The sequence below is a fragment of the Pezoporus wallicus genome, unplaced genomic scaffold (assembly GCF_028554395.1).
Source record: "Pezoporus wallicus isolate ANWC-B61680 ecotype Strahan unplaced genomic scaffold, APGP_CSIRO_Pwel_v1 contig_2132, whole genome shotgun sequence".
NCBI classification, from domain to species: domain Eukaryota; kingdom Metazoa; phylum Chordata; class Aves; order Psittaciformes; family Psittacidae; genus Pezoporus; species Pezoporus wallicus.
This window is the reverse complement of record NW_026637551.1, coordinates 1,463,315-1,587,491: the sequence shown is the minus strand read 5'-3', so window position 1 is coordinate 1,587,491 and position 124,177 is coordinate 1,463,315. Positions and strand designations below refer to the sequence as shown.

At 40.7% G+C, this 124,177-nt stretch overlaps 2 protein-coding genes and 1 long non-coding RNA gene across 7 annotated transcripts; 2 read left to right on the top strand and 1 right to left on the bottom strand.

The window, feature by feature from the left end:
• Positions 1 to 5,895: 5,895 nt before the first annotated feature.
• On the bottom strand, positions 5,896 to 26,219 carry SNAPC3 (small nuclear RNA activating complex polypeptide 3). Of its 3 annotated transcripts, none has more exons than XM_057406288.1 (9): positions 22,764 to 22,775; positions 22,137 to 22,214; positions 20,859 to 20,943; positions 18,909 to 19,013; positions 18,194 to 18,343; positions 10,998 to 11,080; positions 9,488 to 9,652; positions 8,429 to 8,536; positions 5,896 to 6,524 (listed from the first exon to the last, which is right to left on the bottom strand). In XM_057406288.1, exons 2-9 carry the CDS (start codon positions 22,199 to 22,201, stop codon positions 6,377 to 6,379), a joined length of 909 nt encoding a protein of 302 aa, XP_057262271.1. In that variant the 5' UTR covers positions 22,202 to 22,214; positions 22,764 to 22,775; the 3' UTR covers positions 5,896 to 6,376. The 3 variants fall into 3 exon arrangements, with proteins under 3 accessions (XP_057262271.1, XP_057262270.1, XP_057262269.1); XM_057406286.1 differs by lacking the exons at positions 5,896 to 6,524; positions 22,764 to 22,775 and adding exons at positions 7,379 to 7,681; positions 25,974 to 26,219; XM_057406287.1 differs by lacking the exon at positions 22,764 to 22,775 and having other exon boundaries at positions 22,137 to 22,597.
• Positions 26,220 to 32,991: 6,772 nt separating this feature from the next.
• On the top strand, positions 32,992 to 36,247 carry LOC130597602 (uncharacterized). The gene is made up of 3 exons (XR_008971816.1): positions 32,992 to 33,206; positions 34,778 to 34,865; positions 35,809 to 36,247. It is a non-coding gene; the product is annotated as an uncharacterized LOC130597602 (long non-coding RNA).
• Positions 36,248 to 46,568: 10,321 nt separating this feature from the next.
• On the top strand, positions 46,569 to 114,788 carry TTC39B (tetratricopeptide repeat domain 39B). 3 transcript variants are annotated; one of them, XM_057406282.1, is made up of 19 exons: positions 46,573 to 46,757; positions 74,237 to 74,271; positions 92,711 to 92,815; positions 94,052 to 94,183; positions 96,037 to 96,113; positions 97,250 to 97,317; positions 99,299 to 99,363; positions 99,529 to 99,634; positions 101,009 to 101,074; positions 102,817 to 102,925; positions 103,790 to 103,857; positions 103,952 to 104,011; positions 104,322 to 104,483; positions 105,580 to 105,671; positions 106,025 to 106,145; positions 108,711 to 108,822; positions 112,070 to 112,187; positions 112,950 to 113,066; positions 114,052 to 114,788. In XM_057406282.1, the coding sequence occupies exons 1-19, from the start codon at positions 46,710 to 46,712 to the stop codon at positions 114,146 to 114,148; spliced, it is 1,758 nt and encodes a 585-aa protein (XP_057262265.1). In that variant the 5' UTR covers positions 46,573 to 46,709; the 3' UTR covers positions 114,149 to 114,788. The 3 variants fall into 3 exon arrangements, with proteins under 3 accessions (XP_057262268.1, XP_057262265.1, XP_057262267.1); XM_057406284.1 differs by lacking the exons at positions 46,573 to 46,757; positions 74,237 to 74,271 and adding an exon at positions 79,748 to 79,841; XM_057406285.1 differs by lacking the exons at positions 112,950 to 113,066; positions 114,052 to 114,788 and having other exon boundaries at positions 46,569 to 46,757; positions 108,711 to 108,856.
• The last annotated feature ends 9,389 nt before the right edge of the window (positions 114,789 to 124,177 follow it).

The following is a 124,177-nucleotide window of genomic DNA, read 5'->3' as shown; positions in this document are numbered from 1 at the left end:
TATAATGTTGAGGCAGGATCAAAGGTTTAGTAACATGAGAAGGCCAACAGAGGAAGAGTATTTACCTTGATGTTCAACAGCAGTATTCACTGGGAGCTGAATTTATGGCACCAGTTTTGCTGCATTTGTACAGCAGACTTAGGAGCAGATGGCATGCTGACTATACTGAGTACTTATAAGCTTTATCCATGCAAGCATATTTTTGTTACCACTATGCTATAATTCATACTGATAGATAAAAGCACATGTATGCATATGCACTGATCTTTGCAAACACATGGCTTATGCATGCTTACAAAAGGGCACTGCCTTCCTGCCCGCAGCTGCAAGCAACCTACAACCTCTGTTCTCCACAGCCCTGCAGATCAAAGGGGAAGAGCTGCTAGGAGTGCCTGGGGGGAGGCCTCTCTATTGCTGCTTAAAGCAGCATCTGATGGATGACTTTTTGCACAGAACACAGCAGCACTCATTCACAGTAGTACTGTGTAGCAACACACTGGCTGCCTGGGGAAATGAAGGTACCCAGCTACAGGCACCTAGAGCCTGCAATAAAGTCTATATTTACAATATAGAATCCCCTGAGGTGATTATGGGAAGTTAAAACTCAGGATGGAAAGAAATTTTAGTTTGCAGCAATACAGTTAAGGTTTTGAATACAACAATCTCTCAGGCCAAGCTAAAAACATGTAAGTTGTTATTAAATGCTCAAGTTGCTTGCAAAGTTTTCCATAAGCATGTAATTCATACTTGCATAATGAAATGGAAGGTGTCCATGTAGCAAAGCTGAAGAGGGTACCTCAAGTTATACCTGAAAGATCAATAGCCACGGCAACTCCCAGTATGAAAACGTCCTCAGCAGATGGCCGTGGCATTTAGCCTCCACGGATCAGGAGTTATAATGATCTCTGGTGTTTCACAACAGGCTGCTGTTGTGGGGAGAGCTGTGCTGCGTCTTTTGTACAGCTCGAGTGGCAGACAGAGGCATTCCCATTCAGCTTTCCAAGTACAGGTAGTTACTTCACACTGGTTTCTGCATGTTTCTACATACAGCTAGTCAAAAAATGTATTTCATGGCCTTAGGAAACTAAAGCAACTTATACTTTCACCCTCAAAAGTGTTTCTCTAAAGATGTTAACTCAAATGGGAATTCTCACATAGGCACTTCCGGATTTTGACCATTCCTTTGTATCGAAATGTCTTTTACCAAAAGAAGAGACACTGCGGATTCAGCAAGTATGCCAAATGGACTTTGCTTTTCAAACATGCGTCAATAGGCAAACACACATCTGTCACAACTGTTCAGAGATAATGGATCACCATGCCCCTACTTCAAAGGCTTAACTGAGAGAGATGCAGAGGTGAAGCTCCTGTGTGCTTCCGCTGAATCAGAAAGTCAGCTGAGTGAGTCACTGAAGTCAGTGGAGTCACTGAAGTCATGCTTCATGCACTGAGCTGCTTGTGCTTTTACCGCATTTACAAACCATATGTAACCTACACCCAGAGACTTGCACTGACTGTGGAAATGTCACTGCACCTTCCAGGATGCCGAGTGTCTGTGAGCTGTGTCTCTTGAAAGACAGACTTCTGAGTGGGAACTGGCTAGGTAGGCAGACTTCATTTCCCCAAGAGAAAGGATTCTTCTTTTTGCAGAAAGGAAATAAACCAGTTAATGCACAAAACTGAAAGCACAGTTCACTTTGACAGAAGCATCCCTACTTGCACAGTCAAGTTTACTACAGCCTACAATACTGTGCAGCCCTGTTGAGTTGCTCATTATTAAAGCACACGGGGCTGTTGCGACCATGTTACATGTACCCAGGAGCAACGGGAAGTTACACTGCCTGTATGAGTCACATTTTGCTTTGGAGCTTTACACCAACAGTAAAGATCAAAGGGGCCTGTCCTCTTCCTCAGCACAAGAAATGGTGGTCCGTATCACCCAGCAAGGCAAAGACTTGCACTGGGGACTGACTCTCCAAGCCCTTTTGTTAGTTTGAAGTTAGCTACAAAGGTTCACACTGGCACAACACTTGAGTGTTTGAAAAAGATCGAAGTAAAAAGCCAACCACAGATTCATGTAAATGGTTTTTAGATGCAAGATTCAACTACAGTTTTTAAAACTCCAGCCTTTTTTCTTCTCCCGGTAAGTACAGACACAAATCATTGTATGTCAAGCACACAGGGCCCTTAAATTTTTATTTAAATACAACTCAAATCATTTGAAAGTTACACACACTAACATCATACAATCATAAAATAGGGTTGGAAAGGACCTTAAGATCATCTAGTTCCAACCCCCCTGCCATGGGCAGGGACACCTCACACTAAACCATGCCACCCAAGAGTCTGTCCAAACTGGCCTTGAACACCGCCAGGGATGGAGCATTCACAACCTCCCTGGGCAACCCATTCCAGTGCCTCACCACCCTAACAGGAAAGAATTTCCTTCTTATATCCAATCTAAACTTCCCCTGTTTAAGTTTGAACCTGTTACCCCTTGTACTATCACTACAGTCCCTGATGAAGAGTCCCTAGCCAGCATCCTTACAGGCCCCCTTCAGATACTGGAAGGCTGCTATGAGGTCTCCACGCAGCCTTCTCTTCTCCAGGCTGAACAGCCCAAACTTCCTCAGCCTGTCTTCATACAGGAGGTGCTCCAGTCCCCTGATCATCCTTGTGGCCCTCTTCTGGACTTGTTCCAGCAGTTCCATGTCCTTTTTGTGTGCAGTTCTGGTGTCCTCAACATAATACTCCAGGTGAGGTCTCACAAGAGCAGAGTAGAGGGGCAGGATCACCTCCTTCGACCTGCTGGTCACGCTCCTTTTCATGCAGCCCAGGATATGGTTGGCTTTCTGGGCTGTGAGTGCACACTGAAGCTGGCCCATGTTCATTTTCTCATCAACCAACACCCCCAAGTCCTTCTCCACAGGGCTGCTCTGAATCTCTTCTCTGCCCAGCCCATAGCTGCACCTGGGATTGCTCTGACCCAGGTGTAGGACCTTGCACTTGGCATGGTTAAACTTCATCAGGCTGGCTCAGTCCACCACACAAGCGTGTCGAGGTCCCTCTGGATGGCATTTCTTCCCTCCAGGGTATCAACTGAACCACACAGCTTGGTGTCATTGGCAAACTTGCTGAGGGCACACTCAATCCCACTGTCCATGTCAGCGACAAAGATGTTGAACAAGACTGGTCCCAACACCGATCCCTGAGGGACACCCCTCATTACAGGTCTCCAGCCGGACATTGAGCCATTGACCCCAACTCTTTGCATGCGGCCATCCAGCCAGTTTTTTATCCACCGAGTGCTCCACCTATCAAATTGATGTCTCTCCAATTTAGAGACAAGGATGTCATGTGGGACAGTGTCGAATGCTTTGCACAAGTCCAGGTAGATGACATCAACTGCCCTACCCCTGTCCATCAGTTCTGTAGCCCCATCATAGAAGGCCACCAGATTGGTCAGGCAGGATTTCCCCTTAGTGAAGCCATGCTGGCTGTCACCAAGCACCTTGTTGATTTTCATGTGCCTTAGCATGCCATCCAGGAGAATCTGCTCCAAGATTTTGCCAGGCACAGAGGTGAGACTGACTGGTCTGTAATTCCCTGGGTCATCCATTTTCCCCTTCTTGAAAATGGGGGTTATATTCCCCTTTCTCCAGTCATCGGGAACTTCATCTGACTGCCATCAATGGCCAGTGGCTTAGCAACTTCATTTGCCAGCTCCTTCAGGAGCCACGGATGGATTTCATCAGGTACCACGGACTTGCGCACGTTCAGGTTCTTAAGATGGTCTCATACAAGATCCTCTCCTACAGTGGGCCCAAGGTCTTCATTCTCAGTCCCTGCGTCTGCCTTCGAAGAGTTGGGTGGTGTGGTCAGAGCCTTTGCCAGTGAAGACTGAGGCAAAGAACCTCAGCCTTCTGCAAATCCAGGGTAGCCAGTTCTCCCCATAGCTTCCGGAGAGGGCCCACGTTGTCCCTAGTCTGTCTTTTATTTGCAAATAAATATTTATTTAATAATAAAATAAATATAATAATATATAATATACATTGTATATAGAATTTATATTATTTTACTATATTTATTTTTATATAATATATAAAAATAAATATAATAATATAATAAAGATATTTTAGTACATGGGATTATGTATTACAACAGATTTATTAAAAGAAAATAATAATTGCTGATGGTCTTGCTTAAAAAGATGTAAATATCAAACACAGAGAGAAAGTATTATTAAAAAAAATATACTTTCTCATTTTTCACCATGAAGTAATAAGCCTGCTTGTAAGTTCTGATCAGCCACTAACCACATTTAACAAGCAGCCAAAAGACAGATACCCAGCTGCTATCATAGAAATTGAACTGTGAATGGGCAGCTGGCTGCAATGTTGGATTTCACTCACAGGACTCATTCTGAAAGACACATTAAATCAATATCAAATTTGGCTGTCCTGCAATAGCTCCTGGGAAGCATCTTTTAAAAACTATGATTTAGTGTAGCCTTTTTGTTCTGCTTGCCATTTGAGTCATTTGGTATGAAATAGAACCTGATCACACAAACAGCATCTTCTCATACAAGTTCTTCTCTGTTTGTAGTTAAGTGCTATACACACACAACTCCTGCACCCAGACTTACTCTAAGTATGGGGCTGACCCTACTGGAATGTCTTCATCTGCAGGGACAGGAATCTTGAAATATATTTGACCATAAGTTTTTACTGGAAAGAAGGTGAATGGTTTGAGTGAAGGACAGCATACCAAGGCAGAATTAGCTTAATGAAAGAATAAAATCACATTTTGACCACTCTCTTCTCCCTGAGGCTAAAGAAAAAAAAATCCACCCAAAAATCCTTAGTGATTGCTCCCATCCAACGAGCAAACAGTACCTGCAGAAATTATGTGAGCTGTCTACATGACCTTGGTTCCAATACCGAAGAGAATTCAGAAGCCCGTATGTTACTAGGAGACAGCCGGAAAAGGAGAAGGTTGGGGCAGGATGACGGGAGGCAACTCACTGAAGTTGCAACCAGAAGCATACTGCAACTGCTGCTACAACACCATAAAGCAGCACAGCCCCAGCAGTCTGACTGATGACAGTTCCACAGGTTCCTGAGGGGTAAGGACCCGTTCAGCACCTGCTGTGACAAGTGCCGGTGCTGAAGGGTTCACTGCTCTGTCTTCAGGGTACAGAGGCCAACAGCTGCCCAACTTAGATGACAAAAAAAACCCTCACTTTCCTTAAACCCCCCACAGATTAATATTCACAAGACACTTCTGTTTCAAGACATCTAAGGTAATCAGTAAGCACTTGCAGGATCTGCGGCCACAGGACCTCAACAGAATTCAATGTGTCAAATACACTTCTGTATGCAGATTATCAGAGTTGGCTGTTTTTCTTTTACTCCAACCAGAACTAGGGTTGAGAACTAGCTGAAGCTTTCAAAAGAAAAGCAGCAGCACTACTAACTTGCCTAAACAGTGAAGATCTCCACTATCATTCTCTGAATTCCAGACTTTAAAAAGCAAGGCATTGGATACATTCTGTCTTGGCAAGCAGAGTTTTAACTTAACAACAGACTATCAAGTACAAATTGGTCATATTTAAAAAAGCAACAACACTTACAATTACAGGATGATACTAAAAAAGCAGTGCACAATGAACAGTATGAACAGGTAAAACTTCACACACAGTAAAGAGTCAAAGTAATCTGGAAGACAGGCCACAATTCAGTCATCAGTGAAATGGAGCTTACTCATCACAGAATCAGTCCTCAGTTGGAATGCAAGGACAGTGGCAGTTCACAGATGCAAGCACCCCCCTGCTTGCAGGAAAAGACTTCAGAAGTTAACAAGCACCTTAAGCTTCCCTCTCAGAACGTATCCCCACAAATGCAGTGCTACCCACCCTTCTTCAGAGATGGCAACTGCCAGAGTTTTCAAGGCGAGATACCCAAAGACTGTGTTTTCATCCTCTGACGTTAAGAAGGCCTTGGATGCACAAAACTTCTCAAAGTCACAGCTGCTTTTGCAAGGTATTCTCTCTTGAAACATCCATATTTTTAAAGTCCATAGTCTCCAAACTACCATCTTCTTGCCCAAATGTATTAGAAAAATGTAGCTGATTAAAACAGATGTTTGAGCATATTTTTCCATAATTACTCATTTTTTAAAATCAGACTTGCTTACTCAGAAAAGCACACCAGAAAGACTTCATGTGCAAAGGGCTCTTTCCACCTCAGGGGAGAGGATTAAACCCTAACCTAAACCCCAGTAGGACGCTCAAAACTCAAGCTGTGTGGTGGTTTTAACAACCAGAGCAACAGTTTCACCAATGCACTTCACAAATTCATTGTGTCTCACATCGGTTTCAGTTGAAAATCCCAGGATCGACATAAGGATATGCAAGAAATTCCCCCAGTTTATTGCCTTCCAGATCGTAATGGAGCATCTGAAAACAAACATCGCAGAAGAAACAAGGATCCTCTGGTGCCAGACTGTCATTGTTGGTTACCCACCTGCAGGTTACAAAACACAAGTGTTTTCCATGCGAGTCCAACACAGTTGTGACACTCAAGTCAGTATTTTATTCAGAGTTGGGGATGGCAGCACCAAACATCAGTGATAATGTTATACTGACTGGGTACTATCTATACTGTATACCTCCCACCCCAACACAGCTCTTTTCCAAACTCCACACCCATCAGTGCCAATCCCAGCTGCTGTCTTACACTGCTGTCTTACACTGCTGTCTACAGCTGCTGTCTTACACTGCTGTCTACAGCTGCTGTCTTACACTGCTGTCTACAGCTGCTGTCTTACACTGCTGTCTACAGCTGCTGTCTACAGCAGCTGTCTACAGCTGCTATCTTACACTGATCTTACACTGCTATCTACAGCTGCTATCTACACAGCATCTCCTGAGAAGCTCCTCACACCTGTGTAGCTGGTATGGAGCATAACAAAAAAACCCTCCCCCAAAGCCCCCTGAAATATTAACAGGAATCTTCTGTCCACCCCATGGCCATTTAAATCATAAATCTGTTTGCTCTTAAGGTAAGACGGTAAGAAACTGTGATGCAGAGCAGACACACAACTGATCCAAACTACAAGTCTAAAAGACAGACATGGATGATGCAGATAAGACATGGAAAGGATTGCCACACACTCTGGCAAACACTGAAGTTAACGTCAACACAACTGCCACTACAAGGAGGGCTCACCATGTCACCAAGCAATTAATTTATGGTAGGACTCAGGGGCCATGACAGCTCAAGAATTCCAGTGATTAAGGATGGTATCTGCACAGATCAGAGCATGCAGAGCAGCCAGCCAAAGCTTCCCTGCTGTCCATGGTTTAGTACCTCCCCACTTGAGCTTAGTGCTTAATCCTGGTTTTAAGTTAATGCATTTATATCACCTCTAGTAAAGCCCTTCCTATCCCATCTTTCCCCCACACTGACCCTTTGGCTCCACCTCCCCTTATGGTCAAATGCCTTGCAGATTACAGCCACTTGCGAAGGCATGCTGGGGGCTCTGCTAGGAGCACCACGATGGGCTCCCATCACCAGGGGAATTGGCTCTTTGCCTGATTCCAGGGAAGTCCAAGGCCAAATAAGCAACATAACAAGGACACAGCTGCTGTGCCAAACTGAGGCTGAAAGCGTAAGCTGCCCTCGGGGAAAAGAAGGGCAGCGGGTGTTCTTGTAAGTAACTGATTCAGGCCTGTAAAATCAGGAAGCCTAGCCTACTCTGTAGAACTCCTTTAGAGACACTTCTGCTGTGTCTACTGAAAGGCTTTCTCATGTCTAAGTAAACAGCACTAACATGAATAAAGAGCACCAAATTCACATTCTGCTCTCTTAACTGCAGAAAACCCATGCATCACAAATAGTTCCTTCAAATACAGCACAGAGGTTTCAGGTAGAGGTTAGGAGTCTACCTCTGGGGAAAGCTACAGCCCTTAAGGAATCTCTGTATTTTACCACGTTACGTTTGAACAGATCCATTCTTCCCTCTACTTGGACGCTAGATTTAATGAAAGCTCAGTACAATTTCTGGCAAATGAAATCTGAATCACATACCTTGTCACAGGGGAAAAATGCAGCATTTTCCCCTCAAAAGTAAGATATTCAAAAGCAGTTGTTGAGAGCCAAGCTCTATGTATGCAAAAGAACGTGAGCCTAATAATTAACCTCTTCATCACTGGAGATCTTTTGATCTCCCTGAATGCTACCTGCAGGAGGCCTTTTCCTGTGTAGAGAAAGGACAACTGCCTGAAGAGTGAGACTGCAGAATATCTGCGTGAATATTTTTCACACACCTTATTAAATATGCACAGAGCTTTGATGGTTTTTACTAAGTTATTGGCAGCACCTACAGAGACATTTAATAAGACAAAAAGAGCGAGAAATTAGTGTACCTGGCTGTATACATTTTGCACACAAAGCATTTTCTGGTACATAGCCAGTGTTTCTTGATTAGCAAGGGATAGAGGTTCCTGTCCAGGCAGTCATCATAATGAATGAGCCTTGAGGGAAATAAATAAATACATAAAACATAATAAAGACTCAGCCACATTGGAATTTGTCTGAGCATGGACACTGTAAACAAGGCATGATTTAAATTCCTGTGTAAACTGTGACTAGACTTCTGCTTAGCATTTCTTATCAGAGATGAAGAGCTGGAGACAGCCTGCTAGTTGCACCACCCATGCATTTTATGGTCAGGAGTAAATTCAGTTTGTGCGGTAACTCAGAAACCTTCAGAACATTTACTTTAGATGGTCTTTTCAAAGATTTTACCTCCTACAGACCAACAGGTAAAAATATCACAGACGAATGAGATCACCTGCTTGCAATGTCTATGCCCTTGAGTTGTATTCCTCTTGGGGGCACCATTTATTAACAATGCTTAGGTACATCAGGCTGCGAACTCAAAACAATCTGCAACTCACTACAATCAGAGAAGTGCTCTCTCTATCCATTATGCACAGAGTATACACAATAGTTCTACTGTTGATGTGGTTGCCACTTCACAGCCAGTACTGCCTCCTCTTCCTCTCCTTCTACCCAACTCAGCCTACTACTTCCTCTGCTCTCTGTTCAGCTCCTGCCCCTTTCTACCATGTCTAAACTAATAAGCCCGTTGACTCAAGCCACTCCAGAATCGGTATGCAGATCTGGAGTACACAAGCTGACCTTGCACAGAAAAAAAATTATCCCTGTAGGTGCCATTCCTCACATACCACAGTCATGCCGTGCTAGTCAGAAAGTTGTCCTTTTATGCAGACAAAAAAGGGGAGATTACTTTCTTCCTTGCAGAGTCAGTCATATGTACGTGGAATAAAATCTTAAATTAGCCTTGTAGAAGGCAGCAGAATAATCTCAGTCTAACAAATACTCAGCCTTTAACATCTGAAGTTTGTCCACAGAAGGCTTGATTTCAACTGCCTAAGGACTCCCGAAGAGCAGTAACTTACCTTATGTCCGTGATGATAATGATGTGCTCACAGTCCCCTTGGTGGCAGAAAAGGTATGGGAAGCCAATTTTGAGGGACAAATCATTAAATGTGTAGTCCTCCATATCATCGGACTGAAGATTTACATAGCCTCTATCATGAGATTCTGACCACTCAATAACAGTTCTGAAAACAGAAAGGTCATCAGCATAGCAAAGCTATAAACTGCGAATGCACAGAAAAGGAAGCCCTTGGGGGACATGCAAAACCTGTCACTGGGATACAGTTAAAAAGATGGAAATCAAAACAGCTCATGACATTTTGTAATAATTTAAGGTAATTTCACAGCAATACCACATCCCCAGGGAGCTGTGCACTGTTCTCATGGAACACCTGCCTTTAAATCATCAGGTCGCTTCCTGAGGAGTTCCATGTAGTGTACGCTCCTTACAGTGCCCATCCAGGTCAGGATGTTTGGAACACAACACTTCTCAACCATTCCAATAACTCAAGTTACAAGCAGGTCATTTCTGTTCCTTGGTCAATACTTTTGTTTTAATGTATTAAAAAGCTTTTTTTGTTTCTGCCAAGGAGACACAAAGCTGACAACTGAACACTTAAACTTCCAAAATTTAGCACTGGAAAGGCACTGATGCAACTATTTCTTGGCTCTTCAGCACACTCCTGCATACAAGGCATTTCATTTCTGCAAACTGTGTATGTTATCACAAGCCCTACCAAGAAGATCATTGCTGCTCACAGACAGAAAGAAAAGGAGCAAAATAACTTCTCTGAAGTTACACACCAAGTCTGGCATAACAAGAACAGAGTGCAAACTCACAGCTCATCCATACCATCCATTTTAACATCTTGGTCTCCTAAATCTCACAAAATGCATCAGCAACCCCATGCTTCCTTAAAACAAACTAGTTTGCACATTTTAAATGGGTATGACATGCTCAATCAGCGTGAGGTACAGTTCCAAATAAGAGGTACCTCAGTCTCTTGGCAATACCACCTCATATTTCTTTTTCCAACAGTGGCTCAGTCCCCTTGTTGAGTTCACCTTGAAGGTATCCAGCATATTTTCAAAACTGCTCAGAAAGCTGACTTTCACACAGCTGAGCCTACTGTTCTTCTGCCTCACAGGCAACTCTTTTGGTGGTTATCACAACTAGGGAGGGCACTTAAAAAGCCTGTACAGACTGACATCTGTCACAGCAACCCCATCCCAACAGAGCAAAACACGATTTTAGGGGATAAACATGCATTCAGCCCCTTTTCAGACAGGAAGTGAGTGGAAGAAATGAGCAGAACAAGTAAAGTTAAACTTTCATGTAAAAATCAGTTCAAAGTGAAAAGATATCAAGAAAGTCCATTCTAGCTTCATAGACAACACATTCCAGCCTTTAAAACACCACAGATCAAGACAACACATTCCAGCCTTTAAAACACCACAGATCATCAATAAAATGAAATAAATTTTCTGTCCCTTAAGGTTTTCCTTAGTCAAAATCTACAAATACTGTACCTGCTCAGATCTCTGCATTCTGGGTATCTTTTATCATTATAAAAGATACCTTCAAAATAGAAGAAGGCAGATTTGTAGAGATCCTGAAAGAAAGAGAGAAGGTCTGCATTAGTGTTATGGGAGACTACAACACCTTAAACAAGAACAGATCGGAAAAAAAAAAACCACTTTATAAACGATGGTAAGAGACTTCATTCTACGGGTTTTTAAGAAAAGCTTTGCATTTTAGGTGCTGATGTGACAACAAGGCTTATATGACGGCTAGATGTGCAGTTGTTCTGCTGATACTATTCTCAAGCCATTACAGGTTATTTTAGTGCTGTTCTCTTATTTCTATCCCCATCACAGGAGTTACATATTTCTCCAAATACACAGAACAGGAACTCAAGCATCACTGCACAAACTGAGCCAGTGCACAACACTGACTTAAAAAAAACAAACAAACAAAAAAGAGTAATAATATTTTTGAAAATGAGTAAGATGTAGTGGGCTGCCCCTCCACCCAGCTGCTCTCTCACTCCCCTGTATCAACAGGACAGGGGAAAAAAAGCATGACAGGCAAGCTCACAGGATGAGCGAGATAAAAGCAGTTTAACCAGAAAAGCAAAGGTTGAACACAGAATTAAGGCAAAAAGAAGAGATCTATCTCCTGTTACCCACCATCAGGCCAGCAGCCCATGTCCAACCACTTCCTGGGAAGCAGGGCTTCAGCTTGCATAGTGGTTGATTTGAAAGACAAATTCTTTAACCTTTCCTCCAGCTCCTAACGCTGCACAAAACGTCACATGGCATGGGGCAACCCTCTGGCCAGCTGAGGCCAGCTGTCCCAGCTACATTCCCTCCCAGCCTCCTGCCTACTCCCAGCCTGCTGGTCCTGGGGGGACCTGCAGAGAGACAGCCTTGAGGCTGTCAGCAATACTGTTCAGCAATAGCCAAAACACTGATGTGTTATCAAGACAGCTGAGGCAAAAATGCAAAGCATGGCTCAGAAGAAAATCCAGCAAAATGATGGAAAAAAAATCCTTTCAAAATTCCCTCTTAATTACAAAGTTTGTCACATACAGAAAGGCCATTTGTATCAGTCTATCAAAGACACATAATAATTAATAGCCTATGGCACCCATACCAACAGTGCAAGAGTCACTGGATTTCAAATTATCCCCAAAACCTGAGCTAACCCATGAATCCCCATTACGCACTTAATATATTCTGCAGCAGGGCTACAGACATAAAATCATATCCATCCATTAAAAAAAGCAGACTCCTGCTGCAAGCAGCTCCTTGAAAAGGAACAAAATAAGTAAGAACAGAAAAACATCTGGTTGAAATAGCACAATCAAGTATTGTTCTGTTTATCCAGTCTGCTCACACAACACTTACAGAGCTGTTCTCTCCTAAAGCCAGTATCGTACTTCTACAGACTGGAGAACAAGAGGCTGGAGATCAGCCTCATGGAAAGAGATCTGGGGGTTTAGGTTAATGGCAAGTTGAATATGAGTCAACAGCATGCCCTGGTAGGTGAAAATTAACTGTGTTCTGGGGTGCATCCAGCACAGCATCGCTACCTGGTCGAGGGAGGTGGCTGTCTCTGCACTGCCACTGGTATGGCCTCACCTTGACTGCTGGGTGCAGTTGGTGGTGCTTCAGTATAGGAAGGACAGCAAACCCACCAAAGGAGGGTGACCAAGGTGATGAAAGGCCTCAAGGGCAAGACCTATAAAGAGTGGCTGAGGTCACTTGGTTTGTTCATTTTGGAGAAGAGAAGGCTGAGGGGTGTCCTCATGGCAGGCTACAACTGCCTCACAGGGGGCAGCAGAGAGGGAGGTGCTGATCTCTCTCTGGTGACCAGCGACAGGACACAAGAAAATGAAATGAAGCTGTGTTCAGACTGGACAGTAGGAAAAGGTTCTTCACTGAGAGTGTGGTTGGTCACTGACACAGGCTCCCCAGGGAAATGGTCATAGTAACAACCCTGCCAGAGTTCAAGGAGCATCTGAATGACACTTTCTGTCATATGCTTCAGTTTTAGGCAGTCATGCAAGGAGCAGGGAGTTGGACTCAATGATCCTTATGGGACCCTTCCAATTCACAATATTCTAAGATTCTATACAAAATATTCTGTTGGGTTTTGAAACTTAAAACCAGCTATACAACAGGAGAAAGAAATTAAGCGATTTACTTTATATACATATATATATATACACAGCCAAAATCAAGATGGTGAAAAACATACAAACTTTTTCTTTAGACATAAACATCATTTAACTTCTAAAAAAGAAGTAATTGTTTAAAGGTCATGTATCTGCTTCCCATAATTTCCATCCTCTGCTGTTGCTGTCAGAACAGCCTCTTTATAGACAAGTAGCTTGAGCAAAAAGAAGACAGCCAGGAAAGGTTGTGCTTTTTGGTCTACGTAACTTTTTTCTTTAAATTGTGTTCTTCCAAGTTCTTTCTGGTGTAAGAGGTGTTATTTTTGGTTTATGCTGCAACTCTTTAAAGACTGAGGCCAGACAGCAGTGTATTTTGTCAAACTGATCACAACACATGTACAGGGCTTAAGAAACAGTCACAAGAAGAAGGAGACAGCCTCTGCAGTGGACCTTGAAGCAGGAAGATGCCTCAGACCACAAACCCACAGCAAACAGGGAAAAATACTGTTCAGGTACTTCATTATATTTTGCTGAAGAAAAATAACAGAGGAGTAGGGGGTGGAAAATCACCCCTGTTGCAAGAGAAATACAGCTAACCTGCAAGTCTATCCTGGGCTGGAGAAAACAGGTTAGCTACCTTGCACAGCGTTCACTACTGGAAGCTAGGCAATGTCAAAGGACACAAACCTAAACCTTCTAAATCCACTTCAGAGCAGAACACTTCTGTACTGACTGATACTCAGGGATCCATTCTGCATATGCTGTATAAGCAGCTACACACACCTACAACACACACAAGCGATGCTGCAAAACACTGTATACACACAGTTACCTGTAAGTTCCAGCATACTTTTTTTTCATATTTTCAATTGCTTTGACAAAAAGCAGTGTTAAAAAAAGGAAAAAAAAAAAAAAAACCAAACCTTTTGCAATTATACACTGCATTCAGACACTGCATAAAGCCTATTTAAATCCTCTGTTTTCTTCAATATACACAAAACTGCAAGGAATCACAGAATCATAGAATCAACCAGGTAGGAAAAGACCTTTAAGATCATCAATTCCAACCATTACCCCAGCACTGACAAGGCCACATCACTAGGGGCCTTATCTACATGTTTTTGAACACTTCCAGGGACACCAATTCACCACTTTCCCGGGCAGCCTGTTCCAATGCCTGACTACCCTTGCAGTGGAGAAAGTTTTCCTAATATCCACTCTAAACCTCCCTTGGCACAGCTTGAGGGCATTAGCTCTTGTCCTATCACTTGTTACTTGGGAGAAGAGACTGACCGCCATCTCTGTGATAAGGCTGCTCCTGAGCATCCTCTTCTCCAGACTAAACAACCCCAATTCCCTCAGAATCCTTCACTCATGGGTCTCAAGAGCATTTTGATAAAGTATTTCTCCAATGTACGTCAACATATAGTTTTATCACAGTGAACTGGTCCCCACCTCTACACCACTGTGTACAGGACACATTACGCAGCGTCCCAGCTCTCAGGTAAGTGAAGCTTGTATTATTCATCAACAGATGAATGTGCAGGCAGCTCAGACAGATCATAACTGGCGATGATACCTTCAAGCTTGGTTCCCTTCCATGATTACTTTGGTGACTGACTGCTCCTCACAGGACACACCTTCCAGCCCTTCCACCAGCTTTGTTGCGATTCTATAGTGCATTCAAGAACCTTCACATCCTTCTTGAATTGTGGGCCCAGAGCTGCACACGGGGCTCAAGGTGAGGCTGTGCAATGCTGAATATAGCAAGATAATAATTTCCTCTGACCGGCTCATTTTGCTGTGTTTGATGCATCCCAGGGTGCAGTTTGCCCTCTTGGCTGCCAGGGCATACCACTGACTGAGCTTGTTTTGGCCAGCACCTCCAGATCCCTTTCTGCACGGCTGCCTGCCAGCTACTCCTTTCCCATTCTATACTTGCGTCCTATGCTGCTTCAACCTAGATGCAGAATCCAGCATTTGAACTTGTTAAATTTCATCCCATTAATTACTGCCCAATGAAGAAAAAGCAAAGAAGAAAAATCACAAAACCCCAAAGTAGCAAGAATGAGAGAGAAGTTAGGCCATTTATGCCAATAAAATCCAGAAGTCTCTTACTCTCTGTATAGGCTGACAAGCAATGTTTGTTTACTTAAACAATGAGAGCAGTAACTTGATCCTTACATTATGCCTGTGTTCTCATACTGCACTTCAAGAGAAGCAACATGTAACTTACTTACACAGCCTTTGTCCTGCAGACTCTAAAGAGTACCATGATTTAAATCAGTCTCTAAGATCCTTAAATTAGTCAGAAGTTATTTTCTCCATTTGGAAAAGTTAACATACTTTTGGTAGGTCATGATGTCACTCCCTTCCTAGGCTGGAAGGAAGAAAATTCTACCCCACTGATGGCTGATCTCCTGCCTGCTGAAGCACACACTTTACCATGAAGACTATACTGAACCTATACTTCAATGCAAGTTGCAAATTCACAGTCAGGCTTGAGGAAAACAAACAAATAGAATGAATGCACACCACTCATTAACAGCTCCTGCTGGGAGGCTGGGCATGGTGGCATGCACGCACTTTGGGGAAACTGATGTGAGGAAGCCTAATCTCAGCCTTGCTGAGGCCATGACAGGCTCACATGACTTTTCTGCATGCCCAGGAAGATAGTTTCAGAACTCTCTGGTCTCAGAAATAATCAGCTAACACTTTGCTAATAATGGTAGACAGACTCTTCCATTTACTTCATATAAATGAAAACACTATTATCTTTTCGCTATTACATATATAAGTATGTAGCTTCCTCAGGTTTCTCTCAGATTGTAGATGTTATTTTATTTCTATCATACTGATAAAATACTATATTATTAATATGTAATCTTGGCAAAACAGCTAGGCCCCAAGGGTGATAATCAGCGAAACAAAATCTAGCTGGAGGCCAGTAACTAGCAGAGTACTCCAGGGGTCAAGACAAGGGCCAGTTCTGTTTAACATCACAGAATCATTAGGGTTTTAAGGGACCTCTTAAGATCATCCAGTCCAACCACCCTGCTAAGGCAGGGCCACCTACAGCAGGCTACACAGGAATTCATCCAGGTGGGTTTTGGATGTTTGCAGAGAGAGAGAGACTCGATGATCCCCCTGGGCAGCCTGTTCCAGTGCTTTGCCACCCTTAATGTAAAGAAGTTCTTCCTCATGTTGACATGAAACTTCTTGTGTTTTAGTTTATGGCCATGGTTCCATGTCCTGATGCTGGGCACCACTGGAAAGAGTGTGGCACCATCATTCTGGCACCCACCTTTGAGATATTTAATATGCATTAATGAGATGCCCTTGATGACCTTAAGGATCATCAAGCTAGTTGATTCTATGAATGAGATCCCCTCTCAGTCTTCTCTTCCCTCAACAGGCCCAGCTCCCGCAACCTCTCCTCATGAGAGATGCTCCAGACTCCTGATCCTCCTTGTGGCCCTCCATGGACCTTCTCCAGCAGCTCCTTGTCTTTCTTACAGTACTAAGCCCAGAACTGTATACATTGCTGCAGATGTGGCTTCATCAGGCAAAGGTTGAGGATCACCTCCCCAGACCTGCAGGCCACACTCCTCCCCAAGATACTATTGGCCTTCCTGGCCACAAGGGTGCACTGCCGGCTCATAGTCAGCTTGTCATGCACCAGTACTCCACCTGCCTTAATGGTCTAGACGCTGAGGCAAAGTCTACCCTCAGCAAGTTTGCTGTTGACACAAAACTGGGAGTGGCTGATACACCGATCATGCTGCCACTCAAAAGGAGCCACAACAGGCTGAAGAAATGGGCCAACAGGAACTTCAACATGGAGAACTGCAAGGTTGCGCACCTGGGGAAGAACAACCCAATGCACTACGCTATGCTGGGGTCTCTCACCTGGAAAGCAGCTTGACAGAAAAGGGCCTGGGTGTTCTGGTGGACACCAAGTTGAACATAAGCCAGCAGTGTGCCCTTGCAGCAAAGGAGGCAAATGGGATCCTATGCTGCATCAGACAAAGTACTGCCAGCAGGTCGAAGGAGGTGATCTTTTCCCTCACCTCAGCAGTGGTGAGGCCACACCTGGCATCTTGTGCACAGTTCTGAGCTACTCAGTACACGAGAAACATGGACATACTGGAACAAGAGTTCCACAAGTGCCACGAAAATGAAGGGAGTGGAGCATCTCTCTCATCAGGAAAGGCTGAGAGAACTGGGACAGTTCAGCTGGGAAAAAAGGTTCAAGGGGATTTTAATACACAGAATGAGGTACAATGAGCACAGACTGAAACACAGAAGGTTCCCTCTGAGCATCAGGAAATGCTTTTTGTTGTGAGGGTGACCTAGCACTGGCACAGGCTGCCCAAGAAGTCTGCAGAACCTCCATCTTTGGAGATATCCAAAAGCCATCTGGACATGGTCCTGGACAACTTGTTGTATGTGGCCTTGCTTGAGCAGGGCAGCTGGTCCAGATGACCTCCAGAGGTCCTTTCCAACCTCAATTGTTCTGTGATAGGATGTATATCACATGTGATGTATTATCAAAATTATGCAGTTTCAGTATTTTCAATTAAGAGTACTTTTTCTTTTTTGACTCCTTTTGCACATTCCCAGAGAACACCTTACTACTGTGGGACAGGGGAATAGTCTTCGCTTCTACTTTTGATCAGCACCTAGTTGCAAACACCACAGCATGCAAGTTCAGAGGGGCATGGCCTACATTCAGCTTTCTACTCGTATTTCTATTCTGGTGTTTTCCAATACAGCACAAAGTCAGTCCCCAGGGATACATCTGTGTGAGAACTCATTACCAGCATTATTGCTTCCCAGTGGTAGCATTAATGATGTTTTCCTTGACATTGCATAAAACAGGTCAGCTTGGTAATGCCACCAGGAAGTTATTTATTCACACTGCAACCTGCTGGCAGAAACAATGCGGTTTGTTTAGTGCTGAAGAAAACAAAACTCTGCTTCCCTCTCTCCTGTGCATTTTCAAAGCGCCTACACATGCAGAGGGCTCCACACAGAAGATTTTACCTTGCTTACATGTTCTGGTGCTTGATCTGGCTGACTGCTGAACTCACCACCTATCTGGAAGTCGCTGACGCAGGAAATTGAGTCTCTCAGCTCCGTCAGCTTCTGGCTGCCCAGTACAAGGACTGTCTGATAAGGTTTGTAATCTTTATGCTATGAAGAAAAAAAAATATACAAGCTTCAAATAAAAATCACTTGTGAGCATTAATACTGTCACCTTGAGAATCATCCAGATTGGAAAAGACCTTTAAGATCATCAAGTCCTAGCACCACCATATCCACCATTAAACCACGTCAGCGTATGGCACATCACCTCTGTGTACAAGATTTTAAACAGCATTTTGCCTCAGCCTCTCCTAAGGCTGCCATTTATTAGTTGTATTTTGTCACATTCCCCACCAGAAAGTGTAGGAAAGATAGGAAGTTTGAGTGTACTTATCCCAGATCCAGAAAGAGTACTTCAGGATTTGAGCATTTAGTTTCAGATTTTGAGCTTTCTGTGAAATCAGTTAACTGCTAAGTAATTACTGTAATAATTGCCTTTGGTAAACCAGTAACAATGAAAGCCAGATTCTGGAAAAACTTTAAGAAGTTACACAGTTGAAGGGTTTACCACACTCCCTCAGTGGACGCACTGTTTTTAACAGCTTAGGAAAGCAAGATAATACCTGAGTAGGGAAGAAACATCAGAATGCAACCTAGAGAATTTAGTACCAACCTTCTGAAATATGATAGGGTAGAATACGTTTAGAGTTAAAAGTAGCTCTCCCTCCTCAACTAGATCTGTAGGACTGTCTGGCCTCTTTCCACTTGCATGTGATTCCTGGAAAATAAAGATGTGTATTTATATATATATATAATATTGGCAACCACTCATATATCATAGCCACTGGATAAAAGTCTGAGAAACACTGTTCTAACTGCAACTCATTTTTTACTGTATAGCCTTCTGAATTGGTAACAGCCTGCTTCCTCCAAGATGGAAATGTGAGAAGCTGCTGTAATTAGAGATTTCAAGTATCTCCCATCATTCCTCAGCTCTGTGGAAGCTAAGGTGCTTTCAGCAATTATGAGATAGCTGGCTACTTCTTGCATACTGAGAAGCCCTGCATAAAGGAAATAAAGCTGCTACTCTGACCTTATGGAATACAGCTGCTACCAACTTCCACCATTTAATGTTTTTAAAATGTTTTTCTTTTAATGCATTCACATGTAAAACCCTCAACTTCAGAAAGACTGGCCTAGAAAACAGCCACAGGATGAAGTATATGAAAATAAAACCCAGTGCAACACTTGCTCTTATTAGGGAAACTTCACACTGCTGAAGCTCTCGATTTCTCCAAAATCCAGCACTACCCTTGTCACACTACTGTTTTACAAAAGAAGTGAAAGCATTTCCACATTTCCGTCCTACTTTATGTTTAAGACGGAGCCCAGCTGTGAGAATAAGGGAGGGCACTTTTCAGTAGTCCTGTTTCCCCCTTTTTCAAGAAATCATGAGAGAATACTGACTGCATAAACACTTCCCACCAGCTTAAAGTGTTCTTCAGATTCAATAACGTAAGCGTGTACTGATACGAGACTTCAGTTCTGAGATCCTTGCATCTCCCTTTTTCATGTGACACATTCCAAACTCATATTTCTTTTTGCTCTCTTCCTGTTCCAGTACACCATGGTCCCAATCAGCTGTGACACAGAAACCCCTTACCACAGCTTAAAGGATGCAGTAACTGATCACATACTCGTTCTTCAGAAACGGAAGACACCACTTGTTGAAGCCCTCTATGAAGATTTTTATTGCAAGTATTTGCTGAGACGTGTCAGGCTAAGAGCTCAACATAGCTGTTGCATCGCAGTTCGCACACAATGCTTAAATCATGTGCCTGGGTCTCTAGACAGTTGAAACAAAACCATTCGTGACAGACCAGGAAACCTCAAGGGTAAAAAAATGTTTTAACAGTCACAAGTGAGGCTCCTTCCCAGCTACTCCTCCATCCCTAAGTTTTACAGAATTCATGGCTTGCTTCCTCAAGCCTTGGACTCCACCACTGTAAAATTTATAAACTTCAGGTTTCTTGTTTCAGACTTTAATTGTGAAGAAATCTTAAAAAAAGAGTTACTAAGCATAGTTAAAGGAATTCCAAGATGCTTTTGCGGGGCTGATCACTAAACTGGTTCCTGTCAGCTCAGAATGGCTCAAAAACTTGGGTTACAAAGCTCAGAGTTAGAATATTACTGCCACCATGTGGCAGTCCTACTGTCTTCCTCCTTCGGTCCTACAGAAACCAGCTCACAGTCATTTACACATTTCCAACAGAGGACACCAGGAGCAAAACCTTTTTGTGTTTTGTTTAGCTCTGTAAGTTCACATAATCCTCGGTACACCTGATCACCTACACAGCGCTTTATTAACAACCAAATAAAAACAGACATACAGCACTAATGAGCCAGAGTTCCTCTTTAGTACTTCTGGTACTTACAGACCATAGAAGACTTCCTGCCCTATCTTTCTGTAACATGTCTTTAATCTTAATCATTATCTGCAAACCCCTACCTGCAAATATTTACATTGAGTAGAGACTCACAGTGACAAAAAAACAAAGCAACCAGAATCTGGACTTTTGCTGTACTGAACTATCTTGAGATCCTAGGATGACAGGGAACTTACCATCTCATAGGCAAGAGTTTCTTGTCTGCAAGCCCGATCCACAATAATTGTTTCTTCCCTCCTCTCTAATGCCTCTTTTCTAATTCTGAGGGGCAGGAGCACAGGACAAAATTTCATTCAACAACTTGCATGCAGAATGTGTAACTATACTTTTAAGTAACACAAGCTACTACAGTGCAGCTTCAAAGAGCAGGACTTCTGGCTGTCTTAGTATGACAGACTAACTTAAAATACTCGTCTCCTGATTCCCATAAAACCTGGTCATGCACAGCTGGAGTGTAGATTTCAGCTTTGTTTTTGTTTTGCCTTAAGTGCAAATCACAGGTTGGTTGTGGGTAATTTTACACTTACGAGGAAAAAAAAAAAAGAAAGAAAACCAGCAAAATTTTGTGTAAGGAAGCTTTTATAGAAAGCATGCTTTGCTACTTTCAAGGAAGCTGTTTCAACTGTCCCTCGCACTTCAAAGGAATTCAATTCATGTTCAAACAAAAAACCAAGAAAAAACCACAAATATTCTCAACCCCACGACAAAGATACTTTTCTAAAAAAGAAAGAGTATTATACACAGAATATCTACTAAAATAAACGTACTTAACCCCCGCATAAACAGCAAATCCTTCTGTACTTCTGGCAGAAGTCCATGTACTCTCTAGGCCTCCCCAGAAGTTTTCAGTAACAATCAGGCTTAACACTGATGACAATCCTAACACATTTCTTTACATTCTACACAAACTGAAATTCAAGTATAGCAAAGGATGAGCATGAATTCAAAGTTCACTAATTGACAGAATCTTTACATATATTGTTCAACATCTGAAATGCAGAGTACATTTAGATAAAGATGTTATCTGGCTATGACTTCAGTACTTAACAGCTTGGATATTAAAATGTGACTGCAGGTTACTAGCTGTAAGGGCTACAGATTTATTTCACAAGGCTTTGGAGAAACCTCTCACCAACAATTATGAGAAGTCCCCTGCACACTCTAAATTTAGGCACTAGTTGAGAAGGACATAGGTCCAGAAGTTCTAAGTTCTTCCAATGAGAAAGATGGCATATTCTGTCTATCTTAATAAAAAAATTGTAAGTAACATTCAAGCAGAAGGCTCATACCAATTATCCTGTCATAAGCTGGTGTTTCTGACCTTAGAGTATTTCTGGACACTGCTTCGGAAAGCACACCATTGCTTGGAAAAGGAACAAGCAGCCAGCCACGCTCTTGTGTGTTTCCTACCCCACCTCATATCAGGGTATTGTGAGTGTACTGTAACAACATACCGTAGAGTTAGCAGACTGTTATCTTCAGGAATAACATCTGGGTCCTCTTCTTTATCAGAAGACATTAACGTATCAATGCTTGGGCAATAAAAAACATAAGATCACTATTATACAGGTACAAACATGGGCAAGACATCACATTTACACAAGCTGTCATTGCTGTATTAAGGCATTAACTTATGCCACATTTCTTCCAGTGGGAAGAAGCCATTTCTGTCAGAAGTGGCAGGTCCACTTTTCCTTGTATCCTGCTTTCCATCCTGAGATCTTTTCCACCTTCACTCTTCCTGTGTTTGCACAGAATCCAGAGTAGAGACAGCCATAGCTTTTTTGCTGTAGTGCAAATTCCTGCAGCTTGTGGGAAGGAAAAGTGGAACTGCTTTGGCTGCAGCAATGACTTAGAAGTGATCATACAAACATTACATTTTTATAATTACATGCACTGAAGTCTTGGAAGGTGTTGCTGTACACAGGCCACAGCGGAGCTCCTCCCGGGTAACTCCACTACAGCAAGTGGAACCACACCACTAACATTTGGTCCACGTTCCTGAGGAAAACAGACTTTACAAACAGAAAATACGTGCTAATCCCTCCAGAAATTAAGGCTAAGCAGTCGGTGCCATACACCTAACAGATGAAAGTGCAAAAATCCCATAACCATGGGATTTCACCATGCCCCCTCTCCTGCACACAAGACAGATGCACTCAGTGCAGTCAGTCATAGCAGAGGGGAAAACACTGGCCATACTGTTTAATGGACACTGACGTGAACTGTAGGACAGTACCAAGGAACAGTAGTTGCAGGTCCCACTTGAAAAAAACATGCAAAGAGGTTTATGAAATTTATGTCCCTAGAAAGGTATTTTAGGGCAGCTAGAAATAAAAAGGCCAAAGGGAAGTCTGTGGAAATTTGGATATGGAAATAGAATATCAGTGAACCCTTTAATCACTGTGACTGTTCTCAGAATATCCTAGCAGCCCAAAGAACCTTCTCAGTTTTAGAAATTCAAAGATGCTTTAGTATTTTGCCTGATATTTTCATAGTAAGCAGATACAATGTTTGTATTACTCTTCATATTGTGTATGTTTTAAACACAGTACTTTCATCACCTTTGAGACACTAATACTACAAGACACTAAATACTAATACGTTAAGATGCTAAGGCTAGCTTAATGCAGCTTTATAACACGTCCCTACAGATATTTACAACTACCCCTTCTAATAAAACAAGAAGGTGAATTAGCGCTGAAGTGGAATAAGGTACATGTAAGCCTCACCTCTGTTGACCTACCTAAAATCCACACTGAATTGAGCCTTAGCCTGTCCTACATGTACACAACAAATCATCACTCAAAAGGCAAAACAGAATAATATGACTTAGCATCTCCAACATTCAAGCCCTTTAGTTGCTCAAATACCAATAATGAATTCCAAGGTAAACCTCTGCTCACAAGACCGCAAATGCATTTGAACAAAACTTAAACCCTTACCCTAACAACACCTTGGTTATTTAAAAGAACTACTGATGCCGTTTCCTAGTTAAGGACACCACTTCTGCACCTGTTTAAAATCTGATGAAAACCCAAGCAATCTCTTAGCAATTGTCTACATGCAATATAAGCAGCGTGAAAAGCGTTTTTACTGAGTTAAATTTGAGTGAAGATTAATTTTTTTCTTCCCTGCATTCTGTCTGCAGTAACATTACAGAAATAAAACAGAAGGAAAACAAAAATCAACCACAACATACTGAGATGCACAGAGTTAAACAACATTTAACCGTTATGTCAGTTTTCCTTACCAGAAGACTCTAAATTGTCAGGAATACTTAAATGCACACTATGTCACGACATTAAAAAAAATAAAAAAAGAAAAAAATTAACTTCATTATGAGTCCATTAAAGATTCTCTTAATCTATTACTATTTTAAAAGTAGATACAGGAGGAGTATCCACATCTTCCCATCTCTCTTCCACCCAAAGAAAACCTCCTTAACTTGCCCTAAATTCCATTACAAGTAGTTCACAGTCAGAAGAATCTGTGTTTATATCCAGGATGTGCTCATTTCAGTGCCTAGAAAACCATATTTATGCTGATAATATATGTGTCCCCAAGACACCATAGAATAGAACTTGGTGGAGCCCAGCGTTCATCTCTTCTCAAGGGAGGAATACAAACTCAGAGCAGGCAAGTGAAAGTGATCAGAGGTAGTGATCTGAGGTTGGCCAATGTTAAGGAGAGACTCAGGAGGTTAGGACTATTTAATTTAAAAGCAAAAACACATGAAGATTAGGGACTGGGATTTCCAGCCTGCGCAGGAGACAGGTCACACCAGGATGTGCAGGTTTATCTTCATTCTCCTGCAAAGCCAACAGGCAGCTGCCAGATGATCTGTTCTCTCCCATCATAGACTCCCCATTTTTTTTTTCTTTCCCTAACCTCTCCACAGTAACTCAGCAGCAAACAGCACAGCTCTGTAACACCAGCAAACACAGGCAGCAGACGAAATACCATAGTCGTAGACTGAAGAAAGCAGAATGTAAAGCAGAATAAACGAAGGAAAAAACAAAGCATAGAAAATCTGCTTGGAATTCCGTTTTCACATTTCCCATAATTTGGGGAATAACTGAAAACATTAGAAGGACATGCTCATAACACACCACCTGCATTTTTTATGTGCACCCTTCAATGCAGAGCACTGAAGGAAAATTCTAGCTATATTTACCAAATTATGCCTTCTGCATTGCTTCTGTGCCTGAAAGTGAACAACCTCTATCTTGCATTTGCAATAGCTTGTAAATACTTCTACACCTTCCAGGAAACAGTAAGCGAAGGACAGAACTTGCACAAAGCTATACAGATAGCAACAGAACTCTGACATGTCTTCCTCAGTGATAAGCTACAGACCAATCATCTTGACTCTTTCTGTAGGAATTACTGCCTGAAAACAGCCTTTCCTACAGGTGAGAGACAATTCTCACTATTCACGACCTAAAAGCCTTCCAACTGTAGTTATATTTGATTTCTAGATTGTTCTCTTCTTTCGACACTAGCTTGCAATTCACTGGTCCACAAATATGGGTAAGTTACATGTGCAAAACAAGAGAAAGTGCCTTTTCTTTCCCAGCCCTAGTGTCACCTGGGCTCTTAGGGCAACAGCAAAATCAGTACGAAGAAGCACTTGCATAGCTTTGACTTCACCTCCAGCCCTGACAGAAAACAGTCAGTAGAGGCCAAGGGCCGAGGCAAGCTCGAAAGTTGTGTTGCCATTAGCAGGGCTTATCTAAATGATGTTAATAAAAAGAGATGCCTAACTCTTTTTCTTCATAGAAGGTATGCCTTTCATTTTGCAACTGGGGCTTCTTAAAACCATGCACATATTCCTGTAACTTCAAGTTCTACCTAACAAGTAACACGCTGCTAAGTATTTACTTAACTAACTTGTTAAGTGCTGAACTGTTCATGCCATAACACAAAGTTTCCGCTAGGGGAGCATTACCCTCTAGAAACACGATGGTTTCCTTCTCAACAGCGCATATACCCGGGAGATAACCCCCCCCCACGTGGCCCAGATCCGGAAACAACCGTTCTAGGCAGATTTGCCCGAGCACCTCTCGCCTCTCCTTAAAGCACCGATGCAGAGCCTGAGCCACAGCACCCACAACCACGCCCCGGTGCGGCCTCTCCTGCATCACACCGAGCGAGGCCGCAAGCTTCCCGCTCGGGATGGGGCAGCAGGTCCCGGCCTGGGGAAAGACAGAGGTTTCAGCCCTTTCTCGGGACTCCCGGCAGGAGGAGCCCCATCTCCCCCCACCCGCCACCGGCCGCGTGGCCACCACCTGCACACTTCCTGCAGCTCGGGCACCATCTCCACCTCGCAGCCCAGCTCCGCCACTACGGCCGCGTCCTCATCAGCCGCCGCCTCTCGCGCCAGAGAGAGGTCGGGCGGCCCCAGGTGCTGCATCCAGCAACGGCTGAGAGCGCCCACGCGGAACGCACGGGTGTACAACTCCGCCGCCTCGTAGTCGGGCGCAGCACCGGCCGCCTCCGCTGCCGCCTCTGCTTCCGCTGCTACTGCCGCCGCCGCCGCCGCCGCCGCCGCCGCCGCCGCCGCCGCCGCCGCCGCCGCCGCCATGACCGCCGGGCCCACGCGCAGCCTGCCGCAGCCTGTAATCCACACCGGCTGCGCGTCACGGCCGACTCAAGCTCCTAGGCCCTGTGGGCGGGCTCAGCAGCGGTGGGCCTCCTAAGGCGGGCGCCCGGGCACAGACAGGCTGCCCGAAGCGGTGCCGGTCTGCTGGAACGGAACGGGACGGAGCGGAGCGGAGCAGAGCGGGAGAGTCCGGGGGCCTTTGTCAGGCCTCCGCGCCTGCGGGACGTCCCGCTTTGCCGCCCTGGGGGAGGGAGAGTGGCAGCAGAGCTCCTGGTGGGGCACTGGGAAGTGTCCGACGCCATTCGTTACAGCCTAAAGAAAAACCTGAGGTTACTAAAAATGCGTCGTGTCTGTGGGTTTATAGCTGTCCAAAGTCTTTAGTTGAGCTTATCCAAAAAGCTGAATTTTCTTCTATCGAAGTGAAAATATAATGCTTCTCAACCTTCTTTTTATATCATCCATGTGTTCAGTAACACCACGAACAAGGTTCCTGAACTAGATAATGATTTACTAGCACTGCTCATGCCATCGCTTTAAAAAACAGGTATCTGCCTCCGTCTTTCTTCCTAGCCATGTGAGATTAGTGATCCGCTCCAGGAGCAGTGTTTTTAGGGAATATACAACGAATACTACAGTGGACAATTGCAGAATTTCCTTGTGTTAGATCACCTGGGAATGCCCACTGCAACAGCATGACATAGCTGCCATGAGCAGAACCTGTTAAGAGGCAGGCAGAAATTCTCGATTGAGAGAGAACCTGATGTACCTGTTGCTCGTACCAGTTGAACCACAGCCTTCTCACTTGCTTCAAGCCAAAACATCCCATTATTTCTTTAAACATGAAAATAATACTTGAAAAAAAATGTGTGTTAGCAGGTGGATTGTTGGAACAGAGGGGAAAGATAAAACCGGAAAACATTCATGAGAAGAGATTGGGTCTTTGCAAGCTGCATGGAAGGGTTAGGGTGGTGACAGTATAAGAAGGTCACAGCATTTTCCTGCTGCTTTCACAAGGGAAGGTAGTTAAGGGGGAGAGGTAAGAATGTAATAGCACAGCCCGGTGATACAAGAGCATGTTTTGCTTTGTTCAGCAATAACAGCATCATCTAAAGCCCTTACACCTCCCCCAGTTATATTTAGAATTGCACTGCATTTCAGTGCTGAATTTATTTATTAACTGTCACCAATTTTAATTGCAGTTATTATACATTATAGAACTCTTGCTAAGCTTCAGCCTCTGCTTTCTTAATCCATCACCTTTGCACATCATGACACTCCCCAGCTCTGGAAGTAGCTCTTGATTAAGGGCTGTTACCCTCACTTCCTGTTGTATCCTCCCTGAAACTTACCAGTTGATCTGTGAGGGAGTCTCATGCCAGTTTCCAAAACCATGCCTGCCTTTCAATGTGCCTGTTTATATTAGGAACATACCTTTCCCCTTTGTGTACTTGCAGCGTCACCTGAAATTTGGAAATACCCCACCACTTACCTGTTGTAGCCACATCTGGGGTGGAAGTGATGGGGCTGTCTTGGTCTAAGTGCACTGTTGACATAAACATGGAGGAGCCATTTCATCCACGAGCAGCAGGATTAAACCAAACTCTTGCAGAAAATTATGAGAGGTTTTTAGTGTCTATGAGAAAGGAGGTAAGATACTGGTTTCAAAAACCTTCTTTGGAAAACCAAACGTGCCAAACTGTGTGGAAATTGGTGGGCTGGACTTTTTTGTAAGACCACATGAAAATGACTCAGCAGAATTCCCTAGCACAAGGGCGGTCACTGCCAACCACAGTCCTATTACAGACAGGAGTGTGGTTTGGAAGGGGCTAGATACTGCCATGCTGTAATTACTCATATTTCTTGGAATAATCCCCGTGGGCTGTTCAGGTAGATAGATTAATTTCCCTCACTGCCTCTCTTCCTCCTCCCCATGACAGGTTTGATTTCGGAGTTCCTCTGCAGTAGTTAAAAAAAGACAATGTGAAGTACATAAAGCTCAGGCAGGAAGACAGGATAAGTAGAATTTCAAGGAGCAGCCAAGGTGAAAATACCAAAGGTGGTAATTTTTAACCATGAGTGGATAACATGTATTCTGATTCATTTCCAAACTTCAATACTAAGAAGTCATACACTTATAAAGCAACTCTGCTCAATCCAAATCCTCTTAAGAACAAAGAGAGCTATTTATTTTTATAGCTTGGAATTAATCTGCCCTTTTTATAGCAGGCACAAGGCACATGGGCACTTCAAGGTTTCCAAGAGGTGCTTACTTTTCTCTGCTGGAGAGACTTTTAATAATTCAACATTAACGAAATGAAGGATATATGAAGAACTCAAGCAGTGTAAACCAGGCAGGTATTAAGCTGAATTCTTTAAGACAAGCAATGCTGAAATCCAAAGAGCACTAAAAGACTACTTGAGTTATGGGAGAAGTGTAGATAATGCAAAAGAGACTGGAAAACAAGCTAATAAAAGCACCCTATGTGCAAGAGGAATAAAAAGAAATTGTAACTAACATGCTACTGAAGAGCTCAGGTAGCCTCCATTTGGTAGTACTATGGTATCCTGCAAGCTTAGGGGGCTCATTTTCAGAGTTCACAGTGCACAACTCAAATGAAGGTCAGTAAACACTCTGGGTACATAACCTTTCTTAGAAGCTGGTCCTGAATGGTCCAGGAAGTCTAAGGCATTAGACATTAATTAAACCCCTTAGTTCCAGGCTAGTCTTTCATCACAAGAAACATTCCTTTGTTGATTCACACAGCCTCAGAAATACATAAATATTTGTCAAGCTTATCACATTCATGGCAGTGGTGTATAGTGCTTGCTCCTGCACATATAGTCTTAGTATAATGACATGGTAATGCTTACGAAAGGGCAGTTTTGTGGTGTAATTATAAATCAAGATTTTATGGTGTTGTCAACCCTGGCTCACATCTCTAAATTTAGAAAAGTCATTTAAAGTACCATGGGCTTCCACTTCAAACAAGAAAATTCACCATGATAATCACTTGCACTCCAGCAGGAGTGTCGTGACACTAGCAAAATTGATGTTTGTAGGTAGCTTGAAAAAACTTTGGAAAGTCAGTGTAAAGAATTACTTTGGTTTGATATTTTAGATTCTGTCCTTGTTCATTACCTCAGGCATGAGCTCTGTGGTACCCTTGTACTTTGGTAGACAAGGAACCTTTTCAGTGGTTTCTAAGCACTGTCTCAGCACAGCAATTACAGAGATACAGAAAAGTTTCAGGGCTGTCATTTTAGGAGATGGGGTTTCAAGAGCTGTCAGGTTTTATTTTGCTATGCCATCTACTGCAGGTCTCTGTTGTGAGGTTGCAGCAGTCCTCTGGACGGTGGCACCCAAAGGACTGATCAAACACAGCTGAAAGTACTCCCCCAGTCCTACATACTAAATGGTTCTGATACACTATTATACTGAGATCATATTATAAACTACAGTGTTTATAGCATGATGTCAGACAGGGTTGCATTGGTTACAGGCAGCCTGGTGTCCACAAAGAGTGGGAAAGAATGGGGAGGCCAAGCAATGCCCTGCTTGTCACTGCTTCCAGAATTCCCATGCCAAGGAAGAGTGGTCTGGGGGTGTGGCAGCCTTTGCATGAAAGACTCTCTAAGGCAGCCACTAGTATCTTTCACTATTACATCTGAACAGGAATGATCCATTCCTAGAATGTAGCTATAAGTGGGACAAAAAGTAGCTTACATTACTTTTACAATAAAGTAAAATATTAACACACCTAAATACATTCATAAAGGCTCTGCACAGGTCTTTATGTCTAAACAGATCAAACAAAAAATTAGCAGGCAATTTGAAAGCTGTGCAACAAAACAAAAAAAAAAACAACACCAAAATCCCAACAAACCAAACAAACAACAAAAAAAAGACCCACAACACCAGAAACAATAAAAAAAATAATAAAAAAACAAATCCAGTGGTTGGCAATTTCTGAACTACTTCATGGGTAAATATTGCTTTTACATAACCTGAGTGTTCATCTCATGAATGTTGAGAAGTCAGAATTATTTCCTTGAAGGGTTTCAAACTACCTCTGATGGTGGTTCTTTCTTGCCATTAAAACAGCTGAAACTGAAGACAAAGACAAGCTTAAGAGAAGGATGATGACAGGGATGCATACAATCCAAACCAGACCAAACAAGAGGTCTGTTCTGTACGCTAAATGTTGCTGACCCAAGTAATTCTGATGTTTAGAGCTGAATTTGAGTATATTACTGGAACAAGGAACAAAGTCAGACATAAAGCAGTAGTAGTATCACAGAGCAGATACCATCTATAGTTGTGAAGTATGTTGCAGGTTATTTTCAATCACAAGCAAGCACAGCAGTAAATAACATTTTGTTGAGGAACTGAAGCTGCTGCATTTGTACAAAACTTTTACTCCAGCAGCAATTTCCCAGCAGCATTCTCATTTCAGAGCTGGTTTGTATAGTGAAACACTCCAATAAGTACAAAAATGCACATCATGGATGCTGTTTTCACTTGCAGCTTCATTGGAAATTCGTCATAAATACCATTCCTAGGTTCAGGCATATGCCTGATCATGTTTGCTTTTCATGTTTTGCTTGTTACAAGTTGGAAAGGGGTGCTTCAGAATGTCACTTTGGACTTGAAACTCCACTGGTGAAATTCCCAGGTAGAAAACATGACATGTCTGTGATATTTGCAGGACAAGGAATTGTAGTAATTGCTTCTGCAAGATGTCTCATCTGATCCATCAGCTCCCTTTGGCTGAAGAGTCAGATGCTGAGGTCTCAGCCAAAGAGCATCTGAGTCTTCATCCAAATGATGCCAGTCAGATGCTGAGAGCATCTGACCTCAGCTTGGATCTCCAGAATAGTATAAAAGCAAACCTTGGTATCTTTAGAATAAAATATATGGTAACCTCCTTCAATTTAGGCTTCCCATTCCATGGCCAACAGAATAATTTCCCATCTACTAAATAAAGACTAGCTGTTAGTGACAAGACTGAGAATAATCATGCCTGTTTCTTATTGTGTGGGCATAATTCAGGGAGGTGCGCTACCATCAGAAATTGGAAGCTATTCCTCTACACAGATCTGTCAAATACCAGTGATGATAATTACTAATGATTATTCACCGATTGCTAATGCGGTCTAGATTTAGACATTCTAAAATGGGGACAGCCTGGCAGTTTTTCACATGGGTATATGTTCAGGGTAAATTTTTAATTTTTATCTTCTAACAATAACTCTTGGTAAGGAAAAAGCTAGTATTCAGTAGCTGAAATCTGGACTGCCTAAGCTTCATGGAGTTTTAGACTTACTTTACGTGCATGTAATATTTCAACTTTAAAATACTCTAGGAGGCAGAGGGGGAAGTGTTGCCTAAAGCTCATTAAAATAGAGGATGTTGGGTGAAAGACAAAATCATCTTTCTGGTAGAAGAGATTTATACTAGGTCAGAGGAAAATGGGAAGCTGTTATAATTCATTTGCACTGCGGAAGCTATACTGCATGAGATCTGTTGAACGAAGTCAGATGTTTTGTGAGACCACATGGCACAGCTGGAAAAAGCTGACAAGATTTTAAGTACACAGAGCATTCATTAACTGATAAGACAGATATAGTAAACTCACAGCTAAGTACAGAACAATGTAAAGAGATCTCTCAAAACTTTTTGGAAAAGACTGCTTAACCCTCACCTCTGTAGTCCTCTCTTTACAGGGTTTGAGCACTCATCTAAATCTTACACATTGAGTTTCCGCTACTGAAAGACAAGCTAACCTGAAATGGCAGTTCATGTAAACCACTTGGAAACAATGTTTTTTTTTCTTATGGGTATTCTTGTTGCTGTTGCTGTTGCAGTTGCATTCTTTTCATCTGGAACAAACAGTTGATCTTACTGTGTGACCAGATCAGCACTAGCATCAAACAGAGAGAGGAGGAATGCATGAGGAGGGGCACTGCAGGTTTAGATCACTGTAAGGCCTCAAGAGCATAGTAAAGCATTCAGGGAGAGCATCCTCTGTGCCCATCTTTTCACTGATCATGAAGGTACGCTTTGTAGGTGTGAGTAAATTTTGAACATTTAAATGCTAGGTTGAAAAGTTGTTTCAATTTCATACAAATGGCATTTTGCAAACTTATGCTTAAACTCATGAGATTTTCTGCAACTAATACAATTTAAGAAATATCTATTGTTGTTGCACTAGGGATCCTGCATTCTGTTAAATGGGTAGTTTCAGCTGTTCTGAATTCTTTGGGAATTACTGCATGCCTAAAGAGGCCTACAAGAAATCTGGAGAGGGACTTTTTTCAAGGACATGTTGTGGTAAGTCAAAGGGGAATGGCTTTAAACTGAAAGAAGGAAGATTCAGATTAGACATAAGGAAGAAATTCTTTACCATGAGGGTGGTAAGGCACTGGCACAGGTTGCCCAGAGAAGTTGTGGATGCTCCATCCCTGTAATTGTTTGGGGCCAGGTTGGATTGGACTTTGAGCGGCCTGGTGGTTGCTCAAAGTGGGAGGTGTCCCTGCCTATGGCAGGGGGGTTGGAATTAGATGATCTTTTGGTCCAACCCAAACTACTCTGTGATTCTATGATTCTGTGATGTAACTGGCATTCTCATTAAGCAGAACAGTATGAAAAGGAGCATGGTTGCAGATGGCTTGTGCCTTTAGACAATGACTGTGATTTGGTCCTCAAAATACTGTTCTCCCTGACTGCATGTGTGCTGTCTCCTCTGTAGCTCCCAGGATGTCTGCTCTCCACATTCCCAGTGGCATCATGCTCTCTGTACAGAACCTGGCTCTGTGTCACATAGGACTTCTAAACTGATGATGTTCTCCACATCCTCTCCTGAACTGTGGACCAATCCAGCAATACAGGCAGAAGGAACAACTCAACCACCACCATCTGGTCAGCTGCATCCCTGTACTCTCCTGTGTTTAGCAGCCTTCCAGTATCTGAAGGGGGCCAGTAAGGATGCTGTGGAGGGATTCTTCATTAGGGACTGTAGTGATAGTACAAGGGTAACAGGTTAAAACTTAAAACAGGGGAAGTTTAGGTTGGATATAAGGAGGAAGTTCTTTACTGTGAGGGTGGTGAGGCACCGGAATGGGTTGCCCAAGGAAGTTGTGAATGCTCCATCCCTGGCGGTGTTCAAGGCCAGGCTGGACAGAGCCTTGGGTGGCATGGTTTAGTGTGAGGTGTCCCTGCCCCTGGCAGGGGGCTTGGAACTAGATGATCTTAAGGTCCTTTCCAACCCTAACTATTCTATGATTCTGTGATTATGGAAAAGAACAGCTTTGCACTGCAGAAACCTCAGGTGATGGCTCTATTTTGTGTTGCCAGTGCATGAGGTGACTTTTACAAAGTAAATTAATTGGTACCACCTCAACTGTCCTGGGGGTTTATGTTATGGTGACGGAGGTTTAAATACTACCGCTCCCTAGGAGACAAGACTCCTTTTGGTTACCATTAGCTACTAATGCCACTGCTGTGGTTGACTGACCCAGGGAGAGACTGGGGGTAAAAGAAGACAGTCACTGTGGTTCTCAACTCCCATCGCATAGCTCCCAGTGAGAGGATGTCATGGTTTAAGCCCAGCTGGCAACCCAGAAAACCACGCAGCCATTCACTCACCTCCCCCTGCTCCTGGAGGGATGGGGATGAGAATCAAAAGAATGTAACCCCATGGGTTGAGATAAGAACAGCCCAGTAACTAAGGTATAACACAAACCACTACTGCTGCCACCAATAATAATAATGATAAGGGAAATAACAAGGGAAGAGAATAAAACTGCTCACCACCTGTGGACCAATACCCAGCCCGACCCTAGCAGTGATCTAGCCCTTCTGGGTAACTGCCCCCAGTTTATATACTGGGCATGATGTGCTGTAGTATGGAATACCTCTTTGGCTAGTTCGGGTCAGGTGTCCTGTCTTTGCTTCCTCCTGGCTTCCCCTCCTCCTTGGCAGAGCATGAGACTCAGAAAGTCCTTGGTCAGTGTAAACATTACTGAGCAGCAACTAAAATTATTGGTGTTATCAGTGCTGTTCGCAGGCTGAAAGTCGAAAACACAGCACTGCACCAGCTACTAAGGAGAAAAATGACTGCTACTGATGAACCCAGGACAGAGGAATACATAGTTATAAGCCAGGACTAATCTGGAGATAAACCCATTGTAGGTTGGGCTATCTGTACACAGGCCTATTACAGGCAGGTAGTGCATACATATTCTAGGTAATTATATAGTCTCACAGGGTCATGCAAATACCTATGAGAGCATCAGTCATAATGACAGCCTGCTGATGCAAGCTAGTCTTGTTATGCCATCTTATGGGACTGTGGCATGGAAAGACTAGGTAGCCAGCACAGGGTCATCTAGTCAATATGTACTACAGCAGACAGCAAAACTAGTTATTCAAGCTCTGGACTAGTTTTCTAACTTTCGTCTTGTCCTTTCTATCCATCTATGTCTTTGCAGGTGGCTGCATCCCAGTGCTCTATCCTATTTTCCATGCTTGGTTATCTCACACACTGGCTCAAGCAAGCAGAAAATCTCATGATCACAGGTACTGTGACATTGAATTTCTTATTCTGTTGTTCTAAGAACATTTTGAAACCTAGAATTGCAGCCTTTATTTGCAGTTAGTGAAGAAAACATGATCAGACATGACATTCTTAAGCTTCAGCTTGATGCATCTAAAATGTATCTTAATTCAAACTGCCTAATCCAAAAGATTTTATTTTAAGGACTACAAATTCATGCCATTCTGCCAAGTAATCATTGTTTCAGTGGGAAATAGGAAGCCCACAGATACATGCTTGGCTTCTCAGCATGACCTGTGTTGGATCACAGCCATCTGTGTTTACAGTAAGAGATCACCCACATACATTAGTCTGCAAACAGTATCAAACCCCCAAAGCTCTTCTTTTTTTCTCTTTCACAATTCATCTATTGCAGTCTCAGGGTGTCTCCATCTAGGTGTAAGAGACTGCATAGATTTTTTTATTATTTTTTTTTTAAATTCAGGCATAAGCGGTTCTCTGAGCTAGTGCTTCACAAAGTTGCCTTTGCATTATTAGTAACTGAAAATATTATCAGGTCATTGTTGTCACTAGCAAGGGAGCATTTGTTAGCTCAAACCCTTCCTGGTCCTCTAGCAGTGAGTGCATATGAGAAAAAGCCAAACCTATTAATTTCTCCAAAGTATGTGAGGTTTTGAAGGCACCTTAGTTATGCATTTGGGAACTCACTATTTCTCCATGTTAGCTGACTTCAGACTGTCAGCAGGCTGTCTTTCTGACCAGCACTGGAGACAGGAGTAGCCACATTTATTTTGCAACCCATTTAGGTTTCTACAGGACTACATATATGTTTGTGAGTGTGATTATGCAAAAAGACATGAAACCCAAGGTGTACCATAAATATCACTGGCAAAGAATGTAATTCAGATCTGATTAGGACCTGATATTTTTTACAAGGTGATATTAAAGAACACCCTCACATTTCAGGTAACAAACAGGAAGATATTTGTGGAATACATAAGGCGCAGCTGTTCTTACCACTTTATGATCTCCAGTACAATGAAATCCTCATTTGCGCATCTTCATAAAATACATAGTGCCTGCATAAAATACATAGTGTCTGCATCTAGCAAAGATAAGCTGCCTTAACATGGTTGTTGCAAAGATGAAGAAATCCTAGCATATCCTTGCATCATAGCATTTAAGGCAGCTTGCAGGTTCTGAAGCAATCCTGGGATTGTCTTGCAGTTCTAGTCACTGCACAGCCACCCCTCTGCCTGAAGGGCAAGAGTGTGAACTGCTGCTGCCATGGAAGAAGCCATGGCATTTGCTGTTGAGGAGCCTGAATAAAACACAGCTTCCCTGAGAAATGTTTGGAAATGCATGCTGTGTGTGCTAGCTTGTGCAGCACCGCACTGATTGCTGTCAGCCCTTTTTCATGACCTCAAGGCATTGTCTGATATGATTCCCAAGATCAAGGATATGGATAGCACTTAGAAGTCTGTTGCCTGCTTTGCCACAGACTTCCTGTGTGACTTCCTTAAACTGAAACATACAATGTAACTGCTCTGCTGAAGTCTTGCTCCTAAAGTGTATTGAGAATAAAGCTTTATGAGCCTTATGAAGTATGAGGAATGCTTAGAAATTACCTGAAGTGCTTGGTTAAATAAAGCAAATACACAATAAATTTGGGTCAGATACAAAGGATCGATAGGTAGGTAGGTAGGTAGGTAGATAGATAGGTAGATATAGACAGGATAGATAGGACACATCAGACACACTCATATAAGCAGATCATGGTAAAGGAATCTGTGACAATTTGCAACATTTTTGTTTACAGTAATTTATGTAACGGAGTGTGAGAAGTTGCTTGGCATACTGGCCTTCACGAGAAAATTACCTTGCAGTTTTCACAGGGGGAATATTTGGATGGCTAGTCCTAGTAGCCCACTCACTGTGCATTCACATCTTACGGTGTTTTCTTCACGCACCCACATTTGGTTCTTAACATGTTGGAGCTGAAAAGGTCCAACCTGGTTTAGTCGCATAATACTGAAGTGTTTTGTGAGTGAGCACACTGAAGATGTACTGATTTTCTAAAATCCAAAAGTAAAATCAGGACTTTTAAAAGTGGGAAATGAGACCAGAAGAGTTCATACAAGACCAGAAAATATTCTAAATGTGACCTTCTTAAAACTTCTGAGAGCAAAAGTGAAATAAAAAGTGAAACTGTTTCTTCTTAATAATGATTATTATGTTATTTAGTAAAAAAGAATTTTAAAGCATTTTTAGCTAATCACTATAGAATCTAGAAATAGGCAAAATATTACCTAGTTACTAGTTACATTCTGCTGCATCACAGAAAAACAAATGGATCCGTACTCTTTCTGTACTCTTAGAAATTTCCTTGTTCAACGAGAATAGTTTTGTTTGTATGGAAACTGTAAATATTGTGAAAATTCTGAGCTGAAACTTTTAACAATATGAGCCCTAAATTTCTTTTAAAGGACCTGTTTGGTGCATAACTGATAGGAATACCAAAATTCCTTGTCCCCCAAAGGATCTCATATCCTGGTATGACTTGGACAAGGACATAGTCATATTTTTTTTTCTCAAAATACTTGTGCCCCAGCCCATCTATTTTACAGATGAAAGCTTCTCCTTGTATAATGTCATGGTTTAAACCCATCAGGTAACTCAGTACCATGCAGCCACTCACTCACTCCCAGGCTAGGATGGAGAGGAGAATTGAAAGAATGTAAACCCCATGAGTTGAGATAAGAACAGTTTAATAACTGTAATAAAGTACGGTATACTACTACCACCACTAATAATAATAAGAAAAATAACATGGAGATAATATAAAAGTAGAATGGGAAAAAAAAAACAACCAATAAACACAAGTGATGGACAATACAATTGCTCACTACCTGCTGACTGATACCCAGCCCAACCCAAGCAGCAATCTGGGCCTTCCAGGTGACTCCCCCCAGTTTATATACTGGGCATAGTGTGCTGTGGTATGGAATACCTCTTTGGCTAGTTTGGGTCAGGTGTCGTGTCTCTGCTTCCTCCCAGTTTCTTGTGCCCCTCCTCACTGGCAAAGCATGATACTGAAAAGTATTTGATCAGGAAAAGTGTTACTGCCAACAATTAACACATCAGTATGTTAACAGCATTGTGCTCAGACTGAAGCCAAAACATAGCACTGCACCAGATACTAGGGAGAAAATTAACTCTGTCCCAGCCAAAACCAGGACAATCTTTCTGTAAGTCAGACTCAGAGCATTCAGAAAACATTTTCTTCATAGCTTATATACAGTCTAGCAATCCCTAACCACATGCCCTTCAGAATGTCTGGTTATTTTGCCTGTGCATGAACAGAAATTTTCATTTGGTTATATGTGGCCAGTAAAGGAAATTATTACTTGGGAAATATCTACCCTTTATCTGATATTTTGTCACATCTTGGAGTTGTGCCACACAGTACTGAGGATATTAATTAAGCCAGAATTACTTCAGAGAATTTATCTACATTGCAAACAGAAACACCCATCTGAATTCCATCCATCCAGGAGAATTCTTACTGGTTTTATGACTGGATACAAACCCTTAAAACACTGATTTCCCCATCAGGACCTGCCTGTGACCTTGCAGTCAGCATAAGGCTAAAGCAAATATTTTCACAAAGCATAGCTGTAGGAGAGCTTGCTGCAAAACGTAGTAGCTCATTTCCCTAGGAAGCCAAAAATTAGCTACAAAAAGACTGTAAATTCATCAGATGCTTTTTCTGGATAGTCCTCCACAAACCTACTCATCTTCTGATCGCTTTTGGAAGTAGTTAATCTTTGTTTCTCAGTTCTTTCAGATAGTCTACCAAATCACTGGCCAAGTGAGCTGCCACAAAGCAGTATGTTATGATTTTGATATGGAGTGCGTATGTTTAATTGTAATGAAGGAACATTTGAAAACTGCTGTACACCAATCTGGCATGGAACCATATTAGCTTGGGCCCAGCATCATTCCATCATGCCTGCTGGGGTTTTGATTAAGAATTAGATCAGCTACAACCAGTGTAAAGTGTGTACATGGCAAGCTTGGGTTTATCTGTAATTGTCAATGATCTAAATCTATTTATTAAATTTTAACTGATAAAATAAATAAAAGCATTTTAAAGAAATTGATTATTTAAGTCTTGCGTTTTTAGGACTTCCTAAATAACAGGTGGCTTGAATGAACTAATTAAATCATCAATATAAAGTGCAAAGTAAACTCTTGAAACATTATTTGAAATTTACAGGACTTGCACTTAGTAATGAATAATGTTCACTCTAATAAAATATTACAAGGAGAGTACAACATCTCACATTATTCTTAACATGTATCATTCTCTCCATTGGCTAATATAGAATTTTGAAGCCAGAAGAGTTATATTCAAGTTTCAAAAGCTCTTACTAATAAAGTAGCCAAATGCCATGATACACTGAACAAGGTTTATATCTTCAAATGAGGTATCATCTCAGCCATTTCTCAGCTAAATGTACACATTTAGCTACAAAGCATATAGACAGTCCCTACCCAATCTGCAGCAAAATCTCTTCCCTGAACAGAGGGACCCAGATCTGCCATTCAAGTCAGAGCTTCTGAACATGGCAGCCTATGTGGCAAGAGGAAGAAAGCACACGTCTATTTTACAGGTCTGTATTTTTTTAGAAAAAAGTACCTTTAATGTGGATGTTTTATCATTTAAGAAGAGTTAAAATGCAAGTAAGTAAATAAATATGTATTTTTCTACAGTGTGAAAGGGAGGCCTGTAACAATTATGAATTGCTGTCCTATCATTAACTCATAGGATCCTCTCTGAGATTCAACTCCTGTTTCCTTGTGGGAGCAAGAACATTATTATGTATGCATGACATTTTGGGTTGGGTTTGGTGGACTTTTTTGGGGGAGAGGAGGGAGGAGGAAGGGGATTCATTCAGGCGTTTTCATCCCCTGATGACTTTAACGCATAACAACCATCTGTTCAGATGGTTCAGTCCAGAACATGCTGTTTTCAGAGCAATGGAAGAATAACAGAATGAATAGACAAAAGATGTAACACATTTTCTGGCAAACATAGCTTTGAAAACTTTTGTTAGTAAGGCAAAGAAAATATCTGTAAAGTAAAGTTCTTTTGCCTTTTCTGGTACAAATAGTACCAGAAGTACCAGTATGTGCAGAAAAAGCACGTGGAAATTACTCAGCTACATAAATAGTGTAATTTCAAATGTGCCATTGGCTCTACTTACTCGAGGGTTTACAGGTAAATGGCTCAATTTCCTGAAGCTAATAAAAGTACCCATGACAAAAGATAGTTCAGACTGTTAATAGGACAAAAGGTTTCAAAGGGAAAAAATAAGTCAATTAACAATTAAGCCTATTAAATGGCACCAGCATCCCTAAGAGTTTATTTAACGAGACATTCTGCAAGAAGAGGTGATCAGTCATTCACAATATCCCATTCAAACATCAAGCATCCTGCTAGTATCAGGGGGAGTGATGACACGTTAATGTATTCTGTTTTCTAAACAAATACCCTTATTTAGTGTGGCTTTTTATATTAAAAAATAATGGAGGTTGGATGATAACAGTTGCAGAGGTAATTTCTGACCTATTTACTTATTATTCTATAATTCTCTGAAACATGCAGTTCGACAAGAGGCTGGGAGAAGCAACATTGAAATACTTCCAGTGAAAAGAAATAAGATGAAATGCAATGCTAAACAGGAAGAAGCTCAGAGATAAGACTGGGAGAAGTACATAGAATATCTTGCTGAAATAGCAGGAAACTGCTTAGCTTTAAAGGAGAAGAAAGAAGGGAAGAAAACCACAAAGGGTAAGACATAGTATACCAAGATAAATAAATGTATCATTTGCAGTAGGACAGGAAAAGAGTTAATCATTTTGGCCTGTGGGTTATAGGTGGGGCCACTTGAGTACCTGTTAGGGAGTGCTGTTGGCTGGAGAAAAGAGCAGAGGAGAAGATTAAAAAATCCAAACCAAACCAAAAAACAAACGAAACTTTTTTTTTTTCTTCCCTCCAAAGTTGGGGAAAAGAGAATGAAATGAAGTGAAATGGTCAGAGAGTGTTGTGGGATATGCATGTTGAGAAAATAATGCTGGTCTGTAACACCACCAAGAGAAGGGGTTTAGGTGACAGAAGGCCTACCTGGGCTTCCAAATGTACTGAAATATCAGGTAGGTCCTTGGCTTTGTTGTCTAGAATCACAGAAATTGGGGTGACTTTTAAACTTCCTAAGAGTTAATAAATGCTCTGGTTTTCTGTTGTTAGGGCTTTTGTTTGGTTGTTTGGTTTGGTGTGAGTTTGGTGTTTGTTTGTTTGCTGCTGTTCTTCACTCTTCAGGGCTTACCAATTTCCTGATGTATCAGCCATCCTCTTGAGACTAACTCAATGTGTTGATGTTTTGCTTGAAGGTCTGTCGGCATTTATTGGGTGCTCTCTGTTAAGGCACATGTATAATGCAGTGCAAGCAACCTGCTCTGACCTTGACCTGGATGCACTTTCAGCACTGGCTGGGTCAGGTTACCTCCTGAGGTCACTTCAAACCTGAAGTATTCCCTGATTTACTGTATTATACCGTTGTGAAAAGTTGTGCAGTGGCTGTGGATACCTCCAGTTTAAATAGTGTCAGCCTAAGACCAGTTTGACTCCACTTGGAGCAGGAAAGATACGGTATTCAAGTGTTGGGGGTTGTGCCTGTTTCTAGAGATAAAAAAATTAACTAGTCTTTATGAGTGACATCTTTTAGGGTTCTCCCTTAGAAGGTGATAAGGTGATACACAATCCATACATAATCCGTAAGTTAGACATGCTACCTGTAGAAAACTAGTATGCAAATAATGTTGGTGGAGAGACACTGGTAAAAGCACTAGAGGCTGACTGAAAGCCAGGTGCATTAACTGCATTATGTTTTTACCAAGGGTTACTCATACAACCTGTCTTAGATGCACAGAAGCAAGTTACATGGTAACTAAGGTAAACCACCATATGTTGTCCACAGTTCATTGTTTTCCTTTCCCTGGCTTTGAGATAAGGTGAGACTTTCCTAAGTAGTGGAAGCTTTCTTGTGGATATTGTTCAAGATCCTGTTTATGCTGAAGTGTCTAGTAACTGCCTGATTACCACTCTTCTAGTCTGTAGGGTACTGTCTCTGGTAGTTCTGGATTTATTTTCATCACTACAGTATCTGCCATGTGCTGGTATGGTGAGTGAAGGGAAATGTGGCTGACTTCAAGATGGCTAATGCTTTTAAATGTGGAAACACTAGGAGTTTGAAACCACTGTGGTGTTCTAAAAGTGTCTAATGAAAGTGAAAGTCTACTGCATTAAAAATACTGCATCAATATATTTGTGAAATAAATAATGCCTGTGTTCTTATCTTCCTAATAAAGTTCTTGAGAGGTCTAACCAACAGGATTTAGATGAAGGAGCTTATTGAAGTAGAAAGCAGCAATTCCTAACTGTAACAGCCCAGTACTTTAAGCTTTACTTAATGTAATCTCTGCAGTATGCAAGTACTCTGTGCCATACTACTGCCTCTGTGCATGCCAAGACGTATCTTGGAAAGGCTGCTGTCTTTTATGTCTTCCCTAAAAAGCGTACCTTGGTGTGCTTGGTTTAGTTACTTACGCGCTTTGGCTGGAGCCTGAGGCCCCAGAACGTATTTCCAGGACATTGACTCTCCGTTTTTTAGTAAGTTTAAATGTTGCATTTACTTGACTAGGTGGGCTGCTCTGCAGCTTGCTAAACTTTTCCTCACTGGGTGTGGGCACACAGGCACTGGGAATGAGAGCTAATATCGCTGCCAGAGACCAAAGGTAAAACCTGAGACTTCTTGTAGGGCTGGATAGTGGCAAAGGACCCTGTTTGTGTGCAGGAAGGGGTATTTGACAAGAGAATAACCTTCTAATCAATCTTGGCTTCTGCATACAACTACATGTATGCATCAATGCACTCCCATGTGTTTTAACTCTAAAGGGGTTACTACTTTTGTTACAGTAATCTCTGAAATACTGTTTGTGAACTATGGAACTAACTCAGCTTGTGGTAAGAAACAATATTTTGATACTGGTTCCTGTTAAGAAAATGTGTTGCTTCATCTTAATTGGCAAAATTAGTGCTGACTGAAAAAAAATTGTCCAGAGGTTATAATCCATCAGGAATACACCCTCACTGGTTTTTCTCTTGTTATATCTTGCTTTCATTGCAGAGTTGGGTTGTTTTGTGTTTTGTTGGTTTTTTTTTGTGGTGGTTTTTTGGTTTTGTTTTTTTTTTTTTCTTAGCTGGCTTCTAACTCTCCCAGCAAATATTTCACAGCATATTGAAATGGGTAGAGTCGCATGCAGTTTGTACTGCTCTGAGTACTCATTGTTCTAACAGGTAGTTTATGAAACAGTACTTCTGGAACTAGGTGGGACTTGGTTTCTGCTTTACTCACTTGCCCTACCTCCATCAGGGAAGCTGCTAATTGTTTATTGATTGTTATCTACATTTCTTCTGTGTCTGTGAGACTGTGTAACCTTACTGGAATGTAGCTACATCAGTGCTAAGGCAACTTCTAGGCTTCATTTACAGCAGGCCTGTTCTCAAGGGCTATTTTCTAGTCCTCAAGAATACTAGGTTGGTACCAAGTATTTATACAGAAATTGATTTTATACTATCTGATCATAAGGGGTGGAATAAGACTTTTCAGCCTTGTGGGATCTGTATTTGCTCACGGAAGCTCAGCAAAAAATACTTCTTTTTCCTTATTGTCCCATGAATTCTTAAGAGGCAAATTCCAAGTGAATAGCTACACTGCAGAAAGAAACACTAGCAGAGCTATCAAATATCCAGGTAGTGTTAACACGGCAGTATGCAGGTGATGGCCCTGAAGATAGGGGAAAATGTAGGCAGGCTTTTCTTGGACTGGAATTCTATGCAGCCATGCTAGCTAGAGGGGAATGGACTCTCAAGGTCTTGCCTGCTCTGTCAGATCTTACCAAAATCTTTCCAACATATCAACAGGAATGCTCTCCGAATACTCTCTGAAAGATTAACAATCAGTTCATAATCTTCCCAATTCTTGCTGCAGAGATACTTACATTCAAATAGATAGAAACTAGAGCTGGCTGGAACTCCAACAGGGTTCATTTCAGAGGATTAGGACCTATTAATTCTTATAAATGTTCCTTCAGAATTCCTGGGTTTTGTTTTGTGTAGTTTTTTACAAATGGAAAGAGGAAGATCAATTTGCAAGGATTTTCCTTAACACTTAAGCTTCAAGGGAGAAGGGGAAGAATGATTAAACTGGTTAAATCCAGTGTGGGGATTTAGGGTGGAGTAGCTCTGAGATGCCCTTTTGACTGTTATTATAATTACCTAAATGGGAACATGCCCTATGGCAGCCCATCAAAGACCAAGCGAAATTAGGTAATGGCTCTGCCATTCAGTAACAATTTTAATGCCTTAGCTGCTTGGGTCAGGAATGATATGACATAGTTATCTCCACCATGATTATTTTAGCATGCATCTTGGTTCTGACCAGAGAAAAGTCACTGCCTTGAATATTCCCAAAAGAGTATAAACGAGCTAAAGCACTTGGCAGGGAGGAACAGATACAACAATATAAATGAAAGCTATCGAGAGCTAGTCATAACGAAGTGGTATTGAACTTGCCCAGTATATTTACTGATCCTCTGACTCATGCAGTTATGCCTCCCATGCACAGAATAACTACTCATGACTACAAACTCCACATTGGTGTGATCTCCCCAACTTAACGCTAAAAGCCTTGGTGATCCATTAACAGTTTCTACAGGGACATAAGGGATCAGGCTAAACTTTTATTCTCTGTAGCTGGAATTGGCAGTGCATAACTGCTTAGGTTGGTGGTTCCCACAGAGCCATAGCTGTTTCTCATCTTTAAAGATGGTGTTTCTAGAACTTGGAGACCTTATTCGTTAGCTATCCTACTCATGTACTATGTACCCCATAGTATTCTGTTACAGAATAATAGTGGTTGGAATGGAGACAATCTGCTGCTCTAAGTAAAAGGGCATCTCAAAGGGATTGCTTTGGAGCTGAAAAGTAAAAAGGAAGTCATGTCTTCAACAGGGGATGATAACTTGTATGACTTTTGTGAAGAGTACCAAATTCTGATGTAATGGTAACAGGTTTCAGGAGGAGCTGTGTGGGCAGATATGACTGTGCTGTGAGTCAAATACAAAGCATTTGGGTCCATCTACTGCGTTTGCACTACACATTTCATGTGCTTCAGATCGGTTCTGAAATAAGTATATTAATATCACTGGAGTATCTTCCAACTAGTTGCCAGTGAAGAAACATACTAAAGTGCAGTAGGAGTATGGGAGAACAGTGTGCTTGTGACACCTTAACTGAGAAGAGTGCAATCTTGCAGGACAGATGAATGTAATCAAATTGGGTTCCCCTCCCCCTTTTACTTTGCTTAAGGGGGTAGAAACAGCAGAACAGATACAAGAGAACAGTCTACATAAAACTAATGGGGCAGTTGAGTTGGTAGCCTATTCTGAAAGCCTGTACTTCTGCCTCTGTTTAGGGGACTTGAAGGACCTTCCTTATCTCTAGGCTATCACTTCAAATCTTGCAAAAACTCCTAAGACTATATGTATCTCCTGGTTAGTTGGATCCATTCAGTTCTCTCTTTTACTCTCTCGTATTCTAACCAAAGCTAGTATATCAAAACTGTATGTATTTTTAAACAGAGGCTATGACAGAGAAGTAACCTGTAGGAAGTGGAGATGGGTGTTACACAACCTACTTCTTAGTGGAAGTTGACCTCAGATGGCAGAATAAAGGAAGGGAGAAATGGTCAATTTTTAGCATTATGATAGTGTGAACTAACAATAGGATAAGGCAGGGTGGAATTTAACGGTCTCTCTTAGAGAACTGGCTGCTTTGCACACTTTCTTCTCAAGTGGTAGTCAGCATGCTGATGGAGCAGCTCTTCCACAGGGTGCTGAAGGACCGTGGGTGCAAGCTTCTCCTGGGCTTTGGATAGTGAATGCCGGGAGCAGACTAACAACACTGAACTCATTGGGTCTGCAAGCCTATGGCCCGTTTAGACAGGCTCCAGGACAAACACAGCAGCACAGCCTGTGCTTTCCTTCCTCTGCAGCAGCTGGCTGGGCTCCGCCACAAGCCAACGACGAGGCTTCTTGGTAGTGCACAGCACAGGACACGACACCAACGGGCAGTACCGGTTCAGCTGTGCAGGGCACCGCGCCGGGAGCCGAGGGGCCGCGGGGACCAGCTGAAGGGAGCCTCACTGCGCTTTGGCCGGTGTAGCAGGTTGGAGGCTGAGGGCAGCAAACGCCTGTGTGTCTGGACAGGGGCCACGGCCTCACCTTGTGAGGAGGCCTCGGCATGAGTTTGGGACCATGCTCCCCTTGCCCCGAAGGCCGCGCCGGCCAGCCTCACCCTCCGACCTGTCCAGCGGGCCCGGCCGGTGCCAGGAGAACCTCTGGGCCACCCTGTCCGTGCGGCGGCGCCGGGGCCGGGCATTAACGGACAAGAGACGGCCGAGACGCCGCACGCGACAGGTCGCAACTGGTGGGGCGGGGCCTCTGATGCAAATGAGGAGGGCGGCCGGTGCTCCGGGAGGGAGGTGGCGGGCGTGGCTCCGGCCCCGCACGGACGAGGCGGCTGGCGGCGGGGCCGGGCCAGCCTGAGCCGAGCCGAGCCGAGCCGAGCCTAGCGGGGGCGGCCGGGAAGCGTGGGGGGCGGGTCCGCCGCCGGGCGGTGGGAAGCCGGACGGGGCGCGGCGGCTGCAGTCATCCGGCGCGGCGGGCAGCGGAGCGGGAACATGGCGAGTGTAGGGAACGGCACAGAGGAGAGCGGCGGCGGTGAGGAGGTAACCGGAGGGAGGCGGCAGGAGGGTTCCGAGGACGCGGGCAGAGGCCGGTGGTCCTCTGGTGGCGCGGCGGTGGGGGGGAGACGCGAGCGGGGTCCCCGCTGCGCCGGCATCGCGATCGCCCAGCTGCCCCGCTCAGCTAGCCTGCAAGGGCCAGCCGGGCGCAGCCGGGCAGCCGCTTCCTCTGGGGGCAGGCCCAGCCGCCGGCGGGAATTGGGGAAAGTTGTCCCGCTTCCCGCACAGCTGCCGCTGCCTTCGTTTATCATTTTATTTTCTTTTACTTCTCTCTTTTATATTATGTACTCTTTAACCCGGGCCCGGCGTCACCGCCGCGCTCTTCTGCTGCTCCGTGCGAGCGTGCAGCGCTGCCCCTCCGGTGCGCCGCGGGCGGGCGGGGGGCGCGACCGCCGCACATCTCCGGAGAGCAGGGCAGGAGTGTGGGCCGGTCAGGGCGTGTGGACAGGGGCAGCTGGACGGGCAAGGGTGCGGGCAGGGCAGGAGGACTGAGCTGGGGGGCGAGCAGGGCAAGGGTGTGGGCTGGGCAGGGGTGCGGTCTGAGCAGGAGGATTGGCCAGGAGGATTGGGCAGTGAGATCGGCCTGGGCAGGGGTGCGGGCAGGGCAGGATTGGCCAGTGGGAGCGGGCAGGGCAGGAGGATTGGGCAGGGGGAGCGGGCCGGGCAGGGGAAGCGGGCAGAGCAGGGCAGGAGCGAAGGCAGGGCAGGGGGGTTTGGACATGGGGCAGTGGGTCGGGCAAGGCAGGAAGACTGAGTAGGGGAGCAGACCGGGCCGGGGGAGCGCGCAGGGCAGGGTGCGGGCCGGGCAAGGGTGCAGGCAGGCAGGGCAGGGCGAGCGGGCAGGGCAGGATTGGGCAGGGGGAGCGGGCCGAGCAGGCGTGCGGGCAGCACCGTGGTGAGCGCCGCTGCCCGCTGCGCGCCTGGAAGTTAGGCGCAGCTGCGCCTCCGTGTTGTGCTGGACGGCCGAGGGAAGCGTTGCGGTCCGGGTGGCCGGAGAGGGTTGCCTGTGGTGCCCGGTTGCGTCGGGTCTTCTACAGCAGAAGTTTTTGTGTCTAGGAAGTGAAATCGGGCAGGTATAAGGTGCGTTATAGAGTGAAGTTTAAAATTTCCATGTTGTTTTGTTAAAGGTCCTTTAAATAGCCTGGACACAAATCACTTAAAATAGTCACCTAGACTTTCAGATTTTCTCTGTGTCCTCTCAGTCCAGAAAAACACAACAGCAGAATTCATTGACAGCACCTCTCAGAAAGCTGGTGGTAGTAGCGGAGCTCCTAGACCAGCTTTCAAAAAGGGCACTGCAAAACTGAGGCAGTTTTAACTGGAGGCTGATCTTAAACACAGCAGATCACAGTCCCAGCCAGCATGCTCATGTGGGAATATTGGCTTGATTTCTGACTGTGCAGTCTAAAATGCACAATTTTAGCATTGAGTACAATCAGCAGCTTCTTCACAGAGGTCTGTAAGGCATCCCTCCAACTAATATTCAGTGAATTAAACTTATGAATCATGCAAATGCATAATAGGTGTTTTTGTTTTTTTTTTTTTTAGTGTCTTCGTTTATTTGCCTGTTTTGCTTTTCAGACCTTGTTGTGATTAGTTTTGGAAATGCATGTAACCAGTGCCTTATTTCTGAGGTGACGTGGTGTTTCATACCACAGGGCAGTTGTTTGTATGAAACAGATTTGTCTGTAGGACTTGGTATGCTTGTTTGAATCCTCGTGTTCTGTATTTGGCAGTTGCAGAAGCTGCTCTTGGAGGACAAAATAAAACCCAGCTTGGTCTTTTCCTTGGTTAAAGAGTGGGGTTATATACTAGCCTGTATTTCAGTGTGTGCTGTGAAACTTGCTACTTACTAAGGTTACAGTGTGGAGGCACAATGTGAAGAGTATGTGCAATGCTTGAATCTCATCCTATACTGGAGTGAATTACTGCAAAATTTACAGTGATCTCTGCGGGGCTGAATTTTGTTTCTGATGAAAGGAGCAGTACAAGTGAGAACAAGCTATTAACAAACTCTTCCTGCTCTCAGGAAGCAAGTAGTTGGGATTCAAGTAAAACAGGTATTTGGCAACTTGGTTGTTGCCTAGCTGCGCAGTGCGAACAATAGGGAAGGATATTCTTTACTGAATTTGCTGTTAAGTGTCAGTGCTTTGTTAGAGGGGAATAAGCTGGCATGCAAACAAATATAAAGGTTGGCATAAGAGCATCTCAAAGAGGCTTTATTTGAGGAGGCAGCTTTGTTTGAGCAAGAAGCTGAAAGAATTTTTTCTCCAGATGAGCTGGAAAGACCTCATGCTCTTCGCAAAGACTTGTGCTTGATTCTCTGAAGTCTAAAACAGACCAGAATTGGTAATAGAGCAAGTTCTCATACTTCCCTGATGAGATTCCAGAGCTCAGGAAGGGAGGGTAGATGGTGGCTTTTTCTTGGGGAAGGTAACTGCTTCTGTAACAAGTTGCCTAGACTGCCTTTGCCTACAGGTTCACCACAATCTTTTTACTAATACCCAAGATTTGATCTCAGCACTTTGTGCATGAGATGGTTGATTTTAAGTCCCTTAGCTTTGTTTTGTTTCCTTAAAGTGTTTGCAGTGGTCATGATGTCAGGAAGCCAAAATTGGGGAATGTTCATATTAGTTTTGTTCTTAAGAGCAGCATGCATCTAAATCATGCTGTTTATGTGGAACATGGCAGGTGGAAACAGCTTTCTGATTTAAGTGGACATGCTTAGTACTATATGAGCATAGCTTTTAGCATAGAATTTTGCTTTGCAGGGCCTTGTGAATACTTCTTCATCTCTGAAGCTTTGAAGAAGGATATGTTAAGCCAAACTTTGAAGTTACTTCCTACCTAACCCTAACAGGACATTGGCCAGCAAGCACCGCACTTCTAAAGTTCAGGGTTAAGGCAGCAGGTAGCTGCCCCTGCTGTAGTCCCTGATGAATAATATTTGTGGGTTTCCTTACAGTTCTTGCAGCTCAAGGAAGTGCCAGATACAATTTTTATATATATATATATATATATATATATATATTTTTTTTTTTTTTACTGATTTATGCCTCACTGTGTTGCATCTGTGGCTTTGCAGTAGGCATGGCAAGGAAGTGCTATGAAGTCTAAGTAAGTCTTTGGCTTTTTTTTTTTTTCCCAGCTAATGCAGTTGTGGTAGTCCAGTGGCATTGTGTTCAGAAAGTAACAAACCCCAAACAAACCAACCACCCAACAGGAACTGGAAACCTAAGCCCAAGGAGGTTGTATTAATGAGACAGTGTTTTGGCTATGCTTATCTGGGAAAACAAATGGTTATTAAACTTGTGATTTTTCCTGTGCAGTGTTGCTTCCCAGGTGCTAATATATGGTTATCCTCTACTAGGAAGCAGTTTCCTGGATGCTACTTGATCAGGGTGAAAGTGCCCACCCGTGGTGTGCGCAGTTGTCACTTCAGATCTTGATATTCTGTCAGCACTTAAAACACTACATGACACTGAATTCACCTAATAAAAGTACTTGTATTCTTTTTAACAGGTTCCAAATCTAGGACAGATATGCTTAACTTTAAGGGCAAAATAGCACTCCCAGTCACTGCAGAGTCTTCAAGCAAAACTTTAAGCCTTCTTCTCTCCCCCCCTCCCCCGCTCCCCACTGTCTAAAGATTACTTAAAATAGTGGGCCAGATCTGCTTCCCATTAAGTTCACTCTGTGCTGCCCTGGTTTTTCAAAGTCTTAAAGCCAGCTTAATTGGTTACTTGGGGATTCCCTATCCATTAAAAAACAAAACAAACCAACCAGACAAAGCAAACCCAGCCTTGGTCTTTGTACATGCAAGGGTTGTGGCCAGACAGAAAGGATCATGATCAAGAGGTATCTACATGCTAAAAGGATGCATTGTTTGGGCACAGTCAGCCAGACTAAGGATTATACACAGATCTGAAAATGATTTGGTGCCATTGCTGCTGTTAACTCTAAGGCTTATATTAAGGACAGTTTGGTCAATTCAGCTAATCTGTGCCTCAGCTCTAAACTAACCTATTAAGGAAAATTTAGGTTATGAAAGTCTGATGATGCCTGCTGCACTCTCCTGAACTGCTCAAGCAGGGACAAACACTGTATAGGCTGGCTTTATCAGCCTGGACAGTTTATCTTCGGAGCTGATTTCAAAATGAAACCTGCATGGTCTTTAGCTCAAAAGCCGTTTAGTACTGGTTAGTACTCTGTTTATGTACTCAAGCTTTTCATCTATTGCTACAGCAGCTGCTGCACTTATGATCAAAGAACTTGCTAGTGGTTTGCTTTGTTTCACCAGTAGCTTAATATAGTAATGTACTTTAGAATAAATTACGGAACGGTGCACACTGGCCGTTCTTCCTTGTTTCATTGAGCACTGAGGACTCTTCGCCAGTTTGGTTTGGTAATTCCATCCTAGAAGAAGAAGTTTCTCCTCCAGAAACTGAGAAGCTGAAAGCAAGCCACTTTGGTGCATTTTTTCACTTAAAAAGTAAAAAATAGGTTGGGAATATGGTGTTGGGAAGGGGTACTGAGAGCCCTTCCTCACATGAAAGATGTTTTTTTTTTGAAACATCTTAATCTGACATGTATGGTTTTGTCTCTTGGAGGAATACCTCTTGCTTAGCTGAGGAATGTAAAATTTGAGCTAATTTTGTCAGCTTATTCTGAAGGCTTGTGCTTTGGCACATGGCTCATTTGTTTTTCCTTTTCCTGTTTTGGCCTCTCCTACAGTTGGAGCACATCTGAGATGAGAACCAAGGTATTCCAGTAGCACAGCGCAAACTCAGCATGATTAATAATTTCTTCTTTATTAAATAAAATTAGGTTGCTGTTTCTGCTTCCAAGGTTCTGAGGTTCTTTATTTCAGATAAAACTTTGGTTTACCCATGGGTGTACCTCTTGAGAGGTATTTTTCCTTGTGACCATCTATGAAGGTAAGGATGTGTATTCCAATTTTATGTTACTTATATTATTCTTAGGTGGCTCATTTTTATTGTTCACATTTTTCCATTTCTTACTTGCCTTCACAGAACTTATTTCATTTATCCGTTTGGGCCCCTTGGTAGTGACTGAATTTGAAAGCTAGGTAGGTGAGAGAAACAGTGTGGCTTAAGGCTTTATTGCTTTCCTGCAGGGGAAGAGGAAGTGTATGTGATGTGTTACACTTAAACTTTCTTACTTGATGTTCGCTTCGGTTAATCAGTATGCTCTTCTTCCTCAGAGTGAGGGGTATAAAATACAGGGAATATGGGAAAAGCACCAGATGCCTCTTAGAGAGGCAGAGCTCAGAGATAAACTTCTGTGAGACCTAAGTACCTATGAAGTGAATTTGTAAAATTGTTTGTCTGCCCCTACTGTTTGTTTGCCTCTACTTGGCATCTTCTCATTTCTGTGCCTTTGTGTTTTGTTGTTCTTGTGTGTTATTTGTTTTTTTTTTCCCTGTGGAGGTTGGGGTAAAGTGGTGTTTATTTTGTATACAGATAGAAAATAACTAAAACAAAAAGGAAAAGTCAGCTTTTATTCTTCAGGTTTTGTTTTTTCCTTGTACACTTAACTGCTGCTATTCCATTTTGGAAAGCAGCATCTAGTATCTTTTAATGAAGCCTTTACTTTGAGTAGTGGATGTTACTGTCCTTAGGGGTGCATCAGTAGTTGTAGCTAAAAGCTTGCCATCCACTATATGGAAAGACAGTTCTACTTCCTATGTAAACTTTTAAGGGGCATATATTGCTTCTTGTACTTCCAGTAAATCTGTGTGAGAATCATGACTTTGTGGAAGCATGTTTGGTTCTGCAAATGTGTGTTTTTCCTTTGTTGGCCTTTTGGTGTTAGTATGCTTGGAAAAACTTCTAAACCTCATGGGCTTAAGTCACTCTCCTAAGCTTACCTAACCAAAAGGAAAGTTTCAAATAAGTAATAAGGCTTTCTCTTCGTATGTAGTACCAGCACAGAAGGTGCAGGAAAGGTCATAGTTTCTGGTAGAAATACAGCCCTAGAGACTACATCCATCTGGTGGGCAGTGATTTTCACACATACTATTTTTTCTGGATTAATAGAAACAGTAATACCCTTTAGAGAGCAGAAATGGTGTATCACTGCTCTCATTTTGAAAAGAGAGCAAAATCGTGCCACTGACAACCTGAGAATCAGCTTTCATGGCTGGATGTGTGCTGCTGTTGATAGGTGTTCTGGTTAAGGCCTGGACATATATTAAGAGCCTTGTACCACAGACGGTCAGGTGTCTGCTTAGATGGTCTGAAATGTGAGAATTTTTGTGGGAGTGCTAAAAATTTACTCTCCTGCTAAAAAGAAATCTGGTGGCTTTCTAAGATGGGGTGATGGCATTGGTGGATAAGGAAGGAGCAACTGATGTCATCTGCTAGGACTTGTACAAAGTGTTTGACACTCTTGCATGGCATCCTTGTCTCTAAACTGGAGAGGCATGGATTTGATGGGTAGGACACTCTGCATAGGGAATTAGCTGGATGGTCTTACTTGGAGAGTTGTGGTCAACAGGTTGATGTCCAAGTGGAGACTGGTGATGAGTGTTGTTCATCAAGGGTCAGTACTGGGACCGGTACAACATCTTTGTTGGCAACATGGACGGTGGGACTGATGCGCCCTCAGCTGGTTTGCACTTGATACCAAACTGTGGGGTGCAGTTGATTGCTGGAGGGAAGGGGTGGGATCCAGAGGGACCTTGAGATGCTTGAGAGGTGGGGCAGTGCAAACCTCACGAAGTTCAACAACATGCAGTGCAAGGTCCTCCACCTGTGTTGAGGCAATCACAGGCACAGATACAGGTTGGGTGGAGAACAGATTAAGAGCACCCCTGCGGAGGACTTGAGGGTGTTGGCTGATGAGACGCTTCATGTAACTAAAGCTAGTAAGGTGTGTGCTTGCAGCCCAGAAAGCCTGATGTGTGCTGGGCTGCATCAGGAGTGCAACCAGCAGGTTGAGGGAAGTAATTTTCGCCTTTTACTCCAATCATGTGAGACACCACCTGGAGTACTGAGCTCAGCTCTGGGGCCCCCAGCATAAAGATTTCATTCTATAATTCTGTGATTCTATGATGATGTTCTTGTTTAAGGTAAGTGTGAAAAGCATAGGAAAAAAACCTCAGAGAAAAAGCAGTTTAGCTAATTTTAAGTGTGACTTGAACCAGAGGAAGAACTTTAAAGTAACACTCAGTGGCTTAAACATAGTATTAAAGAATATACATCTAAATCTGTGCCTTGTCCAGATGGAGAATCTTAGCATGAAAAACTTGCAACTCTGAAAAATCCTGTTAAACAGATCTGCCTGTGTACTGCTGCTTGACACCACTGAAGTAGCTGCCTCTGTTAAGCTGCATTCTACTGAGCTTAAGTAAAGTCTCTTTAAAACCTTAGGAAAGAGAGATTCAGCAGCAGCTAAGTGTCTGTGTCTTTTAATGTAATTTGGATTAAAGAGCTATATATGTCTATAGCTCCCTCTATCAGTGGAAAATACAAAGTAGCTCATAGCCAGTCACTTCTAGAAAGTGGAATGGTTAGTCTTGACACTTTGCCAGAGTGCTGCAGCTTCTGCTAAATGTGAAATATGGAAATTCAAGTTATACTGAGTAGAAGGAATGGCACAGTTGTGTATTTCAGTTTCAGAGTGAACATATTTCTCAATAAGTGAACAACAAAGGAATGTTAAGGTCCAAGTATAAAAAAAAATTTATTAAGTAATATGTTTGGAGTGGAGATGCAAAGTGCGTGCAATTATCCCAACTTTGTACTTTTTTGCAAACTGGGGAGACAGAAGTATAGAGTCATGCCGGTGTCACAAATCAGGTCCCAGGTAGGAGGATACTCCTGGAAGTTGTGCTTTGTATTTATTTGCTTCTGCAGTTCAGAGTTTCCCCCATGGAGGACTCCTTTTGAACTACTTTCTAAATTAACAGTTGTGAGTTTGTACATTGGAGGTTGCAGCTTTAAGTAGCAATGTGCCTGGGTGAAGAGGATTCTTGATGTTAAAATGTCCAAAGGAGAGTACAGCTTTGTGTCCATGGTGCCTTGCTTTTGGGTATCACCATGAATCTAAGCTTATTGGCATGTCATCAAAGGTAACTGCACTGGCACAACTGAAGGGGCAGTGGAAAAAAATGTGTGGGGACTAGAGACTGAGTTGTAGGAAGGGGCTTGTGTGCTTTCTCTGAATGATTTAAGACTTGCCACTGTGAGATGTAGTTTTGGTGCATTTTAGCTAGCTTCCCTGCAACAAGCAGCCTCCCTTGGCCAACGGGATGTGTATGGTTTCCTTGAATTCCTGTCTCTGTGTGCGTGTCCCTCCAGTGGAGCAGAGAACTCACCTGACATCCTCGAAGGAGCCGACTTTTCCCATGCTGTTGATGTGGGGTTTTTGGTCTTTTTGTTGTTTGTTTTTTGTTTGTTTGTTTTATTTTAACCATCATAACTTCCCTGGTGTGTGTTGCTTTGCCTTTGTGGAAGTCCTCTGCTGTTACAATGTCAGGTGGAGTGTGAGGAGTGGAAGCTGAGGTTACATCTTTTGATGGCAACCCAGAATACAGGGTTAGCCTTCTCAGTTGACCTTGAAGCATGCTCTTGTCCTTGCCTGAAGTCAAATGTGAAGTTTTGTGTTTGTTTTAGCTTTGGTCTATGCTGCAGGGGCAGTAGAGCATGCAGTTTTATGCTGGGAAGGTAAACTTTGTGTGAGTTTTGTGGTTTGTATCTGTAGATCATGCTTTACACTACCAGCTGGTCTCTGATACTGTCGTAGGTGAGTTCTGGAAACTAGTGAATATGTGTTTTAATAGCTGCAGAAATTTGCCTAAATTGTATCTTTCTTACATTGAAATCTCACCCTTTATAACGTTTTGTTTTTTTTTTTTCATGATCTGAAGAAGTCATAAAAGGCGATATTACAGAAAGATATCAAAAACCATTGCAACAGCCTCCACAAATTAAAAGAACTTTCTAGTATATAACCACTGTGGGCTACAGTGAAAATGGATATGGATATCAGGAATGGGCAGAGATCAGTTGTGACATAAATAGTTCCTTGGCAGGCTGGAATAATTGGCTGATACTTCTCCTTCCATAGTTAAAAGTACTCTATGCCTTGTGTAACGTGTTTGGCTCTTCTGGTTTTGTCTGTCTGGGTGCTGACGAGAGGAAGTGGTGTCAGGGGTTCAGTGCTTGAGATTGGACAGTGCAGTCATGTGGGATTTCACCTTGAACAGCGTCATGACAGCCGGTACATCAGAGGCTTACTATGATGTGGTCTTGGTGTAAAGGAACTGGTGCTCTGATTGCCTGTGAGTACACAACGCAGAGCTCCAAAAAGAGGGCCATAACCCTTTGCAGGAGGAGGGAGTGTGTGTGCATGAGCAATTGCCTAGAGGTATTGACATACTGTAAACTTATGTTTGTGGTAAGGTGACCCTTCAGAGAGAAGTGAGGAATCTGTTAACAACTGTGTTTTGACCATGTCCTTGTTATTAACACTCCAGCTAGAACTTCCAAGGCTATAAATTCCTTATGACATCAGTAAGCTGTACAGGGAGTGTGTGTCTGGGGAAGGTGGTGGGAAAACATACCTTTCTAACAAGCTTCAGTGAGTAAATAAATGTTATGACTTCTGTATGGGGAAATGCATACTGCTTTCAGCGCACCTGCATAGTCTGTTTGGTGTCTTTCTTTCTGGATCCTGCAGCAGCCCTGCAATGCGTGAGGAAATATCGTGCTCTGTTTGGGGATAGATTGGGTGAAGAATCTTGTAAGGGGTGTCTTGACTGAAGAAGGAAAGCCATAGATACTTGATACATTAACAAAACTTAAGATGAACATTAATAGGTTAACTCTTATGTTAATGAAATTTGAGAGTGTGTGTTACTTGTGATATTTTTTTTTTTTCTTTCTGTAAGGATTATCCTCACAACTTCAGATGAAAATGTGTTCTGTGCGTGCTTGCCTGTAAGTAGCCTAGGAGGAACTAACACTTTAGCTTACTGCCTGGTTAAGACAAGATCTGATTCTGCTTAGTGTAATTTAATGAGACACATGGTCTGAATGTGAGACTATACTTCTGTGTTAGGTGTTTGTCTGTCTTGCTTTCTTTCTGGTGTAAAGACAACAAACTATTAATTAGTTAATTTTATATTAATAATGAAGTTAAGTTGCTGTGTGCTGTAGAAGATGCTTTTCTGTTAATTAAAAAATCTGGTTGTTTTTAGGCGAAGTGGAAGGTGGCCTTTTTTTGTCTTGCACTTGGGGAACAAGTTGTGCTCTGGACAAGAGTTGTTGCTTTAATCTTGTATTACAGACACTTCTAACTTTGGGTAACATTGGCTTCTAAAGCTCTGCTGTTCTGTTATTACTGATGAATGAAGTAGATAATACTGCTGATGGATCAGAAGATATCCACAGAGACTTTCAAATTCTGTAATGAGAGCAACATTATCCTGAACAGAGTTGTAGGAATTACTGTTACTGCAGCAAGACCTGTTTTAAAGGAAATGACCAGTTCGGAAAAATTGCTTGAATTGCTTTTAACTATAAACCAGAACTTTGTGGTGCTAAATATGCAGCAGCTGATGCTGCATTCTGTACAAATGAGTAACCAGTTACGTAGTCAGGAGGATATTTAACCTGAGGGAGACAGGAAAGTTAATACTCAAGATGTTAATATTCCTTTCATATTTTTTTATTAGCTATAGGCAAAATTGGCACTAAATCATCTTTAATATGAGGTAAACATGTTTTGTTCTCCAGCTTGGGGTCACCTCTGGAAAGTATTAGTATCAGCATTTCCAAGGTGATGCCTCTGTAATGAGATTTATTTAGGATTGTTGGTTCCATTCTAATTGGTAAGCATTCTGAAATGCTGTTAAAACATCCCTCTAGGGGAAGTGTAATTTCTAAGAGGTGATGCTTATGTGTAGGTAAGTCTGCAGTAAGTGCATGGTGAACCTGTTGCATGCTCAGGATTTCTTTTCATAGCTTTAGAAATAAATGGAAGCAGTGGGCATCGAGGACCTTTATTTGAAGTTGCCTAGTAAAGTTCAGGACAGCACAGTGGGCTCTTCCTCTTAGTTGTTTATATTTCACCCCTTTTCCTTTACTGGGAAGTAGTCTTCACTGTGCCTACTTCATTCTTACGCTGAGTCAACACTGGCTCTCAATTTGTAATTGTAGCTAGATTTACACTAAGTCCTTATGTTTGATTCATCCTTATATGGTGAGATTCTTCTTTTTTTTTTTTTTAAGACAAAATTCTGTTAACTTTGGTGGGTTTTTTTTGTGTGTGGTGACTGTTTTTTTTGTGCTATTTTTTTGTCATGACATGGTATGTTGTGTGACAAGAAGTTACGTTGTGGGGTGGGGACAGAGAGAGACTGGAACTGAAGTTTTGTTGCTTCCTGCTGAAAGCTACTTATGCTTAATATTAACTTTATTGTGGAATTGGAGGCCTCATCTAAGCTTGGTAACTGTTGTATGCTTACAGAGCTTTGCTGGAAAATGGCGTGGAAATTCGGTAAATGCATTTGAATCTCAACCACAAATACTTCTTCTGTTATAGTTTAGCATAGTTACTTCTACAGCAACAGTAATAGAACCTGTGTCTGAAGTATGTGAATGCTCTAGCAATAGTCCTTGTGTTGGTCATGCAGCCTTTTTTACACAAATTGCAGTATGGTGGTTCATATTTTCCTGGTTGGACAATCTGTGTGCACTTTTCTGTTGCTTTGTTGTTAGGGTTTTTTTGGTGTTTGATGGGTTTTTTTTTTGTTTGTTTTTTTTTTTGTGGCCCTTCTCTGGACTTGCTCCAACAGTTCCATGTGCTTTTTATGTTGAGGACCCCAGAACTGCACACAATACTCCAGGCGAAGTCTCACGAGAGCAGAGTAGAGGGGCAGGATCTCCTCCTCTGACCTGCTGGTCACGCTCCTTTTCATGCAGCCCAGGATACGGTTGGCTTTCTGGGCTTCGAGTGCCCACTGAAGCCAGCTTGTGTTCAGTTTCTCATTGACCAATACCCCCAAGTCCTTCTCCACAGGGCTGCTCTGAATCACGTCTCCACTTAACCTGTAGCTGTGCCTGGGATTTCTCCGACCCAGGTGTAGGACCTTGCACTTGGCATGGTTAAACTTCATAAGGTTGGCATCAGCTCATCTCACAAGCATGTCAAGGTCCCTCTGGATGGCATTCCTTCCCTCCAGCATATCAACCAGACGACACAGCTTGGTGTCATCAGCAAACTTGCTGAGGGCGCACTCAATCCCACTGTCCATGTCAGCAACAAAGATGTTGAACAAGAACCGGTCCTAACACCAATCCCTGAGGGACACCACTCGTTACTGTTCTGATGACATCAACTGCTCTACCCCTGTCCATCAGTTCTGTAGCCCCAACATAGAACCCACCAAATTGGTCAGGCAGGATTTCCCCTTAGTGAAGCCATGCTGGCTGTCACCAAGCACCTTGTTTTTCATGTGCCTTAGCATGCCTTCCAGGAGAATCTGCTCCAAGATTTTGCCAGACACAGAAGTGATACTGACTGGTCTGTAGTTTCCTGGGTCTTCATTTTCCCCTTCATCCATGCTGTGTCCAGTGTCTTGGAATATACAGACTGGTTATGCTTATGTGTCAGAAGAATTAGGTCTGTAAAGATGTAATAAGGGTTTCACCAACTTTATAAACATAATAAATAGCATAGTAAAGTTCCTTTTGATTTTAATGGGCTTTATGTAATTTATGTGAAATGACTGAATGATGACAGTAAAGTTTTTTTAAAAACTAATGAGCTTGACACGAAGTTTTTGCAAGACTCGGAGGCATGTGTGCTGCAAAAATAATTTGAGTAATCTTTCTTATGGCTAGAGAGGACAAGCTTATTGTGCCTTCCTTTTTGTAGCGTTTGTTTTGAGAAGAATACAGTTGTGTAGCTTCAACTTCCTCGGTCTTCTTAGTTGCCCTCACATTCTTCTCAAATCACTCTTCCTACAGTATGAAAAGGAAGATGCATCAGCCAAGGATCATTTGTCTGTATTTGCCTTTCACTTTAGAATTGCTTGGCAGTCAGTTTTGTCCCATGAAGTGACGAGTTTACTGCATTTGTAGTGGACTTTGAACTCCTGACTGTGTGATTTCTTTGTTTTGGTGTGTGTGTGGCTTTTGGTGTTTGCTTTTTTGTTTGTTTGTTCTGGTTATTTTTTGTTGTTGTTGGGTTTTTTTTTTGTTTGTTTGTTTGTTTTTTCTGGTGCCACTCACAAAAAAATACATACACCAACATGACACTCCTTTGGACTCGGGGGTGTCCGGGAACATATGTGTGAGATAGACAGGAAAGATGGTCAAATAATATAAAGAGCGTTATTGTAACAATCAACTTCTGTGGTGCTGCTATATTCCTCTGCCTCTTAGAAGTGCTCTTTGTGCAAAACCAGCAGCAGGTCGAAGAAATAGCAGGAAGGTGCCAGTATAAACAATAAGGGAAACTGGCTTGGTATTCAGCCAGCTTAATTGAAACTGTACACTTGTTTTTGCATGCAGAATGTTGGATATAAATCTGAACATGAATAACTGTTGACACCATCCATTTGCATGTCAATTAAAGTGAAGTATGTTGTAGTTCCTTACTTGTTGAGCGTGTAACTAAATCTGCTTATTTCCACTTTTCAGTCATGAGGTAGAGGCATCTAAAACAGCAGAAGTGCAGCCACTTGTGTTCAGAACAAGCAAGACTGATGCCAGTTCACTAAGTTGTGACTGCCATGTGCCCTATATATAGAAACAGGTTCATAAAAGCCATTACTTTGTTGCTGCCTCTCGTATGTAGCCTGTCTGACAACAGTGACTGACATAACTGAATGTAATTCCTCCAGTTGATGTTCTTTCTCAGTTCTGCCCTGGTTCATAGAGTGTGTGTTGTGGTTTAAACCCAGTCAGCCGTAAATCAGCCACACAGTTTCTCTGTCACTCCCCCATTTCTTGCCCTCCCCCTGTTCCCGAAGGGATGGGGAGGAGAATCAAAAGAATGTAACTCCTACAGGTTAAGAACAGTCCAGTAACTAAGGTATAACACAAACCACTACTGCTGCCACCAATGATAATAATGACGAAATAACAAGGGAAGAGAATACAACACCTCACCACCCACTGACCAGTAACTTGCCCCACCCTGCCTGACCGAGCACAGACCGATGCCTCGTCCAACCCCGCCATGAGCTAGCCCTTCCTTGTAACTCCCAGTTACATCCTGGGCATGATGTGCTGTGGTATGGAATACCTCTTTGGTTGGCTTGGGTCAGGTCCTGTCTCTGCTTCCTCCCAACTTCTCCTCCTCCCTGGCAGAGCATGAGACTCAGAAAGTCCTTGGTCAGAGTAAACATTATTGAGCAACAACTAAAAACTTCGGTGTTATGAGCACTGTTCCCAGGCCAGAAATCAAAACCACAGTGCTGCACCAGCTACTAAGAAGGAGAAAAATGACTTCTACTGCAGGACAGTGTGTCTGGTAGGCTGTTTAAGGGTTGTCCAGCTTGCATGCAGCTGAAGGCTGAGTAGGAATTGGCCATTTGTTGAAACATGTTTATTAGCTGCACTTAATTTTCCCGGCACTTTCATTGCAGACATCTGTTCTCTGTAAAAAAATGGGGGGTGGGTTTCTTAAGACTTAATTTTCATACATCTTCTGGTAATTTTGGGGTGACCAGTTGTATCAAAAGGCCATTGCTTTCAAACTGTAATGGAGAAACCTTTATTCTTATGGTTACTGACATCTATCTTTTGAGCTAAATGACACTGAAGTTGTTATTGTGAACTGTTCAGCAATTCTTTAGTCAACCAAATTTATAATAAAGCTGTGTTCTGCCTTACCAACTCCTGTTTTCTTTCTGGGGGGTGGGCTTTTTTGTTTTGTTAGCTAAAGCATAACCCTCAACCAAGTCAGCCACAGTAATAAAGATCTCAAATGTGGCATGTGTGCATGAGATCGAGTAAGTAAATCTGAACTACTGAGCTTGATCTTTGGCTTCTGACAGCTGAGGTTCTCAGTCTGCAGTGGAAAACATCTAGCAGAACACAGCTCCTTCAGAACAGCCACCAGTCAGTCTACTCAGCTGTCTGGAAAAACACTGATACTTTATGCAAATATTATGGAGAACAGTTCTTAAAAAGTAAATGGGTTATATTTATAGTTCAAATCAATAAGTTTGAAATAATACGAATATTTTTTCCTTCAGAGAAAGGAATTTAATTTTTTAGTTTTCATATAAAAAGTGGTTGTACCGAGTAGAACAGAACTTGTGCATTTCAATTCCGTTCTTGCTGCCTCAAGGCTATTTCTGTTTGGGAAGCGGAAATCATTTTCCTCTTTCGTAACAGCTGTGTCGTCTCCTTTCCCTTTGAACTAAGTATTTTTCGTGTGTTTCTATTCCTAAGCTACAAATTGTTAATACCAGGATCTAGTGTCACAGTAAGAAATCAGGCCTGTGTAGGTGGCAGAGGAGGGTTGGGGATATTTTCTCCTCTCTGTACTCCCTAAGTTGTTTCTCTGCCAAGACAGCACCAGAACATGGCATACGTTTAGTTTTTTTTGACAATAAACATTAAGATATAGTTTTATTCTCAGATTACTTGTCTTCTCTGCTAGTTTATAAAGTGATCTTTTCTATAGGAAATGACTACGTCAAGTTTAATGAAGTTGTAGCTAAGAAGTTGCAATTTTTAAGCTCTTCATAGTGCAAAGTACTCCCAGTTCTGAGTAAGTGTCAGGAAGCAAAAAGGAGCAATATTTTAAAATAAAAAGATATCTGAATATTATTTGGTTCATCAAAATACTAATTCTTTATTTCAGTGCTTTATGGATTAGCTCAAGATAACTGAGCTAATTAATTAGCTTCTGGGCCCTCTTGTTATGCTATTACTTTTAACACCTGGAAAAATATGCAGTCCTAGGTAATGTTTTTTCATGCCACTGCCCATTTAAGCAACAGTTGAATTCTGTCCTTAAGTGAAACGATCATCTGATTGTTAGTATGCAGGAAAGGTGTCTCATAATAGATTATGTTTCATAGGTTCTCAGAATTGCTTTTCTTTCTTTAGTTTGTGCAGGTTCTATCTGAAGTGTGTAGATCTGTGCAGACATATTACCTTACTTCTCTTGCTTCAGACAAATAAAAAACCCTCCATTTTTTCTTAGCTGCATGTATTTTTTTTTAACTGAGCAGTATTACAAGGTGAATTTTTACAGGGTGAATTTTTACAAAGTGAACTTTGGACCAGTGAGCTTTCACTGTTGCTTATCTCCATCATTCTTTTTTTGTGAATCAGTAATTTCTGATATTTGACGCTTCAGTGGAGGCGGTGGGACAGACAATGTGTAGATGTTGGTTGAAGCATCCATGTAATCTGTGAAAAAGATGTTACAGGGAAAATGAGAATACTTTTGCTGGGAAAGAGCAGTATGCAGGAACTACTTTAAAATGAATTTATACATGCATTATTGGATTGATTCTATGAAAGGGATTCAGACAGTAAATTCACGTGCAGAAAAGCATCTTTGGCTCAAGTCATAACCCATGTGTTGATTTGAACAAATTCTACCTAGATTAATGTCAGAACTACAGATAATTGCTCTTTGTGAAACAAAAGCTGTCAGTTTCATGGGTCTTGGCTGTTGTTAAACCTAGTAATTTGTGCTTAGCAGAACTGTAATGTTGTGTGCTTTTCAGACTCTTAATTTGGAGATATGAAAGACAGTGTCTGTGGTTATTCTTGCTGGTGTGCTCCAGTAGTTAGCCCTCTGCCTGAATGTGAATTTGATGCAGCAGAAAAAAGGAAATGATGAAAAGAATATTTACAAGAAACCAAAGAGGTCTTGCCTGGTACTGATTTTGTTTCTGTGAGTCTGTTTATATGAGCCAGAGGTAGTAAGCACTTTTGCTTTCCTGCAATTGGTGGATCAAAAAGACTGAACTTTCAAGTAGCTCTTACAAGCCTCTTGAACTATTTTCATGGGCTCTTTTCTGTTGTCTTATGTATTTGTCAGCATTCAAGAAGGCTAAATGCTAGCAAAGTATGAAATTTTACAGGAACTCATATTTAATTTCTTGTCAAAATGACCTTTTGGTCTGTTTTAGGATTGTTGCTATCCATAAAAAAAGATTGTATTGAACAGAAAGAAGCCTTGGGGAAATTTTATTAGGAAAAGTTCAGTTACTGTCTTCCACTGACAACTGCTTTTCCTCTTTCTTGCTCAGATAATTTTTAGCATAATATGTTTTTTTTTGATACCCCCCCCTAAAAACTAAATCAGCATAGCATGTAAAAAACTGGCTTGTCAAATCCAAAGTGTTTGTCTATAGTTCCTTCAACCAAGAGAGCTTTTTACTCTTCTGAAATAACTTCCCCCCCCCCCCCCCCCCCCCCCAAACTACGTAAACTTTGCTCTAATTATGTATTAATTAAATATAAAATTTGTGGATTTTTCTTCTGGCTGTGTTTTTTGTTTTGAGTTTTTTGTTTTGTGTTATTCCTCCTCCTCTGAGATTGGTGTCATGTTAACCAGTTTGCAGAAACCAGCATCTTCCAGTTGTTGCTTGCTGTGATGGTATCTATGGGCTACTTTAGCAATTCTTCAGCTAAACTTTCAGAATCTACTTGAAAGACTAAGAAAAACTCAGTATATAATGCAAATGCAAAATGCTCGAGTAGAGAACTGACCGTGAACTTGCAGTTAGACATGCCTACATGTAGTTCCGCATCTGGGAGTTTTGCTAATTTCACTGCTGTGTAATCTGGAGTTTTTGCAGCTTCTGTTGGCAGTTCTCAGTTCAGCCAAGTCAACTAAGGGGAGAGACGGCATGTTGTTCTGTCGTATCCTTAACTAGTATTCCTAGGAGCTTGCATATTGCTATAATATCTGGTAAGATTTAAATGCCCAGTAATTGTAAGTTGTCACTCTTCGTGGGTCTGGAATTTTTAGCCACCAGTTTGTGTGAGTAAGTTTAAATGTAGTCCTGGCTGAGGAAAAATTAGTATTTATTAAGTTGCATAATAGGAAGGGGGGGGGGGGGCTATGTACTTTGATTTGTTTAAAAATTATTCTTTTTTTTAACTGTTCTGTCCCATTTGGTAATAACTGTGTGGTGACTGCTGATTAACAGAAACTGTCTGGAAACTGGTTCTGTTGTAAAATTAAGAATTTATAGAAGGCTTCTCTTTCATAGTCTTAGTCTGAAGTGTGAGTGTTGTAGATCAGTTCCTTCTTATACCTCCCCCATTCTCTTCCCATAGTAACACTTTTTTTCCTGTATTCAGTATTAACAAGGAAAAGGAGATTTAGTCCATACCCCCATGTGCAGTGGATATACTATCGCTCTTTCCGTGGGTCTGGACAGATTTAGCCAGAGGGAATAGGGTCCATGTCCCGTAATTTCAGAAGGGTGCTTCTGAGCTTGTCAGATACATTTTGTTTAAAATCCATAAATTCCTGTGAGACGAACCCCTGTACAGAATGGTAATTGTTGTATAAATGCAGTGCAAGGTGTGTTATCCTTCCTGTTAGGTTGAGAAATTTTAGACCTCTCAGAGAAGCCTCTTTCTGTTAATGTAGAATCCAGCCACTGACTTCCAAACTGGGAGCTGTGCTGCCCTCAGGCAGGTATAGGCATGAAGTATGCAGGGCAGCATGGCTGTTGACAGAGGCTGGGTTTGCTGTGCATTGTTTCGACCTAGCATGGTTTTTTTTTTTTAAGGGGAAGGAGTGGTGTTGGGCTAAATTACAGAAGGCAAGAGAGGGCAAAAATTGTTAGATGTACCCATGCTTGCCTAAAAATTTGATCAAAACCACCAGCACTAAAAGCATCTCAAAGTGTGTTTGCTTGCTAAATATATAAACGTCTTCATAGATTCCCATGCTTTGTAACATCTTAGTATGAGGGTTTTCCAGGGAGAGGAGTTAAGTTTATGGTTCTTCAGAACTTTCCTTAAAACTATGCTGTATTTAGGCCCAATAAAATAAAGCTGTGATTAGGCAGGTAAATGCAGTATAGCAACCACATTTAATTCTGGCTAGTATCATTACACCATTGTATTTTGTAGTCTCATTTGCCCGTTGAATCAGTGTGCACACTTGTGTTGATATTTTTGAGATTATATGTCTCTTTTTCCCCTTTCTTCCCCCCCCCCCCCTTTTTTTTTTCCCCCAATTCCCTCCATTATTTAGTATGAAATTCCAATCACGGCTAGTGTTCGTAGATACTATTGGACTTAGTTTTCTGAAGTTATGTTGTTATCATAGAATCATAGAATCGTTAGGGTTGGAAAGGACCTTAAGATCATCTAGTTCTAACCCCCTGCCGTGGGCAGAGACACCCAATGCTAAATCATATCACCCAAGGCCTCGTCCAACCTGGCCTTGAACACTGCCAGGGATGGAGCATTCACAACCTCCCTGGGCAACCCATTCCAGTGCCTCACCACCCTAACAGGAAAGAATTTCCTTCTTATATCCAACCTAAACTTCCCCTGTTTAAGTTTTAACCCATTACCCCTTGTCCTATCACTACAGTCCCTAATGAAGAGTCCCTCTCCAGCATCCCTATAGGCCCCCTTCAGATACTGGAAGGCTGCTATGAGGTCTCCATGCAGCCTTCTCTTCTCCAGGCTGAACAGCTCCAACTTCCTCAGCCTGTCTTCATACGGGAGGTGCTCCAGTCCATTGATCATCCTCGTGGCCCTTCTCTGGACTTGTTCCAACAGTTCCATGTCCTTTTTATGTTGAGGACACCAGAACTGCACACAATACTCCAGGTGAGGTCTCACAAGAGCAGAGTAGAGGGGCAGGATCACCTCCTTCGAGCTGCTGGTCACGCTCCTTTTAATGCAGCCCAGGATACGGTTGGCTTTCTGGGCTGCAAGCGCACACTGAAGCCGGCTCATGTTCATTTTCTCATCGACCAGCACCCCCAAGTCCTTCTCCACAGGGCTGCTCTGAATCTCTTCTCTCCCCAGCCTGTAGCTGTGCCTGGGATTTCTCCGACCCAGGTGTAGGATCTTGCACTTGGCATGGTTAAACTTCATGAGGTTGGCATCAGCCCACCTCACAAGTGTGTCAAGGTCCCTCTGGATGGCATTCCTTCCCTCCAGGGTATCAACCGAACCACACAGCTTGATGTCATCGGCAAACTTGCTGAGGGCACACTCAATCCCACTGTCCATGTCAGCGACGAAGATGTTAAACAAGACTGGTCCCAACACCGATCCCTGAGGGACACCACTCGTTACAGGTCTCCAGCCAGACATTGAGCCATTGACCACAACTCTTTGCATGTGGCCATCCAGCCAGTTCTTTATCCACTGAGTGGTCCATCCATCAAATTGATGTTTCTTCAATTTAGAGACAAGGATGTCGTGTGGGACGGTGTCGAATGCTTTGCACAAGTCCAGGTAGATGACATCAACTGCTCTAGCCCTGTCCATCAGTTCTGTAGCCCCATCATAGAAGGCCACCAAATTGGTCAGGCAGGATTTCCCCTTAGTGAAGCCATGCTGGCTGCCACCAAGCACCTTGTTGATTTTAATGTGCCTTAGCATGCCTTCCAGGAGAATCTGCTCCAAGATTTTGCCAGGCACAGAGGTGAGACTGACTGGTCTGTAATTCCCTGGGTCATCCATTTTCCCCTTCTTGAAAATGGGGGTTATATTTCCCTTTTTCCAGTCGTCGGGAACTTCCCATGACTGCCACAGTTTCTCAAATATGATGGCCAGCGGCTTCACAACTTCATTTGCCAGCTCAGTTGAGAGTATCTAGGTGGTTAATAACTTGTTAACCCTACCTTGTCATAAATCTGGATTTCAAAGGGGTAGTTTAGATTGTCCATGTTTGCCTACATCACTTGGAAAAGAACCAGTGTTTGAACACTTAGTTTGACAAAATAATTACTTAACTTAAGGTAGTGATTTACAAAGAGTTACAGGATGTAACTCTTTTCGAAGTTACTTAAATGACTTACAATGAATGTGGAAGAAAGGAGAGTTCACTTTTGATGCTATGATTTCTGTCATAATCAAGCTGCAATTGTTTCCACTTTCTATGAGTTTATTAGAACAAAAGTACAGTCACTGATAAATGGCCTATGGTAGTTTAAGGGTGTCAACTCACGTGTTGTTTTTCAAGAGGCTTTATAGGTGAATTGTGATCTTCAAATGGTTTCTGCTCTCAGTGCTAAAGAGTACAGGAACTCTGGTCAATTTTTCTGCATTAATACACTGTAAGTGTCTCCACAGAAGTGTCTGTCTTTGACTTTCCTGGATTTGCAAAACATGAGTATCTTTAAGTTGCGTAAGCTTAGTTCTTTTTAAACCTGCTCACGTTTTGAAAATGAGGCATTGAAAAGACGTGAAATCTTTTTATTGTACAATGTACAAGAGTTAAAAAAATTAAGCTAATGTAATTCAAGAGAAATAATTTTATGACAGCTTTATTTAGTCAAATCCTATGCCAGTGTTTTTTCCCCAACTTTGTGGAAAAGTCTGAATCAGTTTATGCCATGCCATCTAGTGGCAGCTTTACTTACGATCATGCTTTTAAAATTCTTGGATTGATGTGTTTCTCTGGAAAAGGTACAATAAAAATCTGGATAGCAGCATTAGCTGGCATTATGTACTGAGAGACATGGTTGTTTTAAACATGGCTGTTAAACATGGCTGTTAATTCTTTTTCTGAGTGGAATATCGGGTTGGGGGGGGGGGGGAAGGCTGTGTTGCCCTTTTTGCAGTTTGTATTTCCGTGAAGATTTCTGCTGAATGTGTGTGGCTGTTGTAACAAGGGCATGATGGAGCAAGACCTTTGGGAATTGGTGCAGGATGGACCCAGGTCAGGTAAAGGAAATGAAAGAAGGACTCTATTAAACTTGCTCTCTGTGAAGTCTCTCCAGCCATGTAAATAAAGGAAATTGCATTCCTATGCTAACACCGCTGAAGTGTAGAGGTTACAAAAGAGCTGATCAGGTTACACGCAACTTTGGGCTTGAAGGAGTTTGTGTGCAGCTTGTCATGAGTACTAAGTAAAACTATGTAGCTTGAATTAAGTAATCTTCTTTGCTGTAGACTGAAACAAGCAAGCATCTCTGGAACTTGGTTATGTCATTTCATCTATATCAGGTGGGAGCTGCAGTGTTGGGATGAGCAACTGTAGATGGAAACTTTGCTAGGCTCTAACCAAATGTGCAAGAATATGTCTGTCCATGTTTAGTTTTGGGCTGCTTCTGTACTCTGAGGAATGGGTAACGTTATCAATCACTTTATTTCTAATTGATATAATATATATTATGTAGATAATATACAGCTGGACCAGTACACGTTTGTATATTGTATAAAGCTTGAACCGTTCACAACATTCTGTATTTTATGTAACCCCTCACTCTTAATTTTTTTTTTCTCAAATAGGCTTAGTTTACAGGTAAATTTTAACAGACTACTGGAGAAAAGTTAGTATCTTCTGAGTTCTTCTGAAACCTTTTGTATCTTGGTAGGAACATGATGAATCCCAGAACTTGATGTAGGAGGAGCTTTTCTGGTACTTTTGTTGCAGTCCTTTCCTTTACACTTTAGGACAATGTGACTTTTTTGCTCTAATAGGCATGGAATAGAGTAGAAAGTGGCTGTGCTTCTCACATAGTGCCTTCAGCTTTCTTCAATATGGAGGGAATCTGTGAGGGTCTGTAGAGCCAACTATAAACTTGTGTGAGGCAGTAAAGGAAAGGAGAAGAAGATGTCAAACTGGATGACTTCTAATACCTGTTTTGCATGCAGTGGGAATGGGAAGGCACAGGGAACTTCAGAAAAACTGAAGAATTGTGCTTTTTTTGTCTGGTGTGGGTGTGTGGTTTTTTTTTGTGTGTGTGTTTGGTTTTTTGTTTGTTTCGGTTTGTGTTTTTTTTTTTGTTGTTTTGTTTTGTTAAGCATACAAGATGTTGCCTTCAGTGATCTTCGTTTTAGGTTCCTTTAATCTGTTGAGAGGCTGTGATTATTCCTTGTGCTTTGGTATGTGGAAATAAACACCAAGGTTGCACTTTGTCCTTTTACATGTTTAGACATACATTAGACCATTGTGAATAGCATGGAACAAAAGTCAGTAGGAGCCAGGCACAGGAGCTATCAGATCCTTATCTAGACAGATTTCATATTCTTTCCCATTCTTGCACATAGCTGCTGCTTTCAGGTTTGTAAGAGTGTAAACTTCTGATTGTTAACATTTCTTTACAAGTACCTGACAGTTAAAAGTACCTTGACTTTTGCTTGTCAAGTTTGTTCTGTTAGTTAAAATGGAGTTGTGTCAAAAAGCTGTCAGGGTGTTTTCACAGTATCACAGTATGCTAGAGGTTGGAGGGGACCTCAAAAGATCATCTAGTCCAATCCCCCTGCCGGAGCAGGAACATCTAGATAATGTTACACAGGAATGTGTCCAGGTGGGATTTGAATGTCTCCAGGGAATGAGACTCCACAACCTCCCTGGGCAGCCTGTTCCAGTGTTCCGTCACCCTCACTGAGAAGAAGTTTCTTCTCAAGTTTAAGTGGAACCTCTTGTGTTCCAGTTTGTACCCATTACCCCTTGTCCTATCATTGTTTGCCACTGAGTAGAGCCTGGCTCCATCCTCGTGACACTCCCCGTTTATATATTTATAGACACTTATAAGGTCACCCCTTAGTCTCCTCTAAACCATAGAGACCCAGCTCCTTCAGTCTTTCCTCATAAGGGAGATGCTCCACTCCCTTAATCATCTTAGTTGCCCTGCGCTGGACTCTCTCCAGCAGCTCCCTGTCCTTCTTGAACTGAGGGGCCCAGAACTGGACACAATATTCCAGATGTGGTCTCACCAGGGCAGAGTAGAGGGAAGGAGGACCTCTCTCGACCTACTAACCACCCCCTTCTAATACACCCCAGGGTGCCATTGGCCTTCTTAGCCACAAGGGCACAGTGTTGGCTCATGGTCATCCTGTCGTCCACTAGGACCCCCAGGTCCCTCTCCCCTACACTGCTCTCTAACAGGTCGTTCCCCAACCTATACTGGAACCTGGGGTTGTTCCTGCCCAGATGCAGGACTCTACACTTTCCCTTGTTCTATTTCATCAAGTTATTCCCTGCCCAACTCTCCAGCCTGTCCAGGTCTCGCTGGATGGCAGCACAGCCTTCTGGCGTGTCAGCCGCTACTCCCAGCTTAGTGTCATCAGCAAACTTGCTGATAGTACACTCAATTCCCACATCTAAATCATTGATGAATATATTAAATAATACCAGTCCCAGTACTGACCCTTAAGGCACTCCACTAGTTACAGGCCTCCAACTAGACTCCGCCCCATAGACTACAACTCTCTGGCTTCTCTCCTTCAGCCAGTTCGCAGTCCACCTCACTACCTGATCATCCAGACCACACTTCCTCAATTTATCTGTGAGGATGCTGTGGGAGACTGTGTCAAATGCTTTGCTGAAGTCAAGGTAGACCACATCCACCGCTCTGCCATCATCCATCCACTGTGTTATTTCCTCATAAAAGGCTAAGAGATTGGTCAAGCATGATTTCCCCTTGGTGAAGCCATGCTGACTGCCCCTGATAACCCTCTTATCCTTGATATGCCTTAAGATGGCACCAAGGATAAGGTGTTCCATCACTTTCCCAGGGATGGAGGTGAGGCTGACCGGTCTATAGTTACCCGGGTCCTCCTTCTTGCCCTTTTTGAAGACTGGAGTGACATTTGCTTTCCTCCAGTCCTCAGGCACCTCTCCCGTTTCCCAAGACTTGGTAAAGATGATGGAGAGTGGTCTAGCAATGACTTCCGCCAGTTCCCTCAGCACCCGCGGGTGCATCCCATCTGGACCCATGGATTTATGGATGTCCAGATTGCTCAACTGGTCTCTAACCCATTCCTCGTCAACTAAGGCAAACCGCTCCTTCGACCTGACTTCATCTAAGGTCTCAGGGGTACAGGGCTCTTCAGGACTGCCTGCAGCAGAGTAGACAAAGAAGGCATTCAGTAACTCTGCCATCTCTGTATCTTCTGTCACCAGGGCACCCATCCCGTTCATCAGTGGGCCTACATTGCCTCTGGTGTTCGTTTTGTCTGCCATGTATTTGAAAAAGCTCTTTTTGCTGTCCTTGACCCTTCTCGCCAGGTTTAATTCTAAGGAGGCCTTAGTCATCCTAGCTGCCTTCCTACATCCTCTAGCAGCAGCCTTATATTCTTCCCAAGTGGCCAGCCCCTCCTTCCATGACCTGTAAACTCTCCTCTTCCACTTGAGCATACCCAGCAATTCCCTATTTAGCCACGCAGGTCTCCTGGCCCTCTTCCTTGACTTCCTACATGTCGGGATGCTCTGTTTTTATTTATTTTGCTGAATTTCTTCTCTTGTCTCTAGAAGTGGCTCAAGGAGGAAACAGTCTTCAGAGAAGCACTTCATTAGAAGACTCAGATTAGTGTCTAGGGTGAGACATGGGTATCAGGTTGTTCCTGTTGGTTTCTGTTCAGCTTTTTGAAACTCAGTTCAGCTCTCCTCAGAAGAAAACAATATAATGGAGTCTGATCGAAGTTGACTACCTAGTTAATTACTTTACAGTAGGTCTTGTTCTTGTACTGTAGTATTGTTGACTGGTAAACTTAGTTTAAAGAGAGCATTTGGACAGTCTATTAATAGCATTTCTTTAAATACATTTATATGTGGCAGCTGCAGGCAGTGAAGAATATGCAATTGCAGTGGTTCAGAACTGATGTAGTAGCATATTCTATCTGTGAGGGATGATAAAAGTCCTTCCTTTTCCAACAGTTTGTTTTTTCTTCTGAATGGAGATTTTTCCTCCATTAAAAATGCAAGTAATCTTTTTCTAGAGGATGTATCTCAGTCACATAGTTTATTGCTGAATTTGTCCTGTGATTTTGCCGAGATCTCGCTCTTCAGGAAGCATATGTCTGTTTTCTGAAGTGTTACTGAATGCTAGCTTCAAACTCATGTTATCATGCTTAAGGTAAATACCACTAAAATACTAATCCTCCACCTCAATGCCAGTGAGTATAACAATGTTCTGAGTGTCCATTGTCTTAACTGAGTGGACAGCCTTGGTGTAAGGCACTTAAGTTGTTTCTTTCATTAGTGTCAGTGGTTACATGAGCATCTCGCACAGTATTTGCCAGGTATTTTTCTTACTCCTTGCCACATCAAGTCATTGTTATTCCTGGGATATGTGAAAAAAATCATAACAGTCTACTCCATCAAGCTTCCTGTTTTTCTGACCAAAAGAGCTGAAAGGACAGTCATAAGTAGGAAATACTTTCTGTAAGTAAAGGTAAGGTATCAGTCTTTGGTTTGGAAAAGATTTGGATGAGATAACAAAGGTTTTCAAAATTGTAAGTGTCAACAAAAGAGCAGGTAGGAATTGATTCTTCACCGTCTTTTCAGGTTAAAAACTAAGGACTGTTAACAGTAGTGGGAGCAAGGTTTGAATAGAAATCATTATTTTATACAAAATGGGTGTCAGACTTGGGAAATTCCTTACTAAGGTTATGACTTCATGAATTAAAAAAAGTCTACATGGGAAAGGGTAGACTGGACTGGTACTTGGAACAGACATCAACTGCAAATCACCAGGTGAACAAGTACATCAAGCACCTCAGGGTGTGGAATTCCCCAAGCTGCCAAACCCTGGCAGGTGTGGAGTGGGAAGGATGTAGGATGGAGGGCTGTTTGCTGTGTTCTGTGCCACACACTTGTACAGATCAGTCTTGGAAACTGAATACAGCAGTTGATGACCAGTGAACTGAACCATTCTGACCATTTTCATGTTTGTGTGTCTCTTCCTTTATTTTAATTTGAAATTCAACCTAGGTGGAAAAAGGCTTGAATCTAGGTGGAGAGAGACATCCTCTGAATGTGTGGACCAAGCTATTCATTAACGGCTACTAGTGTGTGAGCTGGCTGAATTTGCACTTGATCTGTAATGCATCCTGAACCTACTATATGACCAGAGTATGGTCAACTTGCATTTTGGCTGTATGCTTAGAACACTTTTTTTTTTACCTTTTTCTTTTGTTTGTTTGTTTATGGGTATCCTGGTCAGCTAGAGCATCCTGGATACATCAGGTGTGCTGTACATATTCCTGAGGCATAAATCTCTATTGATTGCCTTCTTTGATGTACATGGTGAAAGTTTTTAAGCCTGAAAAGGAAGAGGTCTTTGGTTTAACTTAACTGTAGTCTGATTTAGTAGGTACAGGAAGGGTATTACTGTTTCAGTAATAATTTGCGCTGAAAGCATTACAAAAAGTCAACAGATTGAATATTCTGATTATTACTGTATGTTGCAGAATTAAGTGCCATCTGGTAATGGTAACTTTCTGCTGTGTCACAGAAAGAGTTCCAAAACAAATGTACCTTTGATTGAAAGAGTTTTGTTTTGTTTTTTTTTTCTTTTGCAGGAAAACTTTGAAGATGCCTATGAAAATATCCCCATGTAAGTAGAGTTTTTAAGAATTTGTATGTTTTTTATTAAAGCTATTTAAACAGCGACAAAATACGGCATGCACGCTGTTCTAGGGAAGTATACTTTTATATGCATTGATGCTACTCACATTTTCTAGAACAGTTAAGGTCCCCAGGAGTTGGGAAATAAAAGTGTAATTAGGTTGATAGATGTGATGAAATATTTGTCAATGAATGTGGAAGCTGCAAAGAATTAAAAATAGAAGATTTAGTAACTGTTAGTTGTATACTGACAGCTCTAGATGATTTTGCGAGGTAAAAAAACAATAGCTCAGTGTTAGTGGAAAAACTGGATCACACATTCATCATGCAAGACCATCATGTCCTCATGACCTACTTACCTCTCCTTTCATCTAGCTGCATCTGCATCCTCCTTAACTCCTGCATGGTCAAGAGGTAGCTTGCTTTTTTCAGCAAGCCAACAAAGAGAAAGCTAAATATTACACTGTAGCCTTTCCTGCAGTAAGTACGCAGTAGGTATTTCTGCACTATCTAGATATTTCTTTTACTACTTCTTGAGTCCACTGCCTCTCTGTCAAATTTGGCTGATTGAAGCTTGCCAGTATTAAGAGCATGATGAGACATGAGTGGGCAGTTGGCATAATTGTGTATGTTGTTTCTTTTGAAAATAGAGGGGCAGTTCAGTCTGTGAATCTTTGAGCAATAGGAATGGGATATCTCAGCTGGAATATTTGCTGCTGCTGACTTGCTTTGAGTTTTGACAATTAGCAACTTTGCTAGTTACAGGAATTATATAGAAATATGTGTATTCTTTTATATCTGGGTAGGATTCTTCACTTCATTAGACTAAGAAAAAAGTGCCTAAAGAACTGTAAAAAGCCTTGGAACATTTTGTGGAAGTCTTCAGTCTTACCTTTCTTGAAACTCTTTGGTTGGAGTTTTCAAATGACACTGGAAGTTTACCTGAGAGGAAGCCTATTCCTGATCTAATGCCTGACCTTTTCCCATCTAGAATTAATGGTAGTTTCTTTTACTGATAATATAGTAGTAGAAATTTTGAAACATTACTACACTGAAACAATGAATTATCAGAGGTTCAACCTTTTGGGAAGCTGTGTCTGATTTTATTTTTTAATTCTGCTGTTGATAATATTTGTCTTAAAATTTTCATATGTATCAATGTTTCAATGTCTTTTATTTTGCATAAGAAACAGGCATTGTTTTAGCTCTGTGATGATATACCTGGCATTTGTTTGAGTGGGTTATTGCATTTTTGTTATACCCAACTGACTTTTACTAAAATCCACCTTTTTATAGAGAGTTGTGTCTACAAAGGTTCTTAGTGTTGCTTATGAGATCAGAGCTGGTTCAAATTCTGTCAAGTCAACTTGTTGGTATAGAGAATTTGGAAAAAATGTCTGGGAACCACATCTTTATAGTATTTCATACACAACTCTTCGTGTCAAATACATAGAATACTATTACTCTGTATGTGCTAGGAAATGTAAATGCTAGGAAATGGTTTTGCTAATCTAATTTGGCTTTAACTGGGTTTATTCCTTAAATATTGTTGCCTAACTGTAGATACCAGGTTGTGGAGGTTAGATGTTAAAAGGGCAATGATTTATCTTAATAGGGTAAAATCCTTCATTAAATCTCTAGTGCTGGCTGTTGTATCTGAGGGCAGATCCAGGAGGAAATTATTCTTTGCTCAGATAGTCTAAATGGATTAGATTCTTTATCTAGACTCTTTTGTGATCTTCTGCTGGTGGTGGCTACTGTAGGTATACACAGCAAGTCCAAAACAGTTTTTGTAATGAGCCCAAAATAATTGTTTTGTAGAAATAGGGAGGGTCGATTAAACAGTGTTCCATGTGTAAATGCAGTTCTTTACTCACTGGTGCTATAGCCAAAGAAAGAGTATTACAATAGATTGGCCTGCCATTTTGCTTATAGCAAAGGCACCATTTCACCTAGTGTTTTCTGTGCCAGAGGGTTACTAAGCTTTCAAAGTACTGGCTTGATGATGACTTTTGATATATCCATTCTATGTTTATATGTGAAAGTAAATTTGCCATTACATGGTTATGTTAACTCAAAACTGGTTAAGATTTGCATATTCTGCTGTAAAAGGAACTGAGTATTTGGAGACAAATGTTCTTTCTGTTCTGGAAATTGAAGCATCTGCCAAGAAGTTCTGGTGAAAAGCTACTTTTAACCAAATATTTCCTCATATTTTCACTGGAGCATCTGTTTGCTTTGAGTTTTGGCCAGGTTTGTTTCACAAGATAATGTAAGGCTGTTACCTACCAAACATCTACAGGTTTGAAACCATACATGGGCAGAACAGATTTGTGTTCTTTAGTTCTTCATCAGTGCTGAAGCAAAAATGCTTCATCACAATCTTACTGTGGAATAACTGTGAACTTAAGTGCTGATCTTACTGAATAAATCTCAACTTCTGTGACTTTTTTTCCTCTATATATTTCTGCTATCTTATTTTTTCACCAGATTATTCAGAATTTCTTTCTGTATAATGCAGAGATCCATGTTTTCTGTTGCCAGAGTATAATTTTGTAAATTATCTCTTCTTTGGTTTTACAGGAAGATGATTAAAAGAAGTTTGAGTTCTCAACAATTTTTAACTGTCACAATATTATGCCTAGCATGTACAGACCTTGTCACTGCTATTTTGATTTCTCTATTTTTTTTTCTCTGAAGTTCTCAATTTCTTATGAACTTTTATGAAATTTTAATTGTATTTGGATTTTCTCCCATCTCATTTTACATGCTGTTCCTAAAAATGTCATCTGTATGTGACAGGAATAAGTTACCATCAGGTTATATTGCACTTTTCCATGGTACTGCTTGCCATGCAATCTTGAGGTAAAGGCAAGATGGTGTTTTCAGTTACCACCCCGTTATCAGAAGCTTCTACAAATGAAAAACAACATTTAGAGTAATTACAGTAAATACAGTAAGAATGCTGTATTGTGGTAGCTGCTTCTGTATGTCTACAGGAGATGCTCTGTAGTTGTCTTTGGGAAGAAACGTAGTAGTTTATCTGACGCTACAAACAGTTCGCATGCAGAGGTAGTCTTCATGTTGCGCTGTTTGCATAGAAATTTCTGATACCAGACATAGAATTATGGCATCGTTGAAAAGATGGTGAGTTCTCATTTAAACATGTTTTAAAAAAAATAAATATAAAAATAAATATTAAGAAGATGGAAGCTAGAATTCTGTAGAAAAGCAGGCAGGTGATTTTGATGAATAACTGAATTCTTAGTATTTTCTTTATCAGTATCAGCAGAAAGAGGCATATTTCATTGCTATATTATCATTCCTTTTTTGCATTCTCTTTTTCCTACCCAAAGCTGGATACTGTTAATCCTTGATCCTACCAAAGCAGCTCTATGTGGTATTACTGGGGTGATAGATTAAGGGCCAGAAGCGTTTAAGGAAGTTAGAGCAGGTTATCAGTGTAATCTCAGAAGTGTAGTTAAGATTTCAGTTATACCTGCACATGTGTGTATTTTGTCAGTGAATGAAATGGAGCATCTGAGGAAGTAGTCCTAAATTCAAATTTGAATTCCGGGTGCTGGAAACTTTTCAGAACACTGCATGTCTCTGTAACTTTGAACTTGGATTCTGACATTGTCTTAAGATGGCGAGAAACAGCTATGACAATCCAAATGATGGAAGTTTTATTTTCTTATGTTTGGACTTCAAGGTCAAGGGAAAAAAAGGTCCAGTAAAGGTGATTTTTATATCTATTAAATAATACTTTCATAGCTACATAAATATGACAGAATAGCTACTTCATATTGTCAGTCTCAGGCTTTGGAACAGCAGTAGTGTGACAGCAGCCAGATGTAATCTTTCTGTACCCCAGACAGTTCTTGGATTATAACTTGGATTATACACTGTTTAAATTTGAGGAGGTTTGAGTGAACAATAATTGTGTCATTACTAACTCTTTCGTGTTTATTGCAACTACACCTTTTGCCTCTGATGTAAGATTTTTCTATGTGTTTATATTTGAATAGAAGTCTTCAGGCTACATTGTGCAAGTTTTTATATTGCACAAATATAAATTTGTCAGGTGAAATTCCACCTGACACTTTGAGTCTCCCTGCCCCAAATGTTATTAACATATTATATTATAATAAGTGACAATACACTTAAGTATTGCTTCCAAATCATGTAATGGAGAACTCTGATGTCTCTGAACTCCTTCAACACTATCAGGAACAGTTTCAGGGAAGAGGTAGAAACATCCTCATTTTAAAGTTGCTCTCTGTAAGTTACAGCTGTCCATCTCGGTCCTGCAGAGCCAGTCTTACCTGATCATAGCCCTTATTTTCCTCAGGTGTTTTAGTAAATATTGTGCAACTCTTTCCTAGTGTGTTGCATACTTACTTGTGTTTTCAAGTCAGTCATTTAAATAGATTGAAGTATTACTGCTTTTATTACTTAGCACCCATCTGAAAGGGGTAAATCTGTAGTTACCTGCATTGTGTTTTAAAGGCATTTGTGTTTCTCTGAGGCATTTTTGTGAGTAAATCTCAGTTCAAGACAGGAAACATAGCTGGGAATAGGTACTATTAGCCCAGCTGGTACAGCTTTTAAGAATAGTTTTCAAAGGTAATGGTGGAGGAGAGTTTATTTTTCTCCTGCTGAGCTTTCCCATATCATCTGGAGAGATTAGAGCAAGGGGGTGGAGCTATCTCTGTTGTAGCTGTTTTGATTCTGATTCCTACTTTCTCCTGCTTATCTTCATGATATTCATGAATATAACTGTTTATTAGCTGCCTCTCTGTGCCACTTATTTTGGTTGTGGGACTCTACCTAAAAATTTGGACTTCTGGGGAAAAATGTCAAAGGGTCAATAAAAAAATATTGATTTGAGTACTGTCAAATAATGAAAATTAAAGATGAGGTAGTTTTCTTCAGTGCTATTTGCTACCAATTCTTGTATGTTTGATCTATTTTCACTGCAGTTGCATTAGGATACCTTTTCTGTCTGACTTTACTTGTAGCATCTTTTCTTATTATATACATATAAATACATACTCAGGAAATACTAAGGTAATTCCCTTTTTTGCCTTTAAATATAAATCGCTTTGCATTACTCATGTCTCCATTTCCTCCTTGCAGTTAGGAGTGATGGATTAGAATTGGGCTGCAGCACAGACTGGGAAAATCTCCCAGCATCCTCTTCCCGCAGAGGCATCAGCTTCCAGCACTGACTGTAGCTGCTGCCACTCTAACTGACATTTCTTTTGAATTCGGCTATGGAGAGTGCCCGTGATGCCAGCTGCTGGCTCTTGAACTTTTGTCCTTCTATTCTTTTTGCTTGATAACTGGTTAATGAGACCTCATGGATATTGAGAAATAGAACAGAATCAGTTCTCTCTTTATGCTTTCCTTCTGTGGTGTTTTTTTTTTTTTTTTGGTTTGGGGTTTGTTTTGGTTTTTTTTTAATGCGTGTGCAGTGGAAAAAGAATAGAGTGAAAGAAGCACTTATGTTTGCATAAGGACTGTTTTTACATACCCGAAGTTAGCTGAATTAATCCTGTAAGTATATTATCTCTGTCTGCTTGTCCCTGAAATCATCAGTGTTGTGGTAGCCAGATTTATGGATTTTTATCTGTGAAAATTTACTTTGGCAGGTATGTTGGACACTTAAACTACAGTAATTTCTTTTTTTTAGAATGATTTCTTTGAAGGGGAGGGAAAAAATATATATATTCACAATGGGTTTATTAAATAAATGTTTTTCCTCTGCACTTTGCAATGGTGAACAGTGCTTTTAGAGAGCAGAAGCTTCTCTGCAGATGTCAGTGCTTAATCAGCTTGCATGCTGTAGGATGTAGAGCACCGCAAGGTGTGTATTTTGGGATGCCATTCTTTAAAATGTGATAATTTAAGGACAGGATCAAACTTGCAGGATTTTTTCCTCCATTTATAGGGTATGTCGTCTTTTCATAGCTGTGCTGATTTAACCCTTTGAGCTTACATCATTTTGGACTTATAAGTAACTTATTTCATATGATGCAGTTTGGTGATTTCTAAGTACTACATGTTAAGTACAATACACTGTGCTTTTAGAGATTTTAGTAATTTAAGGTCTCCATTCTAGCCATAAGTTCACTGTGAAATATATTGCAGTAAATTGGTTTGAAGTTTAGCAAGAGTGTCTTACTAGGATCACACTGTTCTAATAGTCTCTCTGGATCTAAGCCAGTGTTTTTGTGACGCAGTGTTAGTCCCATAAACATCTGGCCTGATCCGATGTCCTGCTTGCTGCATGATTTATTTCTTGTTTTTTTTCCCTAGCAAGGTACATGGAATTTTTACTCATTTTGTGTAAAAATGTCAGCCATCATTACTATTTATATATGCTAGCTTTTTCAGGAGGATCTTCTGCAACCTATATTCTTGCCAGCATTTAGACCTACTTTCTAAGGGAAATGATTAACATATGAAATGTTTGTTGGTTTTTGTTGTGTGTTTCTTGATGGTGGTGTGACCCTCTATTTATCTATATATCCATATTGTATATTAAGTTTTGGCAGTATTGCCTGGCATACTCAGGTGCTCATTTTTTTTTTGTGCAGTATTGCCTGTATTGACCTTATCTGGATTAATTTGTATAAATTAGTAGTCTGATTAGGAGTAGTCAAACATAGTAAATTCTCCATTTACTCACAGAGATCTTATGTTAAACCGTAGGTCTAAAAATACTGTTGAACCACGGAGTTCTGTTAATATATCTGATGCTAACTTTTTCTAGTCCTGTGCATTTCCATTAATGTAAAGCAGAACAATGTAAAGCAGGTTTTTCTCTTGCCTGCAGACTGACAGTGCTTGGTTTGTTCTTTACCCTCTCTCTAACTGTGGTCACTTTTAAATACCTGTGATCTGATTGTTTTGCCAACTGTTGTTATGATTATGTATATTTTGCAGTGCTGCATCAAATTCATGCTGCGGTACCTTGATATGCTTGAATAGGATAATTTTACCATCATTTTGGTGATCAGATAAACTGTATTGAGCATATTCAGGCAGGTAAATAGTAACCTAGATGGTTGTAATGTGTCTTGTTCCCACAATATGGCTGATTAATGGAAAATTTGTGTCTTGGTTGCTGTGCATGTGCAGTGCAGTTCACTGTTGGACTTAAAGAACTTGTCGTGGTTTAAACACAGTCAGACAGCTTGTTCACTCACTTCCCCCCCCTTCTTGCTCTCCCCCTACTCCCGGAGAGACAGAGAGGAGAATCGAAAAGAATGCAACTCCCACGGGTTGAGATAAGAACAGTTTAGTAACTAAGGTATAACACAAAGCACTACTGCTACTACCAATAATAATAATGATAAAGGAAATAACAAGGGAAGAAAATACAACACCTCAGCACTAGCCGAACGATAACTCGTGCCCCCCCCCAGCCTGACCAAGCACCGACCCATACCTCCTCCAACCCCACAGTCTCCCAGCCCTTCCGGCTAACTCCCAGTTACCTCCTGGGCATGATGTGCTGTGGTATGGAATACCTCTTTGGTCAGTTTGGGTCAGGTGTCCTGTCTCTGCTTCCTCCCGGCTTCCCCTCCTCCCTGGCAGAGCATGAGCCTCACAAAGTCCTTGGCCAAACGAAAACATCATTGTTATCAGCTCTGTTCCCAAGCCGAAAGTCAAAACACTGCACTGCACCAGCTACCAAGGAGAAAAATGACTGCTAGTGCTGAACCCAGGACATTATCCACCCCGTATTCCATACCATTCACGTCATGCTCAGGTCCCACATTTTCAATATACCATCACTCTTATCTAAGTGCATGGACCAGTAGCTATAAAGCTGCTGAGTCCATCTGGTCCATGATGCCAGGCTCCATCTCTTGTAACAGTCTTCCAGAACAGGAGAGACTGTGTGCAGTGTTCACACTTGTGAATAACCTGGGCAATAGTGTCCATTGCTAAGTCCACCCCTTGATCATGAGTCCTTCTCTATGTGGCATCTCTGCTCTGATGGCCTGAAGTGCCATGGGCCCATCAGGCTCAAAATAATTTACTGTCCCCTTAAGCAGTTTGTGCAGCTTGCTGCTGGGGACTCCATACAGCTGCCTTCCATCTCCGATGCTTCCAAAGCACTGGAGGGGCCCAGTGGACTAGATACTTGCCCATACTGTCCCACACGCCCTGCCACTCATGACTGTCCAGCCTTGGAGAAAACCTCTTGGTCCCCCTATATTGTCGTCTAACCCCAGACAAGACCCAAACCTGACTCTGCTTAACTTTTGAGATCAGACAAAATGGTGGTGGGTAGAACACAGTCTGTGTGTGTGCCAACATGCTGATCCCCATCACAATCAGCAGGCAGGTCCCAAGGATACCCAAAGGCCATTCAGAGCCTTCAGAACTCTCAAACGATGCTGCTGTACTTGTCACTGGGGCTGGTGTAGCTGCTGTGCTTGCCGGCTCTCCCACCGCCAGCTTCTCTTTTCCTGAGTCCAGCTCTTCCTCCTCTGCCTTGCTGGGAAGTGCTGCGTGGTCTCCTGCATCCTCCTGGGGCTCCGCGGGCGGCTTCCGGGGAATGCTCTCGGGGTCGCGGGGCTGGGCTCCTCCGCGGGGCTCGGCCCCTCCGCCGCCTTCTCCCGCTGCTCGGCAGCCGCCTCCTTCCTCTCCTCGACCGCCCCGACCTCCTCCACCCGCAGCCGTCCCCTCGCGGCCTCCGGCCCCGCTCCCGCCGCCGCTTGGTCCCCGGGGCCGCTCTCCCGGGCCGCTTCAGCAGCCGCCGGTTCCCGGGGCCGCTCCCCCTTGGCTCCCCGCGGCCTCACGAAGACGGAGGCGAGGGCCAGGCCGGTGAAGAGCAGCCGGACGGCCAGGTACAAGTCCACGGCCACGTCCGTCCCGCCCTGCTGCTGGAGCCCCCCCGTATTACAAGCCATTGCCATAAAGCACAGTGAGACAAGAACCTTAGCCCAGGCCCCACACTTGATAAACACTAACACAGCAAATACCGGCTCTAAGTAAGTTACAACATTCTGAAGCTGTGAGATCAAGAGGAACAACTCTGAGAGCCAATAAATCAGCGTTGTGACGAGTGACTATTAATCTGGTCAGATCTGTCGTTATCTCAACCCTTCGTGCCCCACGTTGGGCCCCAAAAAGAACTGTCGTGGTTTAAACCCAGTCAGACAGCTTGTTCACTCACTTTCCCCCCCTTCTTGCTCTCCCCCTACTCCCGAAGGGACAGAGAGGAGAATCGAAAAGAATGCAACTCCCACGGATTGAGATAAGAACAGTTTAGTAACTAAGGTATAACACAAATCACTACTGCTACCACCAATGATAACAATGATAAAGGAAATAACAAGGGAAGAGAATACAACACCTCACCACCAGCCGACTGATAACTCGCCCACCAGCCCGACCAAGCTCTGACCGATATCTCCTCCAACCCCACAGTCTCCCAGCCCTTCCGGGTAACTCCCAGTTCCATCCTGGGCATGACATGCTGTGGTATGGAATACCTCTTTGGTCAGTTTGGGTCAGGTGTCCTGTCTCTGCTTCCTCCTGGCTTCCCCTCCTCCCTGGCAGAGCATGAGGCTCACAAAGTCCTTGGCCAAACGAAAACATCATTGTTATCAGCTCTGTTCCCAAGCCGAAAGTCAAAACACTGCACTGCACCAGCTACCAAGGAGGGGAAAAATGACTGCTACTGCTGAACCCAGGACAACTTGGCATCAGATAAACCTGCTGATGTTTCTCCTCACCTGACTTGCAATAAGTTGCTTATTGGCTTTCTCTGCCTCCTCAGTGGTGGACATAAAGTAAATATTCGGAAGCAAAACCTTTTGATTGCTTTCTTTTATTTGATATCTTTTGATATATTTTTATGAAGCAGCACTGTAGGTGCTGAGCTTCTTTCTGGTTAGAACAAAAGAGTCCTGTGCATGGCCCCAAAATTTGAGATACCAAGTAAGATTCACATGCGCAATGTAAGGTAAATAAACCTATTGGTTTCTTCACAGGTGGTGTTCCAAGAACTGAAAGTTTAAGCTCAGATGAGACTTTCAAGAAGGAGGTTTTGTTTGTATTTAGTGTGTTTGAGGCTGTTTCAATGCATTTCATTCATAAGACGGTATTACAAATGTTTTTACTGCTGTTATCAGTAATTGCTAAAACAGTTTTCTCCTATAGCTAAAAATGTATCTGTGAAGTTTATAAAAGCTAAAATTAGAATTTGTTTTTGTCAAAGAGAGGGCAAACACCCCTCCTAACATGCCAGCAGTTCCCTGCCACCACAGCTTCTGTTCTGTGAGGAGCAGAGCTTTATCTGCCTTCTGTCTGCTTTCTCATTAGAGTAATTGTGTCTGGTAAGGTATAATAATTGGCCAGTTAAAATGCTCTCTTAGTGAAATTGTAGTAGTCTATGAAAAACTGTCAGTTTGAACTTTTACGACAACTCTAAGGTAGAACTAAAAACTGTAAAGTCATTATTAGTTCACATTCATGTAGATCATTTTAGTAATTGTTGATTTTCACAGTGGGAACTGACTCTTTTTTCCCTCAGTTACCTCTTCCCTTATTACTGTCTCTGTTTTGCTCAGAGCTTCAACTCCTTTTCTTACAGCCGTTCTTTTTGAAAAACACAAGTTTTGATGTTTTGTCTTTACAAATGTGTAAATCAGTTAGCTACTGTTTCTTCTTTTTGCTCTGCATCAGCTTTTCTGTCACAGCTGTAAGATGAGGGAGAAGAAAGAATTTAGTGAAAAAAAAATCCCAAACAAGAGCAAACAAACAAAACCTCTTAACTAACAACACACAAAACCCACAAACCAAAAACCAACAAACCCAAAATGCCTAACTCTGTTACAGAAAAGGAAAATGCCCAGTGGTGAGATTGCTTGATCATACAAAGGATATTATAGGCAGATCTCTTGGTATAGTAATCACAAGCCAGTGTTTTTCTGATACAGGTTTACAAATAGCTGGTTAAGTGCTAATATCTCATAGTTGGGTAGCACTGAGTAGGAAGGTGCAACCTCATCATCTGAATTGCTTCGTAGAGTGGTGTTTCCATTCTCTGCTTTTACCAGTTATGTGGGCGGATAAATGTCTCCAAGCTTGAAGTGAAAGCTAGTAGTACCCAGGAACAGCTTGGGTAAGAGCAGTGCTGTTTGCATGTGTCTGCTGTAGAAGGTGTTTTAAATACAATGTGCAAGAAGATCCTGCCAGAGGAAAAAATGAAAATGTGTGTTACCCTAATGGTTTTGCCAAAATACCAGGCTGTGTAAACTAATACCATTTAAGCTAAATGACTGTTGTTGCGTATGTCTGTTGCATGTTTTCGGGTAGGTTTGTTGATCCTTTTTGTTTGCTTGTTTTTAAAAAAATTGCCTCTTGTTGAACGGATCGTAACAGTGAGTTTTTTTACTCTTTCTGCCTGTTTGCAAATTTGGCTAGCACATTACTGGATAGTTTTGCTGCCAATTGGGTTTCCTTAGACGAATGTTTAGCACACAGACTACAGTATGTGTTGGTGAAGTTCTGAAACAGTGAAGACACTATGCCTTCAGGGGAGTAAAGTCTTGCATCAGCATGAAATTATTTTCAATGCTTTCCATAAGGTGGTAACATTTCCACTGATATGTAAACTACACAATTTTATTTATGCTTCTCATAAGAAGTCGTGTATTCCAACGTAAATGATTCTGTGATTCTGTGAGTGCAAAATTTTTAATGGAGGTAAACTGTGACTAGTGGGTTTACTGTATGGGTAAAAAAGCTCATGTTTGCTATACTGATCACATAGCTGTGTTTATTATAGACTTCCTAGATTAATTCTAGTAGCCTAGGATAGGAAGTGATTTATATAAGTTGGAAATAATTTAAAACTTTCAGACATACGGCTTAAGTTTTTTCTGTTGTGTGAATATAAAGTGGTGTTGAAGCCTGGGTTTTAGATGAAATGGTGAAAGAGTTTGCAGAAAGTTTTGCGTATGATAGAAGAAACTGTTGGTCATATGGTCTTACATCTTTCCTTAATTATTTCTAAACTAACACATTGGGTCAGAGATCCTTTTGGTTTGTAAACTGGAAGTTACTGTCAATTTAAAAATACTGTGGTCATGTTAGCATTAAAGTTTTAACACACTTTGATCTGTTAGTGGAAAGAAACATCTAAGTGTGAGAAAGGTTACTTGGTTTATTTCCACCTTTATGAATTGTTTTCCAGATGGGAGGGATGCATAGCATGTGTACAGACAGAAGAAAATCCAGCCTCATGGAGGCATGTCTCATGCACCTTGCTTTTTCAGACCCTGAATCCTGTATGTAGCCGGCAAGATACTGAAAGGCACATGCCAGCACTAGCATAGTGTTGGTGTGAGGGGTGTGTGCAGTTTCTTACTCAGGTCAGTAGACCTCAGAGAGAATAATACATGCTATGCTTTCAGGAGGGTTCCTTAGATTCAAACCTAGTTTCAGAAATAGTTCTTGAAAGTGGTATATCTCTACTTATATTTATTTTAAACAAACACAAGACAAAGAGAAGACCCATACTTGTGGGTTTTAGAAGTAGTCTCTTGTAAAAAGAAGAAAATCCAACGTAACTATAAAGCTACTCTCTTTGCTTTCATGAATGTTTCCTAGTGTTCACTGTGTGGAAGTCCGTAAATTGTAATAAGGACTTTGGAAGCCTCCAGCCACCCTTTACTGAACTATTCTGAGCATAAAATGTAGACCTAACAGAATATTTTGGGTAGGATTTAGCAATAAGATTCTTTTATGTTAGTGTTAGCTTCATGTAATAGCATTGTTGGTAGAGAAGAGATTCAGAGCAGCCCTGTGGAGAAGGACTTGGGGGTGTTGGTCGATGAGAAAATGAACATGAGCCTGCTGCAGTGTGTGCTTGCAGCCCAGAAAGCCAACCGTATGCTGGGCTGCATGAAAAGGAGCATGACCAGCAGCTCGAAGGAGGTGATCCTGCCCCTCTACTCTGCTCTTGTGAGACCTCACCTGGAGTACTGCGTGCAGTTCTGGTGTTCTCAACATAAAAAGGACATGGAACTGTTGGAACAAGTCCAGAGGAGGGTCACGAGGATGATCAGGAGACTGGAGCACCTCCCATATGAAGACAGGCTGAGAAAGTTGGGGCTGTTCAGCCTGGAGAAGAGAAGGCTGCGTGGAGACCTCATAGCAGCTTTCCAGTATCTGAAGGGGGGCTATAGGGATGCTGGGGATGGACTCTTCATTGGAGACTGTAGTGACAGCACAAGGGGTAATGAGTTAAAACTTAAACAGGGGAAGTTTAGATTGGATATAAGGAAGAATTTCTGTACTATGAAGGTGGTGAGGCCCTGGAATAGGTTGCCCAAGGAGGTTGTGAACTCTCCATCCCTGGCGGTGTTCAAGGGCAGGTTGGATAGAGCCTTTGATGACATGGTTTAGTGTGAGGTGTCCCTGCCCATGGCAGGGGGGTTGGAACTTGATGACCTTAAGGTCCTTTCCAACCCTAACTATTCTATGATTCTAGTTGTCATGAGGAGTGGTGCCACCTGCTGCTCTGGGGCAGGTAGGTAGGTAGTAGTCCTACGTAGTGTCTCGTCATTTATCCGATGAGATTGCAACTTGGTGTTTGTACAAATGATCAATGAAAGTAATAGCAAGTAATGAAGTCTCTTAGGAAATGATCCAGAGCGAATTTTGGCACATCACTAAGCAGAAGAGTGAAGCATTACCATTGGCTCATATATGAGTGATGGATGAGAGTGTTAAGTTGAAAAAGACTTTTTTTCTCAGATGGCTAACTTAATGTTGAAGAGTACTGTGCTTTCAAAATATGAGGAAAAGTATTTTAAGATATTTCCAGATAGCAGAACTAATAGTTGAGTTTTGTGTATGCTTGCTCAGATACAGTGGATACACATAGACATATGTTACTTTTAATGTGAATTTCTGGCTGGAAATGCAAATCTTTGTAGGTGCTGGCTGCACATACGAAAAAAAAAAGAAGACCAAATGCAGTCCTATAATAGATTTTTCAAGGACACTTGCATTCCAAAGAGCTCATAAGGAGATGAGCCATCCTGGAAACATTTCACAGAGACAGGAGACCGCTGTCTCTATTGAGGAACATTAAGTAGGTACCAAGAATCATAGTACAGTGATGTTTCTGTAAAGAGACGAGGTAGAAATGTTTCTTACCTGTTATCCATGGACAGGAACATTAGTTTTGCTTTTTCTACTTAAAGTTTACTGTCTGACAGCTGTCCTGATTTCAGCTGGGATAGTGTTAATGTTCTTCCCAGTAGCTGGTGCAGTGTTGTTCAGTAGCCAACCAGTTGTTGCTCAGTAGCACTCACCATGATCAAGGATTCCTTCAGTCTTTCATGCTCTGCCAGTGAGGGGGGCACAAGAAGCCAGGAGGAAGCAGAGACAGGACACCTGACCCAAACTAGCCAAAGGGGTATTCCATACTACAGCATGTCATGCCCAGTACAAAATGGGGGGTGTTGGCCAGGAGCCACCAATTGCTGCTTGGGGATGGGGTGGGTATCAGTCTGCAAGTAGTGGGCAATTGTACTGTCCATAACTTTCCTTTTGGGTGGGGGTGTTACTATTTTCAGTTATTTTTTTTCTGATGGATTACTCTATTTTACTTCTATTTCAACTATTAAAATCAATTATTGGTACGGATAAATAATTTAGAACCTGTTCATTACCAATTTCATTATTCTTAAAGCATGACTGTTGGGTGTGGCAGAAGTAAGAATGGAAGTGTTCTTGTTCTAGTGACACACTGCTAATCTGAGGCATAGTTCAAAATTAAAAACAGCAAAAAGAGGAGTGCCAGGGACAAAAAGTCTTTGTACTACAATAGCACAAAGCGTCTGGGCCATTTTCGTTTAACAAGTGATTGACGATATGGTGGTAGCAGTTTCTAAATGTTTTGGATCTTTCCCGAATAGTAAGAACAGCCGAGGTGACCTTAAGTACATTTTGGAACATAAAGCCATGCAAGATGTGAACACGAAGTGATGATTTAATGATATCTCTGTGAGCTGTAAACTGTGACTGTTGATACTGTAGTTTGACAGCTTTTGGTCTTGGCTGGGAGATAGTGTTCCTGGGAAACAGTGGATTCCAGCTCCAGCAGGCTCTGTTGAAGGCTTGAGTTTATTTTACACAAAGCATGCATGGCAGTACTCACTGGCACAGAGCTTAGTACCGCGTATGTGGAAAAAGCATGATGTGCCTGCACAATATGGAGGGAGGGGGCAGGGAGGGGAAGCGGCATCCCATCATCAAAAAAGCATCAGAATTACCACTGTTCTTTGAGAATGCACTGCGTCAATATACTTAAAGTAGATCAGCATTTAAAAATACCCTGAACCTCCCAGCCAAGCAAATGGAGCTATGGAGTATATTCTGGTGAGGATCAGCTGCTGTTTACCATTAAGAAGTCATATCCTGTCTATGTAAGAAGCATTTTAAAATAGTTACTCTTTTTTGGTATGGTAGAACATAAACAGTTTAATATTGAGCTTTTTAATTGAAGATATTCTTTACTATAAGGGAAAAGATCTAATTCAGGAAGTATAGAAACATTCTAAATAGTGACAGTGATAGTCAGATTTTGACAGTATATTAGGACTATTTGACTTGCCATCTTCCTGCAGAGGACAAGAACTGCCTGAGAATAATACATTTTAATGCTTTTTGATCATCATAAACTCCAGCAGACAGCTGCACATTACTCAAGAAGAGTGCTGCTACATATGGTACTTTCTTGCTACCCTGCCTGTTCATACAGTGTTTGACACCCTCAATGGTTTTCATTTGAGTTTAAGCAAGCAAATGCCTCTAAAAGATTCTTCTTCAGATGAAGCTTCCATAAGTATTAAGCATCAGCTGTTTGCTGAAGTATTTATTTTCTGGACAAGTATTCTCTTAAATATGATGCATCTGGTTTTCTTGATCTGTAACATCCAAATACCATGCTGTCTTATATACCCCTCAATTTTTAGAATAACATACTTTCATTCATTTTGTTTGCCAGATGTGTGTAATTGGGTATCCTAAAACTAAATTATTACTGCTAGTTTCGTGATTTAGTGGTCGTTCCACCCTCCCCCCCCCCCCGGTTTGCTTTGCTCCCACTAAAAGCTTCAAATATTTTCAGTAACTATAGCACAGTGAAACTTTTGCTAGCAAGAACAGTAGCTGTACAAGACCAAGGTGCTGGGAATTAAATGTTATTTATCAGATAAAGCTGATTATTTTGGCTGTGTTGTAAAAAAGCCAACATATGCTTTTAGAAGTTCAGAAACTAAATTCTGCAATCCATATTCATGGAAAGTACTGCTTGCACATTCAAGTCCAGCTAATGTTAATAAAGCGATGTGTAGTTGAGTCCTAAATATGTGGTGTAAAATGTAGAAAATATAGGTAGATTCAAGGTAACCTTTTCTACAGTTCTTCTGTCTTTCAGCTCCTGAATCCCCTTTCAAGAGTTGCTTGAAAAAGCATTTTAGATACCTATCTTAAGGGTATTTAAGTGAGAGAACATAAACTGATAGTGGCAACAGGACAATATGTCGGAGACATAGGGCAGCAATGAAGAGAGCACAAATGTAATAATCTGCTCTCCAGTAGCTGTACAGTACAAACCAGTACATGCTAATAAACACTTTGTGTCTGTAGCTGTACCCTTTGCAGCAGGGCAAACATGGGCTGTGTTGCAGTGTTTGTTTCCCAGGCACTCGCCTAGGGCTAGGTATTTGGATAAAACATGGGGTGTGATGGGCTGACAGGAACCCTGTGCACATGGTAAAAGACGCTGTCGTGTTGCTGGTGAGACTTGTTCTGATTGAGTGGATCACCATGGTGCCCCTTGTCTCCTGGTGTGACAGTGGTGCTTCCATTGGACAGCTGGAGATCAGGGGTGTAGGTTGCACTGAGAATTCCTGCAGTGTGTTCTGCAGTTGAAGGACATGAAAGCTTAGCAAGTGGCTAATAGGAACACTTGAAGCAGAGCTGAGAAAGTTTCAGCTTTTGAGAGCTGTAGGTTTTTGCTACATAAAATTGCACAGATCTTAAAATTGCATACATAAAATTGCATAAAGTTGAATCCCAGTGTGGGAGAAAATAAAAGTATGTAAAATTGTTTGTAACAGTCTGATTGTAAAACTGCCTGATTTCAACTGTTGAGCTGTTAACTACTTCATTATGAAGGGTGGGATTTGCCCTTTGGTATATTCAATAACTGTATACATATATTAATAAATATCCAGTAGTTTCCAAGTTTTGAGTTAGAGATTTTATTTTTTTTATTTTTACAGAAGGTGAATTTTTCAAGTCCTGCCACTAAAACTTTGCAGAAAGTAAAGCTGAAAAGGGGTTTGGGATGTCATCTAGCCTTTACCCCAGTTTTCTCCCCCAAACAATGCAAAAACCAGAACCAGTGTTTTTAAAGCTTTTGGATAATGGAGGGAGTAGGAGGGTATGGGAAGTTGATGAGTCTGTATAAACCTCTGTATGGTTACATTTTCACATCCCCCTTTTTCATTGTTTGTTTCTTGTGTGTGTGTTACTGTCAGATTTAGAGCAGCTGCACTCTCGTTTCTCATACTAAATTCTGCTTTCAGGGTTCTGTTTTGGTCAGCACTTAATAATTGTCTCATTGACGTGATCTGTTGCTTACAACTGCTTAACCTTAGTTGGATAAAGCCCACTGTAGAGCCTAAACCTGTTGTTTTAAAGATGTAGACAGATTTATCTTTTCCAGATGCAGCTGTGCATGGTGAAGGCTGTATAGCTTCTAGCTATTTGTCAATATCATGTATGTCCAGTTTGTCACCAGTTCTGCTTATGAAGCAGTTTGTGAGTGCTCTGAAGTCTTTTCAGCAGTTTTGTTATGTGGCTTCCTCTTAAGCAAGTGCAAGTGATTTTACTTGAACTGAATTAGGAAGAATGAAAGCTTTCAGCATAGCTGCAGGCTTCTGGTAGGACTATTTTTGGCATAGTTGCTTGCAGTGTGAGGTCTGTTTGCTGCTTTCTTGGACAAAAATATTTTGCCATCTTTCTTGAGATTTAGATTTGAAAACAGAGTTTGAAACTGCATTTGTATTAATACAGAGAATTGAGAGCTTGGACAAGGGATAATTTTCGAGTGTTTATGTTACATATAGCAGTAAAAATTACTCCATTGCATATGACTGATAAAGAAAGGAGGACAAAACCATAAACATCACTTAGGTTAGCAAGGAGGGCACACCATCTTTGGATAAAGTATTAAGTAAACGACTTGGTTTTGTAAAGTTAGATTTTTTTAAAATGAGCAATAAAATGGCTATAAAAGACCTGTGTTATATAAGGGGGAAAGTCTTAGATTTTGTGTTTCTATTTACAGTTTGACTAAACTAAGAATCTTTTTTTAGGGCATCCAAGATGGATATCAAATGTGCTCTGGAAGAGTGTTCATTGGCACTGAACTTATTTCTAAACAATAAGTTCTCTGAAGCCCTGGAAATACTTCGGCCATGGTGAGGTCCTGTTATTTGCTGAAGTCTGTAAGCAGATAGTGAAAAGTATGCTGTCTGATAGCTGAAGATTAATTTAAGGCCTCTGAAGATAGTAGTTTTCATTTATTCAGTTTTGTCCAAAAGCATTTCTTAGTATCTTTAGGTTTTAGCTGTGTGCTAGTTCCTCCTTAAGGCCATCACAAAACCTGTTAATGAAGCACTGAATTGTTCTGTTTATTATATTACATTTGAGTCACAGTAGTGTTTAACCTTAAAGCCGACCTTTTGGTCTTTCTGCCTATTTCTCTGTTGCCTTTGCTTATTTGAGAAGAGGAGCATGGTAGTGCAGATGTAGGGAACTAAATAATGCCACGTTGATAGGATAACCTAGCATACTTGTGACTGCATGGTGAGGCAATAGGACTGGAATCTGCATCCTGTTCACTGTTCTCCTGTCTGTCTCTCAAAGATGTGTTTGATGTTGCGGTGTGTCAGTGAGAGGGATCTGTAGCTTGTGTTAGTGAAAGAAAGTAAAGAGACATCCTTCTGTGTACTGCCAGATAGTAGAACAAGAGGCAGTTACCATAAGCTGAGGTTTAGGAGGTTCAGATTGGACATTAGGAAAACGTACAGTACCAGAGGGACTGCCAGAGGGCTAGGTAGTCTTCATTTTCTTGACACTTGGTTACACAAAACCTGAGTTCACCTAACATAACATTGGCAGTAGTTCCCGTGCAGCTGGTAGGTTTGAGTATATGACCTCCCATAACCACTTGCCAGTAATTTTTAATTGTGTAATTACATTGTGAAAGCCAGGATGGTTCAGTGTAGCCTTTTATGCAGGACTGAGTGTGTGTATACTGACATTTCTATGACATAAGTGCAGATTTTTGTGTCTTTGGATAAAGTAGTAATGTTAGAAGGATTGTCCTTCTGTAAAGTGAATGCAGAAGAATGATTATGTGTGTCAAGGTTTAATTAACTAAGTTAAATAGATACACCAATGTACTATAAATGGTATATAACTGCAAATATGTATGTAACCCAGTTTGGATATTCTTTAGAACTTGCTGCAGCAGTATCCTGTGGAGGCAGACATGTAGCACCTAGTGGAGATGGTATTATGTTCTCATATCCATTACATTCATGCTTTATTCTTCTGTCTTTTCACAAATTAATGCAAGTATCTCAGCATTTGATTTTGTATTATAATTTTAAGTTTTGTTTAAATGCACAAGATTTATATGTTTGCCCTAGGTCTAAGGATAGTATGTACCATGCCCTTGGGTACAGCACTATTTTAGTTATGCAAGCTGCTATGACCTTTGAACAGCAGGATATACAAATGGGAATTTCTGCAATGAAGGAAGCTTTGCAAACTTGCCAAAGGTAAGCCCAAGCAATAAACATCTGTGAGGTACTTAATCCACTAATTGTTCCTTATAAGATATCCCAGCTATCAGTACACTCTCAGAGCAGGCTGTTGGTGGTGTGATAATGATCTAAATTTAGAAAGGTGGAGTAGGTCTCACTATCCAGTTATTCGTGGTAAGGATATGTGGAAACCACAGACTTGTTGGGTCAGAGTGCTTATAGCCTCTAAAAGGTAGTTAAGTGGTTTATTGGCTATGTAGACCTACATGTAAGGTGACCCTACATGGTTGAACTGCTTGATCTCTATCTGCTTGTGACTGAGTTTGTCATGGGTGAGTTACCAGTTGGGCTTAAACCACAACAGTTGAACAATTCAAACTCTCTGGATTTTGAATTTTCCCTTTCATCCTTTTTTTTTTTTCTTCTTCTTTTAAAGTTGTTCTCAAAGGTAGACCAAATAGTCTAATAGGATTAAGCTCGTGTTGAGGTTTCTTTTAAAACCAAAGCAATTTTTTCATTAACGCTACAGATATGTTCAGTTTACTTGAAAATTAAAAGGCTGTTATTGCCATCAAGAATGATCTGAACTTTTTGCTTCTGAAACAATAAATGAAATAGACTAGAAAATAGAAGTTGTTTTTAAGAACTTTTTTTTTTCCTTTTAAAAAATAAACAACTTAGGAAGTGCATTGTCAACACTGAAGTGCTTAACAAACCTCTGACAAAATCATAATTGAGTGTTTTATTCTACTATACTGGTTCATCATCATTCTCATTAGGCCATAACTTGTCATGAATAGTCTCCAAAGTAATTAACTCCAAATGTTGTTAGTTTTGACATTTAGTATCACTTCATTAGCAATGACAAATAAAAGAAAAGGAGATGGGACAAAATTATCAGATACTGCCTGAAGAAAAAAAGGGTCAGCAGTTTCTGCCCCTTTTTCAGGTGTGCCATCTGAACTATATTGTTTAGTATGTCTGAAAATTAGATCCCTCTTTCGTACTTCAGATGGTTTCAATAAGGGCCTCCATCTCTGCAGGATACAAATTTCTATGCTCTGGCCTAGTCTGTCACAAAAGTCTGGTATAAAAATGCGAGATAAAGGTTATCACTCACAGGGGACGAATTGCCAGAACTACATGTGCCTTAATAGACTATTAGTAGAATAGTGTAAACAAATGGTAAGTTAATGCTCAGTATTTATAATGAATGACTTCCTGGTTTACACAGTGCATTCCTTTTCTGAATGAAGAATAGTTTCTTTAGCTTCTTCATAAGGCTGGATCATTTGTGTAAACAGTAATGAATTCATTTTTGGAATGCCTTACTAAAATAAACTAGCAATTTATAACATGGACAGTTGAGATCTGTTGAAAGTAAAATATGTTTTGGTGTCATAACAGGCATAAAATATAGAAGTATCTATGTTTTTATTATGCTGAAAACAGCTTCTTTTCATTTTTCATTCTAACGGCAAATATAAGAAATGGAAAAAAAGTGATTCATAACCCTGACTATTCTATGATTCTGTAAGACTTTGAAGTCCAGTTCACAAGTGGCTTGCCCAGAGTCAGAGAGACCTCTGCAGCTTGTTGGTGGAAGTGAGATGGAAGCTGTTGTACACTTAAAATAAATGCATGCTTGGAATGTAAATAAAGGTTTGATAGGCTTCTGAGCAGAGACCAATACAAGTGGCTGTGATTAGACTGCTCAAAGAATTGCAACTATTGGCAAATCTTCACTTTATTAAGAATGGCTACAAATTCGGGTAGGAAATAGTTAAGAATTATAAATAACTGAGTTCAAGTTTGTGTTGAAATGTCACTCATGCTGTGTGGGTTTCTTTTGTGTACAACTGATTTAGATTCAGGAAAAGAAGCACTGTGGTGGAATCCTTGTCCAGTCTAGTTTCTAAACAGTCAGTAGATCAGTTGAGTGAAGGTAAGTGGTTTATAATACAATTAAAATAACAAAGTGAAAAAGCTCAAAAGCACCCCGCCAATGTGTATGAATATTCTCAACTCTGTAACCTGAGTAGTGTCTTACAGTAAAAAAAAAAAAAAAAAGCAAAGCAATGACCTTTATGGTATTGTTTGGTTGGTTGTTTGTTTTTTTCATTTGAATGAAAAGCTTCTCAAAATGGGGGATTCAGCCAAATTTTCTTTTGGCTTTGAGCATGCATGAATTAAGGAATGCCTGTCTCAACCCATTGTAGGACTGAAGAGAAATTTTCATTTTTCCTTAAGAGAGTTCCCAGAAGTTTAAGAATCATTGATGCTGTGGAGTATGTCCTTATCATTTGTTGCATCGGAACCTGACTACGTTAACAAGTTTTGTACTTGTCTGTTTTGCATTAAGGTGTTTTGGGAAATGTTATCAGTACATTGTTCATGGCTCTGAAAATGCTGATCTCCTATTTCTGATTCAGGCAGAATCAAGTATGTTTTTTTTTTTTTCCTAACCTGGCACAAAAGAATCCTTTTTAATTCTGAACACATCAAATTCACCACATGTGCACTGTACATACAGCAGCCTTGTGCATGTGGGCTGGTCTTGCAGCATGGGTGCAGAGTAATTCATGTCACGTGTGTTAAGTCAAGTGTACTTTCGTGCTGCATGGGGACAGAAAGTCTGCCCAGGGCTTTCAGTCTGTTGAGCATAAGTTGGTGAAAACCTGTTAATAATGTGTTACTGGACTGAGGAAAAGCCTGAGCCAAAGTGAGTGTTACCATTCATCTGTAAAAGTTTTTTCCAAGTCATGGAAGGAGGTTTGGAAGACCTAGTTACTGTAGGCTGATATTGAAGCTTGGGTTCAATGGAAATTAAGGGAAATCATCCACCAGAATGACAAGCAGCTTTTGCCCTAGGCTGAGTTGTGCTCTGGCAAGATCAAAGGTTTTGTCTTAAAAGTGAAATAGAGGACTGCTATTGGGAAAATTTGAGTGTTAACAGCTATTATTCAGCAGTTATCAGAGCAGGAGCCGAATCTTATTTGCATTTTGTTTGTTCCATTGACCCCAGAAAGAGAATATTGACATAACTTTGCTGACAGTAAATAACTTTTCTTTCTTACATAGAGGAAATGCATGCTGAAATCTGCTATGCTGAATGTTTACTCCAAAAAGCAGGTCTCATCTTTGTGCAGGTAAAATAGATTGTTTATTTTGTATCTCTATGTGGCAGTTTAATGGGAAGATCTTAGTAATTGTAAAATATCGTTCCCGCAATAGGTACAGTGTTTAAAAACAAGCCCTTTCCTAGGGAATTAAGGTTACTTCATGGCATTGATTGAAAGTATGGTAAATGCTGTGATATCGGGCAGAATCCTCTCTTTGTTTATGTGAAAAACCAAAGATGTTATTGATGCCCAGGAACCAAAAACTTAAGGTTTATTGCAGTCATATACAGGTGGTATGTTTAAATGACTTGTGTCCCATCTGACAGTATCCAGCACGTGTTTAAAAAGATGTTTAAAAACATCTTCTTTGAAAGTGACAGTCTTTTATTTTTAATGTGAAAAAGATAGAATGTTTCCCAACTAACAAAACTTCAGCTGGTGCACACTCATCTCCAATTCATTCTCCATGTGCTTTTAACATAGTGTCAGGAACAATATAGTAATGAATGATTATAAAATGAGCATACATTAACACTGCTGCGGTAATAATTCAGTTGACAGAAAGATCTGCTGGTTAATGCTGTCTGGTGCTTCTTGTTTAGCTTGTCGTTCAGGGACTTCATGCTGCAGTGTTTTCAAATTTGATTTGCAACTTGATTCCTGAAAACAATTTTTGGTCAGATTTTTTTTTCATATGTGACTGTTTTACAAATGTTTAACATATTTTAGATAAACTTTTCAGATAAAAATTATGAGGAAAAAGTGGGGCACAAAGATACTAAGATCAGGTACTTAGAAGTTATTTTGTCAAAGCATCATAAATGACTTAATACAAGACTTTGGCCTTTTGTCAGGAAATATTACTAATGTAATGCCAGTCTTCCTTATAATTCACTTTCTCCTTTACTAATCAAATGGAAGAAACCCTCTTTTTATGGGTGATTTTCTATTTTATTTTTTTTTAAACAGCTGTTGAAGGAGGCAAGCTTAGGACTGTCTAAAATGGGAAAAAACCCACCTTAGGGGTATGCTCTAAAGCAACACCTCACTATCCATCACGCCATTGATCTACTGCTGTTGACTGTAATAACCCTGCTCTGCTGATTGCTCTCATGCGCCTTAATTCTCATCCTTAATTCATTGGCTGACCTTGATTCATCTGAGGATGATGACGATAATGAAAATTTAACCATTTGAAAGAAACGGCAATAACGCTTGCAGTAAAACTCTTGTCTTTCAGACAAAACAGTTGAGGTCATTTGAAATGGTGACCCTTTCATGGAAGCCAGAAATTCCTTTGGTTGATGGTTTTGAAGGTGTTTCCTTTTTTTCATTTTCCATACCATATATTCTGTCCCTGCCTATATAAGTGTGCATTTCTGAAATGCCTGCACATGTTCCTCGTCTGTGTGAATTCAAAGAGAAAAAACTTCTGCCATGTTGAACTGTTAACCACCTTGCTTTTCAGGAGTTTATTTTTCATGACTAAGTACATTGTGACTTTACTTTGATTTTTGTAGTGGTAAGCTAGTAAGCTAGGTGAGCTAGTAAGCACATATGCTGGATAATGCATTAATAGGAAATTACTGTAGATCAGCAATGAGAATTCATCTATTCAGGGATTCATTTGTCTGCTGCCAGCTTGTGGGCTTGCTTGTATGTGAGAATCAGTATTTCAAAACTTTCTAAAAGGTTCCTACAGCACCATCTGGTAGAGACCTTTCTTGTTTCATGTAAATGCATTTGAAATTCTGTTAAAAGTAATTGACTTTTTTTTTCACGCCCCTCTTAAGTTTTAGGATTTGTAACATGCATTAGAGAGATGTTTCCCTGACAACTTAAATCAAGTATTAATGTCAGTGTCATGAGTCTACTAACTGAAAAACACTGTTAATATTTCTAATGTTAAGTTATAATTAAATTTAAATGTAGCTGGAAGATATTTGTGTATGTGTTATATATAATGGCGCAATGCACATTCTTGTTCAATTAAATATTTTTCTTCCAGGATGAAAATATGATCAACTTTATCAAAGGCGGCCTCAAAATTAGGACAAGTTACCAAATATACAAGTAAGCCATTAGAAAACACTTTCAATGTTGTTATAATCAGTTGCAATTGTACTTAGTGCCTCCAAAATTATTAAAAAAAATATTTACAGTAGTCATAATGATTATACTTCATATAATTTTAAGTCATATTTCCTCTTCCCTCCTTTTTTGTTTCTGTATCAAAAGGGAATGTCACCAGGTGCTACAGATGACTCAGGGGAGCAAGAGCAAAAATGAAACTTATTACCAGTTTGAAGGAGGAGTAAAACTTGGAATTGGAGCATTCAATTTGGTATGACTTTTTGAGACTACAGAAAGGCTATTAGGATAATTCTGTAGGATTCTTTTTTTGCAGATGCGGGACTGCAAGGCTGTTTTAAGAATTACATATTTGTAAAATGAAGATACAAGAACAATACAAGAACAGCAGTGGCTGTTTGCATTCATGCCTTCTAATTTATCCTGAATTGTGTTTAGTTCTCTGGGACTAATTTATATATGTATTTTTTTAAGAGGAAAAGCAGCTACATCTGCCTGTGTGGAGCAGGAATTTTTAAGATGCTTATGCTGTTGGTTATGGGAAATCGGGAGTGACTGCTTTTATTCTAAAATCTCCATGTATACCATTCTTTTGCTTTGGTGGCACACTGTAGGTTGACATAGACAATTAAAAATTCAGAAGAATGAGCGGTAGTTTACTGAATTAGTACAAAAGAGCTGGGTACATAAAATAGTGTTTTTCTTTACAGTTTACTACAGTTGCCTTTTCACATCTGTCCTGGCAATGGTGAGAGTTGATTTCTGCTGGTATGTTAATTTCTGTATCATTCCAGACTAGAGCTGGCCAGTTTTGAGTACAGTCAGAACAACTTAGGTCTGTCTGTACCTGTCAGCCTTTAAATCCCAAGCAGCTGGTAGGTATCTGTGTTCATAAGTGCTCAGACCTTTCCTGTTCTTCCTGAAGCCTCCTCAGGAGGAAGCTTAATAGAAAAATTCTCAGCTCAGCAGAAGGTATTAGGGTGAATGAATCTTTTAAAAACTGACTTTCAAGTACTTGTACTGCTTGTTGAAAAGGTGGTTGTGAGCTTCTTGAGTTTTCTGTTATGTAACGTGGGAAATGCAGTTACAAGGGCAACAAAAAGTACATGTATTAGAGGGCTGAAGGACAGTAACACAGCTAGTATTTCTACAAGTTGCTTGCTGGTCTGCTAATTCAGTGCTCCCACAGTAGGAACAAGTAGAACTTCTGTCGTACCACTGCCTCAGTTGACTGGGAGTAAAGGAAGATTGCAATTGCAGATTGTAAGTACTACCGAAATAGGTAGTACTTTCATTCCAAATGACCCACAATTTTCAAACAATTCTGATCAGCTGAAGTCAGAAAAATCTGTCATGATCTGAAGCTGGACTCTGTCTTCCTGTTTACATGCTGGTGATCATCAGAAGTCTGAGTTTCCCTGAAGCTGCAAACTGACTATATGTTGTTGATCATGCATGTCTGTTTTTGAGGTTTTTTTCTGTTTTCCTTTATCACTAATGAAAACTGGTGTTTAAAACATAGTAGCAAGCGTTTGTGGCTCAAGTTTATACTGGTTTTGCCTTTTTTTTTTTTTAAGTATTTAGGTTTTTTTTTTTTAATCTTATTTTTGTTTGAAATGTATTTCAGATGCTGTCACTCCTACCAGGAAGGATCCTTCGACTTTTAGAATTTATTGGATTTTCTGGCAATAGGGTATTGGATCTGATACGTATTTTGTGTGTGTTTGTTTTTCAAATTAGTCTTTTCTCGGATAAAGACTTGATGGATTTAATGTCATATAATTCACACTAGAAGTATAAAAATATTATTTATCAGTATTTTAGTGTCATTAAAAAGATGAGAATTGGGCTAGGTGGTGCAGACGTAAAAGCACATATGGTGATACCCTGGTCTTGAAGAACCATGGGAAATGACCCATCTGCTTCAGAGCAGGATTTCAAATTGCAATTTCCTTTCCTTTTGTTGATCCTTAAGGAGAGGATATAAGCTTTCTTTTTGAGCCTATGCAGTTAAAAATTAATGTTCCTCATACCAGTAACTGAGGTGAGTGAGAGTCACAGTTCTACATTTTTCCACCCATGATCCCAGCCCGTTTTTTTTAGGAGAATAAATTTGTGGATATCATGTGTCACTGTGGAACATCAGTACATCTTTTTCTTATGGATGATGAAAAGGATTTGTAACTATTTATTTATTTGTAATTATTGTTTGTAATCATAGCCTTGTTTTTGTAAACCTAGCCTTGTATCTGAAGTATCTTATAAGCCCTTTAAAATTCTTTTTGGTACCTATAAGAAATAAAAAATAATTAAGACCAAACCAAAAACCAACTCCAACAAAACAGAAATGCCAAAAAAGCAGATTAAATAAAGCAACTCACAGAATTATACATAACTAAACTTTGAGTTGCTAATGAGACAAAGAATCACCATATGGTCTTAATGCTGCTAATCACGAATACGATTCTGCTTATGTAAAATTAGACTCCAGCAGAGGCCAGTTTGTTCCTTTTCTTCCTGTGAAAGACCTGGTTCATGCTGAAACTCTTCCATTATACACATTTTTGTCCTGACCGAAAAAGAAATAAAAGCTAAAAGGAAAAAGAACAAACAATTTTGGAATATCAGAACATTTTTTCTATTGTGCTTGAATTCTCATATAACTCAAGTTGCCGTGCAATAAAACTGTGTTATTGTTTGTTTTGAGGCAAAACTGTCAAAATCCAATATGTTTCTGAAGAGCTACTGCTCTTAAGCAGGGAAGCTTTGAGCTCGTCTCAGCAATTCCCCCAAGCAGTCAAGCCATTGTGGAATGGGCATAAACTGGAAAGGATGGGAAGAAGTTTCATGTGTGAAGAGCTGAATAAGTCTTCATGAATCTAGATTTCTTTTCTCAGCACACTCAAATTCCATTGTAGCTTCTGAAAACAAGATCTGGAAGTTGGTGTGTCAGCAGAGCTCGTATTTTGATCAGAACCTCAAAACAGTGCCTCACTTGGTGGAAGAGAATTGAGGATAACCAGGGATTTCTGTAAAGGAAGACGTTTGCCAGCAATTAGCACTAGAACAGTTGAGAGAGGTTCTCACCAAACGCAGATTTAAAGACCTCATTCTAAAGAGTCATAGCCAGAAAATCGTGGGGAAGTGATGTAGACCTGTGTGTCTGCATTGTCTGTGTGGTGTTCTCATTTCACCAAAGCACTGAAATGCATGGGTAATTTTATTCAGTGTTGGCTTAATCTTCTCCTTGCGGAGTACTATCAGCTTTGGCAGAATGTTTTGGGTAGAAGGTTGTGGTGGACCTGAGATTAACAGAGTGCTGAATTTTGAAATATTTATATCTGAAAGGAAAACTGGAATTTGGGGAGCCAGAAGTTATTAATAGTACTCTGTATACTGATAGTTAATTCTGCATGTGTTTGTGATGTTTCTTAGGAGTTGGGCCTCAGCCAGCTACGGGAAGGCGCATCTGGCAGCAGTTTGAGGGCCATTCTGTGTACTTTCACCCTGTTGGTTTATCATACTTACATCTCCTTAATCCTTGGTGAGACCCACTGTGTAGCTGTTCAGTCATGCTACACCTTATGATAGATATTGTGATTTTTTTAATTGAATTTTGAAACTGTGGCCTATTAGCTTTGTAAAAGGAGATAGCTGTATTATCTCTGACAAAGCTACATCTGCTGAAACAGTGAGGGTAGATACTGTTATACCAACTTCTTGTTCCATTTGCAAGGCTGTCTTAACATGCAACAGCAAAATATCACAACACCTTTAAGTTCAGACAAGTCATCATCTGTAAATGGATGTCCAATATTATGAAAATTATCTCCAGAAAGAAGTCTGTACTCCCAAACTATTTACCTGAAAGTTCAAACATGTAGAAAATCATTTACTTTTGTCACATGTGTCTAGAAGTCACCATTAATTCTGTATGCATCTTTGTTATGTATTTTAATGTTCTTTAGTTTGGAAGCTTTTTAGTCCTTCTCCCTCAGGCTCATCAGGAAATTAAGGAGAACTTCATTTCTTTCAGTGTCACCTGTACTTCATTAGTGAGCTCAAAATTAGGAAAGGAGGCAGCTGAGAAATGTTTTCCGATCTTGCTAAAACAGTTATAGGGATTTAAAAATATAACTAGGTTCTATAATGGAACACTTTAAAGAATATTCATATACTGCATTCTGTTTCTACTTGCAGACATTTCCTATCTTAAAAGCACTTGTACCTTCAAAACAAGAATTCATTTTTATAAAAAAACCAAAATCTGATGAAATAATTTTGCTTTTGCATAAAACCAGTCATCCGTTAATCTATGGAAGCCATAATATGATTTGAAAACCAAAATCATAATGTATGAAACTGATTTTTTTTAAGTATATTGAGGTTGATTTGTTATGTTTTCTAGGTACAGGGGAAGCCAACTTTCAGGAAGCAGATAGTCTCCTTGAACCCTACCTCCAGAAATTTCCAAATGTGTGTATTCTCAATGAATTTGTACTTCCTCAACAAAAATGTACTTCCCTAAGCTTAAAATAATAACTGGGTATTTTTCTCATCTCTTTTCAAGGGTTCCATTATTCTATTTTATGCTGCCAGAATAGATACACTGAAAGGAAATTTGGAGAAGGTAAATCACTTTTCTCTCAAAAGGTTTTTATCTGTGTGGTGTTCAACTGTGGGGAAGAAATACCTATTTCATCTAAGAAACTTATCTTAGTTGTACTAATAATTGTGCTCTTATCCCTGTTCATGTTCAGTATTAATAGTGATTCTAGCTCTCTATCTGTAAGTGAGACTGAAAGGGAAGTTGATCATTTTGCTAGTCAGGTGTTCTCCACTTGGGTGCTAGGTAAGAATTTGCTTTGTAATTAGATACTGCTCTTACATGGAGCTATAACTGAGCCAGTTTTCATCATTCTTGCATAACTACGTCATAGGCGCAGTTGAGGTTCCAAGAGTGCATAACAGCCCAGGAACAGTGGAAACAGATTCATCATCTCTGTTACTGGGAACTGATGTGGTGCTACACCTTCCAGCAGAACTGGCTTCAAGCATATCGGTATGCAGACCTGCTCAGCAAAGAGAGCAGGTGGTCTAAGGTAAATGGGCAGGTGGATGTATTATGATATACTGGTCTCCTCTCCACAGCTAAATTTCCTTTTCAGTTCACACAATAAATGTAACTTCGCTTTCTTCTGAAACCAGTGAGCAAAGGCACATCAGCACCAAAATGGTAGGTCTAACTGTATGGTTAAGGAGGAATTTTTATTACATATTCTGAAGCATCAGAGCCATAACTAACAATGCTTCAGCCCGCCTAAAAACAGAGGAGCTCATCAGGGTTAGGAGAAAGAAGAGGGAGAGGAAAACTGTGAACTTGTATCTCAAGTCCTAATGCTAATAAAACTTTGCTGAAGAAACTGTGTTTGTTAGTTAATTATAAACAGATGAAAGCACACCTACTCAACAGATACCTTTCATGTGACATGAAACGACAAGGCTGCTGGAGACGGTGTCTCATGGGGAAAAGTTGGGGTATCTAACTTTTCCTTGTAAAAATGTTTCTCAAAGGATAAACCAAACACAATTGCAAATAATTTTTTATACATCATTTTTGTATGTTCCTTTTTTAGATTACTGGTTTATTATGCACAGTGGAAAAGGGGATACATCCGATTCTTGACAAAACAAGAAGAGAAGAGTATATTCAATGTCTTGAGTAGAATTATTGATGTTCCTTTTTTTTCTCTGCAAGGTCCAGTTACTGAGCTTACCTCAAATCAGTACTCAGGATATTTTCAGCTGTTTTCTCAGGCATGTCTTTACACATAACAGATCATGTAACTTTGGAATAGTTATCTCATTTAACCTCATCTCTTTGTCAGTGATATGTTTAATAAATTGTCCTGTTCTTTGCAGGGAATGCCTTTAGCATTCTGACTTACTTTGAATATTTCTAAATATTTTGGGGGGGGGGGGGGGTAAATAAGCATAAATTAAAAGAGAAAGAAAATGCTAAACTGCTGTAGTTCCACCTGCCTGAAAATTACTGGAAACACTTCACTGCAGCACGTGGGGTGAGAGATTTGAGTCCTTAATTTGTGTATTGAGTCCAAAGTTTGAGTCCAATTTGTGTATTGATTGAACACAGCAAATGAGAAGTGGTAATATGTTGCTATTTCTTTTCAAAAATAGGCGATATATGTGTTCCAGAAGGCAGCAATTCTGTGTATGCTGCCAGAGGATGATTTGAAAAGGACTGGTGAGGACATTGTATCTTTATTCAGGTAAACATTTCTCAATCAACTAGATGTGCAGTTTTTCCCTCTGTATAGTAGTTTTTGACTTGAGTATCTTTGTCTTGTGTGACTTACTTTATTCTTATAACCATCAACTTTCCATTTTTCTCTTTGATTTGAGCACCAAAATACTTAAAATTCTGTTTTTACCAGTAAGCAACTGCAGTTTAAGTGGTGTGAAACAATTTAGTATGTTGTACTAAAGTGGTAAATTTAGTATGTTATACTAAGTGGTGTGAAACAATTTAGTATGTTATACGTTAGCAAATCTTAGTAAGTGAAATAAGATGGAACAAAAATTATGTAAAGCAACTTCTGTTTTCCATTTTACCTTCTTGTAGACAAGTGGAGGGTCTAAAACAGAGAATTTCAGGAAAATCTATCCCAACTGAGAAGTTTGCAGTAAGAAAAGCTCGACGCTATGCAAGTTCTCAACCAGTGAAGCTGATACTGCCTGCCTTGGTATTTATTCTTGCTTTCTTTTTGTCGTTTTCAAACAGAAAAGAAATAAGTGTAATTCCTTATACAGGGAAAGAATAATATTATCAGGTACTGTGTGCTTGCATTTTCTTTATTACTGTTGTTAAGAACTGCTGTAGATGTACAATGGGTTTTTAGTGAAATGTACTAGGGGCTGGATCATACTATGAACTGCTAGCAATCCAAAAACCAGAGCCAGATTTTTCACGTGAAAGTTCAAACATACAGAGAGTGATTGCTGTTGTCACATGAGGCTGAAAGCTACCTTTAAGCTAAAAACCTGTGCAGGCTTGTAGTGTCTGTGTTCATCTTCAGTAGAATCATAGAATGGTCAGGGTTGGAAAGGAGTGTGAGACCATCCACTTCTACCCCACCTGTGATGGACAGGGATACCTTTCACTATACTAGGTTGCTCAAAGCACCTGCCAACCTGGCCTTGAACACTTCCAGGGATGGTGCATTTACAACTTTCATGAGCAAACTCTTCCAGTGTCTCATCACTTTTACAGTAAAGAACTTCTTCCCTATGTTTAACATAAATCTCTGTTTAAGTTTTAACCCATTACCCCTTATGCTATCACTACAGTCCCTAATGAAGAGTCCCTCTCCAGCGTCCTTGTAGGCCCACTTCAGATACTGGAAGGCTGCTATGAGGTCTCCACGCAGCCTTCTCTTCTCCAGGCTGAACAGCCCCAACTTCCTCAGCCTGTCTTCATATGAGAGGCGCTCCAGACTCCTGATCGTCCTCGTGGCCCTCCTCTGGACTTGTTCCAACAGTTCCATGTCCTTTTTATGTTGAGGACACCAGAACTGCACACAATACTGCAAGTGAGGTCTCAGAAGAGCAGAGTAGAGGGGCAGGATCACCTCCTTCAACCTGCTGGTCACGCTCCTTTTGATGCAGCCCAGGATACTGTTGGCTTTCTGGGCTGCGAGCGCACACTGAAGCCAGCTCATGTTGAGTATGTCATCAACCACCACACCCAAGTCCCTCTCCTCAGGGCTGCTCTGAATCCATCCTCCACCCAGCCAGTGGTTGTGCTTGGGATTGCCTTGACCCAGATACAGGTTGGTGTGCTTGGCCTTGTGGAACTTCATGAGGTTGGCACTGGCCCATCCCTCAGGCGTGTCAAGGTCCTTCTGGATGACATCCCATATGTCCAGCACGTTGACTGCACCACACCTGCCCCTTTAGTTTGGCAGAATTTCAGTCATTATCTTTCAAACTCATTAGAAAGATAAGGAGTGCTTGAGCACTTTCTGTTCTTCTGATCAAAATGGAGTGGTGGTGGTTTGTGTATTCTCTCATTCTTTTTATGTGTTACACTGTGATAATATTTAATGCCCTGAAGTAAACATATTTCTTACTATTGTACTGAAGCACTTGTACCAGGATTTGTTGAGACTTCTTTAAAAGAAAAAAATTTTTATAAGTTATATTGTAAATGTGTGCTAGATGTACTGGAACCAGGTTTTTATTTGGAAAGTTTTATCTATTTCCAGTGTTGTTCCAAATGGAAAGTAACAGCCTATGGGTTATAACATCTGTATATGAACAGATGCACAAGTGTGTCTTTGGGTGTTGGGTATATACAGTTTATATGTATGGACAGGCAAGGTTCAAAATGGCAGGTAACAAGGTGCATGGGAAGCTGCAGATCCAACCTTGCATGCGGGCGGACCAGGGCATTGGTTGCTCCTTGCCCCAGGAGATGACAGTCCTGGTCAGACACTTCCTGATTGCCTAAGCACCCTTTTTTCCAGCCATATTTGCATATCCTACATGCCTTTGGTCATCATGCTTGTAGTAAGCCTGGGTAAAGCCCTTCCCACATCTTCGCTCGTGAAGCCAAGCCATCAATCAATATATATATATGTGTATGTATATACATGCACATATATATGTATACTGTATATACCTGCACACATCCACAAATATACGCACACATAATATCTATAATCTCGTAGAAGATAATTATTTTCAGCTGCCTCGTTAGTTCATGAGGCAGAGGCCACAAATTGAGCCTAGGATACCCAGATTTGCTGATGTGTGATGTAGGTGATGGCAAACTATCACATGATAAAATCTGTTCAGTTTCATGTTTAAAAATATGTGAAAATACATGATAGAATCCATTAGAAAGGTGTTAAAGCATTCAAAGCTTGGAAACCCAGGTTAACTTTGCCCATGCACATTGACTATCATTTTGCTTCCCCTATCCATAGGTATTCTTATGCAGCTTTAATTAAATGATTATTAAAGCAAATGTGATTGTCATTGCATGTAACTGACGGAATGTCCTGTACTCATTGTGGGTGGTTGTTTGACCTCACAGATACTTATATTCATGGGTTTCTTAACAGTGAACAGGGAATATTTTGGCTTTGAAACCTTTAATTTTGTTTATACCAAGTTTTTGTAGGCAGTGTTTGTATGTACTCAAAATATTTCACAGCAGCCTTCCAAGGGATACTTTATAGTTAAATATTTATTATAATTAAATATTTATGCCATTCCATGGCTTTTTCTTTTTTTTTTTTCCTCAGGAGATGATGTATGTCTGGAATGGCTTTGCAATTGTGGGCAAAAGGGGAGACCTCACTGAAAACTTACTGGTAACAATTGAAAAAGAGGAAGCTGCACTAGAAAATGAAACTAGTAAGTGATCAGTTAAGGTGGAATTAATAAACTGGTAAGAAATGTTGATGTTTTTCTTTGCTTCTATGTACTAGTGTTCTGTGATGCCAGTGTTGACTTAGGCAATGTGCTGTAAAGTCTGAGTATGGAAATTCTGGAGCCACATGAAAGTTAGTGGTAATTCTTCAATATGTTCTTAATCTTGGCTTGATTGATGCTACAGAAGAATGCAGAAGACTTGAGGATGTGAGGTCATTAGTTACAGAACTTAACTGATTCTTAATAAGACATTTCAGTCTTTGAAGCATTCTTGGAGTATAATCTACTGACTTTTTACATGTCTGAAAATTTTTTTTTTTAAACCAATTTACACCATGCTTTATTACAGAGGACACATACTGAGCAGAATATGATTAAGTATAAAAGAAGTAATGAAGTACTGTGCGTAAGTCTGTGATTTGTTGTTTGGCTTTGTTGTGTTTTTTTTTGTACTCTCTGGCAAAATAAAACACACCCACTAATTGTAAAATACAGCATTTTTAACAAATTTTAATCATGGTTTTAGATCTTGATGTATTTAAAGCATAAATGTTCAGGGTAATGTTTAAAGAAACAGTTCCATAATTTATTCCGAGAGAAACTTCAGTTTCTCTACTAGAACAGGTTTGCTGCAGAAATACCTGGCTTTGTCAGATGGGTGCTGTCATCTGTCATGAGAATGTCTCCGTAGACTTCAGAGTTCTAGAATGACCAAATAGTATCTTTTTTGTATATAAAACTTTTTTTAATGATAATTCACTAAAAATTATTTCTATTGAACCCAGATTTTAATCACAGCTGTCAACAATTCAGCAGCAGTTAGTTTTGCCATGATTAAAACATTAATAATGAAATGTAAAAATACATCTAATTGTTTCTTACATGTAAACTGAGGTGATTCATCGGAAGTTATACAAGGACATATAAGAAATGCACAGCGGTAAAATCTGGAAGGTATAATAAACTACATGGAGTAGCAGCTTACAAGGCCAACACTGAATAGGGTCTATTTTTTTATGCTATTCTTCAAGTTTCTGCAGAATCAGTAGTGTGCCTCTTAAATCACAAGTTTTTTTTCTTTTTTTTTTTTTTGTCATAATAAAGCCAAAATGTTTGCTTCTGTCTACTAATGTACTGTAATGCAAGTGATACGCAAGACATCTGCAAATGAAGTGGTGTTCCCATACGTTCCTTGTGGAGGCTTCTGGCAGAAGCCATTGGGAATCTGGTGCAGAGTCATGCAGAGGCTTATACTAGAAGTGTTAATGAGTTGTATCAGTGAAGTAAATTTCCTGTCAAATCCTTAAGCAGAGGTGCACAAGGTACCAAAATAAATGGAGCAGAAATAAAACCAGTATGTTTTTTTCTTAAGGAAATATGCATGTCGCAAATAGGATGTAATCTGGAAGCATATTTGAGGGGGGGTTTATGCTTTCTCTATCTTTTTTAGTAATAACTGCAGTTGAATGTGGTTTTGTTCTGGACCTTGCACCTGTGAACCTGATTTGCTTTTAAAGCTATGGACTCAGACAAGATAGAGTCCCATTACCAGAATTGCTGCTGAATTGGGACCAAAAAAAAAAGTGATTAAAGCTACTAGCAGGATGTGGCAATGATACAGTATTATTTTAAGATACAGCCGCTATCAGTACTAGGTAGCATTAAAGGACTGCTAAGGTGCACTGAAAAAGTGTGCTAATTATACACAAAGGTCATTTAGGGATTGAGACTTCATTTGCTTCAAGTGAATGGTCACAGCAAGGAGTCTATCATGAATATATATTGGTTTTAATGTATAGAGTTGAAAACAGAAATGGTAGCAGGAACAGATGAAAGAAATAGAATTTTTTTTTTCCTCAGGATTTCTGGAAATCTTATTTTTCCACAGTTGTGTCATCTCCAAGATGCAAAAAAGGAATTTGTTACTTCAAGAAAAAGTAATTTCTTGTGTGTTTTGAAATCCTGATAACAATATTTTCTCTGGTATAGAGGACTGCAGGAACATGGTTCTCCCACATTTATTGGAAGGTTGCCTATATTAAATAGGCCTGTACATTTACTGTCATTTATTGTCAGTGTTTCTCCATAGTAGCTTTTCTTCCTGTGGGAAATACCAGGGAGATAACTAGCTAAAATTATTGTAGACTGGCAAGCTTTTACTGACATCAGTGCTTGCCCCAGTAATTTCAATGAATGAGTCCTTTAGGAGACAGTTGCATGGATCCAGTACCTTAGCCTAGCAAAACAGGCTAGAGTGAATGCAAGATACCCGCTGCGCTTCTACCTGTCACAAAAAGTCTGTCAATTACTATCATAGAGACTTTCTGGTTTTAAACACAGACAGAAGTAAGCCTGAATGTAATGGCAAAGCAGTTTGCTGAACCGTAAGATGCTTTAGGCTTTCACATTTTTAGAACTGTTTGTACAGGATTTTTTTTAGCAGACTATTAAGAAAAAAATTAACGTGACCTTAGAGAGCTGGTAATTAGTTGTAAACAACATGATCTGAAGGGAGAGTGTTTTGCTTCCTGAATTGTTAATGTATGTGCTGCCATCTGTCTATCCATATGTGTTTTCTTTCCTTCCTTTTCCTTCCCTGCACCCAGCAAATGCTATAAACCAAGGAAGCAAAAAAGGACAACACTCGTTAAGGTTGTATTTCTCAATTGCTTCACAAAAGCTCTTTCATGTGATATTTTTAGCCCTATTGAACATTAAACTTTCTTCAGTTTCCAAATGTTAGACACTAGTGGTGAAGCGTCTTAATCATGAGAGATGATGGGAATAATAATAAACACAGTTTCTTGAATTTGAACTGCAAAATCATGCTTCCAAAAAGTTCTGCAGGACTAATATGTACTTCTGAGCTTTCAGCCTCACTGTAGGTTTTGCTTCCTGTTTTAGGTGATTACAAATACAGAAATCTTTAACTGATACCAGTTTTTGCCTGCTTTGTCCTGTCTTCCAGATAGAGAAGACTGGAAAATATCTGGATGTTTCTTCTTGTTTCTTCGTAGCCTGTGTCTTTAAAGAGAGAGATACAGATGTTATGCACACATCTTCTTTTAGTAGACAGTGTATAAAATTATGCCTGAAGGTTATGTATGTTTTGAGGTATAAAATCTGAGAAGCAAGATCCTGATTCTGAGTATGCATTCCGTACTGAAAACCTGATTTTCCTTTTCATGATGTCTTCAAATTGTTTGATGTATCTTCCTTTTACTTTTAGATCACAGTGAATACTACATGGATGATGTGTGTATGGTACAGTTACTAAAGGGCCTCTGCCTCAAATACTTGGGAAGACTCATGCAAGCTGAACTGTGTTTCAATAAAGTAATTCAAAGGTAAAAATAACATAAACAGACTTTTGACCTTCATATTTTTTAGCTTTGGGTAAAATTTCCGATGCTTCTATAGAAGCCATCATGTTAAAATTTTTAGAAAATGAAACTTCAATATCCTGTTAAGGAGCTGGAGTTAGGCTACCTCTGAAAGTAGCTGGAGAACCACAAAACTTTGCTAATATTTTTTCTATAGATGGATTAGTCTATTTAACTTTCTGTAGCTTTCTCTCTCTCTTGGAGATTAGACTAGCTGATCTCCAGAGGTGCCTTTCAGGCATAGTGGTTCTGAGAATTTCTTGTATTGAGGAAAGTTGAATTGTCTTACTTCTCTGCTGATCTGTTGAGGCAAGGTAAGGTAAGGGGATCTCAGTTCTGTGTGTGGGAAAGAAATATTTGTATTATATTGCCTAGCCTAATGAACACTCTTTTTATCTCAAGTTATGTTTTTGGATGGTTGGGTTTTTTTGAACTGTAAATCACACAGTAGGGTCCCAGTCTTAGAACTATGTTAAAGGTAGCTTGTGTAACATACCACAGTACAGATGGGAAGTAGGAAAGAATGAGGTTTTGCTCATGTTATCAGGATTTTATGTCTACTTTTTACAGGTACAATTAATGTGCACAAAGTTAACCAGTAAAAAAGGTTCCAGAGTATTTTCTCTGGCCATGTGCTTTCACAGGCAGTGATTGCATTTAAAAGTTAACTGGTCACTTGAGGAAAATCTGTAATTAGCCACTTCTGTATTTTTTGTGATGTTGTAGTGAGAAGCAAATAAAATATGATAGCTACTTGGTGCCGTTCACCCTGTATGAGTTGGGTCTTCTGTACAAGCAACAGGAGGAGAGAGAAAAAGCAATAAGATACATAGAAACTGCAAAGTAAGTGGTTATGTTTTGGTTTTTTGTTTTTTTTTTTTATTTGCTTGTACATATAGAATAACTGTGTAACTTCATTAATGAAGGCGTGTGTTTTCTCTTCCTACCAGCCTCTTTGCAAAATACAATTAATTATAAATCTGTGCTCTTGACTGAAAAAAGTTGTCTTTCAGACACAGTGGTGTAGACAATATTAATCAAGACACAGTTAGAAGGGAAGATGTCTCCTTTTCATTTAGGCTTCAGAGATGCTGAGGTTCTGCTACCTGCATGTGGTGGAGCTGGAAGGTCCAGAGAAAGGATGTATACTACCTTTGTCCCAGAGAGCAGCTGTGGGGCTTACTTCTGCTGCACTGAAGGTGTTACTGGGAGTAGGTTAAAAGCCAGTACACTTCTGATTACCTCCCTTTCTCCTTTTGCATCCTGTCACAGAAGAGAAATAGAGAGCTAAATATTGAGCTTGATCTGTAGATTGAAGTATGGGGTAGAATTTGCCCCTTCTGTATGCAGAGAGATATCCCAGTCATGCAAGAGTGTTGTGACTGTGCATTAGAAACAATCTCCTAAAACCTTTTTTAGAAACATAATAGGTTTTTTGCCTTTCTGTTTGTTTTTTTGGACTGTATGGTGTGATTTCCCTGTGTTTTATTGCACTGGCTGAGTTGTGTTTTGACACTGAACATAAACTTTCAGCTAACAGTCTTTCTTTTCCCTAGTCTTCTAGGTTTTTTTTCATAGCAAACGAGTAATTGGGAGGGCTGTTGAAGGATCCAAAATAAGTGAAAGAGATGGATTCAGTTTATCAGGGCATTTGTTAGTACTGGCATCAGTTGCTGCTCAGTTTGTGGATGTAGCTTTAAATGTTTGTACCAATCTATTTCCTGTTGAAGGAATCAAGGCTGTCAACTTTGTTACATCACTGCATACATAAAGTAGGAACAGTGCAGACCAAAAAATGTTTTTCTTAAACTAACGTTATGTTTTTCAGAAATAACTACAAAGAATACTCTATGGAGTCCAGGTTGCACTTCAGAATTCATGCAGCACTTGACAGCATGAATGTGTCATCTGCTTCAACACCTTGAATGAGGAGGGATGCTTTTCATGCAGACAATAGCCTACACAATCTTTTTGCAGTCTTTTTTTTAATCATTGAAAGGAAGCAACCTGATGGTTGTTTTCTGTCATGTCTGATTTGATGTATGTCATTCCTTTAGACTGTCCTTTTTTTTCAGTATAGTGCATATACTGTATCTACTTGCTACTTTAAAAAAAACCTTACGTTTTGTCTGATAAAAATAATTGAATTTTTGACTTGAATGGGGAATATTTAAAAAAAATGGTGGTGCAATAAAGTTTAATGCAAACGTTTTATTTTTTTATAAGAAAACAGATGCTGGTTATGCAGTGGAACTGGTGATAACTTCTGCATTTTTTAAAGGTTTGATTTTCTGCAGTATACTTGAGACCTTTTTGCCTCTGGAACAAAAATGCAATGTCTGCAGATGTCTCACCCACATTTGGCATACCAGGTTCTGAAATTTATGTTCCAGAGCAAAAAATTAATCATCTTTGACTTTATGTCATTCTGGGAACAGAATTAACCTGTCTCAGTGGCATTTTTACACTGTCAGATAAAGTTAAGCAGGGCTAAAGGCATAATGTCTTTGCAGGTCACTCAGAATAAGTTATGTGGTATTTTTCAGTCATAGAAAAGCAGGGCTGCTGCTCTTGCAGAATCAAGAGTTTTATGTCATTCCTGACATATTTGTTAAACCTGTTAAAAAAAAACAAAACAAAACCCAAAAACACCAACATGCCCCCCCCCAAAAAAAAAAACACCCCAAAACAGAAAACCAAACCAAACAAAAAAAATACAACAAAACCAAACAACAAAAATCCCAACTCCAAAACAAATACACCCCCCCAAACAAACAAACAAAAAAACACCCAGCCACTCAAAAAAACCCATAACCCAAATCTTGCACTGAGAGACACTTTGTAACTTACACAGGATGTCTTTTCCAATGGAAAAAGGCTGGGAAATTTTTCCTGGTGCCTATCCAAGTAATTCTTCATGCAACTGAAATAGGTTGCTTCCCATCTTCCCTCTCATGGATCTGAAGAAAGGATCGTTCTTTTTCTGTTTTGAAGCAGGCTTTTAGTATTTTAAGACACACACACACACACACACACACACACACACACCCCTTGTTGGTTTTCTCTGTTCTTAGATTCCAACCAAAATAAATAAAAACTGTCATTATTTATTTATTTTCCCAGTAATGGGAATAACTCATACTAATGCGCGTCTGTTTTTCTTTTCACCTTACTATGTGAACACACCAGTACCAAATTGAGTTTACCAATTCATTTTATATGCAGATTCTGCTAGCTGTCTATTCTTAGGAATATACTTGAATTCTAAGTATACTGCCAATAACTTTTCTTTCACTAATTATTGCAAAACTTGTCCTGTTCCATATTTTATTAATGCCACTATATTTACTTCTGCATGGTAAGCTCATAGTAACTATGCACCTATATGTGATTCTCTGCCGTAACTCCCAACCCAAGAAAAACCAGAACAGAATTAGGTGAAAAATTTGTCTTCAGTAGCTGAAAGTTTCTAATTAAACAGTCCATGTAATGTAAATGCTGTAGTTACTCTTCTCAGGTGACTAAGAACACATCTTTCTTCTATGTCTTTATAAATGAGTCATTTAATTGTTTATAAATGAGTAAAAGAGAACTTCGTTTTCTTCAGTTCAGCCTTCCAGAGTCAGTATTAATGCCCTGTGTATGTTACAGTATGTCTCTTTTGGGATCAGCATTCTTGCACTTGTGCAAAGAACAGGCATATCAACACAGATTTTCAATACTCTTCTAGTGTATTGATTCACCGAGGTTCCCAGCATTAAGTACTCTTTACAGCTTGTTCCCTTTTCTGTGGTGCTGTTCCAGACTTGTTTACCAGAAAGCCTGATTGATCAAGATTCTTAGCTTTATTCTGGATTTTTATTCCAATTTAGTAGTGTTGGAAATATTAATATTTTAGTGATTCCTAACTCTTCAGGTAGGTCTCAGTAGAGCTCTAGAGATGCTTTGTCTTCCAAATGCTGCAGAAGTGTGTGTCTCCCCAGCACATTGCATCATTGATGCAGTATTGTTTACTAAGGAATGTCTAAGTTAAGTGATTTGTGACTAAGAGTTTGGATGAAAAGTTCTTGGCTTATTTTTTGTTTTCTTTTTTTCACCTGCTGTGTACTGTACTGGGCCTTAAATACAACTCTGTTTTAGTCTTATTGCTCTCTATATTTTCACCTGGCTTGTGTCTAATGAGAATTTTGAATAATGTGTTAAAACTTCCAAACAGAGCAAAGCTGAGCATTTATCTATGATGCTAGAAACTCTTGATAATAGTAGGAATTATAATATATACTAAAGCAAAGCTGAATTTTGTTTAAGCGAGCAAGGCTAAACTTACGTACTTACATTATGACAAAAGGTCATTATGATCTTTCTGATAATAGATGTATATTTTTTATAAGATAAGGAATCATAAAGTAGCCTGGTTATTAAGACAAAGCTTCTCTTTGATTAAAAATTGTCTACTTAGAAAATATTACAAAAAAAACCTTCTTGTCTGTGCATATCATTCAAATGTTTAGTCTGTTGGTGAAAAATTGTTGTGTTACGGTTTTTAAGTCCTAGCCCACCAATTTTTAACAGAATTTGAAAGAAAATACATGTTAAAAGAGAGCTGATTAAAGATTGGTTTATATCTGTCATAATACACGTAGGTAACAGCTGTATTTAGCACCTTATGGCCAGAAAAATGTACGATAGTCAGATACTGTTATGTTTTTAAAACACCTTGCCAACTAATGTATAAAACAAGTAATTGTAGCAATCCAACTTAAGCTTTGCAGTTATTTTATTACTAATCTTAATGTTTAATGTCCTTTTGTTTCTGTATGTTCTTATGCTGTATAGTTCAACAAAGAATGTTTATATTTGCACTGGTGATACAGTTTATTTGCTTCTGAACTACTGAGGTTTGCACATTGTTTCTATGTGGTACCTGAGTCAGAAAAATGGAGGCTGAGATGAAAAAGTATATTCTGGTTTAAAGAGCATGTAGAAATGTTCATTCTGATGCATTGGAATAGATTCTTACTTCAGAGGAATAAATCACATTTTATGCTTGTGCTGCCAAGTGCTGAATTTGGCACTGTATTCTAGTTGTGCATAAAGAACCTTCAGCTGGGATTTATCAAAACAATATCAACAGGAAAAGACCTGATCTCAAGTTTAAACATGCTGTCTTGGGCATATAGTTCCTTTGATGCAACCTGTCTAGCCTGAGAGCCTGTACAGATCTATCAAGGTTTAGGAGGAAATAAAGGGTCTTTGAAATGTAGATAGCGAATAAAAAATAAACTACTTTAGCCTCAATCTGTCACCAGCGATCGAGTAATATCTTTAAATGGTATAAAACACGGGAGTGGTTAATAATTAGCTTATTCTGTTATCAGTTATTTAATTAAATTCAGTAAGAAGTAGACATAATACTCTCCTAGGATTCTTTTAAAATCCCATTGTAAAACCCAGGGAGAAAATGATCTTTTTACATGTGTGCAGGGCTTGGTTTCAGTAGCATTTAGAAAAGTGAATGTTTGAAGTTATTTTTTAATGTGACATGGTTAAGTATTTCCCTGGTTGCATCTAATTTTATCTGATGTTTCACAGCAAATAGGTCATTTAAGTGTTTGCTGGGAGTTACCACTAATACCCATTACCTATTACCAATAATTGCCATGGTTTGAATGATAAGAATGGTGATTTTGGTTACCATAAGAACAGAGATTCTGTTCTTAACTTGGCTCACAGCCAGGCAAAAGAATCGAAATATTCCTGAATACTTGTTGCTGCCTGTAAGATCCTAATTTACTTTCAGCTATTAGACATACCATAGTCCAGAATGAAACCTCTGTAGCTAGATCAGAGTGACTGCAGAGTATTAAATAAAGGAAGTACATTGAATAGAAGGAGGAAAAGAAAACACACTGAGGAAAGATAGAAGCACAAAACCAGGAGCTACATCTGCATTCATGCCAGCATGTGGCAGAAGTTATGTTATAATCTGCCACTGGAACACTGCATGCTGTTGAATAATAACAGTTCTGTTTATTGAGCAAGTCATCCTTTCTTAAGGAAATCTGAAGAAAAGCCAAATAAGCTAACTTTGCATTCTGGTTACGTGCTGTTCTTATGTAAGTGAAAAGGCTCTGGGATTTCTGGAGTTATGCAATCTAATTAAAATAAAATTATACTTTTTGTCTGAACAGTTCGAGGGGATAGATTTCAGTGCCACTTGGTAAATTAATTGGTGGGCCTTATATTATAAATTTTCTATCTTTTTCAGTTGACTTATGTTAAAACCGCTGTGGTTTTTATTTGTTATGCTACTGAAATAGTTGCAGTAGAGATACCAGTTGTTTTTGGGTCCACTGAAAAACTGAATTTAAATTTTACTGACTGAACGTTAGCAGGACAGAAATGGAAAAGTGACTCCTGATTTCTGATACAGCAAGTTTTCTTAGCTTCAGGAATCTTGCCTGTGGACTTTGGAAACTGTTGCATACCCAGTGCTTCTGGTGTACGAAACCCAGTTGGAATAGTGAGAGGTTTGTTGGCAGCTGTTTTCTTCCTGGACACTTTTGAAGCTAAAAAGGGAAAACTGACTCCCTTTTGACGGGGGAAAAACAAAAGGGGGGGGGGGGGGGGGGGGAGGGAGAGCTAACACTTTGCTTTTGTTTTTCTTCTTTGAATTTTTCATTACTTGCCTAGGACAGCCAGGTTGGAATCCTATTCTTACCTGTCTGCCTGGCTGTCTAGAATAGATAGCAGAGCCTTCAAAGAAAACTTTCATCTGTCGTTAGTATATGTGCTTCCCTGGAATTACGCAAAACAGAGGTAACTGCTTGTTTTGGGTAGCTTGTTCGGATAGCCATTAGGAAAGGATCAAGGGAGAAAATGCAGGAGAAATTTGGGTGTGAAGGATAACAATGAGGTAGAAGTAAGGATATATTGGATAGGGATTTCCACAGCACTTGAACCACATTATACCACACAGAATAATGTGACAGAATAGTGCAAATGTCATTGTGATAGAAAAGCGTCAAGTAAGAAAAATTATAATGCAGAGTAATTGCTTGCTGGCTGAGAGGAGGCAATATGATCTGGAGGTAATGCACAGCAAAACAGTTACTTCTGCTAAAGAAAAAAGCTGATGAGGATAGATGGACTTCTTTCCAGGCCAAATTGCTGATTTTATGTAGTTGGAGTTCTCTGACGACAACTGCAGAGAAAGGGTGTTTTGAGTTCCTGTATGAAGACTGTTATCAGTACAGCCAGAACAGGATTCTGTGTCTGTGTGAAAACCTTGCAGAGCTATGGCTGATAACCATTTCTTTGGATGACATATGTCTGAAAATAAACTCACCAAGTTGTGAAAAAAAAAAATAAAAGGAAGTTTTGTAATGCCAGATCTTAAAAGTTTAATGTTTTAGTCCTTTTTTCCCAAGTTAAATTGAAAAGTCTGTGTTTATGAATTGCTGACAGACTTGGCAAGACTTTTTTAAAAAATTCATTGTGTTCATTGTGGTTTAGAACTAGACAGTTACCTCCATGTAGATGTGAAGTGAGATTCATATCTCCTTCTGAACTTTGGGACTGTGTTGTAGGTTTCCTCGGGGGACCTCCAGAGAAAAAAATGAAGATGAATACTGATCAGACATAACAGCTGAATTAGGTTAAATTAAATTAAATCAAATAATTGGAAAATAGTTGGTCTTGTTACTTGTAATGTCTTCAGTGTAAAATTAGAGGTTTGGAGGTAAAGATGCATCAGTTTCACGGATATTAACTCCTAGTATAAATGAGTTGCTTGCAGCTGCAGGTGTTCTTAACAGTCTGAAACATTGCTCAGCTCAGGGCAAGCGCACAAGTTTTCCTGGAATAAGAAGCTTTTCCAAGAGCACTGTTCTTAAAACAGGGATTATGTAGACTGCATAGTAACTGGTGTCCACTATAGTGCAGTTGAGTACCTGTACTCAATTTGAGGGGATAAAAAAATAATGAAAATCGCTTAGTAAATTAATAGCAGCAACAATTTGAGTAGAAGATACAGAGGACAGAGCCTCTTACCCTGGTAGAAAAAGCTAGAAATGAGCTGATGTTAGAGTACAGCTTGTTTAGAATGTTATACAATAGTATTTTCTAAATTTTTGAATGTTTTGAATTTTAATGTTCTGTCAATGGTCCTGTAAGCTCTTGCTGGTTTATTTCCTGTGAAATCTGTAATGTTTGTGAACCTTCACACCTAATTTTGAAGCTGCTGTTCTGTTGATTGTGGGGGATTTTTTTTACACAGAAGCTAATACAGCTACAGCAATTGTATTTTTCACTACATAATAAATTGTTTCTATCCAAAACTGTATGCTATCTGTTTGGAGGTGATGTTGGGCACCTTGAGAGGGGAGGGTGGTGTACGATATAATCCAGCTGAAGAGACTGTCCATTTTACAGGCTAAGGAGTTTTAATCCCCTGTTGTTTCCTGACTTGAGTAGTTAGTCAAAGTTTTGGGAGACCAGGATGCCTTTCAAAACTCAACTGAGAAAGAGCTTGGATGCTCATATTTTCTAGGTGGCTTCATGATAGCCACTTACACAAACATGCTGATAGTGACCTGGATGATTTTCAAACTAGCTTTTTTGGTTTTAAACCATAAGTGAAACTTTGAGAGGGGCGGTGTGGAAAACATAATCTCAAAGCATTTGTGACAATAAGACCATACAAATGCAAATGGCAGAATGGTTATATTACATGTCCAAGTGCTACAAGTACCTATCTGAATTCTTCAGCATTCAGATTCCCTTGTGCTGCTGTGCCAGAGCAGCACCTGGAAGGGATGAGTACATCCATGAGGGGACCCGCTTCATTTCTCTAGGTGGGCAATAAGGGGATGGAAAGGAAAGCAGACCATAATTTTTTCTTTCAAGGCAGACCACAGATTTTTCTTTCTGCTTTGCCTTATAAATCTATGTTTGACCAGCATGTGTGTACTGGGGGAATGGTGAGTTGGGAGTCTTGGTTTATAGTTCTGTTTTGCAGGGGGTAATACAGTTACGATGGGTGGAAAGGTATCCTCTGTGTTACCTGTTTTACGTGTATGTTAAAAAACCCCAACCAAACAAAAAGCAAAATAGAATATCCCACAGCAAATGCCCTCCCAACCTGCCCCAACCCGCCGCATGCTAACTTTGCAGTGGGGACCCTCAATTGAGCATGGATATTACACAATTTCAAAAGTAACTGGGAAAATTCCATTCTTCATTGCTGTTCATTTAGTGAAGGCTCATTCATACATCTTTAGTCAATTGGTGGTATGTGGTAATTCAACTGAATCTCCACTTCCGAAATATATTTTCCAATCCAGTAAATAATCAGCTACCTAGTAAAGTACATACTTTCTTTCAATGAAGAAAGCCTCTTGGATCAATTCAGTGGATCAATTTTGTAACAAGACTCACTAATGAAAAGTGAGATCTAGTGACTAATGTGAAAGTCTTACATTGCAAGATCTCTTCAAAGAAAACACTGATAAGGAGCACAGTAAAAAATGCTCATGGAAGTAATTGCCACTTGAGAGGCAACATGAAATTTTTCTATGCAATTCTTTTAGTTGTTTGGAGCACAATCCCTGCCCTCTCCTGAGAACGGTTTTAAAATGCAAAGTGTTTGCAGAAAAGTATCCCCTCAAGAGGTACTCCAGGAGAGAGCCATCGTAGTGGTGATTAATCCTGGCAAGAGTAAACCTGGATCTGTGTTGTAAGAAGCCTAGCTCTTTCATCTGGAACTTGTTAAGTCATAAGATTGTTTTTGTAACATGGGTGTGAGAGTTCTGCCAATAGGTGAAAAATTTTAGCAGTTACTAAATCAATTAGACTTCCGTGAACTGTTTACATGCACAGTTTTTAACTCAACTCTCTTTTAACTTCTCAACTTTCAGTGACAAGATCTGAGCAAGTACATAACGTTAACAGAGGATTATGTCCAGGCAAAGACAGTAAAGCCTTCAAAATCTTAAGTCTGAAGTTGGATTTCATTTGGAATGGAAAAGAATTGTTTTGACCAATTGAAATCACGCAGTTAAATCATAGCACTGAAATAACAGATTGGAGTAACTTTTTAGCTGGCATGTGTTGCTGTGACTCCATCAGAGGAGCCAGTGACTTCTATTAAAAGAGTGAGTGGGGCTGGACCATTTTATTTCTAGTCCAGTACTATTTCTGTCAGAGAGCCTGTACAGTGTCAGAACTGTGCAGAACCAGAAGCAATGCTGAGAAACAGGCAGAAGACCTTACCTACCACCTGAAGACTGAAGTTTGTTCATCCATAAACTGAGCATGTTTCCAACAGCCTGTTCTGTCACCTTGTTCACCCACCACATGCACATTCTGCATTGATACCTTGTATTGCATACCTTGGCCTAAGGTTGTCATAAACATGCAGTTGAGATGTCCTGGATTATTGGAATACTTAAATAGTGTTTTATTTAGGAACAGGTCAAGTAACACATCTTTCCATGTTTATATGTAGAAATATGTGCAATAAGTTTTCACAAATATAAAAAAGTTGATATTCCAATACACTTTTGAGTGAGAAGTTAGTAAGATCAGTTTTATCCTTTGTTAACTCCATTCACTGCTGCAATACAGGTAGGCAAGGTGAAAGTTTTAAGAGGCTGGCTGCACAAGGGCAAGGACTCGGCAAATCTATAGTAGGCATATGAGAAAAACATAGGAGGAGTTTTCTGGGCATAAATCCATTGCATTGTTAATTAATAGCTAAAATTTAATAATTAAAACCATTGTTTCTCAGAAAGCAAATTGTTTGGATAAATGTAGCTGTCCCACAGCTATTTCTGGGTGAACACTCAACATTTAAACTGTCCTACCTAATATTGGCAGCTGCCACCCAGATTGCAGGGCAGGAGCCTGGAGCCCAGCCTGGCCTGCTGGGTCCCACAGGAAAGACTTTGCACTGTAACTCCTACTTCAAATACAGAATAACCCACCCTTATCCACCTGGTGCATCCCTATGGATTTCAGTGAGCTTGGTGTGACTATGTGATCATACTAATTGGTCTCCTATGGCCAGCTACTACTATAGCACTGTAAAACACCTGTGTGGTTTACATTAGTGAAGAGGCATTAGACGTATCTTGTAACATCGTGTAAAGAAAACAGGAGTTCCCAGTGCCATAGCATCACCATTGTCTCGTGTGGAGTTTCACGCTGTGCTGCTGTGCCGTTTAGCAGGGTTTCCTGAGGGAGTTGTTTCTTCTTCCTAGCCCTGTTACCTTGCTGACTTTTTTGAGGGACCTCATACTGGCTGCCACCACATATGTACCTCTAGCACTAGAAAATATCATCAGCAAAAGCTTGTTTAGCTCAAATGGCGTTGTTTTTAAAGGAAAACAGAACAAAAGAGCCCAGCACCTCCCAAATCTTTCTGGAGAACGGGGCTTCCAGGGGAAGCATCAGAGGCAGTTTCATTCAGAAAAAGCTGAAATTTTTTAAGTATGAAAAGCTAGTGGTGGATGGCTCAAGGTTCTGAAGTATTTTGAAATGGTTTCAGGTATTTTCCTACCAAACGTGTAATGTTTCAGTGAGGCATGATGGGGTTGTGAACATTTCAGCTACACAGCCAGGATGAAGCTGTCTTCTCAGAAGGTCAGGAGGCCTTGTGGGACAATTCCAATTAAGAAATATGAAGCCACAGCCACCCTGAAATACCAGAATCTGGATGTTGGAAAATAATCAGGAACACATTTTATGGTACAACACCAGAATCAAACAGAAACTGATTATCTGAGCTTGTTTGTTTATACTTCAGGCTTTTTGATAGGTCTGTTCAATCTCTTAACTCAGTAAGTGGCTGATTTGTCAAAGGATAAGCTTTTGAAGAAAGCCAGATGGAACGTCATTGAACTCCCTCTTATTTCGTTTGAAAGAAAATGGATTGTTTTGTTGCAGTTCTGGAT

Coding starts and splice junctions, on each gene's coding strand:
- SNAPC3 (XM_057406286.1), bottom strand. CDS start 26,098: ATGCAGCACCTGGGGCCGCCCGACCTCTCTCTGGCGCGAGAGGCGGCG. Junction 9,653..10,997: donor GAATGCAGAGATCTGAGCAG/GTACAGTATTTG, acceptor TTCTGTTTTCAG/AACTGTTATTGAGTGGTCAG. Junction 7,682..8,428: donor TGCAAAATGTATACAGCCAG/GTACACTAATTT, acceptor CTTTTCCCCGAG/GGCAGCTTACGCTTTCAGCC.
- TTC39B (XM_057406282.1), top strand. CDS start 46,710: ATGGCGAGTGTAGGGAACGGCACAGAGGAGAGCGGCGGCGGTGAGGAG. Junction 105,672..106,024: donor GACATTGTATCTTTATTCAG/GTAAACATTTCT, acceptor ACCTTCTTGTAG/ACAAGTGGAGGGTCTAAAAC. Junction 106,146..108,710: donor AGCTGATACTGCCTGCCTTG/GTATTTATTCTT, acceptor TTTTTTCCTCAG/GAGATGATGTATGTCTGGAA.